At 31.8% G+C, this 144179-nt stretch overlaps 2 protein-coding genes across 3 annotated transcripts; both read right to left on the reverse strand.

The window, feature by feature from the left end:
* Positions 1–12651: 12651 nt before the first annotated feature.
* Positions 12652–98182, reverse strand: LOC143049763 (E3 ubiquitin-protein ligase HACE1-like). 2 transcript variants are annotated; one of them, XM_076223482.1, is made up of 25 exons: positions 98138–98182; positions 97379–97468; positions 96105–96209; positions 94398–94473; positions 93812–93889; positions 93137–93190; positions 90080–90162; positions 89087–89183; positions 37273–37374; positions 36652–36758; positions 29989–30151; positions 28168–28526; positions 26711–26779; positions 26062–26149; positions 24417–24528; positions 23796–23893; positions 22199–22286; positions 21417–21566; positions 20701–20762; positions 19976–20110; positions 19471–19602; positions 18556–18651; positions 15505–15575; positions 14858–14971; positions 12652–14376 (listed from the first exon to the last, which is right to left on the reverse strand). In XM_076223482.1, exons 1-25 carry the CDS (start codon positions 98170–98172, stop codon positions 14274–14276), a joined length of 2667 nt encoding a protein of 888 aa, XP_076079597.1. In that variant the 5' UTR covers positions 98173–98182; the 3' UTR covers positions 12652–14273. The 2 variants fall into 2 exon arrangements, with proteins under 2 accessions (XP_076079597.1, XP_076079596.1); XM_076223481.1 differs by lacking the exons at positions 26062–26149; positions 26711–26779; positions 28168–28526; ... (1 more) ...; positions 36652–36758; positions 37273–37374 and adding exons at positions 67836–67923; positions 68600–68668; positions 69853–70211; ... (1 more) ...; positions 76600–76706; positions 77236–77337.
* LOC143048769 (E3 ubiquitin-protein ligase HACE1-like) lies at positions 50356–67803 on the reverse strand. Its single transcript, XM_076222642.1, has 11 exons — positions 67800–67803; positions 65906–66003; positions 65236–65323; positions 63285–63434; positions 62560–62621; positions 60092–60226; positions 59124–59255; positions 55963–56058; positions 55466–55536; positions 50977–51090; positions 50356–50497 (listed from the first exon to the last, which is right to left on the reverse strand). Exons 1-11 carry the CDS (start codon positions 67801–67803, stop codon positions 50395–50397), a joined length of 1053 nt encoding a protein of 350 aa, XP_076078757.1. The 3' UTR covers positions 50356–50394.
* Positions 98183–144179: the final 45997 nt, after the last annotated feature.

Genomic DNA, 144179 nt, shown 5'->3' on the forward strand with positions numbered 1-144179 from the left:
ATTCAAGCCAATATTTGGTTCATGCGCATGCAACCTTTGATTGACTCTTAGTTGGCGATGGGTTCTCAGCAGGTTCATCATAAAAAATAAACAAGAGACCAAATGACATAGAAATAACTTATTAATTACACAATTTCTGTTCAAAGGGAAATAACTAAAAATCATATAATAAGAATCACATTTGCTACAGAAAGGTCTACAACTCAACAATGAGTAAAAATAAAATCGTGAAAATTGACTTAATTTAGTCACAGGAAACAAAATATCTAAATTTGTCAAAGCTTTTTCATGTTTTAATGATAAAACACTGTTTGCATCCTAAAAGAAAATGATGTAAAAAAAAAATAATAGAAGGGATTCACCAGAGTTCTTTCCTTGACTGATTCTTCTAGCAAAATCATTCTTATACAAGTGAATATAAGCGATGACTTACATATATTTTCTAATCTAAAATAATCAAACAGACCTAGAAAAATTGCTCAGCTTGTCTGTTTATTTATATTTATGTTTATTTTTGGTCACATAACAATTAGCAGTATGCTGTAGTCATCTTGATGGTTTACGAGACATCTAGTCTAGAAAATGTTATTCTAGTAACTATTTTAGTATGTTATAAATTTAGAATTTTAGAAGTTTGAGTAAATTTTAAATCAAATGTCTTTTTAAGTTTTACTTTTCAATTCAGTTCCAAAAAAGTTCAAATCCGTTCTCTTTCATGGCTTCATTCTTTAAATAATTCATATGAAGTGGAAATTTTACCCCCAATACAAATGTAAATTATTGAGAAAACTTGTAGATATTAGACTGTAGATTGTTCTTAACTCAATCTTTCACATGATGCATACGAGTGTCCTAAAAATTGTACAATTAGAACAGTATTCGTTACTTTATTTGCACAAGAGATATACAATTGTTTACAAGACTTTCATACAGAAATTTATGTATTGGAATAAATTTTATATATTTATATGAACATGTAAATAAATGTATTAAAAAGCATTTTGTTCTTTACTGTTAAAACTGTTTTATGAATAACTGGTTAAATGAATTCCAGAATTTTGTTTCTTGCATTATTTTCTTACTTATTATGTTCCAATATTCAAAATCATATTATTTTATATATTTGATTATATTCATTTGTGAGAGAATAACATAAATCTACAGGAACAATTGTGATTCGACCACAGAGATCGAACCCTACACAGTAGGTGCAAGTATGGACACAACATTGAAGATTCATACAAGATTGATACAGCTCTGAATATGGATTGTGATTAAACATTTGACACAACAAAGGTTTCTGACATAGAATGAATGTGGTCTTAGAACTTTCAAATTTAAAATTGGACACCTACTTATAATGGTCCACTATCTAAATAAATTGTACAATTAACCATATCAAAGAATCCCATCAATTCAGTTTTTGATGAAATTAAACAAAGTTCATTTTGGACTCTGTGGACCTCAATGCGGGACAATTTCCTAACGGACCTAAAGTTCAAAATCCTAATACACAGTATGATTCAGCATATCATCATAGAACCCTATCGTTTTAATCTTTGTTGAAATCAAACAAAGTTTAATTTTGGACAGTGATGAGAACCAACTTGAAAACTGGGCCAACAATTAAAATTCTAATAGCATATGTTTGGATTCAAAATATCAAAGAGTCTAATTTTTGTATAATTCAAACATGTTCAAAGCCATTTTTAAGAGTACAAAGCCTGAAATTTTGGCAAAAATCAGTTAAGTTGAAACAAACATATACTGTTAGTCATCATTGTACACTCAAATACTAAAAAAAATCGAATATGAAAGACAACACATACTATTACTTACAAGAATGTGTGCATAGTACATGGATGCCCCATCTTCTTCAGTGGACCGTGAAAATGGGGGGGGGGGGGGGGGGAATCTCTAATTTGGCATTAAAATTAGGAAGATCATATTATAGGGAACATGTACTAAGTTTCAAGTTGATTGGACATCAACTTCCTTAAAAACTACCTTGACTAAAAACTTTCACCTGAAGCAGGACAGATGGACGAACGGATGGACAAACAAATGAACGGACGGACTAAGGGACGCACAAACTAAAAAACACAATGCCCATAAATCGGACGGACTAACAGACGCAGACCAAAAACATAATGCCCATAAATGGGCCATAAAAATCAGCGCAATATGTAAAAGTGTTAGAAAAAAGTCAGTATAACTGTTTGTTGTGGAACAACAGTTAAAAGTTACACTATAATAAGCTATATATATAAACAAGAAGCTTATCCCAAATGAGAATTGTCAACATGTTTTAATGATAAGACCAAATATAGATGCTTGCTGTGTGTTAATCCTTTAGAAATATAATGCGTGGATTAAGAAGTATTTTCTTGTTTTTACCTTATAATACATACCTCAATGCAAAAATCTAGTGGTGTTTTATTACTTTTATCTGGTAGAAATACTGCTCCTCTTTGTAATAATATTGTAGCTGTATCATGCTGTCCATGACTGTAAAAATATAGAATTGTAAAAATTACTGTGGATTCATACATATTCATGGGTTCCAATTTTCCTACATGACATTTTCTGACATGCCTGATATTTGATATCATGGTTTTAACAAAGTCTGCATACAAGCACAAGGCAAATTGGTACTTACAAATTTAAATTCCTGGTTCTGTTCACCTTTATATACTCAAAATATTCTTTAAAGAAAGGTATTCAATGAATAATAATGAATTTACAGTACATTTTTTATTTTATTTTTTTTCTCAAATAGGGGACAAAGGGAGTTAATAAAGTGTCTGCAAATACAACAAACTAGTAAACAGTTTTACCTGCAGGCAAAATGTAATGGCAGCCATCCATAATGATTTGGACTGTTGATTTCTGCTCCATGGTCCAGTAAACATACAACAGTCTGTCAACAAATATTATCTTTTTGAAAAACAATTTAGCAAAGTAACAAATACACTTCCTTAATAAAAAAATAAATATATCCTTATGTTTTTGATTACTGTTCCTGTAAATGTGCTTTATGCCCCACCTAGGAGGATTGTGTTTTTCAGTCTGTGCATCCATTAGTTCGTTCATTTGTCCGCCCCACTTCAGGTTAAAGTTTGTGGTCATGATAGTTTTTGATAAAATTGAAGTCCATTTAACTTGAAAAACTTCTAAAAGAAAATATAGATGATTTATGATACATGTACACAATGTACAGTACTAGTTATTTAACGATTTGTGACCATTCTGACAGGCAACATGTAAAGCTGTTTGTCCTTGAGCATCATATAAAGAAAAATAATTACATTACTGTACCTTTGATTGACAGAACACTTTTGAGAGGCATTCCAAAATATGTTGACATCCTATTCAATAGATATGATAAGATGTGGTATGAGTGCCAATGAGACAACTCTCTATTCAAGTCTTTTAAAATTAGTTCAAAGTAAACCATTATACATGTAGGTCAAAGTACAGCTTTCAAAACAGAGCCTTGGCTAACCCCAAACTGCAAGCTATAAAGGGCCCAAAAATGACTATAAAATCATTCAAAAAGAAAAATCAATGGTTTGTTCTATGAAACAGTATTCAAGACAGCATGTGCTTCCATTGAAATTAGGAAAACAAATGTTAAAGCATGTCACATGAAGCATGATTAAAAATACAACAAAATCTCTTACATAGCCAGTATATGTTAGATTACTATTGATTAATAGATATTTGGTTAACATATTGAATTGATGAGCAATGAATCCAAAAACCCTGCCACATGATATAGCATGCTGACATGAGGCATCATAACAAATTTATTTCTTTTGTTTGTAGAAAATACTCGCCTCAACATCCACATCTTGTGTATACATAAACAAATCATGTAATAATTCTGTTCTGCTATTAACTGCCAACCAATGAATCTACAGGATACAAAAACAAATGTGTATCATCATGATCATGTAAACAAATTATATAACGCTTTTTTTCTTCTTCCCAACCAACATAACAGATACCATATATCGAGAAGGAATGCAGACGTGTTAGTGTCCCCTGTTTGTTGTTTTTGTTGATTTTATTTGTGCAATCCTTCATTTTATTTGGTATAGTCAAAACTGTATAAAATTGCCAACCTCTGGAGAAGAAAAAACTGACCTTATTTGGTAGCTGACATTTGAATAATCACCGGATTTTGTTTTCTTTACTCATGTACCTCATCTGCTCAAGTTAAAGATAGGACCATACAAATACCTGTCAATTTCCTCTTTTCTGAATGTACATGGTTCTTTTTATCTTTTAAAGATATTTATATGTAATGGTGGACCAAATGTAAGAATTGCAATTTTATTGTCTTTTTTAACTATGAATAGTTAATATTTCAAAAACAACTGACTTTTCCTGAGTGAATAAAAACACTTGAGTTACCAACTTACTGTGGTCAAGCCTTCATTATTTCTGATGTTCACATCTGCTTTATAATCCAGCAATTTATTGATACATTTTCTTTGGCTGAAAAATCAATAAAATTTGTGTCTATTAGTATAATGATGATTGGTCGATTGATTGTTTTCTGCTTCAGTTCTGAGGATATGGTGACAAATATTTCATGCAGGATGATCAGGATGATATACCTTATATTACATGGATTATTTCCACGGTTGTAAAATTTTGCGATTTTGATTAAATTTTCATGTCCATTAAGATTAATCAATGACCATTTACATTCCGACAGGATGGCTATCTTTTTTTAACAATTGCAACTAATCTCCAACACTTAAAAAAAGTCATTAATTGATAGAAATAAATTCATCTGGAAAGTTATAAAATTCTGCGTAGAAAGCAGGAGATTATACAAAAAATATCTACAGACAAGTCATGATTGGTGATGAAAATTGCCAAAAAGGTTAGCTGAAAAGACATACATGTAAAATATAAGTCAATACAATTACAAAGAATTAGCAACTAGCTTTCAGGTGTAAGGAAGTCAAATATTTTGCGAATGACCTTCATGCAATTTGTGACTCGAACATTTCCTCTGTCAGTTTTTTTCAGACAATAAAGCTTTTAATCCTTCTAGTCCCATTCTTTCAATAGACAGTTTCAGATGAGAAAGCTTTAAGTTGGATTTTGATGCCTTCAAAGCAGTGGCTCGTGTAATTGCTTTACAAGAAATGGCTTCATTGTAAGACTTCAAATTGTCTTGCTGGACTAAACAATCATAAGGACGACTTACAGGAAATACAAATGAATCCAGATTTAGAGGTTAATAATTTAAACAATGCTCTAGTGTCATCTACTGCATTATGTGCACAATAGTTATCACCGAGAAGATGTGACACCAATGAAGTTTGAGAATATGATGGTAATCCTGGCATTATTTTCTTAAATAACTCTAGAGTGTCAACAAACCCACATACGTGAGATGAAAACTCATTCCACATCTGATTTGCCTTTAAAGAATGATACAAAACATGGTAATCGAATCGTTTGATGTTGTGTCCTACTAGAACTGGCTTGGATGGATATTTGGAAAGAAATGTTATAAAATCAGTGAGAGCTTCATGTGGTAACTTGTACGAAACAAGTTGTAAATCATAAAACATCTGATTTGCAGAAACGGTATTTTTTGTTATTTCGGAGGCCTGTATTGAGATGGTTGGTTTGGAAAGATGTAACTGCTAAATTCATTATTGCTTGAAGTTGCAGCCATCTGTATAACATCTGATGTTCTATCTGAAAGAAAAAATATTGAAATATTTCTTAATTTATACAAAATATATCAACTGCTAATTCTGTAGTTTTAGCAAATTGACGTATTAATCTTATCACCAAAATGAACCGAAAAATGAAAACTTTTTTTCATGATTTATTATTCCAATATTGCATTTACAGTTGGCAATGTTCAATTTTCTTCAGTTTTTCAGTTAAGGTCTATTGAAGCCTCCTGTATGTTATTTTCATTGTTGAAGTCTGTATTCTTGCCTTTAATTGTCTACCAGTGAATACAGAAATGTTTATAAGTGGGGGCCCACTGACTGCCTAAGAGGGGGCCAGCTCCGGTCATGCTTCAGTGATTACCTATATAATCAACCAAATTTTTCCAAGAAAAGGGGGTGCCCGGGTCTTCTGGGCCTCCCCCTAAATCCGCCTCTGCCTACTTTCATTTCATTTAAACTTTAGGTTGATAGATTCTTAATGGAATTTACCACATCTCCTTTTTTGATATAGATAGTTTCAGAAATTTGTATGGTCAATTTTCCTGCTGTCATATATAAAATTATCTTTTTAACCTTAATATGCAACTGAAATCATATAAATAGTATTACTTCAAAAAGAAGAATAAAAAGTTTGTTCATGGTGCAATAACCAATATATATATATACTATGTATATAAACATGAAGTATACTGTTCATATAATTTATTATAAAACCCAATCAAATTCATTTTTTTTTTATATTTTAAATGTTAAACTTTTTTCATATTAAGGACTTACATAGGCTTGTTGTTTCTAAATCAAAGACTACCAGTGGAGCTGTAGAAATATCTATCGGTATACATAAAGATGCATTCATTGGAGCAAGGATTTCTTCATCTAACTGCTCATTGTCCATTCCAATTGTAAGAGATAAATTTGTCCTGGTAAAATATGTCTGGGCGGACTCATTTTTCTAGTAGAAAAAGTCCATGGTTACAAAATTTACTAGTATTTTTTGTCCAATGTTAGTAATTTATGTCCCCAGACTAATTTTCCTAGAAATTCTAGTCCATGTCATTAATATTCCTAGGTAAAAATGTCCATGTCCTCTTTATAGGTAAAATATTAATGAATTAAATCATTAAGGTTTAAATAATGAAAACTTTTATAAGAGTTGTGTATTTATATTTTTAATAAAATGTATGTCCCCAAAATAACTCCCAAAATCAATCCCAACCTTCCTTTTATGGTCATAAACCTTGTGTTAAAATTTCATAGATTTCTATTTACTTATATACTAAAGTTAAACTAAAAGTATGCGGACGACGACGACGACAACGACGACGCCAACGTGATACTAATATACCACCAAAACATTTTCAATTTTTGCGGTCGTATAAAAACCAGTTGTTGGCATGACACGGGTTATGTTCTCATATATGTTATGAAGGTATGATACTAAACCCCTAACAAGAATGAGTGTGCCTGATATTCATATTGAAGTCTGGAGCTGGCATGTCAGTTAACTGCTAGTACTCTGTTGTTATTTAAGTATTATCGTCATTTTGTTTATTTTCTTTGGTTACATCTTCTGACATCAGACTCAGACTTTTCTTGAACTGAATTTTTTAATGTGCGTATTGTTATGCGTTTACTTTTCTACATTGGCCAGAGGTATATGGGGAGGGTTGAGATCTTATAAACATGTTTAACCCAGCCGCATTTTTGCGCCTGTCCCAAATCAGGAGCCTCTAGCCTTTGTTAGTCTTGTATTATTTTTAATTTTAGTTTCTTGTGTACAATTTGGAGTTTAATATGGCGATCATTATCACTGAACTAGTATATATATTTGTTTAGGGGCCAGCTAAAGGATGCCTCCAGGTGCGGGGATTTCTCGCTGCATTGAAGACCTGTTGGTGACCTTCTGCTGTTTGTTCTATGGTCGGGTTGTTGTGTCTTTGACACATTCTCCATTTCCATTCTCAATTTTATATATCTTTCTTATTCTTTCTTTTAAAAGATACCAAAGAGTCATTAGAAGATCACAAGTCCAATAAAAAAGGCAACACCATGGTCTAAAATTAATAAATGGGGAATGTGTCTTTACGACAAAAATGAAGCCCCTGATTACATATATAAAGTTAATCTGTATTAAAGACTGAGCAACAACGTTAGAAGATTATATGCAGACTACATTTAAAATGATATGTCAATTCTTAACTCCCATTTCCTATTTAAAAAATAACACTTCTAATGGACTCTAAGATCTATAATAGTTTCGAAATAATTGGCAATAAACTATTTCGCATCTGGATATGACTGCAGGGGTCCAACCCCAAAAGTTTGTGTGCAAAAATGGACACAATGTTCAAGCTTGATACAGGTATAAAATTGGTTTGTAATTTAAAAATACTTGACACATCATAGGTTTCTAACATAGAACAACTGTAGCCAAAGAACTTGAAATTGGTTTGAATTAATATTCAATTGAAGATTTCTCACTGTGCAAGCCAGTTCGCATTGGAAAAGATGAAAAAGAGAAAAGATATTTTCTTAATCTTTCCTTTGCCAACAAAGGTCTCGATGGCGTCAACCTAGGCAATATCCTTCATCATAAATTAGTGCAATCGAAAATACCTCCTTATTTCAAAGACCAGTCTGTACCAATAATTTCTTATACCTATACCAAACCTATTGCAACTAAAATTTTCAATTACAAACGCGTTTTGCAGGATCTCGATATTGACGACTTTAAGTCTAAACCTCCTGATTGCACTTGTGCTAGTTCCAAATTCACATATAATCCTGCTGGCCACGTTATTACCGGTGACCTTAACATTGTTAATAACACTTCTCTACGAAATGTGTTATCGAAAGGTCCCAAATATCGTGAGCCTAAATCCATCAATTGGAAATACAACTTTAAAATTTTGATGGATTCAGTCGAGGATTATGCCAGGCAATGGGCTAAGCGCGAGAAGGAAGACGTAGACACTCTTTCCGAATGGATTAAGGCAATGAGGTCGTTGATACAAATCAGAATTAAGAAACTGAATGGGTCCATCAATGCCCATGCTACGTCAATCTTTAAAGACCCAAATGTTGCAAAACACCTATCCGACCTCCATGACAAATATGTTGTTGTCACTGCAGATAAAGCCCCAAATAACATCGTTTTTGTGTGTAAAATTCACTACATCAACTGCTTGATAAACGAATTAGGTATTGACAATTCACTTGGTAACTCAACATATACCCCCACGACACTTACCAAAGAGGAAATCCTGGATAATCATAGGTCTGTTCTATGTTCCTTTGGAATTTCAACCAAAGATGAAGAACTGGATCTTCCATCACTGTATTGGATACCTAAACTACATAAGTGTCCTTACAAACAACGGTATATTGCTGGGTCTTCCAAGTGCTCCACGAAACCTCTTTCTAAATTATTAACATCTATTTTATCAGCAATCAAAGACGGGCTTCAAAGTTATTGTGAAACTGCCTATTCTAGAGGTGGCGTGAATCAGATGTGGATACTTAAAAATTCAAAAGATCTTTTAGAGTACATACAATCTAACTCTCTTTCATCTTGTAACAGTATTAAAACATTTGACTTTTCTACCCTGTACACAAGTATTCCACATTCCAAACTAAAAGACAAATTGAAAGAGTTGATATTACTTTGCTTCATAAAAAAGAATGGCCAACGTAGATACAAGTATCTTGTCTTAGGGAGGGATAAATCCTACTTTGTAAAGAATCACTCTGATTCAAACAAAAAATTCTCTGAAACTGATATTATCAAGATGCTTGATTTCTTGATTGACAGCATATTTGTTACGTTCGGAGGACGTGTTTTTCAACAGACTGTCGGCATTCCAATGGGAACAAACTGTGCCCCTCTACTCGCCGACTTGTTTCTTTATTATTATGAGGCTGACTTCATGCAGGAACTTCTTAGGAAGAAAGATAAGAAGTTAGCAATATCCTTTAACTCTACTTTCCGCTATATAGATGATGTTCTTTCACTAAACAATTCAAAATTTGGTGACTATGTGGAACGCATCTATCCAATCGAACTAGAGATAAGGGTACTACAGATACAGTTAAGTCGGCTTCATATCTTGACTTACATCTAGAAATTAACAATGAGGGTCGGTTGAAAACAAAACTTTACGACAAAAGAGATGATTTCAGCTTTCCAATTGTGAACTTTCCATTTCTAAGTAGCAACATTCCAGCAGCACCTGCATACGGGGTATATATCTCCCAATTGATACGATATTCCCGTGCTTGCATTTCCTATCATGATTTTCTTGATAGAGGTTTGCTGCTCACAAGGAAGCTATTAAACCAAGAGTTCCAAATGGTGAAGTTGAAATCATCCCTTCGTAAATTTTACGGGCGCCATCACGAGTTGGTTGACCGTTATGGAATAACCGTTTCACAAATGATATCGGATATGTTCCTTACTTCGTAACTACAATCCCCTTCCCTTTCATGAATATGACCTACCGAATTAGACTATTTACCGGATTTGTAATCACTTAAGCAACACGACGGGTGCCACATGTGGAGCAGGATCTGCTTACCCTTCCGGAGCACCTGAGATCACCCCTAGTTTTTGGTGGGGTTCGTGTTGTTTATTCTTTAGTTTTCTATGTTGTGTCGTGTGTACTATTGTTTTTCTGTTTGTCTTTTTTATTTTTAGCCATGGCGTTGTCAGTTTGTTTTAGATTTATGAGTTTGACTGTCCCTTTGGTATCTTTCGTCCCTCTTTTTTTGCACAATACACTGTGCTGTTGTCCAATACTAAGTAATTCTGTTTTCAGACTATATACAAAGAATAATCAAAAAAAATTGTGACCCCTAAATTTTCTTTGGAAATTGACAATTTCTTAAATCTTGGGGGGGGGGGGGGCACGCAATTGACCTCCCCAAAAAAAAGAATGTTTCTTTTTGTAAAATTTGATACTTGTCTTATACCCTTTTTGGCCCCATATTCCTGAGCAATTTGCGCAATCACCTTCAAATTGAATCTCAACCTTCAACTTGTGGTACAATTTCTGAGCAATCAAAATACTTGTAAACCAGTTATTTTCCTGAAACAAAAAAAAATGTATTTTTACCCCTTATTTCTAAACGGTTTGGACCATCACCCCCTTAAACTTCATAGAGATCCATAAACTTAAATTAAAGTAATTGTCATTTAAACAGTAATTTTGTGTGTTTAAAGTCCAACATATCAACTTTATGTTGAACAGAAGTTATCATGTAAATGTAACAACTCCGTTAAGTAGTCTTCCATTGGTTCCAGTCATAATTACATAGTACCACTTATGTAGATCTTTTATAGCTTTTTGGTAGCTATAAGGAGTCATTCTATGGTTTCACTCATACAGACATTCCTGTAGATCTTGTTTTTCTAATCACTTTAGCATTTTACAATTTCTTCATATGTATTTATACTTTATTATATAAAGGCAAAACATGAAAATAAGTACAAATTATAAATTAGAAGTTTTAATTTTTTAGCCATGTTGGGCAACAGACAAAACTAAAAAAATATACAAACTTCATACTACACTCCTTTAGTATAATGAAACCATAGTTTGGTTGAAGTGTAGAAGATTTATTTTTTTAAATTAATGCTGAAAAACACCAAAGCCAAATAATGACAACAGCTCTTGGTACAGCCAGGATGAGCCAACAATAACCACATTGAACAATACTTAAAAGGGGAAAAAAAGAGGGCAAACACTGAAAGTCTCCCCTGCTTTACTAAAACTATCACTTCAACTTAGTATTAATATGAGGCAGGCATTACCTGTGAATTGGGACGAAGTTTGTTTAAATTATTTTTTTTTGTATTTTAAATATTTGTTAAAAAAAAGATACGGAAATACCGTAACGTTTCCGATTTTGGTTCTGTTGTTAGGGATTTTACTTGTGACGTTATTTAAGTTATGACGTCATGTTCAATGTAATCAAAGAATCGCAATGCATCAGGTAGGCCTAACGTTTATTCGTACCAAAGACAAAGAATGATTAAAAATGAAATATTGGTATTGTGTTCCTTGAGTTCCTATATTTTACTAGACTAATCAATGTCTCACGACAACAAGACCAGAAGAAGGAAGTAGAGTTATGTGTTCTGCGCAGATCCGGAAATTAAAAAACACGAAAAAAAAAATTGAATGATTTTGAGTTCATTAGTACAATGAAAAATTCGGGAAATTTTCCCAATTTTTTTTTTTTTTTTTTTTTATTGAATTTTCTACTGTAATAGGGGACTTCGTCCCCATATTATCAACAATCAATGTAAATGAGATCTAGGTAAAACAGACCCTGTCAGACCTAAAAATCATACAATACAACAAATATACTTTGCCAATTCCTTACATAATATGAGAAACAGAATGAATTATGAAATTTGAACATTGAGTAATGAACCATAAAAATAAGTTCAATGTAAGATGAAACCTGTCAAACCTCACATACACCTTATAACAATTCCATACACAAAAAAATTGATAAAATTTTGTCAAAGCCTTTTCATGTTAATAAACATGCAGCAGCAAGTCTGCCATACATACCCAAATCAATAACCGATTTTTTTTCCTCTTTGAAAATCTTGTTTAAATTAGTGACCATATTGCTAATAGTATCTGAAAAATAGAACATTCAAATAAAAAGAAATAATGGGCAGTCCATATATCCTGATGACCAGTTTCTCAAAAAGCTATCATATAATTGTCCCTTCTGCAATTTTTTTACCATCACTAAATATTAAATATTGACTGGTAATTCAAACAACTTTGATCAAAATCTTTAGACATCATTAAAAGTGAGAAGTAAGATATCAAAACGACATTCAAACTCACAAGTCGAAAATATACTGACAAAACCATGGCTAAAAAAGACTAAGAAAAGAAGACAAACAGAAGTAGACAAAACACAACATTTCAAATCATTTTAATCATGGTTACAAAAATATCACAGCAATTTATTGCATAAAAAATACTAATAAAATGGAAAATCAAATAAATATCAAAATGTACAGTTTGAATAAAAATAAATTCAAAAATTAAGACAAAACAATAAAAATATAAGTTCTTTATCAAATGGTCTACTAATAATTGCATAATATTTTGTTATCTTTTTGCTAAATAATTATGTTTGGATAAATGTTATTCTGTGGAATTCTAAAAATAAAAATAACATATTCTTTCAACATGTCAATATTCATCACTTTCCTTTGCTATACTATATTTTGTAGTAACTGTTAAATATATACATTCATTTGTTAATAAAAGATAAAAATATTTAGTTAACTTCTGTCACATGAAAATAGGATAAAGTAATATCCTATTTCTATGGGCCACCATACATGGCTAGCACTATTCTATATTTAAGTTCAGTGTACTGTAAAATCAGTATCAAAATTGTAATTTGTCATATAATATTTCCAGCTGACCATACTATGAACATGTGTACTAGCTAGGTTGTGTCAGCAATTTAATGTTTCAAATGATTCTTGGTAAACCACCTAAAACAAACAAATTATCCTGAGAATGTTCTTATTTCCCACTAACACATTTCTATTGTCAGTAGGGTCAGAATCGTAATTTGGCAGAACATCAAAATGTTCATGTTGTAAAGAAAATGTCTTCTATTGAACCTGTATTGAGGCAGGTTTTAGTTTTCAATATATCTTGTTGAAAAGGTTGATGGCTCAATATTTTCTGTAACATAAAACTGTTTCTCAATTTCAAACAGAAAATATGATAAAACGTTTGTTCATCAGACCTTCTAACTCAAGCAATTAAAACCTTTCTGTATAATATGAAAAAAAAGTCAAATTCCAAGTAGTTTCAGAATTCAAAATTCCAGAGGTTTTCAAAATAAAACTTTCAATAACTATAGGCTATTCAGAAACATCAGAGTTCTCTGGTCAATGTGAGGCATGCTTTTTTGTTTGGTGTCACAATGGGTCTCATCTTGAATAGTTTTAAATGAACTCTGTGCAAAAATGTGTAAATGGTTAAATAACATTTGGTCAAAATGTATGGCTACTAATCACTAACTAACAATTATTTTGTTAAGTTTTAAAAAATTTGAAAATTCTTATTGTAGATTAAGTATGATACAGTAAAATGCATGGCTTGTACCAATGAGGGTAGGATTTTATATCTCTCAAATATATTTTAAATTGAAGTTACATGCCTTTCAGAGGAAAGATATTAACTTTAAATTTTGAATAGAGTTTCTGTTCACATATTTAAAAAAATATATGAAGTTACAATAGATTTGCCATAGAAAATCCGATGATCCTGTTTGTTTCTGGTTAAAGCCTACACTGTCTGTTTTAACATATATTCTACAGTAGAGAAGAGATATGGAAAGGTTACTGAAAAAAACATTTACCACTCTTTGATAAATGGATAGATTATTTCATTGAGTTTCTATATTCTCTTTGATTGATCATCATATTCTATAATTCATCCTACATGTTCTAACTCTTAATTAGTCAAAGTTCTGGTCATCATTGCCAATCCCAGAATTCATTGCACTTCCTGTTCATGCAAAAGCATAACCTTGGTTACCACACTGTAAAGCTACCATCAGTCTGTTATGTAACTCTGTCTTTGATTTATATTCTGGCATCTTCAGCATGTTGATACTATAAAACCAATAAAAAAAATATTCTTATGCAATGTAGTTCTTATATCATAAAAGTTAAAATGTATCAGATAAATGTATGTGAAAGGAATTTATCGGAAGGATACCATGCAACATTACTAAATTCTTTTACATCAAGTTATTGTGCTATTTTAGTTGGATGTGATGCTATAATGCATGAATGCAATGCCAACAAAAAACATGTTCTAATATATGTAGATTGTGTTAATGGTTGGTGGTTATCACTTCACATAAAAAAAACATTCAGTCAGTCAACATGTTCATTTACTCTAAGCTGATTTTTCTACGCAGATTATCACATGTTATAATGGTACCACAATTTTTTTTTTTCAATAAATCTAAAATATCCTTAATATTCCTTCTCCATAAGTAAACAGATTATTGATCTTGACTCAAGATACCCTAGGCCTGTACAAATAAATAAGAAGAAGTCTACACAAAAGAGGAGTGAATATTCTTACCAAGTACTAGCTGTAGGTAAAGTGTGTTCTTTATAAGGAACTATAGCTATGGTAAAATGCTGTGGACCACCTCCACCAACAAACTTAGCAAAACCTCCAAACGGTACTCGAGAACTGTATTTGAAAATAAAAATCAATAAGCATGCAAAGAATTGCTTGTGATAAGCAAAATACAAATTACATAACACATATATATGTATCTACATTTGTTTTAACAATCATTTTATTGAGATTCCCTTGTCCTCTTCATCGACTGTTTTAAAAAGGAACCTAGACTTAAACCTAAACTGGATATAGGAAATATTGTAGATTTATAAGTGAAATTCAAAATTTCTGTATGAGTTTTGGGTTAATATATTGATATTCATTTCATTTGTCAATAACTATTAATCATGTAGATACTATTGGTATTCATAATCATGATAACCACTTATGTGTTATAGAATGTTTAATTCACTAATTTTAATATCAAAAAAATATTGAACTGTGACCAAATAATTATTTTGTTCAGGATTGTGTATTAAAAAAAACCCAATAATTTCATCATTTCTTTATAAAAATAAGAAGATGTGATATGATTGTCAGTAAGATGTACAATTATCCACCAAAGTTCTAATGAGATGTAAGCAGTTCTATGTCTACATTACCTGCCAGTAGTGAACTGAAGCAGCAGAACTCTGTTCTCTTGACTGAAATCTTCAACAATTTCCCAAAACCACTAAAAGTATGAAATATTTATCAAAAAATTAGTATTTATACAATTTTTTTATTTATATCTTAAAGGTGTATACAAAATTATATCATTTAAAATCATTAAGATCACAACAATGTCTTGTTTGTTAACCTTGATATTGTCTTTTTTAATATCAGTATAAGGACATTGTTCCAATTATTAGCTCACCTGGCCCAAAGGGCCAAGTGAGCTTTTCTCATCACTTGGCGTCCGGCGTCCGGCGTCGTCCGTCGTCGTCGTCGTCGTCGTCCATCGTCGTCGTCCTGCGTTAACTTTTACAAAAATTTTCTCCTCTGAAACTACTGGGCCAAATTTAACCAAACTTGGCCACAATCATCATTGGGGTATCTAGTTTAAAAAATGTGTCCGGTGACCCGGCCAACCAACCAAGATGGCCGCCATGGCTAAAAATAGAACATAGGGGTAAAATGCAGTTTTTGGCTTATAACTCAAAAACCAAAGCATTTAGAGCAAATCTGACACGGGGTAATATTGTTCAACAGGTCAAGATCTATCTGCCCTGAAATTTTCAGTTGAATCGGACATTTCGTTGTTGGGTTGCTGCCCCTGAAATGGTAATTTTAAGGAAATTTTGCTGTTTTTGGTTATTATCTTGAATATTATTATAGATAGAGATAAACTGTAAACAGCAATAATGTTCAGCAAAGTAAGATCTACAAATAAGTCAACATGATCAAAATGGTCAGTTGACCACTTTAGGAGTTATTGTCCTTTATAGTCAATTTTTAACCATTTTTCGTAAATCTTAGTAATCTTTTAGAAAAATCTTCTCCTCTGAAACTACTGGGTCAAATTTAACCAAACTTGGCCATAATCATCATTGGGGTATCTAGTTTAAAAAATGTGTCCGGTGCCCCGCCCAACCAACCAAGATGGCTGCCATGGCTAAAAATAGAACATAGGGGTAAAATGCAGTTGTTGGCTTATAACTCAAAAACCAAAGCATTTAGAGCAAATCTGACACAGTAAAATTGTTCATCAGGTCAAGATCTATCTGCCCTGAAATTTTCAGATGAATCAGACATTCCGTTGTTGGGTTGCTGCCCCTGAAATGGTAATTTTAAGGAAATTTTGCTGTTTTTGGTTATTATCTTGAATATTATTATAGATAGAGATAAACTGTAAACAGCAATAATGTTCAGCAAAATAAGATCTACAAATAAGTCAACATGACCAAAATGGTCAGATGACCACTTTAGGAGTTATTGCCCTTTATAGTCAATTTTTAACAATTTTTCGTAAATCTTAGTAATCTTTTAGAAAAATCTTCTCCTCTGAAACTACTGGGCCAAATTTAACCAAACTTGGCCATAATCATCATTGGGGTATATAGTTTAAAAAATGTGTCCGGTGATCCGGCCAACGAACCAAGATGGCCGCCATGGCTAAAAATAGAACATAGGGGTAAAATGCAGTTTTTGGCTTATAACTCAAAAACCAAAGCAATTAGAGCAATCTGCCATGTGGTAAAATTGTTTATTAGGTCAAGATCTATCTGCCCTGAAATTTTCAGATGAATCGGACCACCCGTTATGGGGTTGCTGCCCCTGAATTGGTAATTTTAAGGAAATTTTGCAGTTTTTGGTTGTTATCTTGAATATTATTATAGATAGAGATAAACTGTAAACAGCAATAATGTACAGCAAAGTAAGAACTAAAAATAAGTCAGTATGACCAAAATAGTCAATTGACCCCCTAAGGAGTTATTGCCCTTCATAGTCAATTTTTACAATTTTCTTAAAATTTGAAGATTTTCAATAACATTTTCCACAGAAAGTACTGTTATAGATAGAGATAATTGTAAGCAGCAAGAATGTTTAGTAAAGTAAGATCTACAAACACATTACCATCACCAAAACACAATATTGTCATGAATCCATCTGTGTCTATTGTTTGATATTCACATAGACCAAGGTGAGCGACACAGGCTCTTTAGAGCCTCTAGTTTGGTCACATCCGTGACCATAAAATAACAAGGTTATAAGGTAAAATTTTGGTCAACTGAATTTCCTTGGCAAACTTTAGAACCATATATAATAAGTGGTGTTGAAAACTGTATTTGAATGATTGGTGCCAAGTTGTTTTAATATTTTATTTAAAGGGGCAGTAGCTACGAGATATATAAAAAATGTAAAGTTTGATTTTTTTCTGTTCAATCAATAATGAAAGTGAAATAGTGAAATAACAATTCGCTGTTTGCAGCTAAAAAGGTTCAATTTTGTCAAATTACTCTAAGAAACATTGATAATAAGTTATTCACTTGCAAGTGAATGAGTCAACCTCTTTAAATTCGTATGCATGTGAACTTCAATTTAACCCCTAGCTAGAGATTGACAACCCATGCATTGTACCGTTTGTACGTGTACTGGTTATTTAAAGAAAAAGAATGTCAACAATGGAAATGAAACTACGGTAAATCATTTGATTACTAATTCGATCGCATAAAATCATTCTTATACGGTTAAAAACAATGAGAAACATCTATTTTTAATCTACAAAATAAAATCAAACAGACCTATAAAAATCCAATTGCACGGGTTGGTTTATTCTTTTCATATCTTTATTTATGTTTACATCGCTTATATGGTCATCTGAGGTCAAATCGATAGTTAATTAGATGGCGTCTGGACTAAAATACACACGAAACGAACCTTTATATTATCTCCCCTATGCTCTGTAAACTGTTTATTTTAAACTTTTGATAGTTTGGATAAATGTTTTCCATTGTTATAAATCAAACATGAATCGGTGACCATGAATTTGACAGCTAGTGCCCCTTTAACATTATAAAGATTTAATCTTAATACCATAATTTTTTTTAATCTGATATGGATGCAATAATTTATTCCTATAATACTTACAGTTTTTAAGTGAATTACTTGTAATAAACAAATTTTTTAAGTTAACTTTCCAAAGTAAACATATTTAATTATTTCACTCTAACCTGGATAACAGATGACTGTCTATCATAACCATTATATTCTGTATGATTCTCCCAGTCACTGATATCTATTTCTGGTATACCTGACAACATTAACTCCTAAAATAGAACATGAATACAGTAACTCATGTTTTTTTTAATTAGAATTTCGTTGCAATTGAAACTAAACTCATTTATATAATTTTGTTCAGTAAAGAACATCTCTTCAGTGAAATACAAAATAAAAGAGTATATCTCTGTTACAGTGATTTATTTCCTGAAATGTGTAAAATTTATTAATAGTTTGGACTAATTATCTTCCTTTGAAAGGTAATATAAGGTAACTAATTCATTGTAACCAGTCTGGACCGTTAGCCACTAGTCCGATGCCCCAGACTAGTAATTATTGATTCGGACAATCAAAAATTTTAAAAATTTTATCTAGTCATATAGGGTCAAGTTTTGATATTTAGTTTCTGTCTAGTATATGATTTTTTTTAGGCACAGACTGTGTAACTAATATTTAACTGCTTAAGGTGGTACATGTACCAAACACCTTGACTAAAATTACCTTGGCTCCTTCATAAAATTTGACAAAATATTTATTTCGACGATTTGTCAAAAATACATAAAATTTAATAAAATTGAACTACACACTTTGTCGAATTTTTTTTTATTGGATATACAGCAGTTTGTATAACACTAATTTTGATCAATGAGAAGCTTTAAAAATATGTCCTTAAATATAGAATATGTTTAAATCGTTAAGCTGATTTTACAGAGTTACCTCCCTGTAGTGTTTTGTACAACCTTAGTTTTTTTCTTCTCTCAATCAAATTGAAAGTCATAATAAATAAAATATAACCTCAGAATTGAAAATTTGTATGTCTGATAATAATGTCTATAGATTTTTCTGTAATAAATGATACATGTACTAACCAATTCGTACTCATCAAACATTTGTATCAGTGATTGTGGAATGTACTGATGAAAACCAGATAGAAAACTGTTTATCTGTGGCTGTATAGCTCTTGTCATTCTTAATTCTGTTACTAACTGAGCATACTCTGTCTGCAATAAAACATAATAATTCTGTCTAAATGATGTTTATTTGAGAACCTATTTATCATTTGAATTTCTGTTACAAATTGTACTAAGAAAATAGAAATTGCATCTACCTACTTCTTTTTGCTTTTGTCTGTAAGCATTTCTTTTCAAATATGATAAATGTCTTTGAAAGACTAGAAGATTGATATACAAGTGTAAATTACTAGGTGATATCTTGATCATTAGTTTCATGCAAATCAGGTGTTTAAAATAATTGTTTACCAAAGATGCAGTCACAAGCATTGCAAATAAAATTATATCTAGAATTAGGCAACCTATGCAGTGAATCACTCCATGCATTTATATAATTCCATAGCTCTTACAAGCTCAACCATACCTTATTTTCCTCTGTCACTGTTATCTTACTGCCTCCAGGTTTTAGTTCTACTTCCTGCATCACACCAAACACATCAGTCTCAACAGAGAATGTCAGGTCCAATCCTAAGTTGTCAATGTCATGGTCAAGTATCCACTGTAATATAAAGTCAACAACCGTTATGAGAAATTATTACATTGGTTGCAATGAATTTCATTAATTTCCCAGTGAAAAAAATACACGATAATTTCACATATAAAAAATAAACGTGGTTATTTCACTCCACTGATGTTATATAACAATAGGCTTTATCAAGACCTTAGATCAAAATAAATTGTGAAGGCTTAGAAAAAGATATACTGTAAATTCAGAAATTATTGCGTTCATTTATTATTGCGATTTTGTCATTTTAAATTAAATGCGATTTTAATTATTACGATTTTGAGAAAAGTCATGCATAATTCAGTTAAGATATTACAAAATGCGAGTTTTAATTATTGCGTTTACAACTCTGTCGCATTATTCGCAATAATAAAAACCTCGCAATAATTTCTGAATTTACAGTAGTTCCTTAGATTTTCTACTCTAATTTCAGAAAAGAAGCAATTTGCCAATGTAGTTAAAAGAATAACACATCATAGATTCATGCAAATATCGAGTTTTTCAAGAGATATCAAATCTTTCTTCTATTAATTGTTTCATATTCTTGATTGATTAAAGGGAAATATTTTGAATAAAACACATACTTGTAGATTTTTAGCGTAGTCAGGATCAATAGATGCCACATCTGTATAGTTCACTGGAATACCTATAAATTAAAGGTCAAATTGTACATATGTTTTTATTCCTGTTTTTTATGGGAATAATAATATACTATCTAAAATAGTCAGATATCCTAGTGTTTCAATCTGTTGTTTTATTTAATTAGAATGTGCTGAAAGATAGTATGGTATGTTAACTTGTGATGCTTTCTTTGCGCAATGCCTGCACACTTGAGGTGTCTACTTCTTTTATAGGAGTAACACGATGGGTATCACATATGGAACAAAATCATTTTTCTCTTCTGGAGCACCTGGGATCACCCTCTTTTTTTTAACTCAATCTTTAGTTTTCTAGATTGCGTTTTATGTAGTTTGTTTTTTCATTGTTTTTTGGTTGTTAACTATCACATTCAGATTGTCAGTTTGTTTTTGACTTACCAGTGAAAATATCACTGTGGTATCTTTTGCCTCTCATTTTTCAAAAGCAAACATTTTTTTTAAACTACCCAAATGACATTAACCAATAAACCTATATTATGATAAGAACAACTTTTCAGAAATTTTTGTTTGTAAAGTCTTACAACTTCCTATTTGAATTTTTATTCAATTATCACGGATGAGACTTTAAAGCATTCTCTTACATTCTAAACTATGGGCCTGTTATCTTTCACGAGGTTTAACTTACAGTTAATCAAACTTACCAAGGATATGTTTATAGAATGATCTGGTAAAGTAAACATTGATTAACTGCTTGTGATAGAGACAAAGTCCTAAGATTTGTCCTGCAAATCTAAAGTAGTTAAGGTGGTCTGGATTAATAGCTGAGTTACTGTTTGGCTGGAATGTACTCCCTAAAAAAGATATTTTCGTAAAAGGGTAAAAAAGAACTCCTTAAAAAGATATTCACGCAATAATAGGATGAGAATGTAATTTTGTGCTAAAAAGTACATCTTAAATATATATCAACATACATAATATATGTTGTCATGTATTAATGCATACATTATAAGAACCATCCATTAATATAATTATAGAGTATTAAGAACTTTTTTCCTAGTCCCTCCTGTACATGTGTTCCTTTTCAGGTATGCACTTGTTTCATTTTTTCTCTCTCAACAAGATAGGAAATGTATTTCTATACCAAGATCTAAATTTGGTGACAGTAGTTTTTGGTGTAAAAAATGGTTCCATCTTTGAAATTCTTGTGCTTCTTTTGCAACATTAAATTTATAGATCTGACATTTAATATTTCTGAAACCATCCAAAGTTTATTGTCTCTATGACAGCACATTTTTTCTCATAAATATTTGTTAAGGTCTATTTGGTCATGTAGCAATTGAAGTATTTAAACATTCATAGCTTTCAAGTTTTTCCTTTTGAGTGTTCTTGTTGATGGTAGATCAGAAGAGTGCTTTGGACATTTAAAACATATAAACGGTTATCTTAAACCATTTATCTTTAAGCCTTAAAATATTTTACATACCATCTGCTGACTGGGTAAACAATGCATAATCTGGATTTAGGATTTCTTTAGATAAAACATCAAACCATTCTCTCACTACTCCCTGCCCCTACAATTAATCAAGTAAAAATAATGTTTAATGATTAAGATATCCCATTTGGTTTTTTATTTCATGGCCATTGCATTTAAATTTCTTTATCAAGAAATGGTACTGAAGAGCAAGTTATGAATTTTTATCCTAAGCAATATGCTTGTTTCCAATTGTTAACTTTCTGACCTAGTGTTTGGTTTTAATTGGTGTCAGATGGCGGGCTCCAGATAGCCTACAAAACATTTAAATGACATAAGAATTCAGAGAATAGTAAAAGAGTATTTCTGGTAATGGAAATGATATGTATCCTTGGTATTCCTTTGACATTTAGACAAAAACCAGAGTAAGAAATTTTGTTGTTATTTATTCATTTTCTTAATGAATAATAAATAAACACATATAAAACCTATTTTTTGGAAAAAATTGATATATTTATGACATTTAAAGATTTAGTATTTAACAACAAGAATATATCATTAAAAACCAATCCTTCAGAGAACAATTGAAGGTCTTTCCACCTCGATAATAAGAATGAAATTTAAAAAACCTTGTTAGAAAATGTCACTCCGTGTTGATGTAATGTGGTAAATCAAACTGATATAAAAGAAAATAAGATTAATAGGTTTATGCAGTAGACTTAATCGTTTTATAATAAACCAGAAAGAATTTTTAGCAAAGGTCAAAATCAAGAACGTCAAATTGACCTTTGACCTTGACCTCAATTTTGAAAGGTCAATCACTTGTATGGTTGTGGAGAAGTACTGATTTCAAATACATAAGGGGAGAAAACTCCTATAAGGGATAACCAAAACTCTTCGAGTTAATAGGTTGAAGTTGCGCCTTATTGTAAACAGTTATTTGGCAAACACATTATATCATTTACTGTAACAGTTTCTTTTGAATAACGATAACAAGCAAAATTTAAAATTTAAAACATGACCTTGACCTTTGACCTTCGCCTCAATTTCCTTCAAAATGACCAAGGACTTCATATCTAAAGACTGTAGACCTCTCCGACTTATAACGTATGAATTGATCCAACATATCGCCTATCTTAAATTTTTAAAGGGAAATAACTCCCATAAGATGTCTTCCGATCACTCCAGTCAAAATTAACCACATTATTCTTAAGAGTAGACGAACAATGTGGTGAAAACAGTTTGTTAAAATCTTTTATGGTTTTAGAGATATGGCTATAACAAGAAAAGGGGGACATGGGGAGATAACTCCTATAAGAATAAGTGTTTGGTCACACAGGGTGAGTTTTGAAACCCCCATTACTGTACAACATCATTGGCTTAAAAATCCATTCGATATGTTGTAAAACAAAAAAAAGCATCTCAGACGGCAGAAGAAAAAAAAATCAGAAGAAAAACAAAAGGTCTTTCCACGAAAGACCTAATTAAAGTTACAATAATCAATATTACTTATCTGACGTAAATATTTAAAAACACATTGTATATCTACAAAATATTTTAAAGAGAAGTACAAAAGATGGATTACAAATAATCCAAATAATATAAGTACCATTCCCTCTTCACCATCAAACTTTAACGCCAGTCCTTTCTTCAATTTATCAGGATTTTCTTTAAGCACCCTATCACAGCTACTGTCAAATATTCTTTCTGTTCATAAAAAAATAGGTACGGTAATCAGTTTTGTAAACATGAAATCATTATGTTTTGTACACAATTCTAACATTCAATATATGTTGTATGAGAGACATGAAATAATTAAAAAAAAATCCGGGTAAGGAACATCCCTTAGTTACACAATGATATTTTTTATATACAAATAAACATAAAATAATCTTAAATATTTTTTTTCTAATAACTAGTTATGGTTTGTGTATTTGAATAAAGAAATATATGTACTCTAATTCATAATAATAACAACATTACTTTAATATGCAATGCTACTGCTGTCATCTTGATCAATCAACTGATTAAAAAGAATTTTGCTTGTCTTATTAATCAGTCTTTGCTTTATTATTTAGCTGTATTTTCAGTTAATTAAGACATATGGGAGGGGAAAGTAAAAATAACAAAAAAAAAGATTATTTCCCCTTTTTTATATATATCATTTAGCAAAACACTACCTCTATTTATAATGAGAATGTCCTGGTCAGTAGCTGGGATATGTTATTACCTCTATTTATAATGAGAATGTCCTCGTCAGTAGCTGGGATATGTAATACTTCACTTGGATTTTCATCATCAGATATATTTTGGTAAAACCATTCTCTTCTTTTTACAAAAGGCTGAGGAAAATTATTAAAATAATTATATTAAAAACATTTGATCACAAATTTATGTTAAGTTTTTTTCTAAAATTGCAATTTGAACTTGGCTAGTATTTATCTTATTTATGTTGCACAATAATCTGTCATGTTGATTGGCAGAAGAAACATTTCGGAGGCATTCCAAAATTATATCTCATTTTCCAATGAACTTCTTCATTACAGCATATTCTTCCCAATATAACACTTCAACAACTCACAAGAAAACAAACAATAAAATTGATATAACTTGTATCCTAAATGTAAATGTAATAAATGAATTCTTCTTTTTGCATCAAATACAGTCTAAAGATGAGATAATTTGGAAGTTTACAAAAACAAAATTGTTGTCTGCTAAAATAAAGTTTTTTGTTTGTTGCTGTGTGATATATTTGTTTTTTATTCATATTTGTTTTTATACATTAATTAGCACATTAGTTTTCTTTTCTGAATTGTCTTACATTTGTAACTTTTAAATCTGACTATTGGCTTTGTTCATTGTTGAAGACCATAAGTGACTTGTTGTTGTTAATTTCTGTGTCATTTGGTCCCTTGTGGAGAGCTGTCTTATTGGCAATCATACCACATCTTCTTTTTTATATTTTGAAATAAAATACAAAAGATAAAATGTATAAAGTTTTTTCCATGCATAAAACAAATTAAATCACTACATATTTCTTCTTTTTCTTTTTGTATTTGAAATATAAAATTATACAAATGTCAGTGGGGGATGAAGGAGGGGGAGTAAATGGTGTACACACCCCTTTGGTCACATCTTTTTTTAAATAAAATTGTCAAATATATTTTTCCTGGTAAATATACAAAATTCCTTGAGCGCAATTATAATGGTGCCACTATTAATCCATCATTCTGTCCCTGCAGCATGTGCAGAATTTTTAAGAAGGACTATGAATCATTAGGAGCTGTCAATTATGTGTTTTCTGCATTACCTATACTTTTAGTTTGTCATAAATAAGATACACATAATAAATATAGAGATATGGTATCTGGAGTCATCTGTATTTCATTAGTTATCTCTAATACTGTAAATTAATTAATTATTGCGATATTTTTATTATTGCGAAATGCGACAGGCTTAAAATCGCAATAGTTTTAACTCTCATTTTGAAATTTTTATATAATTATGAATTAAACTAGATTCCTGCTACAAAACTTTGAATTTTACGAAAAATTAAGGATTTTCTTATCCCAGGCATAGATTACCTTAGCCGTATTTGGCACAACTTTTGGGAATTTTGGATCCTCAATGCTCTTTAACTTTGTACTTGTTTGGGTTTATAAATATTTTGATATGAGCGTCACTGATGAGTCTTATGTAGACGAAATGCGCGTCTGGCGTACTAAATTATAATCCTGGTACCTTTGATAACTATTCTTCCCCATATCGCAAAAATTAAAATTGCATTTTAGCCTAAAAGGACAAAATCGCAATAATACCTGCATGCCATTATTTCTGAAATTACAGTACTCATATAAATATATACTAATTCATACCTGTAATTTAATGATATGTATAAACTGGGACATCAATTCTGGACATTCCAATAAAAAATGGAAATGATCAAATATCACAGTGGTATTTCTGTAAATATATCAACTGAGACATCAATTCTAGACATTCAATAGTACATCAATATGGTGAAGTCTTAGGGACCCAACACAACTATTTGACTTAACTGAGGTTCTATTCCTACACAAGGTCCCAATTACATTATGTTGTTTCATTTCAAGAATGTATCTTGTATCGTCAGCCATGAGTATAAAGGAGGAAAATGTTTTGAAAGTATTTCATCACAGTGAGGTTCTACTCTATCTGACTATGACCTTGCTACACATGTATCTGGCATTTTACTATATTTCATTAATCATAAAAAAAAAATCCGCACCCTGAGGCGTCCTTCAGCTGGCCCCTGAAAAAATATATATACTAGTTCAGTGATAATGAGCGCCATACTAAACTCCAAATTGTACACAAGAAACTAAAATTAAAAATAATACAAGACTAACAAAGGCCAGATGCTCCTGACTTGGGACAGCCGCAAAAATGTGGCGGGGTTAAACATGTTTATGAGATGTTTATGTATGCAAGAAGTATTCTCATTATGTTAAAAGTATCTTAATGTAAAACAAACTATATGTTTACCTCTGAACTAAAGCTTTGAGCACCTTGTTATGTTTACAAACAAACTCTATGAATCTTGGTGATGTAATCCTAAAATTAAAGTAAAAACAAAATATTATCAAATGACTCATAGCATTTTGAAGTAAACAAACTACAAAATGTCATGCATGCATACCTGCCAACTGTCACTATTTGCAGGGGATTTCCCCCATCATGCCCATGGAGGCTCCAAAATGAAAATTTTGAAAGAGTAGTTTTTTCCATAATTTAAAGCAAAACAATCAATTTAACAATGGGTATAGCATTGTAAAATTATGAAGAAGCTAATAAACACCATTAAAATAAATTTGAAGACCCCTCCCCTTGGAGCAAGAAACCCAAAATTCATTTCCAGAGTTTTCTTTGTAGTAAGAAACCTTTTAGTATAATTTCAGAGAGATCCATACACTTAAACACAAGTTATTGTCTGTAAACTAGAAAAATGCTTCTTTTTTGCCCTTTTTTGACCCCTTATTCCTAAATGTTCAGGGTTAACCCCAAAATGACACCATTCCTTCCCTTAATTTAATGGAACCTTGTGGTGCAATGCCAGAGAGATCCATACAGTTAATCATAAGCTATTGTCACAAAGCTTAAAAAAAGGTTGATTTTGGCCCCTTTTTGGCCCTTAATTTCTAGACTGTTTGCTCCATAACCCTTTAAATAATTCTAACCTTCTACTTACAAATATGAACATTTTGGTACAATTTCAGAGTAATTGAAACACTTATACACAACTTATTGTCCTGAAACTAGATAAATGTATGTTTTGGGCCCCTAATCCCTAAACCGATGGGACCATAACCCCCAAAATCAATCCTAACCTTCCTTATGTGGTTATAAACATTGTGTTAAAATTTAATTGATTTCTATTAATTTATACTAAAGTTATTATCTGGAAACCATCTGTCTTCCGACGATGACGACGTGATACCAATATACGACCACAAATTGTTTTAGCGGTCATATAAAAACACAATAGACAACACCAACCCCTCATATTCAACATTTTAGTTCCAAAGTAACAGATGTCCTAACAAATATCAATGGAAACTGCACATGGTAAAACAGGCCTGATCTGGCCATGAAAGCATTATGGGAAGGTTAATTCAGTTTTACTTGTGGATAAAAACCTCCACATTTCTTTCTGGACTAAATGTCATAAAACTGAAGCATAAAACAAAAATATATGCAGACTCCAGCTGTCAACAGAATGTCTAAATAAGATTTGTAAGTCAAATGGATACTTTAACAAATATTGATATTCTAACTTAATATTTTATATGTAGATGTCATGAATTGAAATATTTTTTTTACTCTGATTGGATATGATAAGAACATGTGTATTATATTCTTTACTTTGATTGGGTAAGAACATGTAATACAAAATGTCTTACTCTAACTGGGCATAACAAAACATGTGATATAAAAAGTCTTACTCTGATTGGGTATGACAAGAACATGTGATATAAAAAGCCTGAACAACACCACAGATCCTCGGTAATGTAGCACCAATGACATCCTGGTCTTCTAAACTCATATGTTTTAAAATTCCCTCAGATACTTGAAGTTTATCTTTACTACAGTTCACATCTGAGTACTGATTAGCTGCCTTTTGTTGTTGTGGAGATGCATTTGAGGGGTTAGTGGTATTCATTGTCTTTGGCTTTTCAGCTGGCTGGGATTCATTATCTTTTTCTGCAAGATTTGCCATAGATTGTCTTGGACTTTTCTGATCAAATTCTACTTGTAATAGATTAAGCCAGTCTTCCAGAAGCTGCCATAGACTTTCTGCTGGCTGAAATATTTTATTATTGAAAAAAATCAAAATTGACATTTTTGATTTAAAACACACTACATTATATACATAATTCCAAAATTTGTTACATAGCAATGATGACCAAGAAAAAGCTGAATTAAAAATAAATTGGCAATTTATTTTTGGTTCATGTTGATGAAATAGCGCACCTATTATTTATACACTCAAAGTTTTTGATAATTCTGTATGAAAATTAATCAAGAAAAAACCTCAGACATACAAAATTTCTACGGCAGTAAACAATGAAAACAACACTTTAGAAATTTCATGTCTGTAGTGATTTTCTGGATTTACCTTCACCAGGAACGCTCAAAGCTGAAAATTTAAAAGCCATGGACTATTACCTTGACGGACTTTCACTGTTTTATTTTCATGACCCTTCATTACTTTTATTAATATACACTGTATAAGTTTTGCATGCCTTTTTTTCCTTTTTTCCATGTATTAAAGTTATTAAACAACTAACAACCAGATGCTCCACAGGGCGCAGCTTTATACGACCACAGAGTTCGAACCCTGAACAGTTGGGGCAAGTATGGAATTAACATTCCATGCAGCTTGATACAGCTCTGAATTTGGATTGTGATTGTGGTCTAAGAACTTAAACTTAAAAACTTAAAAATTTTAAATTGGACATTTACCTATTATGGTCCAATATCCAAAATCTAAATACATGGTTAGAATTCAGCATATCAAAGAACCCTAAGAATTCAATTTTTGATGAAATCAAATAAAGTTCAATTTTGGACCCTTTAGACCTCAATGTGGACCAATTTGATAACCGGGCCAAAATATCAAAAATCTAAATACATGGTTAGATTCAGCATATATAAAAAAAAACATATATTCAATTTTTGTTGAAATCAAACAAAGTTTAATTTAGATTTCTATTTACTTATACTAAAGTTATGGTGCGAAAACCAAGAAAAATGCTTATTTGGGCCCCTTTTTGGCCCCTAGTTCCTTAACTAATGGGACCAAAACTCCCAAAATCAATCCCAACTTTCCTTTTGTGTTCCTAAACCTTGTGTTTAAATTTCATAGATTTCTATTTACTTGTACTAAAGTTATTGTGCAAAAAACAAGAAAAATGCTTATTTGGGACCTTTTTTGGCCTCTAATTCCTAAACTGTTGGGACCAAAACTCCCAAAATCAATCCCAACCTTCCTTTTGTGGTCATAAACCTTGTGTTTAAATTTCATAGTATTGTATTAACTTAAACTAAAGTTATAATGGAAAACCAATGTGTCTTGTATTTGGTATGAGCTATACAAGAAAAGCTATCAAAATTCAAACTGTCACTCTATGTTTTTGAAAAAATCACAATTTTCAAAATAAACAAATCAGGGCAATGGTTTCTAAATTTAAAGTATATAACATGTATTTATTTTTATTATACAACTTTCTATATAATTTCAGTGATATAAATAATTTAATAACCTTGAATATCCTTATAGTTTTTGGTGAGACAGGTGTGACCCCATTGGCTACAGCTGACTGTATGGATGATGTCATAGACTGATACACTGATGTGTAAAGTTTACATAGAACTCTGACACAGGTCAACAGTACTGAAACATGGACTTCAACATTACTGGATAAACTAAAAATAAGAATAAACATAGTATATAATAAATTAAAAGGATATTCTAATGCAACAACGTTTGTAACGTTCATTTTGATTTTACATGGCATCAATTCACAATTTATGCTATGGGACGTACGCGCAAGCGCAGACGACATATGACAGATTTTAATTACATATTTTAACGCTGTTTTCTGTCAGTTTCATTAGAATGGAGATAACAATATTTTATTTTAAGCTCCGACGGCATCTATTGGGGATTTGATGGTTGCAAATACCTGTTTACTGTCTCCGCTAATGCGTCGCCAGTAAACTTAATTTGCGACCATCAAATCCTCAATTGATGCCGTCGGAGCTTAAAATACAATACAGTTATTTCCTAATTCTTCCACTTGTAAATATGCTTCCATCAACTTCTACATACAAATGCAGAATTCCAGTAGTTTAGAGCGTTTGATGATTATAAGCATTGTATATAAATCTCATAACATTTGGTTGAGGCAAACTGAAGTTCATGAAGTTACTGAAACAACAGATTCAGCATTTTTTAAATTTATAAAGGGTCATAACTCGTAAAGGTAAAAGTGATGCCACCCCATTTCAAACTTGATCTGTATTTTGGGGTCATATGCATTGTGTATTTAGTTTCATAACATTTGGTTGAGGCAAACTAAAGTCATCAGAAATGAAATGAAGAATTATGTTTATAAAGAGGAATAACTCATGGATGGTATAAGTGATGTCATTCTTATTTGAACTTGATCTGTGTTTAGTGGTTTAATATACACATAATCATTGTGTAAAAGTTTTGTAATATTTGCATGTTTGATGCAAACTAAAATTAGGGGACAGAAACAAATTTTGGGGACATAAGGATGAACAAATGTGACAGAAAGGATGAACAAGATAACACTTAATGCGGGGCATAAAAAGCCACTTATTCATAGCCCAATTGCTTTCTATGTTAAACCTGCAATTTGAAGCATAAATGGCTACTTTATCTCAAGTTCAAAAACAGTGGCAGTCAATCATTCATGTCAGTTATAGAACTATACCTTATCCTGACTTGTATTGGATAATTCAACATACTTAGTGTGCACTGGTTCCTATATAATACCTTATCCTGACTTGTATTGGATAATTCAACATACTTAGTGTGCACTGGTTCCTATATAATACCTTATCCTGACTTGTATTGGATAATTCAACATACTTAGTGTGCACTGGTTCCTATATAATACCTTATCCTGACTTGTATTGGATAATTCAACATACTTAGTGTGCACTGGTTCCTATATAATACCTTATCCTGACTTGTATTGGATAATTCAACATACTTAGTGTGCACTGGTTCCTATATAATACCTTATCCTGACTTGTATTGGATAATTCAACATACTTAGTGTGCACTGGTTCCTATATAATACCTTATCCTGACTTGTATTGGATAATTCAACATACTTAGTGTGCACTGGTTCCTATATAATACCTTATCCTGACTTGTATTGGATAATTCAACATACTTAGTGTGCACTGGTTCCTATATAATACCTTATCCTGACTTGTATTGGATAATTCAACATACTTAGTGTGCACTGGTTCCTATATAATACCTTATCCTGACTTGTATTGGATAATTCAACATACTTAGTGTGCACTGGTTCCTATATAATACCTTATCCTGACTTGTATTGGATAATTCAACATACTTAGTGTGCACTGGTTCCTATATAATACCTTATCCTGTCTTGTGTTGGATAATTCAACATACTTAGTGTGCACTGGTTCCTATATTTTCGGTGGTACAAAAAACTTCTGAACTGAACAGCAGAGCAAATGTGCTTCCTGTTATAATTTCATATATCTTTTTTATTATTCAAAATAAACTTTTAACAAGGGTTCTTCGGTGATTAAAAGTCCTTAAGCCTTCATTTGTTACCAAAATTACTAAAATTGTTCACTATTGACAAAGTTACAGCTATCATACGAACTATTTTGCAAAATAATACAATTTTATCTAAATAGGACCAAATGTTGACAAATAAATCACAAATGAGGTCAGGTGTCTGACAAATAGGTATACTTTTACAATGATGCCTTTAAAAAAAAGTTTATTGGTCCTAAAGCCCATATTAATTTAAAAAAAAAAAAAAAAATTAAAAACAATATTTATTTAGTAAATAGTCTGGTAATTTAATAACTGTTAAATTTTAAAACTTGTTAGTATTATTGATTAAACATTTTTTTTGGCATGATATGAAAACAGAAAATTTATTTTATTAGAAGCTGTTTTCTTTATTCATTTTTTTAAAGAAAGTTACTGCCAAGAACCTAATGCCTAATTTTCCTAGAATAATTACCTTTAAAAATTATTAACTGTAAAAATCGGTAAATAGTTATCAAAGGTACCAGGTTAATATTTCGATACGCCTGACGCGCATTTCATCTACATAAGACTCATCAGTGACACTCAGATCAAAAAAGTTTTAAAGCCAAACAAGTACAAAGATGAAGAGCATTGAGGACCCAAAATTCCCAAAAGTTGTGCCAAATACGGCTAAGGTAATCTATCACTGGCGTCAACGTGATGATCGTAACTGCAGTTACGATCATCCCAATATGGCGGACACAAATATAGGGATATTTTAGAAGGCTGATTTCTCCACTTTAACAGCTTATTTTCAGATTTGTTTTATATGAAGAAAAATCTTTATAAGCATTGCCGTTGAATGTGTTTTTCATAAGTTACAGAAAAACAACCAGAAGAACGAAAATCGAGATTCAAAAAATCACGATGATGATCGTAACTTCGTCTACAGATTATCATAACTTGACTTGTTTTTATAAAAAGATGATCGTAACTCAAAATTTATGAATGTTTTTTTCCACTAAATGAACACCCTATTTAGCAGTCACGATAAAAAAAAATATTATTTTAAAATCAAACAAAGAATAAATGAAAATCGCTATTCTAAAAAGAAATGACATAAAGGGGATTAGCAGACTTATATGCAAATGTCCTCAACATTATTTTCTTATGAGTAATTAAGTTAACATTCAAAATGGATTTACGTGGATATGAAGTTGATATAAATATCATTCTCATAATACAGTTTAAGAATACGGACCAAAACTTTCACTTATTAAGTAAAGGAGGGCATGAAGTTACATTATTTTGATGACTTTCTATCGGTTTTAAATTGTTGCCTGGTCTTGGTTTTTCTTAATCAAACTATGACTATTAAAAATTGGAAGACTACAGAGGTGGACTTCGAGGGAGGGTCAAGGTGCTCGAATCACCTTTTTGTGGGGAAATTTGGTTGATTGTATAGGGAATCAATGAAGCATGACTGTAGCGGGCCTACTCCTAGGCAGCCAGTCCCCAATCCCTTTTTGAAAATCTCTGGATACGCCACTGAACTACTGTTGCCTATATTTACCATGGGTTGACTATTTATGTAAAGAAGGAAAAGTTGAAATAGATGGTATACACGTTCATATTAGATTTTTCAAGCTACAAATTATTACATTTATACGGTATATGACATGTTTTATTGAAATTGGTCGAAGAAGTTGTGTTGAGCCAAACATATTAATAAAAAAAATGAAAAAAAATCTTCAATTTTAACAAACTGGTCATTAATATGAACTGTCCAATACCTTATTTATATAAAACATATGAAATCAATATAAAGCTGTTAACCCCAATGCATTTTAATATTGAACTAGATAAATAAGAAATACCAAATCTCGCGAAGTCATAACCATTTGTGCACTTACTAATAGGACATTATCCTCCCCTCAGTGATCGTTCCTCAGGCATTATTATCACAATATCAGCTGATAACGTACATTTTGTCGCATACTAGACAGCTTTATTTGTCCTTATTCAGTATCAGAAAATGCTTCGTTGGAAGAGGCAGTTACGATCATCTTAAGTACAAGTTACGATCATCGTTTATAAAAATAAATAAGAGTTACCATCATCATCGTGATTTTTTGTATCTCGATTTTCATTCTTCTTGTTGCTTTTCCATCCAGTCCGAAAAAATATTTCATTGGCAATGCTTATAAAGATGTTTCTTGAAATAATACATATCTGAAAATAACCTGTTAAAGTGGAGAAATCAGCCTTATAAAATTTCCCTATATTTGTGTCCACCATATTGGGATGATCGTAACTGCAGTTACGATCATCACGTTGACGCCAGTGATCTATTCCTGGGATGAAAAAATCCTTAGTTTTTCGAAAAATTCAAGGTTTGGTAAACAGAATACACATATATTCATCTATGATTACAGACATGTAATGCCTTTTTTTTTTATTGCAAACAATATTTGAGAAAAAAAATATATTTGTTCATGTACAATACTGCTTGGCTGTTTACTAAAGCCTTACATTTATCTACATTTACTAGCAGTAAGTCATATGTCCATTTTTAGTTTTTTATATATGAAAGTACTAGGAAATATTTAAGAACCAGCTTTTTTTCAAACTAAAAGAAATGAAGTAAAGATTGAAATACATTTTAAACATGGCCAAGTGTGTTATCATGGTAATGGTCATTTTTCAGAAAACCCTTAGTCTTACAGTTTTAGGTTTTTTTTAATCATAAATCAATTTATCTATTATTGTGCATCTTTTTTTTTAATATAAAACAGGAAATATTTTAGAATAAACTTATAATTTACACATCTTTCCAAAACAAAGTATAAACTGACTAATGCTTATAAACTGTCCTAGAACTATTACCTTTTGAATGCTAATAGTATAACTGTAAGCTATTTTAGTACAAATTTGGAATTTACGTCTTTCCAAAACAAAGTAACTAATGACTAATGATGAAATTTCCTAGCTTTATTACTTTTTGAATACTTATAATAGAACTGTAAGCTATTTCAGAACAAATTCCTTTCATAAACAAAGTTAATTACAAATGGTTCAATTTTCCAAGAATAATTACCTTTTAATACTTAAAGTATAAATATAAGCATAAGTAACACATGCAAATTAAGACATCTCTGGTGAAAGACAGTTCAGGTATTTATCTTTGCAAAAACATTTTTTTAGATTTTTTTTTATAATTTATCTAAGTTCGACATTGTATGACATTGTTAACGTTGTGTATTCTTGCTTCATTGTGTTAAGGTAACACGATACCGAATGGCATATATCCCGATTTCCAAACTTTTTGGCACACATGTTCTTTTAATCAAGTTACATCGGAATATGTAATAAAAAATGGGGGTCACCATTTTTGTTTTCTTGGTATTTTCTTAGGAAAACGTCAATTTTGGCGACAAATTTACTTAGGTATATAGGGGAAATGCCTATTTTTCGGCTTACCTTTATAGATTTTCCAATGGATGGCTATGTTCTTATATACGGAGAACAACAAAAAACTAAGATAATATCCAGGATTGCAAGCTGAAATCCATACACGTATAGAAAATCATATGTCACCATCCTTGTTTTTGAGATAAATGACTTCAAAGTTGATTGATACCCTTAGAATTTGACCGAAAATGTGTGACGTTATTGAATACAGAATGTAATGTTATTCCTACTCAGAGATATGGAAAACAAAATATGTGTCGGGATCTGAATGGTGTAAATGTGTGAGTTGGTTGCTCAGCAAGTCGGACAAACATTGCAAACTGTATGCAAAATTTCACAGTCTGTCATTTGTGGAAAATTATTTACAAAACAAATCTTGAGATCATATATGTATTCTTTATAAGTAAAAAAAACCTGCGAAATATAAAAGTTCCAGCTTGAAATTCCACATATTGGAGATGTAAGCCCGAGTCTGTACTCTGCGTGCCTTTTGTATTTTATTAAAATGCCTTATCCAGCAACCTGTCATGAACAAAAAATATAGAAAATCCAGACGATATGCGCACCTTTAATATCGGTCGGGTTACTGGAACCACACATATATTTTTATTTGGCCTTACAACCCTCTGTTGGACTGAAAACTACAGATTCCGGAAGGTGTACGCTTACATGCTGCTACTCTTGGTCTATTTGTACAATAATTGTTCTCTAATCTTCTGTGTTTTGCCTTTTATTCTGCAGTATTTGCCCATTATTCTGTATTCCGTAAATTTACCCCAATACAATCAGACCCTCTTTTATGGACACGTATTTTTAATTTAATTATAACAGTTGTAAAAAATATGATATGTTCATTATCATTTCTCCTGCTTTAGTGGAACATCCCTTCGAGCGGCTCGCTATTTTTTTAAATTAGCAACCTTTACGACGGACACGAAAACAGCGACGTCATAATACAGTTACGACACTATAGCGGCGCCGAGAGCGATGCGTATAAACAATAGTGTGATTTCCCTTAAAGCATTCATATAGCATTTATGTTGACTGTTATTTTTTATATTTATCTCTTCTATTTTGGCCATGGTGTTGTCTGATTCCCTTACAATAACAGTATTTTATTGCACCATATATTTGTATTACCTTTGACTTTTTTATACAATGTAAACATAAGTCAACTAACCTCAGAAGATTATGTCCAATATTTGACAGTTCCTCAGCTAAAGCTACCAATATTCTATCTGCCATTTCATTATTCTTTTTGCACAGAAATTTCAGCACCTTCAAATACTTAAAATATAAAAAAGAAAGTCTGATCTGTAATTATGATACTGATTGTGTATTATTGCTGACTGTGATATTTTTACTGTAAAATTGTGTATGGATTTGCATGGCCTCGCTGTGATGTGTGCATAGCACAAAATCAAATCACAAAAATACTGAACTCTGAGGAAAATTCAAAATGGAAAGTCTTTAATCAATTGGCAAAATCAAAAGCTCAAACACATCAAACGAATGGATACCAACTGACATATTCCTGACTTGGTACAGACATTTTCTAATGTAGAAAATAGTGGACTAAACCTGGTTTTTAAAGCTAGCTAAACCTCTCACTTGTATCAAGTTGACAGTAGCATCAAATTACATCATATTGACAACAATGTGTGAACACAAAACAAACACAAAAGGTAAAAGTATCACAAATACAAGAGACGATTTCTGTATCATTTGGTCTCTTTTTTCATTGGCAATCATACCACATCTTCTTATTTTTTATATGTACAGATTTTATCATTTTATTTACCATAGATTCTTTGAGATCTTCTTTCCTGACCATCTGAATCAATTGTTCAAATAATTTTGGAAAATGTGTCAGTAAATTGTCACAGGTTTCACAGTATCCTCCCTGAAATAGATAGACAAAAAAGGGTTTATTATATATATATTTATATACAGGAGTAGGTCCGGTAAGGGCCTATTTTGGCTTCAAATTTCAGGTTCATCTGAAGCAAGATTTTGTACACTTTTTAAACACTTAAATGTCTACTGCAGAGAATTCAAGTAGGTTGTGTGAAATATTTGAACTTAATGAAAGACACTTGAGTCTGAGATTGTTTTGACCTCAAAAAGCATGTTTAAGGGAACATATAAAAGTAATTTCATTGTTTCAGTAAATTTGTCAAATCTGTATGAAATTTGAAACAATTGAAAAAATTTCTGTAACAAGGAAATAAATGTTTATGAAATTATATGGATACAATAGACACAACAGGAAGATGTTCTTAAAAATATATTAACATGAAACTGAATTTTCCAAAATTCAAAATAAAACAATAATGATTATTTCCTGCTAACATGATTCATAACGAAACCTTTTTATTTTTAAATTTTCTTTGATAAGATTAGAAATTATTAATAACGTTTCAACTTCATGAGGTAAAGTTGACCATAGATGGATTTGGCTAGTATTTTATGGTCTTCTTGGTCATAAAGCAGATCAACTGTGTTGGAACTTATACAGCCTTGGCTTTAAAATAATCGGCATTGAGCATTCCTGATGAAATATAATCCAGTAAAAGGGCTTCAGACGCATAAAAATTAATAAGTGTTGTTTCATTTTTTTTGTCTCTCTGTGTAAATACAAAATAAACTTTCCACTAGATGAAAACTATGAATGAAGATTTTCATATTTCAGAGTTAATGGATAATCAGTTTTGTATTAAGAAAGGTAAATTCTTTAGTTTTCTAAGTTGTGTCATGTGTACTATTGTTTGTCTGTTTGTGTTTTTCATTTTTAGCCATGGTGTTGTCAATTTATTTTCGATTTATGACTTTGACTGTCTCTCTGGTATCTTTCGTCCCTCTATTAAAAAATTGTGCTAAAGTGAATCTTATCGTTATGACATAAAAAATATTATGTACACTGAACAAATGAAATTCACTTCCAATGTATGCTGGAAACATAGGCACTAAATGTCTCAGAAAAAAATTCCTATGCATACCTTAATTGTTATATCAAGGTATATAGAATTTTTTTTTTCTGAGACAATTAAGTGCCTGTGGCTGGAAACCCTTGAACATTGATACCTTTGCATATAGTTGTTCATTATTCTACTTTTATGGATACCAAAGTAAAAAGATGATATACTTGTTAATATTCATGTTGTTCAATTGTTTATAATTTAATTTTGGATGTAACACGTCTTCTGATTGGCTGACATTATTTTCTTATGAGCCCATAGACATAATTTAGTCATGTGACCGTGACGTCAACAACGTTTTTTCATGGTTTTCTATGGTTTAAAATGGAATTTAGAATTAAATTATAAGAAATGACTGTAATACGCGCGTTAATCAGTGTGCACCACATTTTTTATGTTATTTCTTCATAGACAGAAAAAATATAACAGTCATTCCTTAAATAATACTTCATTGTTTTCCTTTTATCTAGCTCAAAAGGAAAACATTTCATTATTTTTATAAACAGTAAACTGTGTAACATTTTTGTCAGTGTAAATACATTTGACAACAATGAGAACTTCACAACCATCTGGTGGAAATGTACCATGTATAAAGAAAAAAGCCTGTTGTGTTCAATTCTAACTGTCATTTAAGACAGGAACATGTATTATTATTACAAACGTGTATCACTGCACTCCTCTAATGTATTTTTATTTTCTTATAGAAACATTCCATTAAGTGTGACAATGGCAACAGATAAAAGTGAATCATTACATCTTTACAAATTCTTGTGTCAAAAGATTGGATCTGAACAGGTTGTGAGACTAAGGCGGCTTACTTCCACAATTAGTGACATAGGAAATGACTCAGATTTGAAACAAATCTGCAGTGGAAGCAAAGGTGAAGGACTTAAAACAAAAGGCAGTGACTTGGATTTAATGTATATGATTCCTTTTATAAAAGTTTATGAATCAGCTAGAGATATTGTTCCTTCAAATATGTCTTATCCTCTTGTTATGGATACAGAGGATGTATCTCCATGTTTCACAAAGCTACGTCTTATCTTCAATGATCCAAATATATACAGTAAATTAATACAAAAAATAGTGCATATTGATAGTTTTGGTAAATATTTTCTTTCCAATAAATTATTTAAGATGCTATTTCTTCAAGCACATTTAAAAATACATGGGCCATGTTTATCTGACCATGATGATGTTTTTGACATTGCATTAGTTCTTCAATGTAATCAATGGATATCTCCGGCACAACCTTGGATAACTAGATCGCGTAGGACATGGCCTTCACCAGATATCATTTCCAAAATAACATCCTGTGGTGTTTTATTTGTTCCAGTTGGGTATAAAGGGTCAGTGAATGAGGAGGAAGAGTGGCGAATATCATTTTCAATTGCAGAAAAATTTCTCATATTTTCGTTCAACCATACCCAACTATTATGCTATGCTTTGTTGAAGATTGTACTCAAAGAAATAGTAGAAAAGCAGGAAGATTTGAAAGGTTTACTGTGCTCATATTTCTTAAAAACACTGATGTTTTGGATTATAGAGGAATCACATACCTACACCTGGAGGCCTGACAACATCATCTCCTGTTTCAAGGCATGTTTACAAAGACTTATTTATTGTATACAATATTCAACTTTATTACATTATTTTATTCCAGACAATAATTTGATCTATTTACGATTCAATTCTTTGAGCAAACATAAATTGATCAGCATCCTAGATACTTTATACCAGCAACGACAAGGATTTCATTGGTTAGCATTATCAGAGACTTTGTCTGATTATCCCAGACTAACTAATCATTCATCAATAAATGAACATATCATGGAATTCATAGAAACACATAAAAGTCTTTTTTTTATAAATGAACATAAAGTTCTACTTTGTCATATGCTACATTATTCCAGAACTGATTTATCTGTAGGTTTATTTACCTTTTTTTTTTAAAATGCATTAAAGAATTTTCCAGAGACACAACAAAAACCTTGCAAATTAAACAACAAACTCCAATACTATAAGTACAAATATGACCTTAGTCATCTGTTGATAGGTGTACACTCAGATGCAGTATCTGGATGGATGAAATTAGCATCATATTTTTATGTTCAGAAAAACTATATAACAGCTTTACTTCTAATAGATTATTCTTTGTGGAAGTGCACAGATGAAAAAATAGATGGTTCATTAGTACAAATATTTCATGAACGAAACATATATTGGAATCCCAATCAGGAATATGTGATGAAACTAACAAAGCATTGGAAACTTTACACAGTACTTAAAATGCTGGTTGTTCAGTGCATTCAATTTTCCATTGAGTCACCATTCATTCCACCAGAACTACAACTGAAAGTGGCAAATTCTCCTGCAACATTTCCTTCAAAACAATTTGCACATTTCCTTCAATTCCTGTGTTACTTTCATTTACATGATCTTACATCTTGTACATATGCTTTACATGAACTAGAACAATCAAGTTTAGAATGCTATAAAATTGGTGCTAAAATATCTGTCATGACATTTCTTGGCATAGCTTATCAGATGATAGGTGAGACCAGCTTAGCAAGACAACAGTTCTACTTAGCTGACAAAATTAGACCGAAACTTTAGTATGAAATGTGTAATTAATAATCCTGCTTTTAAATGATTTTAGAATCGAGAAATTTAATAAAAAAATTACCAAATCCAACACAATTTTTTAAATCACAGAAACAAGTTGTTTAAGGGGGCTCACGGGAATAAATCTTTTTTTCGTTAAGTATAGGATTTCGCTATATTTTTCTTCGAAAAGAAGCATACATTTTTGTGAAGGTACTTTTTTCTGTTGAACTAATAGGAGGAATAAAGGTAATATCGAAATAAAAAAAGAACTAAATTACAGAAATCGCTAAAATTTTTAATAATTTAGTTTGAGTACAGCTTATTTGAAAAAAATAATAAAAACTGTAGGTCACTGATGAATTAAAAAAGATATTTCAATTTTCATGCAAAAAAGTGGCATTTTTGCACCAAAGGGAGATAATTTGGAGCTTTTTCAATGATATCTTCATTTTAAAATTCATCTGCGTCCAAAATCTTTTTGAATGATTTTTGTACCATATCATAAAGTAACAACTAATAAAGTAATAAATAAAATTTGTAATGAAAAAAAAAATATTCTGAAATTTTTGTACCCTTGAGCCTCCTTAAATGACATGGGCTCCTTTTAAATAAAACAACAACTATATACATTGTACATGCAGAAATTATCTAATGTAGTTTTCACAAGACCTAGAAAATTGTATATTACACCTATATTCATTAATAAATTTGTTTATTTCTTGTCATTATCTTAGTGTCTCTCTAGCAATAAAAGAGATAACAGGAATTATAATGAGATTGCTCTCCATGAATGTCTCCCATGCTGTATCAATGAGAAAGTAAATTATGTGTAATTATCATAAATTTAGTAGTAAATACAGTAGTTTTGAATATTTGATAAATAGCCTGCTGTTTAACCCATATCGCGCAACTTTATCATACCCTTTATCACACCCCTACAAAAAAAAATCAATTTTTAAATTAACTCCTTTTTAATTTATGCAAGCTTCAACAGAAATATTTTTTCAAAATGGGTCCTAAATGAAAGGTCATTCGGGCAAGACGCAATTTATTGAGTGACGTCATTGTTTTAAACGTGACGTCACAAACGTCGAGTTTTCATATTTCAGACACACGAAATGCAACAGTAAAAAAGAACTTAATGAAATACCATACAAAACACACAAAAAATACAATAAAAAACATTTTTTAAAACAACAGCACGCAAATTGTAAGGTAACCCAGGTGCTTCGGATGATTAATTGAGCAGTTCTCTTAAAACAAGACAAAAGAAGAACTGAAGGTTACCCAGGTGCCAGGAATCAGAAAGCAGTTCATATATACTCTCCTGTTGAAATATATGATAAAGCTCATAAAGCATGACAAAATCCGTAGCATATTCCGTATCATCCCGAGATACCAATATCATCCCTCGGGCCTAAAGGCCCTCTGGCTGATATTGGTATCTCGAGATGATACGGCATATGCTAAAGGCCCGAGGGATGATATTGGTATCTCGGGATGATACGGAATATGCTACGGATTTTGTCATGTATTATTCTCTATTTATAGACTGAGTATACTACATTATAGACAAAATATGGTTCAAGTCCCAAAACTCCCATGGAAATGATCACATCAAAGTGACAGTATCATGTAATGATAAACTACACAGAACAGAATTTAACAATCCTTCCAAGTATGAGAGCTGAATGTCAAATGGTCTCTCAGGATTTGTGTTCACAATTACAATACTCCAAAAAATATTTAAAGTCCCTAACTCCTGTAAAAGTAGTCAGTTCAAAATGAAGATACAATATTTCAACTACCGGTACACATGATAGCAAATAATCCTACTGAATACAAGAGCTTTCTATCATATAGCCTCTGAGGAAGTGCGTTCACAAGTAAAATAATTGTCAAAGTCCTGTGACTCTCGTAAAATATTTAAATCAAAATGACCGTGTAATATGGTCAACTATACATATGATGGCAAATATTACAGTATAGCTGGGTTATTTTTGCTGGTGTAAAATTTGGCAATTTTGATTGAATAAGGCATACAAAATATATTGGCGGTTATTATTTGGTGGATTAAAACTTTTATCGATACTTTTGCATGTGAACTTTTAAATTGGCGGAATTTATTTTTTGGCGAAAATAACCGCCTATACGGTAGTACCAAGTATGAGAGTTTTCTGTCATATAATAGAGGAGTTGCCTTTACAAGTTGCTATTGTTACAGTACTCAAAAAAAGTCCAACAACATCCATAAAAATAGACCATCCCCATGGCAGCACAATATGACCAAAAACACATGGCTGTAAACACTCCTACCAAATATGAGAGTTTTCTGTTAAATGGTCTTAGAGGAGTTTTGTTCACATGGTGTTATTGTCCTAATACAAAAGATAATTAGCTTATGTTTGTCTACATACCATGATGGCAAACAATCCTACAAATAACAAATCTTTTGGTAAAACAGACCCAGTTGAGTTGTTTTCACAAGGTGTCAGTGTTACAATACAAAATAAAAGAAGAATGTGTTTGAGGACACAAATGCCCCTACTCAAGCTTTGCAATTTCAAAAAGTTTAAAAGGGCATAACTCTATATCGGTAAGCGACACAGTCCAAAATCAAACTCTGTCTGCTAGTTTTGGTTCCTATAACTCACATAAAATTAATAAAAAAAACAGAATTCCAATGTCCCCTGTGTTGTAATTTATATATCTAAGGGGCATAACTCTTTTGATAGTCAACCATTATGAAACTTGTGCAAGATATTGCTAAAATCAACCTATAGTACAAGTTTTATAAAATTCTGGTAAGAATTGCACCTGTGTTATTGAGGTCAAGGTCAGATAAAACTTGTCAGTCAGAGGGCGCATTACGTTTGCGCGCATTTAGGGATTAAAATGTTTTACGTTTGCGCGCAGCTTTTGCCTACATTTGCGCGCATTTATCTTACAGGTAAACCCAAGTAAAAAAGGGTCTATAATAAAACGTAAATAACATCAAAATCTAAATGACTATAATTTTCATATTAGATACGAAGTTAAAAAGCATTAACTTTGAAAATATATTTTAATTATATATTGTTTATATATATTGAATTCTAAGACAAAATATAAAGTGTTCATGATAAATTCCGTTATAACTAAGAGCATACATGTAACTTCATTGCGAATTTGTCAAGGTGAACAAGTACCCCGAATAGCGATGTCTTTTAAATTCGTAAATAATTCAAGTTAGTTTGTAAGTTTTGTCAAGGCACAAACAGTTGAAGGTTGTTTTTTTTTATAGCAAATTGGGGGGGGGGGATGTAAATCATTAGTATGTGATGAATATAAAACTTTTCGTATTGATAGAATAACCGACTTATTCTGCTTGAATCCCACTCGTTGGTGAGTAGGTGACTTAGACAAATGGAAATGGTACTTTTGAACAGATATATCATGTTAAGGAGGGGTATTTGCGAAAAATACCAGTCGAGAGAATGTTAAATTTCACGAGCCGTAAGGCGAGGGAAATTCATTCTCAAGACTGGTATTTTTCGCAAATACCCCTCAATAACATGATATATCTGTTTAATTACACCGAATGTTAATGTACTAAAACGCATTGATGATCGTGACATTACAAGCGTCCAGTCGGATAGAGTATTTTTTGGCAAATACCACGGCAGAGAGGGTAAAAAAGGCATATCCTTTTAGCAAATACCCCGGCGGCGTTAAAAATGAACGATATTCATTTGATAACAGTAAATTGGTGAAAAATACACTGCCTATTAACCAATCAAAACCCCGGATTCTCACATAAGGTGTAATTATACTTAAAAATGATTGAATACATTTATAAATAAATAAGTATTATTACCTGTGCTTACCTGAGTTAACCTGTCAAATAAATGCGCGCAATTGTAATCAAAAGCTGCGCGCAAATGTAATGGTAATGCGCGCAAACGTAATGCACCGCAGTCAGAAATGTTCACCATACAACTATTACCAAATACAAATTGCCTAAGGTTTATAGAATCTGCGTGAGACTCGACCATGTGTGTCTATCAATTGAAAAACAAGAATGTTTCGCTTGTATACTGATGCCCCATCGACATTATCATTCTATATTCAGTGGACTGTGAAAATAAAAATACTGTATATATGTCCCAAGTGTAAGATGCATAGAAAACAGGTTTGAGAGGTGCTCTCAAATGATATTCTGGTACAAAAAACGTACCCCTGTTCACCTTCCCATTCTTAATAGGTTGTAAAAAATCAAAAAAGTCATACAAATCCAAAATAAAATATTATATCTCAAGTAAAATGATGTTTCGTGTGTATTTAAAATGATACAGATTTCAGCTTGTTGTTCTGTGTGAGCCAAGGCTTCGTGTTGAAGGCTGTACATTGATCTATAATGGTTTACTTTTATGAATTGTTATTTGGGTGGAGAGTTGTCTTATTGGCACTCATACCACATCTTCCTATATCTAGTTTCTACTTAAATGTTTCCACACAGCTTGAAGACCAATAATTCTTATATGATTTACATATTAATATGACAGTTCTTGTCCATTCGTTTTTGATGCGTTTTGTTATTTGATTTTACTTTTTATATTAGGGAATACGTTCATATGATTGGTTGAGAGGACTTCCGATAGTTGATCTTGACGTTGGTTATTTTTCAATAGATGACGTTGACCGAACTTCTTTTTGTAACCAATGTAAACAAGATGGCGGCGATAATAACAACAACGTAACCAAAATGTATTTTCACTGCAAGTTAATCGTTCAATAAAATAATACACAAAAACATTCGTTTGAATGATAATAAGAGTTTTTGCAGTTTACTTTTTTTCACATTGCAACTTTTATTTTAGTACATATTTTTGCGCCAGGCCTATTCAGTGACATAAATATACAATTTACGTGTGATAGAGGTAACGAGTGTGGAAAAATATATTCCCCATCTCTGATTTGAAAGAATTATAAGGATTAAACGCCTTTTTAAAGGAATTTATTGGTGTATAAACTGAACAAAGTCACTCACAAACATATCATAAAAGTCCTTAGGCGTTTAATCCTATAATGATATTAGAAAAATTAGTAGAGAAAATAAAGATAAGCATTTGGAATTCTTCCACCAATGTGAGTGCAAATCTACTTGTTGATTTTAGTTGGCATAAAAGAAACAAATTACAGTTGAACTACTATTTCATTATTTTTATTATAATCATTTGTTTTGATTGTGTATAAAGTTGCTACTTCTAATCAGCCATAAAGTAGAATCCAAAAAGTACTGAACTCTGAGAAAAATTCTAAACAGAAAGTCCCTTATCAAATGGCAAAATCAAAAGCTCTAACATATCAAGCGAATTGATAACAACTGTCATATTCCTGTAATGTTGCCCATGAAGCCCAGCTTGGTTCAATGTCAGATGAAACCTGCCAAACAGACATGTACACCTTACAATCATTCCATGCAAAAAGAATTTGTAAAGGTTTAGTCAAAGCCCTTTCATGTTTTTGATATTTTTGGCAGGCGCCAGCCCACAATACATCCCCAAATCAATAATCAATGTTTTTCTTTTAATCAGATTACAAATTAGTGACCATATTGCTTATAGTATCTGACAAATAGAACAAATAAAAAGAAATAATATTAACCAAATAAACCAAGAAAACTAGTTCAAGATTAGACGAAACCTGCAAGTGGGAAAAACACTTTTTTATCTATTGCGAACAGTATCTAGGATATGTACCTAAAAAAAAATTACAAAAAGTTAACATTATATCCACTGCTACCACTGCCGTTAACCAGTTTACCAATATAATCCCTATGTATCACATTCTGCAACATTTCAACCTTCACTAAATCTTAAATATTGACTGCCTATTCAAACAACTTGATTTTTCATTTTGGCGGAGTTCAGGTAGATACGGTTACTAGTCATAAACATTTAGGCATAGTTTTTAGCAGTGACTGTAAGTGGACCAAGCATGTTGATTCTTTAATAGAAAAGGTATCAAAATAATTAAATGTTCTTAGACGTTTGAAATTCCGACTAAAACGGGAATATTTAGAAAGAATATATTTAACTTTTATAAGGCCTGCAGGAAATTAAAGTTAAAAGAAGTAAGATACAAAGAACATAAATCCTTCCCACCACCATTTCCAGTTCAACCAACATTGTCAAGAAATTTTGCGACAGTAAACTACTTTACGGCATTCCCGACGCGATTGGAAGTAGTACCTCCGGCCAAGGGGAACCCAGTCGAAGTGGTAGGGGTGTGCCCTATAAGTGTTGTCCAAATTAGGAAGAAACTTTATAAAACTGTACACTGACATTGTACTTACATTCATGTTACACAAATTTAATTTCTATTTAAAAACACATTTTATTTATACACTTACCATTATAATAGTTTACAACCATTTTAAAGTTAAAGACAATTTGAAAAATTATAGATTAACTCTAAATTTAGTAACTTCATTTGCATTGTACTATGTTTGATTCATTTTCTGTTCAACATTACATAATGATATAGAGTATCCCATAGCAACGTCAACAATGGACAATTATGACGTCACATACATGATACCATTTTTTTGTACTTCAGGGGTTCTAATTTTGTATACTTTGTCCTGATGAAGCCGATCTAATCGGCGAAACATGTCGACAATAAAAGATGCAGTTTACTTAAGTGTTGTTGTCAATGTAGCGGTATTTGATTTTTTTATCTGACAACCCTGCATACCATCTGGTATCCACTTAAGGGAACTCTACCAGCACAAAACATAAGAGGCGTTGGTTCAGCAGCTCTTTATTTATCTTTTTATAAGGCCTGTTCCAGAGTATTCTTCTGAAGTTTGGGATAATTGTGGTCAGTTGAATTCTGAAAGATTAGAAAAATTACAACTGGAAGCAGCACGTATTGTCACTGGTCTAACAAGCTATGCTAGCACTCGATCACTTTATTTAGAGACGGGATGGGAAAAATTAAAGATTAGACCGGAAGTGAAGAAATTAACTTTATTTTACAAAATTATGAAAGAGGACGCCCCAGAATACTTATTAGATTTAATACCACCTACAGTTGCAGAAACGAACAACTACAATCTGAACATGGATCTGTATCACGCAAATATTAAAACTAACGTAATGTGTCAATGTGGTTATTTATATGAAAATGCTCAACATTATTTCCTCTCGTGTAAAAATTATACAGTGCAAAGGAATAAATTATTTTTTGAACTTAGAAAAGAAAATATACCTACCGACTTTGAAAATTTAATGTACGGCAATGCTTTGTTTAATATGAACATAAACACGCTATTTTTTATAAAAGTGCAGAATTATATTAAAGAGACCAATCGCTTTTCATAGTTTATAAACATTATGGTTAAATATATACCAATAACAATGTTATTACTTTTTGTCGACTTCGAATGAAATTATTCATTTTTTCCTAAGACATGGATCATCAATTTGATTTTATTATCCATCAGTTGACAACAACAATTTAATTTAATTGTTCAAAATACAATAAAAACTTACCTTTTGAGTGAATATTTATTCAAAGATTAAAACAACCTATTAGGTAGGTCTTTCATAAAAAATTACGGTCAACTCGACTTTTAGGAATCGATGAACCATGTCGTATAAATTCTTGTTAATTTCATGTCTCCATATTAATATTGTTTATGATGTTATTATTATGTATTTCATATTTGTTCGGATATGTATTATTTGTATGTAATGGAGAAGACGTTCTAAGTTGCAAAACTTGTGTCCAATCCTATTGTCAATGTTTCTTTGGACAATAAAATATGTTTAAACTAACAACTTTTATCAAAATCTTTGGACATCATCAACAGAAAAAAGATACTAAAGGACATTCAAACTCACAAGTTGAAAATATACTGACAACACCATGGCTAAAAAAGACAAGGATAGAAGTCAAATAGCATTACAGGAAAATAAAGATTGGAAAACATTTTATTTATGGTTACAAAAATATCACAGCAATTTATTGCATAAAAAAATACTAATAAAATGGAAAATCAAATAAATATCAAAATGTACAGTTTGAATAAATATTAGTTCAAAAATTAAAACATAACAATAACATGCTAGTTCAATAACAAATGGTCTACTAATAATTAAATAATATTTTATTATCTTTTTGGTAAATAATTATATTTGGATAAATGTTATTTTGTGGAATTCTAAAAATAAAAATAACATATTCTTTCAACATGTCAATATTCATCATTTTCCTTTGCTATACTATATTTTTAGTAATTGTTAAATATATACATTCATTTGTTAATAAAAGATAAAAAATATTTGGTTCACTTCTGTAACATGAAAATAAGATAAAGTAATAACATATTTCTATGGGCCACCATACATGGCTAGCACTATTCTATATTTAAGTTCAGTGTACTGTCAAATCAGTATCAAAATTGTAATTTGTCATATAATATTTCCAGTTGACCATACTATGAACATGTGTACTAGGTTGCATCAGCAATTAAATGTTTCAACTGATTCTTGGTAAACCACCTTAAACAAAAAAAATATCCTGAGAATGTACTTATTTCCCACTATCACATTTCTATCAATACTGTCAGTAGGGTCAGAATCGTAATTTGGCATAGAATCAATATATTGTAAAGAAGATGTGTTCTATATGTCTTCTTGAAAAGGTTGAGGGCTCAATATTTTCTGTAACATACAATTGTTTCTCAATTTCAAAAAGAAAATATGTTAAACCTTATGAACATCAAACCTTCTAACTCAAGCAATTAAGACCTTTCTGTAAAATATGAAAAAAGCCAAATTCCAAGTAGATACTAAAACCGTCTAAGATTTTCAAAATGCCACATGTTTTTAAACAAAACTTTTCATTATTTAGTTTTACAAAATTTGAAAATTCTTGTTGTCGAGTTAAATGCATAGTATGTACTAATAAGGGTAGGATGTTATATCACTCAAATACATTTTATTTTGAAGTTACATACCTTTCAGAGGAAAGAGATATTAACTTTAAATTTTGAAAGAGTTTCTGTTATCATATTTAAAAAAAAATATGAAGTTACAATACATTTGCCATAGTACATCAGGATGTTCCTATTTTTTTCTGGTTAAAGCCTATTCTGTCCGTTTTAACATATATTCTACATTAGAGAAAATATATGTAAAGGTTACTGAGAAAGACATTTACCACTCTTTGTTAAATGGATAGATTATTTCATTGAGTTTCTATATTCTCTTTGATTGATCATCATAATTCTTCAACAGTTTAAATCCTTCTGTCTTAAAGTAAATCCCATAATTCATTGCACTTCCTGTTCATGCAAAAGCATAACCCTGGTTACCACACTGTAAAGCTACCATCAGTCTGTTATGTAACTTTGTCTTTGATTTATATTCTGGCATCTTCAGCATGTTGATACTATAAAAACAATTAAAAACATATTCTTATGCAATGTAGTTCTTATATCATAAAAGTTAAAATGATCAGATAAATGTATGTGAAAGGAATTTATCGGAAGGATACCATGCAACATTACTAAATTCTTTTACATCAAGTTATTGTGTTATTTTAGTTGGATGTGATGCTATAATGCATGAATGCAATGCCAACAAAACGCATGTTCTTATATATGTAGATTGTGTTTATGGTTGGTGGCTATCACTTCACATAAAAAAAACATTCAGTCAGTCAACATGTTCATTTACTCTAAGCTGAATTTTCTACGCAGATTATCACATGTTATAATGGTACCACAATTTTTTTTTTCAATAAATCTAAAATATCCTTAATATTCCTTCTCCATAAGTAAACAGATTATTAATCTTGACTAAAGATACCCTAGGCCTGTACAAATAAATAAGAAGAAGTCTACACAAAAGAGGAGTGAATATTCTTACCAAGTACTAGCTGTAGGTAAAGTGTGTTCTTTATAAGGAACTATAGCTATGGTAAAATGCTGTGGACCACCTCCACCAACAAACTTAGCAAAACCTCCAAACGGTACTCGAGAACTGTATTTGAAAATAAAAATCAATAATAATCCTTATTGTCTTAAAGCATGCAATGAATTGCTTGTGATAAACAAAATACAAATTACATAACACATACATATGTATCTACATTTGTTTTAACAATCATTTCGTTGAGATTCCCTTGTCCTCTTCATCGACTGTTTTAAAAAGGAACCTAGACTTAAACCTAAACTGGATATATAGGCGAGTGTAATATTTGAAAAAGACGTCTAGTTAAGGACTTTAATGCACCCACCTAACACACGGCTAATTTCTTTTTTAAATGAAAGAATAATGATTTAACTTTGATTTTTGCCCGGTCGTCACAAAATCGTACGGTGCAGTTTTTGTAAAATTGACGTTTATTTCGGAAATTAGTTGAAAATTATAAAACTACGACATGTTTTTCAAGCAAAGGAAATTAGTCGTATCTCTTCTTTTAGACAGAATAATTAAGTGAATTAGATTCTTAGAATAATGAAAAACATTATTTACAACTGCAAGTCCGCATGCTTTTGCATTCCTTCTAAATATTTGACATTTTGCACGAAAATTTTCATAATCCTGACCTTTTCGGATCTACAATTAAATTTTTATCAAATGATTTTGCACTCTATCCGTTTTAGAACACACCAAATTACTCATCAGTTATCGTTTTTTCATTCAAGATCAAGACTTTATCCCAACATTTCTTAAAATCACGAGTTTCTGTAATTTTATGATGTTGGGTAAAATCACTATAGTTTCCGGAATCCCTTATCTATTTCGTTATCGTTTTTTTACTGAATATATTAGTCGATTTCCGTGTACTTAATAGTGCTATTAGAGTACTATAAATCATATTTAAACGGTTCTATTTCTATCTTTAACATCAGTGTAGCTTAAATAGATATGAAATCGTCCGAAATTAAGATCAAATTTAAGTAAAACATAGTTTTTGAGTTCTGTAGAATTACCCCTTTCTAAAAAAGGAATCGTATCGGAAAATTGTAGAAAATCTTCCGAGTCGTGTCAAACTTTTCACAGTCCAGTTCACAATGAAACCATTTCTATGCTAAAAAGCAAAAACTATCCATTGATTGACATAGATATGCAAAGTCTGTCATGTATTTACTACATAGAAACTATGTAGTTAAACACTTAAATGATTGCCGCTGTGGGAAAACTAAAAGATGAAGTTTACAGAAGACTGGTCGATGAATATGAAAAAAAATGAAAACATCCCATTTGAAAATACAAAATATCATAAGATTTGCTATAAATATTTTAAAAGTAAGCACAACCTATCATCTTCTGTTTTGTCCGCTGTACAAAGATTTTGTACTTCATGTACCAATTCTGCCGACCAGTCTCTTCTCATATATCAACGAGGGCAGTAGATCTATAACTCATTCTGATTTGTCTGTTTGTATTTTTTGCAAATTTATAAAGCCTATAAGCAAGGTACACAACTTTATAAGGTATCCTTTGAGGAGCAAACTCAAGCTGTATTGAGTGTTACTACATATATCTCCTACAATGATCTGATTTACAAAATAACTCATGATAATTTTACTATTAAATCTTTATACGATCGAGCTTGCATCGCTAAATATTTGTTACAAAATTTGAAATCAGAAAGTAAAGAGCTATTTAATTCTGAACATAAAACAGCTTTTACTAACATTTCGACGATTAAAGATGACGTGACACAAGGAAGTATTCTGGTTAACAACTTTAATTACTTGGTCAGTTAACCGGGCTTAATAAATTTCTGCCCCAGAATAGCCGACGAGAAAACTACAGAACATATTATCAGCTTCAACAAAAACTAAAAATATATGGTCAATTTATAGTTACATATATACAGCATCGACGAGGCCAAGGTACATCCAATATTGTATACAGTAGCTCTATAATTTTGTCTTATGCCGTAATGACGGAAAATTACTCGTTTAAAATGACAGTTATATACAGTCTGTCAAATTCAAAGATCTGAGCAGTGACTGCGAAACTGGTTGCAAGCACTTTATGCAGCTACTAGTATTTTACGGAAGCAGATATGGGGTAAAGTTGTAATCCAATCAGATGAATATCCATTATCTAAAAACATTTCACTGGATTATTCAATTAAAATTATGCCACCTGCTTTAAAAACATTTCTGTATTGTCTTTTGGATGATGGCGCATCTGCCGCAGTTAATAAAGCGTACGATATTCCTATTGACAAAGTTCTTAGATGTATGGCGTTAGTAGAATGTATGTATATCTATAAATATTTTTTTTTACTCTTTTTCATTTAGGTTTATTATTACAAATGCACCGTATTTATGGACACACCTTTGATAACTATTAACAAGTTTGACTGCTCAAGAGATTAGAAAAATTGAAAATGGGGCATACATTCTACGTGGCATAATTTTTCTTCTGGGGGTCAACATTTTATCCAAGACAAGTCGACCTAACTACAGAAACAATAAAAGTTCTCCGTATGACTTTGGTTTGCTAAAAGGCAACATCGGTCCGGTATGATGTCATCCAAATTGCTACAAGATTTGATCTGTTCACGCATTGGTATAGGTATAGGGGGAGGGTTGAGATCTCCAAAAACATGTTTAACCCCGCCGCAATTTTACGCCTGTCCCAAATCAGGAGCCTCTGGCCTTTCTTAGTTTTGTGTGATTTTTTATTATTATTTCTTGAGTATATTTCGAAGCTTAGTATGACGTCCATTATCATTTCAAACTAGTACATTTTTCTTTATGGGCCAACTGAAGAACGCCTCCGGGTTTGGGAGTTTCTTGCTGCATTGATGACCCATTGGTGATCTTCGGCCGTTGCCTGCTTTTTGAACGGGTTGGTGTCTCTTTGACAAATCCCTCATGTCCATTCCCAATTTTTAATTCAATCTGTATATAGTAGATCTTGTGTCCGCTTTGAACAAAACCTCTGCTGTACTGATATATGCCCGGAATTTTAACATAAGAAAGCCAAATAAAAGGTTCAATATTAGGATAACCGTGTCCTCCGTTTGAAACGGTGAAACAAGATATAAAAAAGAAATACTTAGTGCCAAAGAAGCCGAACGTCATCACTAGCGTAATTCAAAATAAGTACAAACTACTTTGTCAAGTGTTGTTTGATTAGTTAGATATCTCAAGATACACGGCGGCCGACTAAAGTAAAATCAAACTTAGTTTGATGTACAATGAGTGATCATATTTTCCTTGTGATGTTTTATATTAAAATTGTCACAATTTTGTTGATATAAATATACTAGTAGCACTTTACTCATTTTACTAATGTTAGTTAGACTACTCTTATCATATCTGATTTAGTGATGTAAATGAAATTGCGATATGATCCAGACTCAACATATTGCACTACAATAATAAAATAATTCTGCCCTATGGTTGTCTGATCTTGAAGCGGTTGACAGGCTTTCAAATTAACAGGAGACCATACACTTCCTCAATTTTAATGTACAGCTCATCATGGGACTTTTCTAAACAATTCAAAATACGTCATATGTTATATTTCCCCCTTGCTTCAAATATTTTGTTTCGGATTATTTTATATCAAATTTGCAGATATGTGTTTGTAAATACGTGCAATCAAATGATATGGAGGTATTATAAGATTTAGATAATGCAAGGGCGACTACATATACATTTGTGTGACTTAATGGTTGATTTTCAAATATTCCGAGAGAAAACGTTACGTAACATGCGTTACCGTTAAAATCAACCAAAATTAATTAATACTATGATAGAAATATATTTTTCCAACAGTAATACAGCATTCCTGTAAAATTGTTTCGTTTTTGCATTTGTTTTGACTAGATTTTTCTACTGGAAGTATCCGTGAATTGAAATTGCACCCATGACCTTTGACCTCGATTTAAAAAAAAAATGCACCATAATTTCTTTTGACGACCGGGATATTTAGAAAGTACACAGTCTTAGCTTTCCAGTGATATATAATTTAGCCGTGTGTTAGGTAGGTGCATTAAAAATGTAAATTTGGCTCTCATATCACTCGCCTAATAGGAAATATTGTAGATTTATAAGTGAAATTCAAAATTTCTGTATGAGTTTTGGGTTAATATATTGATATTCATTTCATTTGTCAATAACTATTAATCATGTAGATACTATTGGTATCCATAATCATGATAATCACTTATGTGTTATAGAATGTTTAATTCACTAATTTTAATATCAAAAAAATATTGAACTGTGACCAAATAATTTTGTTCAGGATTGTGTATTAAAACAAACCCAATAATTTTATCATTTCTTTATAAAAATAAGGAGATATGGTATGATTGCCAGAAAGATGTACAATTATCCACCAAAGTTCTAATGAAGTGTAAACAGTTCTATGTCTACATTACCTGCCAGTGGTGAACTGAAGCAGCAAAACTCTGTTCTCTTGACTGAAATCTTCAACAATTTCCCAAAACCACTAAAAGTATGAAATATTTATCAAAAAATTAGTATTCATATCTAAAAGGTGTATACAAAACAATATCATTTAAAATCATTAACATCACAACAATGTCTTGTTTGTTAACCTTGATATTGTCTTTTTTAATATCAGTATAAGGAGATTGTTCCATTTATTTGACCACATAACCATAAAAAGACATTGGCAAGGTTGTAAGTATAAAATGTTTATTAACTGAATTTTCTTGGCAAACTTTAGAACCATATATAATAAGTGTTGTTGAAAACTGTATTTGAATGAATGGTGCTAAGTTGTTTAATATTTTATTTAACATTTTAAACATTTAGTCTTACTACCATATTTTTTTATTTTGATATGGGCGCCATACTCAAATTTTTTAAGCTAACTTTCCAAAGAGCACCTATACAATTATTTCACACTAACCTGGATAACAGATGACTGTCTATCATAGCCATTGTATTCTGTATGATTCTCCCAGTCACTTATATCTATCTCTGGAATACCTGACAACATTAACTCCTAAAATAGAACATAAATACAGTAAATCATCATTGTCTATCATAGCCCTTGTATTCTGTATGATTCTCCCAGTCACTGATATCTATCTCTGGGATACCTGACAACATTAACTCCTAAAATAGAACATAAATACAGTAAATCATCACTGTCTATCATAGCCATTGTATTCTGTATGATTCTCCCAGTCACTGATATCTATCTCTGGGATACCTGACAACATTAACTCCTAAAATAGAACATAAATACAGTAAATCATCATTGTCTATCATAGCCCTTGTATTCTGTATGTTTCTACCAGTCACTGATATCTATCTCTGGTATACCTGACAACATTAACTCCTAAAATAGAACATAAATACAGTAAATCATCATTGTCTATCATAGCCCTTGTATTCTGTATGATTCTCCCAGTCACTGATATCTATCTCTGGGATACCTGACAACATTAACTCCTAAAATAGAACATAAATACAGTAAATCATCACTGTCTATCATAGCCATTGTATTCTGTATGTTTCTCCCAGTCACTGATATCTATCTCTGGTATACCTGACAACATTAACTCCTAAAATAGAACATAAATACAGTAAATCATCACTGTCTACCATAACCATTGTATTCTGTATGTTTCTCCCAGTCACTGATATCTATCTCTGGAATACCTGACAACATTAACTCCTAAAATAGAACATAAATACAGTTAATCATCATTGTCTATCATAGCCATTGTATTCTGTATGATTCTCCCAGTCACTGATGTCTATCTCTGGGATACCCGACAACATTAACTCCTAAAATAGAACATAAATACAGTAAATCATCATTGTCTATCATAGCCATTGTATTCTGTATGATTCTCCCAGTCACTTATATCTATCTCTGGGATACCTGACAACATTAACTCCTAAAATAGAACATACATACAGTAAATCATCATTGTCTATCATAGCCATTGTATTCTGTATGTTTCTCCCAGTCACTGATATCTATCTCTGGAATACCTGACAACATTAACTCCTAAAATAGAACATAAATACAGTAAATCATCATTGTCTATCATAGCCATTGTATTCTGTATGTTTCTCCCAGTCACTTATGTCTATCTCTGGGATACCTGACAACATTAACTCCTAAAATAGTACATAAATACAGTAAATCATCATTGTCTATCATAACCATTATATTCTGTATGTTTCTCCCAGTCACTGATATCTATCTCTGGGATACCTGACAACATTAACTCCTAAAATAGAACATAAATACAGTAAATCATCATTGTCTATCATAGCCCTTGTATTCTGTATGATTCTCCCAGTCACTGATATCTATCTCTGGGATACCTGACAACATTAACTCCTAAAATAGAACATAAATACAGTAAATCATCACTGTCTATCATAGCCATTGTATTCTGTATGTTTCTCCCAGTCACTGATATCTATCTCTGGTATACCTGACAACATTAACTCCTAAAATAGAACATAAATACAGTAAATCATCACTGTCTACCATAACCATTGTATTCTGTATGTTTCTCCCAGTCACTGATATCTATCTCTGGAATACCTGACAACATTAACTCCTAAAATAGAACATAAATACAGTTAATCATCATTGTCTATCATAGCCATTGTATTCTGTATGATTCTCCCAGTCACTGATGTCTATCTCTGGGATACCCGACAACATTAACTCCTAAAATAGAACATAAATACAGTAAATCATCATTGTCTATCATAGCCATTGTATTCTGTATGATTCCCCCAGTCACTTATATCTATCTCTGGAATACCTGACAACATTAACTCCTAAAATAGAACATAAATACAGTAAATCATCATTGTCTATCATAGCCATTGTATTCTGTATGTTTCTCCCAGTCACTGATATCTATCTCTGGAATACCCGACAACATTAACTCCTAAAATAGAACATAAATACAGTAAATCATCACTGTCTATCATAACCATTATATTCTGTATGTTTCTCCCAGTCACTGATATCTATCTCTGGTATACCTGACAACATTAACTCCTAAAATAGAACATAAATACAGTAAATCATCATTGTCTATCATAGCCATTGTATTCTGTATGATTCTCCCAGTCACTGATATCTATCTCTGGAATACCTGACAACATTAACTCCTAAAATAGAACATAAATACAGTAAATCATCACTGTCTATCATAGCCATTGTATTCTGTATGTTTCTCCCAGTCACTGATATCTATCTCTGGTATACCTGACAACATTAACTCCTAAAATAGAACATAAATACAGTAAATCATCACTGTCTATCATAGCCATTGTATTCTGTATGATTCTCCCAGTCACTTATATCTATCTCTGGGATACCTGACAACATTAACTCCTAAAATAGAACATAAATACAGTAAATCATCATTGTCTATCATAGCCATTGTATTCTGTATGTTTCTCCCAGTCACTTATATCTATCTCTGGTATACCTGACAACATCAACTCCTAAAATAGTACATAAATACAGTAAATCATCATTGTCTATCATAGCCATTGTATTGTTTCTCCCAGTCACTTATATCTATCTCTGGGATACCTTACAACATTAACTCCTAAAATAGTACATAAATACAGTAAATCATTATTTTTTTTTAAGTTCTTTGCATTTGAAACCAAACTCATTTATATTATTTTTGTTAAGCAATATCAAAAATTGTTAAGTATATATACATCTCTTTGGTGACATACAAAATATAAGAGTATCTTTGTCACAATGATATATTTACTGAAATGTTTAAAGTTTATTCATAGTTTGCACTAATTATCTCCCTTTGAAAGGTAATATAAAGGAAATAATTCAGTGTATTTAATATTTTCCTCCTTAAAATGGCTATGAATAAATAACTGGTTTTTTTTCTCTACATCTGATTTGCAAGTAATAATTAATACAAAATCAAAGCATGACCTCAGTGTTGCAAAAGTGTAACTCTCGACTATATTTTTTTTTTCAAATAGAATTTCATGGCAATTGGAACTCAGTGTTGAAAGTGTCCTGTGACTTTTTCTGTAATAAATGATACTAACCAATTCATACTCATCAAACATTTGAATCAGTGATTGTGGAATGTACTGATGGAAACCAGATAGAAAGCTGTTTATCTGTGGCTGTATGGCTCTAGTCATTCGTAATTCTGTTACTAACTGAGCATACTCTGTCTGCAATAAAATATATAATTATTTTGTATTAAAGAATTTTAAATTGAGAACCTGTTCAACACTTGCATATTCTACTAAACAATTATTTTTTTTTCCTCTCGATACTATCTTTTGATTGTCAGAAGCTTCTGTTCAAGTTTGGTAAAAATCTAGCAGTGTTTAAGAATCTTAAAAATGTTTTAAATACTTTAACTGCAGACTGTATGTAATGTTAACTGGAAGAAAAACTAAGTACATTTAAAAGTAAAATACAGGAAAAATGTTTTTTTTTTATACAAAATTTACTTCTGGATACTATCTTATGATTAGAAACATATTTCTGTACAAGTTTGGTACAAATCCAGGATAGTTTAAGAAAGTTATTAAAATTTTAAAAACTTTGACCACAAAGTGAATTTTATGTTTCCAGGCAGAAAAACTAAGTCCATTTATAAGTAAAATACAGAAAAAATAGAATTTATTTATTACAAAATTTATTTTAGGATCCTATCTTATGAACGTAAACAAGCTTCTGTCCTATTTATGTTTTGATATAAATGCACTGATAAACCTTTCAAAGATACTTTTCTCTCAGTCAATTTAATCAGTCAAATTGAATACTGCTAACTTTTTTATGTATATCAATCTGTATTATCCCTAATTAAAGTGATCTGACCTTCTTAAATGCTTTATCTTGTACAACAGTCTGTTCACATATATAATATACCTTCATTATTACATAAAGGCATAGTAAAATATGAATGACTATAAAAGTTTCATTTTTAATCTGTAATTACCCTCTACATTTAGTTTTCTATCTGGAATATACCCAATAAGTTTCTTCAAGGTGATGTTACCTTATTTTCTTCTGTCACTGTTATCTTTCTGCCTCCAGGTTTTAGTTCTACTTCCTGCATCACACCAAACACATCAGTCTCAACAGAAAATGTCAGGTCCAATCCTAAGTTGTCAATGTCGTGGTCAAGTATCCACTGTTATATAAAGTCAACAACCGTTATGAGAAATTATTACATAGGTTGCAATGAATTTCATTAATTTCCCAGTGAAAAAAAGACACGATAATTTCACATGTAAAATAAACGTAGTTATTTCACTCCTCTGACGTCATATAACAAAAGGCATTGTCAAGACGTCAGATCAAAATAAATTGTGAAGGCTTTGAAAAAGATATAGTTCCTTGCATTTTCTACTTTAATTTCAGAAAAAAAGCAAAGAATTCAAATATCGAAAAATATTCAAAATATTCAACTTGTGACAGAACAACACTGATAATTAACTCATATACTACTTGCATTCGTGAATTTAATGGTTTTTTTTCAGTCACTCATTGATTAATTTAATTTTGGATGTAACACGTCTTCTAATACACTGACAACATTTTGCTTATCAGCTCATAGACTTAATTTTGTCATGTGACCCTGACGTCATCAACGCTTTTTCTTGATTTACTCGTGTTTAAAATGGAATTAAGAATTAAATTATAAGAAATGCCTGTAATATTTTTTCTGCCTGTTGGAAATAACATAAACTAGAGGCTCTAAAGAGCCTGTGTCGCTCACCTTGGTCTATGTGCATATTAAACAAAGGACACAAATGGATTGATGACAAAATTGTATTTTGGTGATGGTGATGTGTTTGAAGTTCTTTCTTTACTGAACGATTTTGCTTCTTACAATTATATCTATAATGAACTTTGCCCATTAGTAACAGAGAACTATATTTGGTAAAAATTTACATAAATTTACCAAATTAATGAAAATTGTTAAAAATTGACTATAAAGGGCATAACTCCTTAAGGGGTCAACTGACCATTTTGGTCATGTTGACTTATTTGTAGATCTTACTTTGCTGAACATTATTGCTGTTTACAATTTATCTCTATCTATAATAATATTCAAGATAATAACCAAAAACAGCAAAATTTCCTCAAAATTACCAACTCAGGGGCAGCAACCCAACAACCGATTGACCAATTCATCTGAAAATTTCAGGGCAGATAGATCTTGACCTGATAAACATTTTTATTCCATGTCAGATTTCCTCAAAATGCTTTGGTTTTTGAGTTATAAGCCAAAAACTGCATTTTACCCCTATGTTCTATTTTTAGCGGTGGCGGCCATCTTGGTTGGTTGACCAGGTCATGCCACACATTTTTTAAACTATATACCCCAAAGATGATTGTGGCCAAGTTTGGATTAATTTGGCCCAGTAGTTTCAGAGGAGAAGATTTTTGTAAAAGATTACTTTAATTTACAAAAAATGGTTAAAAATTGACTATAAAGGGCAATAACTCCTAAACGGGTCAACTGACCATTTTGGTCATGTTGACTTATTTGTAGATCTTACTTTGCTGAACATTATTGCTGTTTACAGTTTATCTCTATCTATAATAATATTCAAGATAATAACCAAAAACAGCAAAATTTCCTCAAAATTACCAATTCAGGGGCAGCAACCCAACAACCGATTGACCGATTCATCTGAAAATTTCAGGGCAGATAGACCTTGACCTGATAAACATTTTTACCCCATGTCAGATTTGCTCTAAATGCTTTGGCTTTTGAGTTATAAGCCAAAAACTGCATTTTACCCCTATGTTCTATTTTTAGCCGTGGCGGCCATCTTGGTTGGTTGACCGGGTCACGCCACACATTTTTTAAACTAGATACCCCAATGATGATTGTGGCCAAGTTTGGTTTGATTTGGCCCAGTAGTTTCAGAGGAGAAGATTTTTGTAAAAGTTTATGACGACGGACGACGACGGACGACGACAGACGACGACGCCGGACGCCGGACGCAAAGTGATGGGAATAGCTCACTTGGCCCTTCGGGCCAGGTGAGCTAAAAATGTGTTGCACACTTTAAATAACCTGCTACACATTTTTGATGTTATTTCGATCTTCATAGACATAAAAAACATTACTGTAACAGTCATTCTTTGTTTTTCTCTATTTAAATTCTCTGACTAGCTATTTGTATAAATATCTATAGAATGTCACAGATAGTTATTCAAAATTTACTCTACAAAAATCATATTTTATCTATCGATATTTTTGGGTAAAACAAACAAATGTTTAAAACAGAACTTATCAATGCATTTGTTATCTTTGTTTAGCTTTGCAAGAGAAAAAGTAAAATGTCCATACTGTCACTGATTTCTTGAATGCTATATTAATGGCATGAAACCAGGTAATCAGTTACTGTATATGATAGCAAGTTTTTCAAGAGATATCAAATCTTTCTTCTGTTAATTGTTTCATATTCTTGATTGATTAAAGAGAAACATTTTGAATAAAACACATACTTGTAGATTTTTAGCATAGTCAGGATCAATAGATGCCACATCTGTATAGTTCACTGGAATACCTACAAATTAAAGGTCAAATTGTACATATGTTTTTATTCCTGTTTATTATGGGAATAATAAATTAAATATATATGTACTATCTAAAAAAGTCAGATATCCTAGTGTTTCAATCTGTTGTTTTATATAATTAGAATGTGCTGAAAGATAGTATGGTATGTTAACTTGTGGTGCTATCTTTGCGCAATGCCTGAACACTTGAGGTGTCTACTTCTTTTATAGGAGTAACATGATGGGTATCACATATGGAACAAAATCATTTTTCTCTTCAGGAGCACCTGGGATCACCCTCTTTTTTTTTAACTCTTTAGTTTTCTAGGTTGCGTTTTATGTAGTTTGTTTTTTCATTGTTTTTTGGTTGTTAGCTATCACATTCATATTGTCAGTTTGTTTTTGACTTACGAATGAAAATATCACTGTCGTATCTTTTGCCTCTCATTTTTCAAAAGCAAACATTTTTTTTAAACTACCCAAATGACATTAACCAATAAACCTATATTATGATAATAACAACTTTTCAGAAATTTTTGTTTGTAAAGTCTTACAACTTCCTATTTGAATTTTTATTCAATTATCACGGATGAGACTTTAAAGCATTCTCTTACATTCTAAACTACAAGCCTGGTATCTTTCACGAGGTTTAACTTACAGTTAATCAAACTTACCAAGGATATGTTTATAGAATGATCTGGTAAAGTAAACATTGATTAACTGCTTGTGATAGAGACAAAGTCCTAAAATTTGTCCTGCAAATCTAAAGTAGTTAAGGTGGTCTGGATTAATAGCTGAGTTACTGTTTGGCTGGAATGTACTCCCTAAAAAAGATATTTTCGTAAAAAGGTAAAAAAAGAACTCCTTAAAAAGATATTCACGCAATAATAGGATGAGAATGTAATTTTGTGCTAAAAAGTACATCTTAAATATATATATCAACGTACATAATATATGTTGTCATGTATTAATGCATACATTATAAGAACCATCCATTAATATAGTACGGCGGCTATGTGAAAAATTGTGCACATCCTGCTACAAGCATGAAATTTGGCATAGACCTTCCTGAACTATTACTCTTTTATTTCAGATAGGGAGGCATTTGAAAAAAATTGTCTCACTTCCGGTAAAATCCAAAATGGCGGACATTATACTTAAATCAGCCCAATATCGAAGGCTAGTGTGTAAAAAGGTGTTTTTATCATACTACTATCATAATATTTGGTACAAACCATTGTTTTTTACTACTTTTGGATAAATTGAATAGATGAGATGTCTTTTATAACACTACTTCCGGTAAAATCCAACATGGCGGACATTGTACTGAAATAAGCTTATTTTTTAGGGAGGGTAAGAAATGAGTTTTAAGGTATTGCTACCATCATTACATTGTACAGGAACCTTTCTTTGCCAAATTTCATGCTTGTAGCAGGATGTGCACAATTCGTCTGAAATATGCTTGTAGCCGCCGGACTAATATAATTATAGAGTATTTAGAACTTTTTTCCCATTCCCTCCTGTACATGTGTTCCTTTTCAGGTATGCACTTGTTTCATTTTTTCTCTCTCAACAAGACCTTGGAAATGTATTTCTATACCAAGATCTAAATTTGGTGACAGTAGTTTTTGGTGTAAAAAATGGTTCCATCTTTGAAATTCTTGTGCTTCTTTTGCAACATTAAATTTATAGCTCTGACATTTAATATTTTTGAAATCATCCAAAGTTTATTGTCTCTATGACAGCAATTCTCCTTATTTTTCCTCATAACTATTTGCTAAGGTCTATTTGGTCATGTAGCAATTGAAGTATTTAAACATTCATAGCTTTCAAGTTTTTCCTTTTTAGCGTTCTTGTTGATGGTAGATCAGAAGAGTGCTTTAGACATTTAACCCTTTCACCGATTGCTGCCCAGACAGAAGCTACTCTGAGACGATGGCTTCCCTGGCTACTATTACTCAAGAGGGAGATATTCATAATAAATGTCAATAAAAACTTGTTTATATTTATTTGTGTATTTCTTTTATTCACTAACACCATGTTCACAGTTTTGTTCATGTTTTGACATTTTTTTCTTCATAAAATATTCAAATTTTCAAATTTTCGGCATTATCTAGGTGAAATTCTCAAAATTCGACTCTTTCACCCCAAATCGTAATTTTTTAACCCAAAACGGCAAAATTTTGAAAAATTTTATGAGGCTGTACAAATTCCTCACACTGATCGATGTCCATTCCAACTGTTTTGTACATAAAACGACATTTTATGTCAAAAAATTATACTAGTTTGGCTTCAATTCTTCCATATTCTTTCAAAAAAAATGTTCCCTCATTTCAAATTCTCGTAAATTCCGTAAATTTCCTCTGATTTTGATACGGTTTTCAACAAACGGAACCGCCATGTTTACACTTTTATCCGGGTTACTCATCAAAGAAAGATAACCCATGTTTGCACTGTTTGAGCGGGAAACATAAAAGAGGTATTCCGATCCCGGTAAAACGGGACTCATCGTCAGCTGTCTGAAGCGTGAATCCCGGTAAACCGGGACTCGTCGGCGAAAGGGTTAAAACATATAAACGGTTATCTTAAACCATTTATCTTTAAGCCTTAAAATATTTTACATACCATCTGCTGACTGGGTAAACAATGCATAATCTGGATTTAGGATTTCTTTAGATAAAACATCAAACCATTCTCTCACTACTCCCTGCCCCTACAATTAATCAAGTAAAAATAATGTTTAATGATTAAGATATCCCATTTGGTTTTTTATTTCATGGCCATTGCATTTAAATTTCTTTATCAAGAAATGGTACTGGAGAGCAAGTTATGAATTCTTATCCTAAGCAATATGCTTGTTTCCAATTGTTAACTTTCTGACCAAATGTTTGGTTTTAATTGGTGTCAGATGGCAGGATCCAATTAGCCCATAAAACAATTAAATGACATAAGAATTCAGAGAATAGTAAAAGAGTATTTCTGGTAATGGAAATGATATGTATCATAGGTATTCCTTTGACATTTAGACAAAAAACAGAGTTAGAAATTTTGTTGTTATTCATTCATTTTCTTAATGTAAAAGAATAAACAAACATAAGACCTAGTTTTTGGAAAATATTGATATATTTAAGACATTTAAAGATTTAGTATTTAACAACAAGAATATATAATTAAAGTTACAATAATCAATATTACTTATCTGACGTAAATATTTAAAAACAAATTTTATATCTACAAAATATTTTAAAGAGAAGTACAAAAGATGGATTACAAATAATCCAAATAATATAAGTACCATTCCCTCTTCACCATCAAACTTTAACGCCAGTCCTTTCTTCAATTTATCAGGATTTTCTTTAAGCACCCTATCACAGCTACTGTCAAATATTCTTTCTGTTCATAAAAAAATAGGTACGGTAATCAGTTTTGTAAACATGAAATCATTATGTTTTGTACACAATTCCAACATTCAATATCTGTTGTTTAAGAGACATATGGAAGACGTTACTCTCTAGTCATGAAATAATTAAAAAAAAAACGGTAAGGAACATCCCTTTGTTACACAATGATCTTTTTTATATACAAATAAACATAAAATAATTCTAAATATTTTTTTTCTAATAACTAGTTATGGTTTGTGTATTTGAATAAACAAATATGTGTACTAACATTTATAATAATAACAACATTACTTTAATATGCAATGCTACTGAAGTCATCTTGATCAATCAATTGATTAACAAGAATGTGTCCATAGTACACGGATGCCCCACTCGCACTATCATTTTCTATGTTCAGTGGACTGTGAAATTGGGTAAAAACTTTAATTTGGAATAAAAATTAGAAATATCATATCATATGGAACATGTGTACTAAGTTTCAAGTTGATGTAACTTTAACTTCATCAAAAACTACCTTGACCAAAAACTTTAACCTGAATTTCGCACTATCATTTTCTATGTTCAGTAGACCATGAAATTGGGGTCAAAACTATAATTTGGCATTAAAATTAGAAAGATCATATCATGGGGAACATGTGTACTAAGTTTGAAGTTGATTGGACTTCAACTTCATCAAAAACTACCTTGACCAAAAACTTTAACCTGAAGCGAACGGACGCACAGACGGACGAACGAACGAACGGATGCACAGACCAGAAAACATAATGCCCCTCTACTATCGTAGGTGGGGCATAAAAAGAATTTTACTTGTCCTATTAATCAGTCTTTGCTTTATTATTTAGCTGTATTTTCAGTTAATTAAGACATATGGGCGGGGCGGGGGAGTAAAAATAACAAAAAATAAGATTATTTCCCCTTTCTTTTTATATATCATTTAGCAAAACACTACCTCTATTTATAATGAGAATGTCCTGGTCAGTAGCTGGGATACGTTCTTACCTCTATTTATAATGAGAATGTCCTCGTCAGTAGCTGGGATATGTAATGAAGGCCATAAGGTGACTTGTTTTTGTTAATTTCTGTGTCATTTGGTCCCTTGTGGAGAGTTGTCTTATTGGCAATCATACCACATCTTCTTTTTTATATTTTGAAATAAAAAACAAAAGATAAAATGTATAAAGTTTTTTCCATACATAAAACAAATTGAATCGCTACATATTCCTTCTTTTTCTTTTTGTATTTGAAATATAAAATTATACAAATGTCAGTGGGGGATGAAGAGGGGGGGTAAATGGTGTACACACCCCTTTGGTCACATCTTTTTTTAAATAAAATTGTCAAATATATTTTTCCTGGTAAATATACAAAATTCCTTGAGCGCAATTATAATGGTGCCACTATTAATTCATCATTCTGTCCCTGCAGCATGTGCAGAATGTTTAAGAAGGACTATGAATCATTAGGAGCTGTCAATTATGTGTTTTCTGCATTACCTATACTTTTTGTTTGTCATAAATATGATACACATAATAAATATAGAGATATGGTATCTGGAGTCGTCTCTATTTCATTAGTTATCTCTAATACTGTAAATTAATAAAACATTGCGATATTTTTATTATTGCGAAATGCGACAGGGTGATCATCGCAATAATTTTAACTTGCATTTTGAATTTTTTATATATGAATAGATTTTTCTCCATATCGCAAAAATTAACATTGCATTTTAGTCTAAAATGACAAAATCACAATAATACCTGCATGTCACTATTTCTTAAATTACAGTACTCATAGTCTCATATATATATATATACTAATTCATACCTGCAATTTAATGATATGTATAAACTGGGACATCAATTCTGGACATTCCAATAAGAAATGGAAATGATCAAATATCACAGTGGTATTTCTGAAAATATATCAACTGAGATATTAATTATGGACATTCAATAGTACATCAATATGGTGAAGTCTTAGGGACCCAACAAAACTATTTGACTTATTTTACATTCTAATCCTACAAAGTCCCAATTACATTATGTTGTTTCATTTCAAGAATGTATCATTATCGCTGGACTAGTATATATTTGTTTAGGGGCCAGCTGAAGGACGCCTCCGGGTGCGGGAATTTCTCGCTACATTGAAGACCTGTTGGTGACCCTCTGCTGTTGTTTTTTATTTGGGCGGGTTGTTGTCTCTTTGACACATTCCCCATTTCCATTCTCAATTTTATCATATATCCTCAGCCAGGTGTGTTAAGGAGGAATAAGTTTTGCAAGTATTTCAACACAATGAGGTTCTACTCTAACTAACATATGACCTTGCTTCACATGTATGTGGCATTTTACTATATTTCATTAATGATAATAAATTTACAGTTTCAAACTAGGGTATCTGATGCAAAAACATATCTTTTAATGAATAATGATCAAATAATCTGATCTTTCAGTCAGTTATAGTAAAAATTCCTAAATTGTACTGCTTAAATTAATAGCATGTGTTCAACCATCTTAAGATATGCAAGAAGTATTCTCATCATGTTATAGGTATCTTAATAATGTAAAATAAACTATATGTGCGTTTACCTCTGAACTAAAGCTTTGAGCACCTTATTATGTTTACAAACAAACTCTATGAATCTTGGAGATGTAATCCTAAAATGAAAGTAAAAACTAATCATTTTTAAATAACTCAAAAGCATTTTGAAGTAAACAGACTAGAAAATGTCATGCATTTAAAAAAAAACTTTATATAAAATTTTCTGCTTTAAAACAAAATGTCTTCAACAAAAACATACATTTTCTTCATGCAAACAATGCAGAAATTACAGTATACATTGTTTCACTCATTTAGATTCAAGCATCACTGAATAGCCTTCTGTATAGGAAAGACATGTTTGGCATACAAAAGTTTAACTTATTCTCAAGGCTACTTTTTAAAATTTTCACTCTATTGTTTGTATCTTGTTTGTGTTTTTTGTTGGATAGTAATTATACGACATCCCATTATTTTCATATATTTTTGGTCTTAAATAGTTATTATATAGATTTAGATATAAAAAAAACATACACACACAATAGACAACACCAACCTCTTATATTCAACTTCGTAGTTCCAAAGTAATAGATGTCCAAACTAATATCAATGGTAACTGCACATGGTCAAAAAAAGCCTGATCTGGCCTTGAAAGCATTATAAATGGGAAGGTTAATACAGTTTTACTTGTGGATAAAAACCTCCACATTTCTTTCTGGACCAAATGTCATAAAACTGAAGCATAAAATAGAATTATATGCACACTCCAGCTGTCAGCGTAATGTCTAAATGAGATTAGTGAGTAAATGGATACTTTAACAAATGTTGATATTTCTATTTAATATTTTATATGTTAATTTCTTGTTCTGATTTGGTAAGATAAGACCATGTGATATAAAAATGTTTGCTTTAATTGCATATGATAAGAACATGTGAGATGCCATGCCTTACATTGATATGGTTATGACAGGAACATGTGATATAAAATGTCTTACCCTGATTGGATATGACAAGAACATGTGATATGAAGTATCTTATTCTGCTTGGGTATGACAAGATCATGCGATATAAAGTGTCTTATTCTGATTGGGTATGACAAGAACATGTGATATACAATGCCTTATACTCATATTGGGTTGAAAGTACAAGAACATGTGATATAAAATGTCTTACTCATATTGGGTATGACAAGAACATGTGATATTAAATGTCTTACTCTGATTGAGTATGACAAGAACATGTGATATCAAATGTCTTACTCTGATTGAGTATAACAAAAAACATGTGATATAAAATGTCTTACTCTGATTGGGTGTGACAAGAACATGTGATATAAAATGCTTGAACAACTCCACAGATCCTTGGTAATGTAGCACCAATGACATCCTGGTCCTCTAAACTCATATGTTTTAAAATTCCCTCAGATACTTGAAGTTTATCTTTACTACAGTTCACATCTGAGTACTGATTAACTGCCTTTTGTTGTTGTGGAGATGCATTTGAGGAGTTAGTGGTATTCATTGTCTTTGGATTTTCAGCTTGCTGAGATTCATTATCTTTTTCTGAAAGATTTGCCATCGATTGTCTGGGACTTTTCTGATCAAATTCTACTTGTAGTAAATTCAGCCAGTCTTCAAGAAGCTGCCATAGACTTTCTGCTGGCTGAAACATTTTATTAGAAAATTAACATTTTTGATTTAAAACACACAACATTATACATGTTATACAAATGAATGAATACCAAAATTTTATTTATGACATAGCAATGATGACAAAGAAAAAGCTGAACTAAGAATAAATTGGGTATTCATTGTAGGGTCATGTTGATGTAGTGATTTCCTGGATTTACCTTCATTAGGAATGCTCAAAGCTAAAAATTTAAAGGCCAAGGACTATTAACTTGATGGACTTTCACTGTTTTTTTCTTCATGAAACTTTTATTAACATACACTGTACATTCATAAATTTTTGGATGCCTTTTTTTTCCTTTTTTCTATGTTTCACAGTTGTTAACTAACAACTACAGGCTCTCAAGAGCCTGTATCGCTCACCTGACTCTACTTGGGTTTTTAAAATCATATAACCAGATTCTCCGCAGGGCGCAGCTTTATACGACCGCATAGGTTGAACTCTGAACAGTTGGGGCAAGTATGGACACAACATTCAAGCTGGATTCAGCTCTAAATTTGGATTGTGATTAAATAGTTGACACAGCATAGGTTTCTGACACAGAATGAATGTGGTCTAATGAACTTAAAATATTTTTTTTGCCTTTGAACAATTCACTACAAATTTCAATTTTGGACCCTTTTGGCCCCTTATTCCTAAACTGTTGGGACAAAAACTCCCAAAATCAAACCCAACCTTCTTTTTATGGTCATAAACCTTGTGTTTAAATTTCACAGATTTCTATTTACTTACACTAAAGTTATGGTACGAAAACCAAGAATAATGCTTATTTGGGCCCCTTTTTTGGCCCCTAATTCCTAAACTGTTGGGACCAAAACTCCCAAAATCAATCCCAACCTTCCTTTTGTGGTCATAAACCTTGTGTTTAAATTTCATTGATTTATTTTTACTTATACTAAAGTCATTGTGCGAAAACCAAGAATAATGCTTATTTGGGACCTTTTTTGGCCCCTTATTCCTAAACTATTAGAACCAAAACTCCCAAAATCAATCCCAATCTTCCTCTTGTGGTCATTAACCTTGTGTCAAAATTTCATAGATTTCTATTCACTTAAACTAAAGTTATAGTGCAAAAACCAAGAAAATGCTTATTTGGGCCCTTTTTGGCCCCTCATTCCTAAAATATTGGGACCAAAACTCCCAAAATCAATCCCAACTTTCCTTTTGTGGTCATAAACCTTGTGTTAAAATTTCATAGATTTCTATTAATTTTTGCTTAAGTTAGAGTGCGAAAACTAAAGTATTCGGACGACGACGTTGACGCAGACGACGACGCCAACATCATACCAATATACGACCAAAAAATTTTCAATTTTTGCGGTCGTATAAAAACAGATAAAATTTGGCTACAAGGTAACAACACTTGGCCAGCACCTCATAAGGAAAGGACTATTCATGTTATGTTTGATTTCATTCAGTTCTGTGGTTCTCTAGAAGAAGACTTTTGTATGCATTTCCCATAGGGTCCTATGTTAAACTAAGCCCCCCGCTGGCAGCCATCTTGGATGATAAATCTCAGACAAAGTAACAACACTTGGTCAGCATCTCATAAGGAACATTCATGGTATGTTTGGTTTCATTCCATTCAGTGGTTCTCTAAAAGATGTCATGTGTATGCATTTCCCATAGAGGTCCTATGTTAAACTAAGTCCCCCCCCCTTGCTAGCGGCCATCTTGGAGGACGAATCAGCTGCAAAGTAACAACACTTGGTCACCACCTCATAAGGAACATTCATGCCATGTTTGGTTTCATTCCATTCAGTGGTTCTCTAGAAGAAGTCATTTGTATGAATTTCCCATAGGGTCCTATGTTAAACTAAGCCCCGCCCCGCAAGCGGCCATCTTGGATGATGGATCAGCTACAAAGTAACAACACTTGGTCAGCACCTCATAATGAACATTAATGCCATGTTTGGTTTCATTCCATTCAGTGGTTCTCTAAAAGAAGTCATTTGTATGAATTTCCCATAGGGTCCTATGTTAAACTAAGCCCCCCGCTGGCGGCCATCTTGGATGATGGATCGGCTACAAAGTAACAACACTTGGTCACCACCTCATAAGGAACATTCATGCCATGTTCGGTTTCATTCCATTCAGTGGTTCTCTAGAAGAAGTCATTTGTATGCATTTCCCATAGGGTCCTATGTTAAACTAAGTCACCCGCTGGCGGCTATCGTGGATGATGGATCGGCTACAAAGTAACAACACTTGGTCAGCACATTATTAGGAACATTCATCCAATGTTTGGTTTCATTCCATTTAGTGGTTCTCTAGAAGAAATCATTTGTATGCATTTCCCATAGGGTCCTATGTTAAACTAAGTCCTCCGCTGGCGGCCATTTTGGATGATGGATCGGCTACAAAGTAACAACACTTGGTCACCACCTCATAAGGAACATTAATGCCATGTTTGGTTTCATTCCATTTAGTGGTTCTCTAGAAGAAGTCATTTGTATGCATTTCCCATAGGGTTCTATGTTAAACTAAGTCCCCGGCTTGCGGCCATCTTGGAGGACGAATCAGCTACAAAGTAAAAACACTTGGTCACCACCTCATAAGGAACATTCATGCCATGTTTGGTTTCATTCCATTCAGTGGTTCTCTAGAAGAAGTCATTTGTTATCATTTCCCATAGGGTCCTATGTTAAACTAAGTCCCCTGCTGGCGGCTATCTTGGATGATGCATCGGCTACAAAGTAACAACACTTGGTCAGCACCTCATTAGGAACATTCATGCAATGTTTGGTTTCATTCCATTTAGTGGTTCTCTAGAAGAAGTCATTTGTATGCATTTCCCATAGGGTCCTATGTTAAACTAAGTCCCCCGCTGGCGGCCATTTTGGATGATGGATTGGCTACAAAGTAACAACACTTGGTCAGCACCTCATAAGGAACATTAATGCCATGTTTGGTTTCATTCCATGGTTCTCTAGAAGAAGTTCAAAATGTAAAAAGTTAACGACTGCGACGATGGATGATTACGACAGACGACGGACGACAAGTGATGAGAAAAGCTCACTTGGCCCTTCGGGCCAGGTGAGCTAAAAATGTGAGATTATTTTTTATAATTTTTGGTATTATCGGGAGCCAGACAAGAAAAGCTATCAAAATTCAAAATGTCACTCTTTGTATAGAAAAAATCACACTTTTCACAATAAACAAATCAGTGCAAAAGTTTCTCAATTAACAGCTAGTATATCATTTTGTCTATATTATTCACTGTCACCAATAGTTCATGTGATATAAATAATCAAATAACCTTGAATATCCTTATAGTTTTTGGTGAGACTGGAGTGACACCATTGGCTACAGCTGACTGTATGGATGATGTCATAGACTGGTACACTGATGTGTAAAGTTTACATAGAACTCTGACACAGGTCAACAGTACTGAAACATGGACTTCAACATTACTGGATAAACTGTAAGCAGAGAAAACATTGTAGAAATTAAGGATATTAATGTAGGATATTAAATGTATGTATATCTACTGGCATATCCCTTAAGGAAATAAATAGAGAATGTGTCAATAGGCCACAGATGCTCAAAGTTGTAAATATGCTTCAGTAAACTTCCACGTACAAATGCAGTATTCCCATAGTTTAGACCGTTTGGTGATAACAAGCATTGTGTATAAATTTCATAACATTTGGTTGAAGCAAACTAAAGTTCATGAAAAGAAAAAAACAGATTTAGCATTTTTTCAATGTATAAAGGGTCATAATTCATGAATGGTAATAGTGATGCCACCCAATTTCAAACTTGATCTGTATTTTGGGGTCATATGCATTGTGTATTTAGTTTAATAACATTTGGTTGAGGCAAACTAAAGTCAGAGAACTAAAATGAAGAATTCAGCAATATTTATGTTTATAAAGAGGAATAACTCCTAGATGGTATATTAGTGATGTCACCCTATATCGAACTTGATCTGTGTTTAGTGGTTAAAAACATTGTGTATAAGTTTTATAATATTTGCAAGTTTGATGCAAACTAAAATTAGACAACGGAAACCAATTTTGGGGACATAAGGATGGACAAATGTGACAGATAGGATTAACAAAGGTAACACTTTATTCGGGGGCATAAAAAGCCACTTATTCATAGCCCAATTGCTTTCTATGTTAAATCTGCAATTTGAAGAATAAATGGCTACTTTGTCTCAAGTTCAAAAACAGTGGCAGTCAGTCATGTCATTTATAGAACTATACCTTATCCTGACTTGTATTGGATAATTCAACATACTTAGAGTGCACTGGTTCCTGGATTTTCGGTTGTACAAAAAACTTCTGAACTGAACAGCAGAGCAAATGTGCTCCCTGTTATAATGTCATATATCTTTTTTATTATTCAAAAGAAACTTTCAACAAAGGTTCTACAGTGATTAAAAGTCCTTAAGCTTTCATTTGTTACCAAAATTACTAAAATTGTTCACTATTGACAAAGTTACAGCTATCTGACATACGAACTATTTTACAAGATATTATAATTTTTTATATTACTTTCTTTCCAACCAGGACCAAATAAGAGGTTTATTTATGGTTTTGGTATTTACATACATATATATATATATATATATATATATATATTATATATATATATATAAAAAAGCAGGAAATATTTTAGAACAAACTGGTATTGTACATTTCTTTCCATCCTGCAGGATGTCACAGTTTAAGAGTTTTCCTTCCCTTGAATTATTTTTAAAATATTTCACTTAACTTTTCAGACAAAAGTTATATTTGTAAATGTACATCATTGTATGACATTAAATTTCATTGAAATTTATAAGATCTCATTTCCTTTCAGGTAAACCTATCAATTGTTAACTGTAGTTGGTCGTGCTCACACAGTGTATAGATTAGTTAATGTAAAGTAAGAAGAGGCTGAGATTGATAGGACTGTGAGATTGATAGGTATGTTAATTCACAAAATTATAGCAATTAAAGCAATGTCAAATTGTCCAGTTTTATGTATTTTCATTGAAATAGGGATACTTTACAAACAAAATGTATTTAAAGGTGGTATGGATGTCTTCCTCCATCTTGGATTGTAAAAAAACGGGAAACAAAGGTCCAGATTTTCTATCAAGTTAGCAAAATTTGATGCAGGAATTCAGATATTAAATGTGAATTTTCAATTAAAAGAACCAATTTACAAGAATATAACTTATAAATATTAATTTTTTTGCAAATATTGATTATTTTTGGTTGTTTATAAAAAAAGAAATTGGCATTTTAAGGGGAGGTAACTCTAATACAGTGCATTTTCTGAAGGATTCTACATGGAATATTCCTATTTTGTATTTTAGCCGGAAAAAACGTCAGTGACCCTATCTTTTCTTTTGATATTCTCAAAGCATTGTCTGAAAGCTATCTTTTGCTTAAGTATTTAACAACTCTATCATTTTGTTTAGTTTCTAATCACAAAATGGTGTTTTTTCCTGTATAAACCATACAAAATGTGTCATTTTGTCACGTCCTGTAGCTTGAGAAAATGCACGATGACCTATCATATTTATTATATTTTTCAACATAAATCAATAGATACTACGTTTTGGCAAAGTATGAACAATTTCTTTCATTTTTATTTTAGACTCCCATACCACTTTAATGCCACTAATTTATCTGATAAAAGTTTTGGTTAAAAATTATCCTAAATCTACATTAATAAATACCCTTTCATATTTTCAAAGGGTCAAAGTAAAAAAAATGCTTGAAAATCTTAACTTCCAAGGAAATTTTGTATTATAATACATACAATGCTTTTTTATTGCTGTAACCATATGTTGTTGATCAGATGGCTTCAAAATTGTAATATGCATACAAGTTATAGGAATATCAAAGCAAATGGTTGAATTTTATGATAGTTGGTACCTGAGTTCATCCTCAGTTTTTGGTACAGATCATGTCATTAAGCTTTTGTTTACTGTAATTTGTATGTTTATCTCTTCTATTTTGGCTGTATTAAGTTCACAGTCACGTCCCGTCAGAATGGGGACGTTAAATCTGATGTCTCGTGTAAAGAGAGTGCCACGCTCTTTGCACGTTAAGAACCCTTGCAACAACTCTTTGAGGGCCCGTAGGTGGCCTGTTGCAAGGCAAACCCTCATTTTCTAGTGGCAATCCAAATTTCCCCGACCATCATCCCAAATGGCCTATATTATGACAAGACCTACATATTGTATTTATTGTGAACTTGTTCTCGTCCTGAATATGCATGAAATATTTGCCACTGGACGTTAAGCAATCAACAATCAATCAATCTATTTTGGCCATGGTGTTTGTTACACAAACAGTATTTTAATGCCCCTTTGTATTACCCTTGACTTTTTATACAATGTAAAAGTAAGTCAACTAACCTCAGAAGATTATGTCCTATGTTCGACAGTTCCTCAGCTAAAGCTACCAGTATTCTATCTGCCATTTCATTATTCTTTTTGCACAGAAATTTCAGCACCTTCAAATACTTAAAATATAAAAAAGAAAGTTTTTATCTTAATTTCTGGGTGTCTGATCTGTATTATGATACAGATTGTGTATTATTGCCGAATGTGATATTTTTACTGTGTATGGATTTGCATGGCCTTGCTGTGATGTGTGCATAGCAAAAATTTAAATCACAAAAACACTGAACTCAGAGGCAAATTCAAAACGGAAAGTCCTTAATCAAATGGCAAAATCAAAAGCTCAAACATATCAAAAGAATGTATATCATATTTCTGACTTGGTACAGGCATTTTCTTCTGTACAAAATAGTGGATTAAACCTGGTTTTAAAGCTAGCTAAACCTCTCACTTGTCATCTTGTATGACAATTGCATCAAATTCCATTAAATTGACAATGATGTGTGAACAAAACAAACACAATAGGTAAAAGTGTCACAAATACAAGAGACAATTTCTGTATCATTTGGTCTCTTTTGGAGAGGTATCTCATTGGCAATCATACCACATCTTCTTATTTTTTATATGTACAGATTTTATAATTTCATTTACCATAGATTCTTTGAGATGTTCTTTCCTGACCATCTGAATCAATTGTTCAAATAATTTAGGAAAATGTGTCAGTAAATTGTCACAGGTTTCACAGTAGCCTCCCTGAAATATATAAAATAGAAAGGGTTTGTATATATATATATACATAAGAGTATGTTAAAGTAAGGGCCCATTTTGACCTCAAATTTCAGGTTCATCACAAGATTTTGTACACTTTTTAAACACTTAAGTGTCTACTTTAGTCGATTCAATTAAGTTGTGTGAATATTAAACTTAATGAAAGATATTTGAGTCTGAGATTGTTTTGACCCATACCTGTCAACCTGTGACGATGAATTTGCAGGTCATGACCTGCATTGAAGAATCAAATCTCAGGTCATAACGCGTACGAACTTTTTCTAGCTGAATTTCAGTATTTATGGTACATTTTCTTATAATGTATATCAAAGATACCAAAACATCAATGCATGTTCACTTTGTTAAGTCGTTTTAAATCTAATAAAATATTATTTCATTTAACTTTTAAAGATTTTTATAAATTGTGTAACTCAGTCTTATGTGCTTTCCTTTTTGAGAAACAATACTACAATCATCAAACACTAGAATTTAATGTAATTCTTAAATGTTTGAGACTTTTGACTATGTAGCCTTTAACCACAATATTTTTCATTTGACAAGGAAATTAGACTATGATAAAATATAGTAATACAGTTAAAGGAAGTATAAATGTAAAAAAATAATTTTCAACTTTTTTTTAAAAATTGTATAAAGGTATAAAAAAATAATGAAAAGTTATTTTTCAATATGTATTTGAATTTTATATTTTTATGATTTAATCTTTTTCACCCATAAAATGTAAATATAAGGAATAATTTTGAATGGTGACAAATAAGGGGAAGTAACTCTAGTTCAGTTTGTAAACCAAATTATGGTGCAATTTATTTACGACCTAAAGCTAAGGTAATTGGTGTTAATTAACAGTGTGTTTGACACCAAAGCTGTCAAGTGAAGCCATGCACTTAATGGGTCACTTAATTTGACAGTTTACATAGCTAGATGAACTTCCTGTTCATGGAAGAATTACGAATTTGCCGGTATTTCAAAGGAATATTACTTATGAAATCAATCTCAAGGCTAAGAAATACAGGTGAAATCGGGTCATTTTCGGAATTTCTGGGTTATTTCAATGACCCGGCGGGTGTTCCGGGTGATCCCTCAGAATTGTGAAAATCTCGGGTCACACCCGCAGAATACGGGACAGTTGACAGGTATGTTTGACCTTAAAAAAAACATGCTTACGGGAACATATAAAAGTAATTTGATTGTTTCAGTAAATTTGTTAAATCTGTATGAAATATGTAACAATTGACAAAATTTCTGTAACAAGGAAATAAATGCTTATGAAATTATATGGATATAATACACACAACAGGAAGATGTTCTTGAAAAATATACTAACATGAAACTGAAAGGGATACCATATTTTCCAAAATTCAAAATAAAACAATAATGATTATTTCCTGCTAACATGACTCATAACGAAACCTTTTTTAAAATTTTCCGTTGATAAGATTAGAAATTATTAAGCTGAAACTATATAAGGTTTCAACTTCATGAGGTAAAATTGACCTAAGATGGATTTGGCTAGCATTTTAGGTTCTTCTTGGTCATAAAGCAGATCAACTGTGTTGGAACTTATACAGCCTTGGCTTTAAAATAATCGGCATTGAGCATTTCTTATGAAAGATAGTTCAGTAAAAGTGTTTAGGACGCATAAAATTATTAATTGTTATTTTTTTTTTTGTCTCTCTGTGTAAATACAATATAAACTTTCCACTAGATGAAAATTATGAATGTAATGAAGATTTTCATATATCAGAGTTAATGGATATTCAGTTTTGTATTAAGAAAGGTTAGTTCTTTAGTTTGCTATGTTGTGTCATTGTGTTTAATTGTTTGTCTTTTTCATTTTTACCCATGGCAATGCAGGGATGGGGTCGATTACTTTAAAATGTAATCGATTAAATTACAATTACTTTGCTAATAAAATGTAATCGATTACATTACAATTACACCCTATTTCATATGTAATCGATTACATTAGATTACTATTCTTTATTGTAATCATGATTACTTTAGATTACTTATGATTACATTGTATATTGCTATATCAAAGTTTTTTTATAACTTTTTATCCGCTTATTTTGGTGATTTTTTTTTAAAAGCCTTAATGTGTTCACCTTTTAAAAGAATTTATAGACAAGACAGTTACACTACAGTGTAACATGTGTAATTTGATAAAATAGCTATAGACAAGTGTGCTTTCTCTATGTAAAAGACTTTATTTTTAACTACAAATTGTAACCAACTGCCTTATTAACAAAAAAACTGAAAATAAGGAAAAATTAATTAAGTATAGTTTTATTGTCTGTTGGGACATAATTGACACATCCATTAATGTTTTTACAGGTGTTAATCACTACTTCCATTTTTTTAAACAAACAATGGGTGGGCTTGGGTATTAAAATTTTATTGTCTTAATAACAATATAAATAAAGTTAAAAGTGGTTGATTTTCATTATTTGTTTGAAAATTTTTAATACTTGATCTAATTGAAATTAATAGAATTATTGTCAGGTGAAAACACAAAACAGTTTTGTAACTTAGGAAAGATTATACATTTCTCTTTATATTAAGCAACAGTTTATTGTATTGATGAAACTTCTGACGTCACCTATTTTTACTATGCATATTGTTTGCAATATTTATGCCATATGTATACACTGTACATGTACAAAATGTACTTGTTTATACTGGTGAGCCTTAAGGCTAATAAAGTTAATAAAGAATAAAAATAAGAAAGCACATATTATACATGAATTTATGGAAAATAAAATTCATTCAATTTTGTCAATAAATGAAACCTGGTTTTAACTTCCATTTTGAATTAAGTGGGCTTATATATTTATGCCGACCATCAAAGTCAAATAGAAACTAAATGTTTTCTGCATTTGAATTTCAATGTATTTATGTAAAAATATTGGGTAAACTAATATGAAATTGGAGTTAATATCAGAAGTTTTCAATCAAGGAAAACAAATGCTTTCAAGGCATATTCTTGTATCATAAGAGCTCAATTTCACAAAGAAATATTGGACAGTAAATTTCCTTTTGTAAACTGTTAAAACAAAATAAAATACTTGGTTATACAAATTTGTTATATTAAACAAGGTCCCATCATTGTGGTTACTAGTTTCATGATTTTTCATTCAAGCTTTACATTTTCTTATTTTCATCTTGTCTATCAAAAACTATTTTCATATTTATACAAGATTTGTAATCATCAAGTAATCTTATGAATGTAATCTTAAAGTAATCTAAAAGAAATCATGATTACACCTGTTTTTTGCCATGTAATCGATTACATTACGATTACTTGTAATCAGAAATGGCATGATTACTGATTACATAGGATTACACTGCAAAATGTAATCGATTACAGCTGATTACGATTACTGATTACGATTACCCATGCCTGTGGCAATGTCAGTTTATTTTCGATTTATGAGTTTGACTGTCCATCTGGTATCTTTCGCCCCTCTCTTTAAAAATTGTGCTAATGTGAATCTTTTCATTATGACATAAAAAATATATGTACACTGAGCAAATGAAATTCACTTCCAATGTTTGCTGGAAACATAGGCACTTGTCTCAAAAAAAAAATCTTATATACCTTGATTGTTGTGCCTGTGGCTGGAAACCCTTTAAAAGAGGGACGAAAGACACCAAAGGGACAGTCAAACTCATAAATCTAAAACAAACTGACAACGCCATGGCTAAAAATGAAAAAGACAAACAAACAACAGCACACACGACACAACATAGAAAACTAAAGAATAAACAACACGAACCCCACCAAAAAACTAGGGGTGATCTCAGGTGCTCCGGAAGGGTAGCAGATCCTGCTCCACATGTTTAACAGTATACATTGATACCTTTGCATATAGTTGTTCATTATTCTACTTTTATGGATACCAAAGTAAAAAGATGATATACTTGTCAATATTCATGTTGTTCAATTGTTTATAATTTAATTTTGGATGTAACACATCTTCAGATTGGCTGACATTATTTTCTTATGAGCCCATAGACATAATTAAGTCATGTGACCGTGACGTCAACAACGTTTTTTCATGGTTTTCTATGGTTTAAAATGGAATTTAGAATTAAATTATAAGAAATGACTGTAATACGCGCGTTAATCAGTGTGCACCACATTTTTTATGTTATTTCTTCATAGACAGAAAAAATATAACAGTCATTCCTTAAACAATACTTCATTGTTTTCCTTTTATCTAGCTCAAAAGGAAAACATTTCATTATTTTTATAAACAGTAAACTGTGTAACATTTTTGTCAGTGTAAATACATTTGACAACAATAAGAACTTCACAACCATCTGGTGGAAATGTACCATGTATAAAGAAAAAAGCCTGTTGTGTTCAATTCTAACTGTCATTTATGACAGGAACATGTATTATTATTACAAACGTGTATCACTGCACTCCTCTAATGTATTTTTATTTTCTTATAGAAACATTCCATTAAGTGTGACAATGGCAACAGATAAAAGTGAATCATTACATCTTTACAAATTCTTGTGTCAAAAGATTGGATCTGAACAGGTTGTGAGACTAAGGCGGCTAACTTCCACAATTAGTGACATAGGAACTGACTCAGATTTGAAACAAATCTCCAGTGGAAGCAAAGGTGAAGGACTTAAAACAAAAGGAAGTGACTTGGATCTTATGTTTATTATTCCTATTATAAAAGTTTATGAATCGGCTAGAGATATTGGTACTCCTATCAATATGTCTTATCCTGTTGTTATGGACACAGAGGATGTATCTCCATGTTTCACAAAGCTACGTCTTATCTTCAATGATCCAAATATATACTGTAAATTAATACAAAACCTAGTGCAGATTGATAGTTTTGGAAAATATTTTCTTTCCAATAAATTACTTAAAATGCTATTTCTTCAAGCAAATTTAAAAATACATGGGCCATGTTTATCTGATCATAATGATGTTTTGGACATTGCATTAGTTCTTCAATGTAATCAATGGATATCTCCGGCACAACCTTGGATAACTAGATCGCGTAGGACATGGCCTTCACCAGATATCATTTCCAAAATAACATCCTGTGGTGTTTTATTTGTTCCAGTTGGGTATAAAGGGTCAGTGAATGAGGAGGAAGAGTGGCGAATATCATTTTCAATTGCAGAAAAATTCCTCATATTTTCGTTCAACCATACCCAATTATTATGCTATGCTTTGTTGAAGATTGTACTCAAAGAAATAGTAGAAAAGCAGGAAGATTTGAAAGGTTTACTGTGCTCATATTTCTTAAAAACACTGATGTTTTGGATTATAGAGGAATCACATACCTACACCTGGAGGCCTGACAACATCATCTCATGTTTCAAGGCATGTTTACAAAGACTTATTTATTGTATACAATATTCAACTTTATTACATTATTTTATTCCAGACAATAATTTATTCTATTTACGGTTCAATTCTTTGAGCAAACATAAGTTGATCAGCATCCTGGATACTTTATACCAGCAACGACAAGGATTTCATTGGTTAGCCTTATCAGAGACTTTGTCTGATTATCCCAGACTAACTAATCATTCATCAATAAATGAACATATCATGGAATTCATAGAAACACAAAACATTAATTTTATGGAATTCATAGAAACACATAGAGGTCCTTTTCTTAGATATGAATATAAAGTTCTACTGTGTAACATGCTACATTATTCCAGATCTGATTTATCTGTAGGTTTATTTACCTTTTTTTTTGCAACTGCATTAAAGGATTTTGAAGAGACACAATCAAAACCTTGCAAATTAAACAACAAAGTCAAATACTATAAGTACAAACATGACCTCAGTCATCTGTTGATAGGTGTACAATCAGATGCAGTATCTGGATGGTTGAAATTAGCATCATATTTTTATGTTCAGAAAAACTATATAACAGCTTTATTTCTAACAGATTATTCTTTGTGGAAGTTCACAGATGAAAAAATAGATATTTCATTAGTATATAACTGGCCTCATGAAGCTGAAATATATTGGAATCCGAATCAGGAATATGTGATGAAACTAACAAAGCATTGGAAACTTTACACAGTACTTAAAATGCTGGTTGTTCAGTGCATTAAATTTGCTAATAAGTCACCAATCATTCCACCAGAACTACAAATGGAGGTAGCAAAAAGTCATGAAGAATTTCCTTCAATACAATTTGCACATTTCCTTCATTTCCTGTGTTACTTTCATTTACATGATCTTACATCTTGTATATATGCTTTACATCAACTAGAACAAACAAGTTTAGAATGCCATAAAAGTGGTACTAGAATGTCTGTCATGACATGTCTTGGCATAGCTTATCACATGATAGGTGAGACCAGCTTAGCAAGACAACAGTTCTACTTAGTTGACCAAATTAGACAAAAACTTTACAATTAGGTCACACCAATTTAATTTCTTGTTCTACGGATTTTTGGACTTCAAAAATTGGGGCGAGCGAGCGATTTGAAAATTTTAATAAAATAATATTTAATTTGCAAATTTTTGAGGCGAAGCTTGAAAAGTAAAGGCGAGCGATTATATTTTTTTTTGTAAACATAAAATAGTAGGTTTTGACAATATTAAAACTTGATTTATCACATGTACTTTGACATTTCTTTAATTTATGAAACATTTTTCCCTGACTGTTCATCAAGAAATAATTGAATAATTAAATCTGGTCTATGTATGTGTGACTGACAATGAGACAATTCTCCATCAAAGTCATAATCAGGTTTGGAACAACCCCTTAATGTTATAAATATCCCTTTTATGAGGGGTCAATATCAGTTATAATATATTTTTTTGTAAAAAACACTTTTTAATACAAAAGGGCTCATGTTTTGCCAAAAGAACTATATATCTATCTGGTATTAAATGGTCAAGACATGTCCAAGAATTTTGTAATATTCCGGGACTTTAACCATGTTAAAACATATACTTTAACAGTTTATCATTCAAAATAAGTGGAGCCCTATTTTAGAAAAGTTGTTTAAAATATGATGTATTTCTCCTCTTTTTCAGTAAAAAAATCTAAGTTTTCAAAGGTTTCATATAGTAGTATACAAAACCTTGGTATAACTATTTTCTTTTCTACAACAGTAAAATGACCCCTTGTCTGAGAAAGGGTTGTTCCCAACCTGATAATAACAAACACACGTCAAAGTACGGCCTTTTACACAGGGCTTTGATCCAGACCAAACAGCAAGCTATAAGGGACCCCAAAATTATTAGTGTACACAATTCGAACAGGAAAACCAACAATCTAATTCATATATCCAAACGGGAAAACGCCAATGAACCACATCAACAAACGATAACTGCTGAACGACAGGCCCCGCATGGATCAATCAGGACAGATGCATAAACTTGCAGCGGCTATGGATAGTTTTGTTTCGTCAGCATACAATATAATTGCAGTTGAAGGCAAATCCTTCAGAAGTTCTTTGTACTTTATTCTAACAACGAACATTATTTGATAGGGAACATTAGTAAGGGGGAAAGAAACCAATGTTTTGTTCTGTACAGGTATTTCCGCTGTTATATATATTTATATCGGAGAACTCCCACTTTGGATACATTGGTTTCATGCTGAAACAAATATTCTCACAGATATTTATGCGTGTTTAAGGGTTTAAAATCGTTTTATACAGGTTAGACTGTGATTTTAAAAACAAATGTTGATATCTTTTAAAAACGGTACGGGAAATGGACATGATTACATTTCCGGATGCAGGAATGTAAAAAAAATAAAACAATTCTGTTTTGAAAAAAATAGGCGCGGGCTATCTGTCGAGCAAGGAATCAAATTGGTGTGGCCTTACATGTGTAATTAATAATCCTGCTTTTAAATGATTTCAGAATTGAGAAATTGAATAAAAAAATTACCAAATCCAACACAATTTTTTTTAATCACAGAAACAAGTTGTTTGAGAAATAAAAATATTAACATTTCAGAAAGTGTTTATAGCATTTTTTATATTTTTCCCACAAATTTGATTTTTTATTGGTTAAGGGGGCTCACGGGAATAAATCTTTTTTTCTTTAAGTATAGGATTTCGCTATATTTTTCTTCGAAAAGAAGCATACATTTTTGTAAAGGTACTTTTTTCTGTTGAACTAATAGGAGGAATAAAGGTAATATCGAAATAAAAAAAAGAATTAAATTACAGAAATCGCTCAAATTTTTCAATAATTTAGTTTGAGTACAGCTTATTTGAAAAAAATAATAAAAACTGTAGGTCACTGATGAATTAAAAAAGATATTTCAATTTTAATGCCAAAAAGTGGCATTTTTGCACCAAAGGGAGATAATTTGGAGCTTTTTCAATGATATCTTCATTTTAAAATTCATCTGCGGCTTTTTGAATGATTTTTGTACCATATGATAAAGTAGCAACTAATAAAGTAATAAATAAAATTTGTAATGAAAAAAGAATTAAAAATCTGAAATTTTTGTACCCTTGAGCCTCCTTAAATGACATGGGCTCCTTTTAAATAAAACAACAACTATATATACATTGTACATGCAAAATACTAATGCAGTTTTCATAAGACCTAGAAAATTGTATATTACACTTATATTCATTAATAAAGTTGTTTATATCTTGTCACTATCTTAGTGTCTCTCTAGCAATAAAAGGGATAACAGGAATTATAATGAGATTGCTCTCCATGAATGTCTCCCATGCTGTATCAATGAGAAAGTAAATTATGTGTAATTATGGACTGAGTATGCTACATTATAGACAAAATATGGTTCAAGTCCGCAAACTCCCCTCAAAATTATCACATCAAAATAACAGTATCATATAATGATAAACTAAACAATCCTTCCAAGTATGAGAGCTCACTGTCAAATGGTCTCTCAGGAGTTGTGTTCACAATTTGACTATACTACATTACTAAAAAAAAAATTGATATCCATAACTTCTGTAGAAGCAGTCAGTTCAAAATGAAGGTACAATATTTCAACTACCAGTACACGTCATAATAGCTAATAATCCTACTGAGTACAAGAGCTTTCTATCAAATAGTCTCAGAAGAAGTGCATTCAAAAGGTGTAGTAAAATAATTGTCAAATGTTTAGATTAAAATGACAGTGTAATATGGTCTACTATACACAGGATGGCAAATAATAGTACCTTACAGTGCTCTCAAAATAAAGTCAATAAAAGAGATAACAGGAATTATAATGAGATTGCTCTCCATGAATGTCTCCCATGCTGTATCAATGAGGAAGTAAATTATGTGTATCACATCAAAGTGACAGTATCATGTAATGATAAACTACACAGAACAGAATGTAACAATCCTTCCAAGTTTGAGAGCTTACTGTCAAATGGTCTCTCAGGAGTTGTGTTCACAATGTGACTATACTATTACTCCAAAAAATATTCAGTCCCTAACTCCTGTAGAAGTAGTCAGTTCAAAATGAAGGTACAATATTTCAACTACCGGTACACATGATAGTAAATAATCCTACTGAGTACAAGAGCTTTCTATCATATAGTCTCAGAGGAAGTGTGTTCACAAGTTAAATAATTGTCAAAGTCCCGTGACTCTCGTAAAATATTTAAATCAAAATGACCGTGTAATATGGTCAACTATATATATGATGGCAAATAATAGTACCAAGTATGAGAGTGTTCTGACAAATGATAATAGAGTTGGCTTTATAAGCTGTCATTGTTACAGTACTCAAAATAAAAGTATGAGAGTTTTCTGACAAATGATAGAGGAGTTGCCTTTACAAGCTGTCATTGTTACAGTAATCCACAAAAAGTCAAAGTCCAACACATCCATAAAAATAGACAATCCCCATGGCAGTACAGTCAAACCTGATTAAACCGGACCCTGAATAAACCGGTTTCCTGTCCATTCCGGCCAAAAATAAAAGTCCCATATTTTTCCATTCAAAGTCTTTGTTAAAATACCCTTTGTAAACCGGACCCTGTGTATTCGGAATTCCGGTCTTATTATGAAGTCCCAATACTCTTAATTACATTAATTATTACCTGTCAAAACCGGTTTGTCTAATTAATTTCAACTATCGATATGCAATCAAAACATATTTGTTGATACAATATAACTGTTAGTGATAATCAATTAGTCAGGTGTCAAACTGTGAACCTACAATCGTACAGTAGTGAGCTGTATTATTTATTAAAACATTATAAACGTGTCAATTAAACGAAAAGACACACCGAATATATATCTCGGATTGAACTTACGTTTTAACTTGGATAAACAAATTAAAATCGCGAAGTAAAAAGTTCACATCGTAATTTCGAAATCCTTGGTTCCTTGTTGTGAACCCCTAAACAAATGACCTTGATAATGAAAAACACCCGGATGACAACAATCAATGGATATTGTACACTGTACGACAACGTTTCGAAAGTGATGACATTACGTTTGAAAATATTCTGGCTTTTTAATCGGCCATTCCAACATTTCAAATTATTGATCATGGGAGTAAATCGAAACTCTCGTCTTACAATCCAAACAACGCGAGCATTATGATGCAAATGCAAACAATGAAAAACGAAGTGAAAGTATTTTAATTTATCAGATGTAATTTACAATCAGAGAGAATTTTTTCATGCACAATGTCGGACGTCACAAGTCATTAACTTCCGGTCAAAACAGAAACCTGAATAAACCGGCTCACTGTCCAAACCGGCCCTTTTTCATGGTCCCGTAGCCGGCCGGTTTATACAGGTTTTACTGTACAATATGGCCAACAACACATGGCCACAAACCCTCCAACCAAATATGAGAGCTTTCTGTTAAATGGTGTTCATGGTATTAGAGGAGTTTTGTTCACAAGGTGTTATTGTCCTAATACAAAAGAAAATAAGCTCATGGTGATTTACATACCATGATGAGTTGTTTTCATAAGGTGTCAGTGTTACAATATCAAATAAAACAAGAATGTGCTTGGGGACACAAATGAACCTGCTCAAGCTTTTCAATTTTAAAAAGTTTAAAAGGGGCATAACTCTATATCAGTAAGTGACACGGGCTAAAATCGAACTCTGTCTGCTAGTTTTGGTTCCAATAACTCACATAAAAAAAAATAAAAGAATTCCAATGTTCCCCGTGTTGCAATTTATATATCTAAGGGGTATAACTCTTTTAAAAAATGTTGATAGTCAACCATTATGAAACTTGTGCAAGATATTGCTGATATAAACCTATAGTACGAGTTTTATAAAATTCTTGCAATAATTGCACCTGTGAAATTGAGGCCAAGGTCAGATAAAACTTGTCAGTCAGAAATGTTCACCTTACAACTACTCCATATACCAAATACAAATTACCTAAGGTTTATAGTATCTGGGTGAGACTCGACCATGTGTGTTTATCAATTGAAAAACAAGAATGTTTCCCTTGTACACTGATGCCCCATCGGCATTATCATTCTATGTTCAGTGGACTGTGAAAATGGGGTAAAAACTCTAATTTGGCATTAAAATTAGAAAGGTCGTATCATAAGGAACATGTATATTATAAAGTTTCAAGTTAATTAGTCTTCAACTTCATCAAAAACTACCTTGACCAAAAACTTTAACCTGAAGCAGGACAGACGAATGAACGGACGAACAGAGGCACAGACCAGAAAACATAATGCATGGATGAGGAAGTGTTTTCTTATTTTTGTCTGGTAGACATATGTTCTTCCCTTACAATACATACCTCAATGCAAAAATCCAGTGGTGTTTTATTACTTTTATCTGGTAGAAATACTGCTCCTCTTTGTAATAATATTGTAGCTGTATCATGCTGACCATGACTGTAAAAATAAAGAAATGTAGAAATTACTGTGGATTCATTCATATTCATGATATTCATGGGTTCCAATTTCCCTACTTAAAGGGAAAACTGTATTATCCTTGATATTGTACTTTTAGGTTCAACCAAAGTCTGCATACAAACCGTTTCAAAATATGTACTTTGTTAAACTTTTAAATTCCTGTTTCCCTATACCCACAAAATTCTTAAAAACAAGAAGGTGTCCATAGTACACGGATGCCCCACTCGCACTATCATTTTCTATGTTCAGTGGACCATGAAATTGGGGTCAAAACTTTAATTTGGAATTAAAATTAGAAAGATCATATCATAGGGAACATGTGTACTAAGTTTCAAGTTGATGTAACTTTAACTTCATCAAAAACTACCTTGACCAAAAACTTTAACCTGAACTTCGCACTATCATTTTCTATGTTCAGTGGACCATAAAATTGGGGTCGAAACTATAATTTGGCATTAAATTAGAAAGATCATATCATGGGGAACATGTGTACTAAGTTTCAAGTTGATTGGACTTAAACTTCTTCAAAAACTACCTTGACCAAAAACTTTAACCTGAAGCGAACAGACACACGGACCGACGAATGGACTGACGGAGGCACAGACCAGAAAACATAATGCCCCTCTACTATCGTAGGTGGGGCATAAAAATGTGTTAAATGAATTATAATAAATTTACAATACATTTTTTATTTTATTTTATTCTCAAATAGATGACAAAGGGAGTTAATCAATCTTTATTTGTTCTCAAACATGCCAAAAATCTAAGTATGATTCAAAATTTATATTGTTATGAAAAATTTTCTTTTGGGGAAAATGAATTGTCAGTTGGTGCAAATGCAAAAGAGTCTGCATTGGCAATACAAACAGTTTTACCTGCAAGCAAAATGTAAAGGCATCCATCCATAATGATTTGGTCTGTTGATTTCTGCTCCATGGTCCAGTAAACATACAACTGTCTGTCAACAAATATTATAGGCATTACAATTAAACAAAGTAACAAACATACTTCCTGTATAATAACCGTAAGTTTTTTTCTTATTGAATTGTAGTATTAGAACGCTATTGCCCTCAGTTAGAGGCCTGACAGGGTTTTGTTTATTATCTCATAGACATTATTTTGTCATGTGACTGTGATGTCATCAACAGTTTTTCATGATTTACACTGGTTTAAAACGGAATTTAGAATTAAATTATAAGGAATGAGTTTAATATCATTTTTGTCTATTCAAAATAACATCAACAAGAATGTGTCCATAGTACACAGATGCCCCACTCGCACTATCATTTTCTATGCTTTGTGGACCGTAAAATGGGGTCAAAACTCTAATTTGGCATTAAAATTAGAAATATCATATCATAGGGCACATGTGTACTAAGTTTCAAGTTGATTGGACTTCAACTTCATCAAAAACTACCTTGACCAAAAACTATAACCTGAACGAACAGATGGAAGGACAGACGGACAGACCAGAAAACATAATGCCCATCTACTATCGTAGGTGGGGCATAAAAATGTGGTGCAAAATTTATAACCTGCTACACATGTTATTCAGTGTACATCACATTTTTTTATACTATTTCTTCATAAACTGAAAAAATATTAGTCATTTCTTAAATAAAATATTGATTGAACTTATCTGAGTTTCATAAATATCAAAGTTACTTTTTGGGATATAATCATCAATGCCAAAGAAGTTAAAACCAGATGTGTCAAAGCGACACGAATGGCCCTGTCCCAAAAAGTTGAAAAATCTGCAATTTCAATATAAACACATGTGGACACATACATGATGGTAGTCTCACATATCAAAAATCAGCTAAAAATCTGGAGGGGAATAGAGAAAAAATCTGTATAACTGTGATTTTCAATAATTTAGGAAAGTCCAAAGCCCGTAATTTCAGCGAAAATTAGTGGAGCGGAACAAAACTTAAGCTTGACCTAAAACTCATCATGGTTAACTCACTTACCAAAAATCATCCCAATATCTGAAGGCGTTTAGAAAAAAAGTCTGTATAACTGTGATTTTTAACAAATTCTCAAAGTCCAAAGCCCGTAATTTCGGCAAAAATTAGTGGAGCCGAACAAAACTTAAACTTGATCTGTAACGCATCATGGTTAACTCACATACCAAAAATCAGCCCAATATCTGAAGGCATTTAGAAAAAACTCTGTATAATGGTTTGTTGCGGAATGACGGATTGACAGAATTACTGAATTTCGGAATGACAGAATTTCGGAATGACGGACAAGGGTAAAACTATATGGCACCAACAACTTCGTTGCGGGGCCATTAAAAAAAAATATTTATGTTTGGTGAAATTTATCCAAGGGCCCACAGAAAACAACAACAATGCATGCATTCCCTTATCTGTCATTTAAAATGTCCAAAAACAGGAAGTAAGTTTCTGAAAGATCCATAGAGTACCCACCCACATGTTACACCCATTACTGCAAAGCTGATGACAAAATACAAAGTCATTCTGTTCAGTAGTTCCTGAGAAATATGTGATTACATGTAAAAAAAACTTCATTCCACAATGATATACTGAAACGTTAAAACTATTTCAAACAGGAAGTAAGTATGTGACACATTACAACCTGTCACGATCAAGATGCAGATCAAGTTTGAAGTCATTCTAATTATTACAACAGGTGAAACATGTGACTAAAAACTTTTTTAGTTCTTTCAAAATGTTTAAGAATTTAGTGTAGTCATTCCTTTCAGTAGTAAATAAGAACACACATTACAACCTATATATAATGCTAAAGCTGCTGACAAGTGTAACAGTAACATTTGTGGGACTATACAACAAATGAATTCATAATAAACCAACACTGACAGACTGACACAGTAAATGCAATATAGTCCTGAATGGATGGATAGATGGATGTCTTATGTCCAAGCAGTGGTCAATTACATTCATTTTTAGGGAACAGCATGTCATTATAAATATAAAACCTGCTTTGTACTAGACCGACATGCTAAGCCAAATTTTTATCCTGCAAGTTCATAATACAGCAGTCTGTAGGAAGACATGTCACCATACCAGAACACATTATTCTAATTCTGAGCAGACCAGCTCTTACACATTAAACATGTTAAGGGCATACGATAGTTACAGGGGAGGTAATGACGTTGCTAACATAAAATGTTATTTTCGCGACGTCAAACTGTGACATATCGGGAAAAGATGCATTTTTTTTTCGTTCAAACTGATTTAATTTGAAAACGAGTGCATGGACCCCTATTTTTTTAAACGACATTTTGTTTCATTTTGCAGGGAGATTATGTGAACCAAATTTAATAAAACTGTAAATAGTGCAATTTTTTTAATTTTGATAAATATACAGCAAAAAATTCCATTTTTTTCTCAATTCATGACCAATTGATAAATAAGACTTATTTTTGAATAAAAAATGCATAAATTTTTAGGATTCTTATAAAATACAGAAATTACAAATTGTTTAACAAAAAACAATTCGTGTTTATCTTTTAAAACAAAAAAAGTTATGGATTTCTTTCGAAAGGGAAAATACGGCCAGAAATCTGAATTTTTAGCAAATATACAAAATTGGGATCTCATTTAACTCAAAAAGTAGCACATGAAAGTATATTTTTTATTACATATTTTATTTAATCAGGCAAAAATTAGCCTATATAGAAATTTCCATCAAACTGTAAATACGGGATCAAAACTGTATTGTGTACCCTTAAAGGCCAGCACTTAGCAGAGGAGCAGTAAATACCATTTTAAAATCTTTAGTTTGAACCGGACATGGTTCAAACCCACAAACTAGTGCACTTGATATGCAGGCTACCTCAAGCCTGCAGATGTATTATAAGCTGCTAGACAAAAAATGTGAACCATTCAAAACACTTCTAATGAAATATAGAATTATCATGATACACAATGTGTACAGTTACTTACAGATTTGTGACCGTTCTGACAGGCCACATGTAAAGCTGTTTGTCCTTGAGCATCCTATAAAGAGAAATAACCACATAACATTAGTTTTTATTTCCCAATTCCATGGAAAATTCTTGAAGGAATTTGAATCCTGTGACAACTCCACAATAATTCATAAAAAAAAAAAAAATTTTTTTGATTTAACTCAAAATTCATGTTTTCAGCTTAAAAATGAAGCTCAAACAGTTGAATACTTCGATTTAATAGGGTTGTAAAAGCTTGATTTCAAGAGCATTTCATACAAAATGTGCTTTCTTCAACAATTCTCCACAATTCACAAATAACCATCATTATCGCTATAATACGAAATTTTACTTTGATCTTACCGACTGATAATATCCTTTCTCAGCATAGTAGAGTGATATACAAAATTATCGCTAGAAACTAAAGGTGCACATGCCCGTTGTTAATGTAATTAATTAACAACATCATCATTTGTAAAATACCAATAAACATATTATAATTGGTTATCTCAACTCGATTACATTTCTCACTTTTCGAGAAAATCACTCTGGTTGAGATGACCAAATATAAATCTATAATTCTTAAATAGCAGAATTGTACAGATAGTAAATAACACCAGACCAAATTAAATCTATTTAGATATGTAAGCAAATATTTGTAGAACATACTCACCTCAACATCCACATCTTGTGTATACATAAACAAATCATGTAACAATTCTGTCCTTCCATTCACTGCCAACCAATGAATCTACAGGATAAAATACAAATGATTATCATCATGATCATGTAAACAAATTATATAACACTTGTTTTCTTCTTCCCAACCAAAATAATAGATACCATACATGGAGCAGGAATGCCTACCCTGTAGAAGTAATAGTGTTCACCTGTTTGTTGTTTTTGTTGATTTTTTTTGTGCTATCCTTCATTTTATTTTTGCCAACCTCTAGAGAAGAGAAAACTGACCTTATTCATTGTTATTTGATAGCTGACCTTTGAATAATCACTGTATTTTCTTTTCTTTACGCATGTACCTCATCTGCTCAAGTTAAAGATAGGACCATACAAATACCTGTCAATTTCCCCTTTTCTGAATCTGCATGGTTCTTGTTATCTTTTAAAGATAGTTATATATAAAGGTGGACCAAATGTAAGAATTTCAATTTTACTGTCTTTTTTTTTACTGTGGATAGTCAATATTTCAAAAACAACTGACTTATTCTGAGTGAATAAAAACACTTGGGTTACCAACTTACTGTGGTCAAGCCTTCATTATTTCTGATGTTCACATCTGCTTTATATTCCAACAATTTATTGATACACTTTCTTTGGCTGAAAAAATCAATAAAATTTGTGTCACATAGTATAATGATGATTGATTGATTGATTGTTTGCAACTTCAGTGCTGAGGATATAGGGTCAAATATTTCATGCATGATAAGGATGATATACTGTACAGTGGGTTTTTAGGGGGGCGAAAATTTCACGATTTCATTGAATAACTCAATATTAAAGGTATACGAAATATTTTGGCGGTTAATATTTTGGTGTTTATTATTTTGGAGGATTCAATTCTTTTATCAATACCTTTGCATGTGCATTTTAAATCCGTGGAATTAATTTTTGTTCTATCCGCGAAATTAAGCGAAAAATTTGAAGTGAAAATAAACCATTATATTGTATATAGGTGATATTGTAAGGCCAAAAAAAAATATATGTCTGTTTCCTGCTGCCAAGGCAAAAAAATCAGGGTCGGTAGGTCAGGATTTTTTATTTTTTTTTATTATTTTTGCACTGTCAGATTTGCAGTCGGTTAATTGGCATGTTTGGTTAGGGTCCTGTACCCTAAAATCATTTATCTCTTTAAAGAAGCTATAATTGAATAATCCTCCCAGTGCCGACATATTTAAACCTTAATTGTAGCACCTTTGTGCTGGGAGCAGCCATTTTAATTGTTTGGGTATAGTAAAATACGGATCTGGATCAGACAGGAAACATTTTTTTTTCGGGAATTGAATAAAAAGATCTAGGGTCGAAGGCTTTGAGTCAGGGTCGGTCGGGAAACAGGAAACAGAAATATATTTTTTTTTTGGCCTAAAGGGAGTGTAATGGTCAATTGAAACTATTATTAACCATGTAGAATTTATATGAATATGATTTCTGCTCTGTATAAGGCTGACAGAAAGACATATAACCCTAACAGAACAACATTATTCTTCGATTTCTGATCAAACTAGTCTTTATTCCTACTTCTTAATGCTGAACCTAAATGCAGAATCTTTAGAGGAGAAACAGAAAACATTAATTTTTAAGTCTCTGGTATTACCTGGTCATTGATAGAACACAGGACATCCAGATAAACCACAAGACCATTAAAGCCATATTGTCTACTGATATTTTGTTTTCTTGGGTGTCATTTTCATGGAGTGACTTAGTTGAACTTCCATTTTTATGAATATTTAATTTTGAAGTTTTCCTAGTTTGCTTACAACCTTATAGAACATGTGTCATTAATTGAACATTTAAAATTTGTGGTTCACTTGTTATAGTAGTTGTGCCATGAAATTTTGTATCCAACAAATAATACTGAATCCCCCTGATTTGAATAGATATATCCATAGTTTTAAATATTTTGGTAGTTTTGGATATAATTACTGTAAATTCAGAAATTATTGTGTGCATTTATTTTTGTGATTTTGTCATTTTAAAGGAAAATGCGATTTAAATTTTTGCGATATTGAGAAAAATCCCCATTAATTTATATATAAATTTTCAAAATGCAAGTTTAAATTTTTGCAATTATAACCATGTCCCATTTTTTGTAATAATAAAAACATAGCAATAATTTCTGAATTTACAGTAAATTAAGAGTTACTTCCCTTTTCTGTAATATTCTCTTTTTTTGCTCTAAGAAAAAAGTGAGGATATAAGAACAAAAAAGCATTTGTGTATACAATACTTACCCATTTCTAGCTGCTAGGTGTAATGGGGTACATCCTGACGCATCCTGAAAGTTTACATTGGCTCCTTTCTTCAATAAAATATTAAGGCACTCATAACTGCCACAACTGAAAGATAAAAAAGAACTAATTCATTTGTATAAAACATATGGTTTGCAAATAAAAATGTAAAGTTTTAATATAATTAATTACTAAATTTGGGTAATCAAATAACAAAATTGTTTCAAAAGATATAAAATTCAAAATGAATAGTGGTGATAATACTTCCCTCTATAATTTTTTATTTAAAGGCTAATACAAGACACATTTGTCTTACTATATTGATCTATAAAATCATACAAGAAAACCAACATTTTTATATGATAACCAGCAGAGTAACATCAGCTACATTTTTATCAGATTGTTAATCAAGTCTTTTAGTTAATAGTATTGGATGTGTAATGATTGATATTCTAGTCTTATTAAAACTGCATTATTAATAAGTTGTAATTGGGTTTGATCTACTGCAAATAGCCTGAGTTACCTTTACCTTTTTCTTAGTTATTTTGGGGTTAACTTTGGCGTAGTCTTCTTTCCGTTATGATCTACGTAAACAAGGTATTTCAAACTGAAATTTACAGTTTGTTCTTATGTTGTGCTGATATATGAAGAGTATTTCAGTGGATATACCTTTTCTTGCTGCCTACTATTTTGTTTTTCATTTAATCTTTAAATAAGGAATCTGATGTTCAGTGGTTGTCGTCTATTTATGTGGTTCATAAGTGTTTCTTGTTTTTCGTTTTTATATATATAGATTAGACATTTGGTTTACCAGTTTGAATGGTTTTACACTTGAAATTTTTGGGGCCTTTATAGCTTGCTGTTCAGTGTGAACCAAAGCTCTGTGTTGCGGGCCATACCTTGACCTTTAATAGTTTACTAATATAAATTGTTACTTGGATAGAGAGTTGTCTCATAAGCACTCATACCACATCTTCCTATATCTATATAGAACAGGCCATTCTTTTATAACTCATTTGAATTGTTTCATATTTTTAAGATACAGATTTTCTTCAATGTTGGTCATGGCCACACATTGACCTTTAAATTCACATTTTTTTTTTTTGTCTTTTGAGGGATTCAAAGTTTGACATTTACGTTTGGTTCATTGATGCATACCCGACATATTTCATTCTAGAAAATAAAATATTTTTAAAAATTGTAATTTGAATTACCTCCCTTTGTGTCATCTCTTGATTTTTTTTTATTTTTTTTTCGAACATATTCTGAACACTAACTTAGCAGCAATATGTAAGAGATTTCTGTTTGGTCTACCATGGGCATAATTCACATCAAATTTTGGTCCTGACAATAAATCTGAAACAGACCTAAAAAGAAATAAATAAATAATCAATCTTTGAGCATTAACATACTGTAAATTCAGAAATTATTGTGTGCATTTTTTATTGCTATTTGGTCATGTTGGTCATTTGAGACTAAAATGTGATATTTTTTTTAAATATTTTGAAATTCTGTTTAAATCATTTACAAAGTTTCAAATGTGAGTTATATTCATAACCCAAAAACATTTTTGGCCAGCATTATGTCACATTACCATCATGATTACCCCAAGTCTGATTTATTCTTTCCTGCAGCTTCCTATGTAAACTGTAAGGTTTTATAAAGTATTTTACAAAGGGTGGCTCTCATTACAGTTTGTTGATAGTCAATTTAATCAGGTGCAATGGATTGTTTATACTTTAATATCAAAGATATATTGAAAATCACTATTCATGTGTTCATCATATGTTCATAAAGCCATTAATATTATGTATCAGATACAGATTTTCAAGGATTTCGCAAACCATGATTTTAAGTGTTCAAGGGAATGCAAATTTTCTATTAGACTTGTATGCAGACTTTAGCAAAACCATGAAACTTAATACATTTTTTTTTTTGTAATCTTCTAAAAATTGCTACCCACAAATCTGCTTAAAATTTTTTTAAGAGGTAATTAGTTCGCATACTTAAGCAGTGAAAATATATTAAATTCAAACCTGTACTGGTTCCCAATGATCATAGACATCAGCATGTAATATGTAGAGACGTCGCGTACGGTGTTGGTGTTAGTTTTGGTAACGTTAATTTGACGTTATTTTCATGCATTGTATAAATAACGTCGTAACATTATTTCATTTCGTTCCGATTCACAGATATTCATACAACACGTTACATTAAAACTGCAAGGAACATTTTAGAACCATGTCTCAAGAGACCAGATATTGAATATTAATATTGAGTTTATGTTCAGCCTTATCTCAATCGAGACCAATTTCTAATTATTTTAGTCTATACTAAAAAGATACATATTAACAATATTTTGACTCTTTATTCAAATAATCTATAACACATAAGTGCTCATTTCAACACATTTAAGTATATTCTGGTGAATATCTTCAGAAAGTTTAACTTCACCGTTACGTACACAAACATCAGTGCATATTTATAAACATGAATTTGAAGGAAAGAGCCCATACTTTCTTTTAATCATTTTGAAATGGAGTGGATTTTCACCTTGCATAAAATAGAGTCCTTTGATAACCTTCGTCCCGGATGGATAAGACACTCCCCAATTGTCTGTTTCCCGGCTCGTTAACTGATAAGATTCAGTTTGAGCTTTTAATAGGTAGTAATCACACTCATCATCATCACAAAGAACCGCAAATATTGTGGATTTATATATTAGTTCATAAATTGGGACTTCACTATTATTCTCGTCAGTTTGGTCTTCGTCAACCGTTCCGATTTCCGGTACAATTGGTACCGGAGAAAAACTTCCTAGTATGTTTGTGTTTGCGCATTCGTTAATGTTACCTTCTAAACAATTATTGCAAGTGTAACATGATAAAGGTCTTATTAAAAGATGGTCATTATTAACAACTACCTGATGCACGCTGCGAATTCCTGGTATCGGTTTATAAAACATCCTGAAATTTCTATTGAAGTTTTCAGTATATTTAAATAAACGGCGTTTACAATTATGACTTGATTTCGGAACGGACAGATTGCTTTTAGCAAATTCAAATAAATCATGAGCATTTTGTATAGTTGCTCTTCCTCGGACGATGGCTAAGTCTGTCTGATTTTTTATGAGTCCTCCTGCGGCATCTTGTGGGCCTTTAGCATGCGAAGTTTCGAAAAAGTTCCGAATGAGATTATCATAACCTAGTTCATCTAATGTTTTTCGAAGATGACCTAAGCAATGTCTGCTCTTGTATTGGCAACTGCACCCATCGCAAAACTCGTGCATTGTATGCACATGATATGATATTGATGACAAATATTCAGATATATATTTTTGAACTTGAAAGGTGAAATATTGATCATGTTTTTCATCTTCTGATATTACAAAAAAGTTTTCGGTTACTATATAAGGGTCTTCAAGGGTGCTTTCGACTCCGTCGACTTCTAATATTGCATGTCTGTATAACAGAGAAACGTGAAAAGACGCTTCTGTTTTTTGAAAATAGCTTGATTGTAGTTCGTCTCTCTCTTTGCATTTATAATTTTCAGAATAGTCATGCACAGATATCACGTGATTTTGCGGTAAATTTGTAACCAAATGTTTTAACTGATTGTTTTGCCATTTTGCTCTAAAATTATGCGCCGGAAATGTTCCAAGTAATTTTTGTAGGTACTGAACCATTAAGCCAGGATTTGTATTTTTTTTCACAAGAATAAGTTTCTTTTTCGGTCCGTGTTTTGTATTTTGATTGATATATTCAAAACATTCCCAATTAATATTTTCACTGGAGTCATCAGTTTTTAGTTCTTCATTAGAGAAATTGAGAAGTTTCACTCCGCAATTCGGACAATTCCTATCTAGACATTTCTTGTCATGAAACCCGCTTTCATTAGGATTACATAAAGTTGCATTACACATATCAGCCACAGAAGCATAAACGGGAAATTGTGTGTCACTTGGCAGATTTTGGTTACATTTTTTACGATTGTTCATGGCAGCTTTAAAAACATGTTTCATTTCTAAATGATATCTACAACAACACGTTACACGATCTTTCGTGCTAGCAGCACGAACAAAATAAGGTTTACAGCGTTCAAACAATCTTTGACTAACTTTAACAGACGGGTATTTATTTTTAAAGTCTATATAAACTTCAGATTGAGTCTTTTCTAATATTTGGACATGGTGACTCGAATATTTTTTGGGTCCAATACGCACTCTTTTCACGTCGTTTTTATTTCCGGTCGGATGGGAATTTTCCGAAAAACACCAAAAGTCATGAATTAAGTTTTTATTTGCATCTGAAAGAGCATCTGTTCTTACTTTTCTTTTTGTATATACATGAGACGATGATAAAGTTTTAGAAATTTTATTCCGAAGTGTAAATCCGGAGCTTATACGCCTTGCAGGTACACCCACTTTTTTTGCTAATGACAGTTTCGATCGTAATTGTTTTACGCAGTTGCCGCTAACTGACGCGCTCAAAACATTCATGGATAATCTAGCCTGGTCTGTTCTTTTAAGTTTTGTCTCTGAAATTGCTATTTTCATATCTTCAAGAACAGCCAGACCTAGTTGGTTTTCATTATTTTCCTCTGGTGAGGATATGATGTTGGAGCTTTGCAGTGTTTTTATTGTTGGTGATTTCTCATTTCTAAGATAAGCCGCTAGTGTAGAAATGCGCGTCCCCGGTGAGTCGGGAAGGCTTTGTCTTAATTTCTTCATTGCTCTGTGTTTTCTCATTTTGTTAGAAAAAGGTGGGATTTTTTCCGGTTTTGTTGTTGTAATAAGAGAGCTTGCCCTTTTTCTTCTTTGATATTCGCGCTTCTTTTCAAGGCAATTCTGCCGCTTTTCACATTCTAATTTATTTTGCTCCCTTTCATTTCTTTTTCTGTTCTTACAATTTTCTTTTTATATAAGTTCTTTCACTCTTTGTTTTCTTTTGCGAATGGCGCTACCAGATACAGATTTTGAACCCACAAAATGGAAACGTTTTCAATATACTATGTACCTACATGTATAAATGAATGATATTGTCTATTTACACGCGATTTATTGTGGAAAAGTTGTAATTTTTTTATGTGTGTATTTTTCGTTCTTTGCCTATATAATATCATTGACAATAACATAAATGTAGGGATAATCGACCTAGGGTAGTGGCCCCTTTTGAAGCCAAAATGTGTTCATGAAGAAAATACTGTACGTACACGCACTATATAATGTACTAGATATATATATTGGTAAATGGTTCTTCAATTCTACACTAAAACAGTTATATTTGACCTATCATACAATTACTTAAATGTGAAAAAATCGAGTTTTGTGACATTTTGACTAGACACAAACAAAAAGGTGGCTTTTTTTTTCTTTATAATATTTTCCCTTGCAACTTTTTCGTTTTTTTTTCTTACACTTCAAAAGAAATCTAAACACTTGTATATAAAATCAAGGATTGTAAATAAGACCGCAAAATGGCTATTGTTTTTGATATAGCACTAAATTAATACGTCGAAAACGTCAAAAACGGCAAGTGTGACATTTCATCGAAGTTTATAAATCTATCAGTATAGGATATAACTTAAATAATATTTACTACTGAAATACATAGACAGTTCTTTATTTATTGTACAATTTTGACATATAAACGATGGAAACAATAAGATGTGATTTATGTATGCAGAATTCGTTCGAATTTAAAAGAGCGCCTTATAAAATCAGAAATTTGTGTTTTGTGACAAAAATGAAATTTTCAAATATTCGTAAATTCTGCAACCATCTTTTGGAATATTGGAACAAAACTTTACTGTTTTTTTCCTTGTCGTATAAGGAATAAAATGATGTATCATTTTATAGAATTATCTATTTGAATATTTTTTTAATGACTCTTACCTTCTCTCCTTTCCATATTTTTTTTTACTTTTTCCGGCCTGCCACAAAATAGAGTGCACCTTTCGTCCCGGTCAGACGCGTTCAGTAAACGATGACGTCATAAATAAAACATACGTCATCAGCACAAAAGACTGCTCTTTCTATGCATACCACTTTTTTTTGTTTAAGATTTTTAAAAAATGAGAAGAGCACTAAAACAAAACTGGTCGTTTGTTGTGTGTTACTTGTCCACACGCTCAAAATCAGTGTTATAAGGGATCAATTGGGTTACAAAATGAAAAAAAGTAATGATTTTAAGGTATATTCCATTTCTTCTTTTATTTACGCACATTTTGATATATACATTTATATAGTTATCAATTCCGAAACCTCTAACAAATGCAATAAAGGCGAACTGGAAAGCAAAACCCGTATTATCACCAACACCGTACGCGACGTCAGAGGATTTGTCTGGAAAAAGATAGAAACATGAACAAAACTTATATTATGTACGACCAAGAAATTTGGTTCATAAAAAAAGCAGTAAAATATAATATATCTCAATATCATAGTCTTTAGGTGCCTGTCCAAAGTCTGAGGCAGGAGCAAGTTGTTTAGTGATTGTCATTTCTTCATGTCTGTCATATTCATTTTTTTAGTAAACTGTTTGTTAAATAAATAACATGAATATTTAGACCATATAATTAGTTTTCTCAATGTGAATTGTTTGTATTTTTCTGCTTGTGCCTTTCAAAGCAGACCATATGGTACGGGTTTTTCTCATTGTTGAAGGCTGTATGGTTGCCTTAAATTGTTTACATCCACCTGGTCACCCTGGTGACCCACCAATCAGTTGTTCAGGAAATGATTACTTATACATGTTATATAACTTACCGAAAATCATTATAGACTACCCTACAGAATCACGATCTTGAAAATGCTTGAACTTTTAATAGTACAGAGATATAGGAGTGACTTCTATCTAAGGTGTGCATAATTGACAATGTTTTACGGTGAAAAAACATGATTCGAGAAATAATCTGTGCCAGTATGCCATGGCTATGGCTGTCATCATGGTCATGGCTGTGGAAACAATACTAATTTAAAAAAATTAAGAGCCAATCTGCTCTTATTATTCTTCTTAGGGTAATACATTGTGTTCGTTTCTGTGTGTGTTGCATTTTAACGTTGAGTCGTTTGTGTTTTCCCTTATTTTTGAGATATTGAGATAAGACGTGGCACGGTACTTGTCTATCCCAAATTCATGTATTTGGTTTTCATGTTATATTTGTTATTCTCGTGGTGTTTTGTCTGATGCTTGGTCCGTTTCTGTGTGTGTTGCGTTTCGGTGTTGTGTCGTTGTTCTCCTCTTATATTTAATGCGTTTCCCTCGGTTTTGGTTTGTTACCCCGATTTAGTTTTTTGTTCATGGATTTATGAGTTTTGAACGGCGGTATACTACTGTTGCCTTTATTTATTGTCAGAAGTAAAAATAGCTTCTGCTATGATTTTGACATCTGAAATTTGCAAAACGAAATTGCGATCTCGGATAACGGTAGATCTACAGAAATAAATATTTCCGGCATCAAAATCATAACCAGTTTAAAGATTAAGTAGCATTAAATGAATTGAATATTCTGAAGTAGAACTATACGCTAAATATAATAAATTTTATTTTGAAATTCGTTTTCTCAAATAAAGAAGCAGGATTCAGTTACTTTCCTTTGGTTGCTGTGGAAAATCAAATGAAAAATGCCGCGATGGTTAAATGTATATTCTTTGTGTTCTTTGTGAGACATAGAGCATATTTCTTATTTCTAAGCACCGTTAGAATGTCCAAAAAATAATGTAAGACGTAATCAATATCTCCAATCTTGTCAAGATAAAGCAACAGAGGTCGGAAAGGTGCGCTCGATTTACAGTTTTCTCATCTGTATCAGTTAAAAACGCCTTTTCAGGTATAGAAAAACACTGATACTGTGCATTGTCATAAGTACTCGTTAATTGTGATAGTTCACTATATATAAATATTTCCGATAACACTTTCTAATGTTTTTCAATGTCTGGACTGAGAGAGATTTTTTTTTGGGGGGGAGGGGGGGTCTGATATGACATACTTTGGCAGGATTGCTGCGGGTAATTCTGATCAACCTGTTGAAAAGAAGTCAAACAGTTGTCTTGACACGCCATGCAAATTTATTTTTTTATTATTTCCCCTTATTCCAACCCTATTGGTTTTGTCTAACATCTACATCTATACTATTGATCTGCAGTGGAAATCCATAACGCAGATACTGCTGTGCAAACTACAACCTGCGTGCTTAGTATTGTTACTGCAAATTGAAATTGGATAAAATCAGGTGGATTCTGTTTACAGCTGTAGTCTCCGAAGCTGCTCCTTGAAGCATTCCAGATGTGTAGCTTGGAAGGCTTCAGGAGGCAGACTGTTCCAGTCGGTGATGGTGCGTGGTATATAGCTGTATTTGTAGGCATCTGTGGAGGTACTGATCTGAGTATATTTTTCTGGATGGTATTGTCTAGTTAAGGTAGATGGGTCAGGATCCCTAATAGACCTTGAGATGAGAAGCTCAGATGACAAAATTAAAAAAAATATTAGTCCGCCATACAATTGTGGATGCTGTGATTTCAAAAATGGACATAAATGAACAATAAGAACTGTTTTATAGGGCTGATGTGATGAGAAAAGAAAAATGTAGATTTGACCTGAAATAAATTATTAGAAAAGACAATTTTTTTATTGAATTTTATGATCAGAATTTTGGGATTATTTCATGAGGAGAGTGAAATTTTTCACCATCTTCCGGGGTCCAGCAATTTGCGAAAAAAAGTAATCCCACTTGCCACCCCGAAAATTTAACCAGACATGTATAATGGGCGTCAAGTTGGTTACCTATTCCCTATTCCCTATTCGTTACATATTCCCTATTCCCTATTCGTAACTTATTCGTTACCTATTCCCTATTCGTTGCCTATTCGTTACCTATTCCCTATTCCCTATTCCCTATTCGTTACCTATTCGTTACCTATTCCCTATTACCTATTCGTTATCTATTCATTACCTATTCCCTATTCCCTATTCGTTACCTATTCGTTACTTATTTGATTTTTAATATCCTTCCCCCTTTTTAATTATGGCATGGAATAGTTTAATATGGCTGTCGTTACCATGGAAACGGCACAATTGTGAAAAAAATCAGTTTTTGTTTTTGGTGAACTGTTTGGATATGCTTCAACTCAGAATCATCATATTTTAAAACAATGTAGGTGCCCACTATATACAGGTGTTGGATAATTTTGGCGATCATTGAAACTACTATGTTGCCATGGAAACTACACCAAAATTTTCAAAATTCTCAAAATGCTCAAAACTTCATGAAACTTCACAGTAATGATGAGCAACATTTGTAGATGTGGCATTTGGAGTTGGAATTTCCAAAATAGGTCTTGTTACCATGGAAACAATGCAAAAAGGTCAAAAATTTCAAAAATATGAATTTTGAGTAAACTTGATGAAACTTTACAGGAATGGTAACTGGCAGGAATAGGTAACGAATAGGGAATAGGGAATAGGTAACGAATAGGGAACGAATAGGGAATAGGGAATAGGTAACGAATAGGTAACGAATAGGGAATAGGGAATAGGTAACGAATAGGCAACGAATAGGGAATAGGTAACGAATAGGCAACGAATAGGGAATAGGGAATAGGTAACGAATAGGTAACGAATAGGGAATAGGGAATAGGTAACGAATAGGGAATAGGGAATAGGTAACCAACTTGACGCCCATACATGTATAAATGTATCAGCTTCGATATGAACCATCAAACATGTTCGAGTAAACGATATGAACTGAGCAACGGAGGAAAACGTTACCATTACCGCCAATGGAGAATTAATTGTAAATGTTTACCCAGATGGTCTTCTCACGTATGATGGTATGTTGACTGCCGCCTTTCCATGTGTGGCTTTGTAGAACATGTTCAGTCTACTGGATTTCTGTCTAGATTCTAGTGTTTGCCATTCTAGGGTTGTCATGATGTTTGTTACTGTCCCTGATTCCCGACTATGTTGATGTCACAAATCTGGCAGCTCTTCTCTGGACCATTTCTAGTGATTCAATGTGGTGTTTTCGATATGGGTCCCAAACTGTGGAGGCGTACTCAAGATGTGGGCGCACTAGGGATGTATAGGCCTGCGCTTTGATGTCTTGTGGACACTTCCAGATGTTGCGTCTTAGGAATCCTAGTACTCGGTTGGATTTTGTGATGACTTTTTTGATGTGAGGATCCCAACAGATCTTCTGATCTTCCGAGGTATGGATATTGGTGGACTGTGGATAGTTGTTGTCCCATCATTTTATACTCTTTTATTGTTAGGTTTTTCTTTCTTGATACTCTAAGTGTGTAGCATTTAGCTGGATGGAATGTAATCTGCCATCTCTCCACCCATTTGGTTAGTTCCGTCAGATCGTGTTGAAGTTGTAAACTGTCCTCACTACCCTTGATGGATCTATATAGTAGTGAGTCGTCAGCGAATAGACGAAGGGTTGATTTTGGTGAGATTGTTTCTCCCATATCTTTAATATATATATAAGGAAACAAAGTGGTCCCAATACTGTAACCTGTGTAACTCCTGATCGTACTGGTTTGTTCTCACTGGCTTCACCATCTAGACATACTCTCTGATGTCACTGAGTGAGCCATACCGAAATCCATTGTAGAGTGTTAGATGTTATCCCATAGTGTGACATTTTCATTAGGAGTCTTTGGTGTTGAACTGTATCAAACGCCTTCGAAAAATCAAGGATTAGCATGTCTATTTGTCCTCGAAGGTCCAGTTCTCTTGCAACCGTTTCGATGGTGTTAATGAGTTGTGTTTCACATGATCGGTTACGTCTGAATCCGTGTTGAGAGTCGGATAAGATTTGATGTTCTTCAAGATGTTTCATGATATACTTATAGTATAGGTAGTTCACTGCTTGACTTCTGTCACCCTTTTTGTAGATGGCTGTGATGTTTGCTTGTCGCTAATCTTCTGGAACTTCTCCACTGTTATAGGACTGTTTATAGATTTTTGTGAGGAATGGCGCAATCTCGGAGTGTGCTTCTTTCCGGATTCTTGTTGGTATTTCATCTGGACCGTTTGCTTTTGTTGGGTCTAGGAGTTTCAGCTGTTTCTCAACCCCTTCCCATCTGATATGCAACTGATGTTTGGAGTTGTACTGGTTCCAATGTTTGGCATGTTTTCGCTATCCTCTGTCGTGAATACACTATCGTATTGAGTGTTCAATATTTCTGATTTTCCTTTGCTGTCAATAACATGCTCTCTGAGGTTGTTCTGGAGTGGTGATATTCCAATCATGTCTTTTTTCCTTGATTATATGTATTTCCAGAATTTTTTGCCAAGGTTTGGTTTAGTGTTTTCTTCGTCCTCTTGATTTAGGATTTGTTGAACGTAGTTGTTGTGGGCCTTGTTCATTGTCTTCTTTACAAGGTCTCTCATCTGTTTGTATTTGTTCCAATTGTTCTTAGTGTTGTGTTTTTTAGCAGCATGGTATCTTCCCTGTCTGCGTCGTATCAGTCTTTTGATATGTGTAGAGATCCATGGCACATGTTGTTTACCACCCATGGTTTTCTGTGGGATGAATTCTTTAGTTGCTTGTAGTATGATGTTTTTGAAGTATGTCCAGTTTTCTTCTACAGTGTTTTCTTCCATGTTGTTCATTCTGTTTTCAAAGTTGTCTCGGATGTTTTCTTTGAGTCCATTCATATCGCCCTTTTTTAAGAGGTGCACCGTTCTGGGTTTCTTTTTTGATGTTTTGGCTTTCATATCTATATGTGCTTTGACTAACTGGTGGGCACTCATTCCAGGATGTACTTCGATTTTACTTACAAGTCCTGGATTGGTTGTCATGAGTAGCTTTATATATAGGTCTAGTATGTTTTGTCCTCTAGATAGTTCATTTACCATTTGGTTCATGTCATTGTTATTCGAGATTTCAATAAGTTTTTCATATAATGCTTTTCCATACTGTGGGTTAAGATTTACAGTGGTTGTTTGCCAGTTGATATGTGGCAGGATAAAATCTCCTAGTATGACATTTGGAAGGTTTTGGCTTATGTCCATAATGTAGTTAATAGATTTTTCAAGTTCTTCAAGTTTTTCTATGTCGCTGCATGGCTGTTTATAGAAGGTACCTATGTACAGGGGTTTTCGTCCCTGGGTGTTGATCTTACACCATGCTGTTTCACAATCACTTTCAGTCAATATTTCTGTTGTGATATGGTTGTTATCAACAGCTATAAATACTCCTCCTTCTCCTTATTTTCTGTCTTCTCTGTATGGATTCTGGAATTGTTCTGGAAATACTTCGTTACTGACTTTGGTGTTGTACAAGTGAGATTCTGTCCCAAGTATGATGTCTGGTTTGTGTGTTTCAATCAGGTTTTGAAGGTCTACCTTTTTTCTTAGGCTTCTGCAGTTTACAACCATGATTTTCATTTGGTTGCGATTAGAATAAGTTGTATGTTGGTGTGTGGTGTTTTCAGCTGGAATTTCATTCTCATTCTCAGAGTCTGATAGTGTTTTGAATGAGTTGCTGGTACTTACTGTGCTTGATTCATTCATCATGTTAATAAAGAAAGAATCGGTGAATGTCAGGAGTCTGCATAGGGGATTTTGAAATACTAAGCTATGGATGTTCTGGAATTTCTTGTAGTCCTCTTTTGTGAGACCGTCACATTTTGCATGTTCCCATGTATCACATTCATCGCATTGTAGTCCTTGGTGATTTTTGTCTACAGGTTTACTACAAATGGCTCATGGGTATCGTATGGGTCCAGGGTTCTGTTGGATATACCTAAAGAGAATAATCAATGAAAAGATTCCAAATGACTGTGTTGATGTTTTCGAGATGCAGTATTTTAAGTTGCTCTTTTTATGAAGGCCAATTGACATGTACCATTCTAAAATGGGATGTTGATCTAGCCAGATAGTTGTTATCTGGAATAATGTTGACTCTATATTTCTGATCTCATCGCTCTATTGGTAATTTTGTCTTTTATATGTATTTATAATGAAGATGATTGTAAGCAGTTTATAGCAGACCATGAAAAAGTGTAAACTTTTTAATTTGGTCATTATCTAGGTTGTTTATATGTTGCTATATGATCAAACATGGCGGATGGTCAGCACAGCTGACCAGTGTTTACAAATGAATAAATACCAATTTTACCCTTCAGGTCATGCAATTCTTTTTTGTTTTGACAGAAAAACAGAAAAAAAAACAAGTGAAAGATCCTTTAAACCAATAATCAATGGTTCATCTAAAGGAGTGAAAAATATGGCCGATTTTACACCCAAACATTTACTATTAGTACAGACAAACTGATGCATTCAGGAAAGTTTTAAGGCATGGCAAAACCTAGATATTTAAAAGTTATATGAAGTCTATGTTTCAGAAATTAATTCCTTACCTGGATTTTGATGTGCATTTTTTTCCAGTCTGCAAAAGATCTAGCAAAAATAAACAAACACAGTTTCATTTGATACGGTTCACTCATTTACACAGTTTAAATCACCTATTGTTTACAGGTGTCTATTGTCCATCTATTGTCCATTCAAATCAATACTACTCACAACATTGATTATATGAGGGGAGCTTCTCAAACGTTTTCTCAAATTGGTTTATTTTTGCACCTTACATGCCTTATGCAGGAATGAAAAAAAATGAATTGCAAAATCAAGAAAAGTTTATGATTTTCGGAATCATGAAATGCATTTAAAATCATATAATCTAGATCCAGCCATTATGGCCATGCCTTAAAATTTTCGCAGGTGGACAAGTTTGTCTGTACTCATAGAAAGTATGTCTATACTCAGAGTAAAATTTGTGGTGTAAATAGGTTAAGATAAACCTTAAAAATATTCACAATATACATAATACAGTTCTGTCAACTTTTCATGAAGCATATGCGTGAGATTTGGCCAAAATTTAAAATATCAAAGAGAAAAAAAAGAGATCAAAGGAAAATGCCGCCAAAAAAGCATGAACATGCGTGAGTCTCACACTAAATGCGTGTGTCTCTTGGCAGCACTGTAAATTAAATTATATAGATCAAAACTGCATGTGCTTGTTATATTTTTTTCCCCCAAAAAAATAAAAATATCAAAGTTTGTCCTGTGGCAGCTAACCCTTCAATGTTTCTTGTGTAAGGAATTTCAGAAAATTTACATTCAATTATCATAAGTGCTATATTTTCTCATGTTTCTTCTATTATTTTCTTCTTATTTTCTCAGTATTTCAGGATATTTATATAAAAAAAATAAATAATGTGGTATGATTGCCAATGAGACAAATCTCCACAAGAGACTAAAATGACACAGAAATTAAAAAACTATAGGTCACTGTACCACCTTCAACAATGAGCAAAGTCCATATTGTATAGTCAGCTATAAAAGGCCTGAAATCAAAAGACAGTGTAAAACAATTCAAACGAGAAAACTTAAACGGCCTTATTTATGTAATGTTGATTTTGTTTTTAAAGTCACTTCCAAGATTACTGCTTTCATGGGCCATTTAAAAAAAGGGAGGGGGGTCTAACCATATGTACCCAAATACATCTGTCCTAAACAAATAAAAGGAAAAGGATCAAGCTAAGATGGAGATTCTTGAATCTGAACTTGGAAAGATTAGGTCCGAACAAACTCGCCACAAAGAGGAGATAACTCAAATAAAAACAACAATACACGAACTAGAATTTAAATTTGTGAAAAAAGTGTGAATTACAAGCAGTACACAACCTTTTTACTAGCTTGCAAACTAATTTAAACAGGATAGAAAACATGAATGAACAAATTGACAAAGAAAAATCATTAAAAATAAAAAAAGAATGAAGATAGATTGAAAGAAATGGCAAATGAGAGAAATCAAGAAATCCAACGAGTTGTCAAAATGGAACAAAATATAAAAGACTTGCAACATAAAATTGAAAAAGAAGAAGAAGAACGTGTAGAGATACCAAACCTATCATGCAGAGACGAAAACCAAAAAAACAAAAGTACCAGTAGAAAGTGCTGTAGAAGATAATTACGTACAAATCGAAAGAATATCTGAAAGGAAAAACAGTGAGAAAAATGAGCCTGAGAGAAGCAATAATAATATAAAATCTTATGCCGGTGTGAGAAGGAAGGAAGGAAATGATGGAACTCATGTTACAGGAAATGAGAATGGGTCAATGGTAAATATGTCCGAATGTTTAGAAGAAAATGTATAGTTTATTGATATATTGCTTACCGGTATACGTTTACCGCCATATGTACTTTTCATATATTCTGATTACAAACTGATTTTTTTTAGGTCAGTGGTAAATATGTCTAAATGTTTAATAGAAAAATGTAAAGTTTATTGATATTGCTTACCCGGCATTTTTGCACCAAAGGGAGATAATTTTGCTGCTTTTTCAATGACATATAAACAGTGATCTTGGGCTAAAACGAATTGATTTTTGTGAAGGATTTTGGTTCCATATGATAAAAGTATCAAGAAATAAAGTAATAAATAAAATTTGTAATGAATAAAAAATGTTTAATTTATTTCAGAAATTTTTATATCCATGAGCCTCCTTAAATCGAGCAATTGTTGTACATGTCACATATGAAGTTAAAGATAATTTTTTAACAGCAGAAATGTTGTAGATAAAAAACAATAAAACTTTTTTCAATTTCATGGAACTTCATACTTTGAACCTTGGTTGAAACAAAGATTTGTATAGTAAGATTACTATACAAATCTTTGTTTGAAATGAAAGAAGTCTTATTTAAATTAAAGTAATTAAGGCCAAGTCAGTGAATTGATAATAATATAATTACACAAGTTGTTATTTTCAAGGTAATTAGTATCTTCACTTTAATTTTTTCAGATGAAGCATTAAAAGGAAAAGTCTTCCAACAGGATTTGTTGAATTCTGCTCACAAGCCAGGGATCCATTGATGCATCCTAGTCAATTCACTGTTAATTTTGATATTAAAATAAACAACAAAACATGCTCTGGAAACACAGTAGAAAGTTTTATTTGTAAATATAAAAAGAAAATTGTATTAGAGTTAGAAAAAAATAAGAATAATATAATTGCAGAGCATTTTGAACAGAAGTCAGTTGACTCTCTGTGTACACAATCAGATTGCACCATTGATACCCTTGACAATACTCAAGTGTCCATATCTGACACACAAATTACACATATTCCAGAAACTCAAATGTCACTCAATCTTTCTGAGCAATAATTATTTCATTAATTAAGTTAACTGGTTTTAAAACCCATCAAAATTCAAAATCAAATTTTAATTACTTTGTTTGTCACTCTTTTTTCAACTGTCCTTACATCAAACCATGACCATTCATTATTTTTTTTAATTTATTGACCAACCTTACACGTCATTTATAACCTGTAGATATATAAAGCTCAATTGTATAGAAAAGTATGAACATGTATTAAAAATCTCTCATTATACCCCTGCTTTAAAAATGAGGTGGTATATAGGGTAAGACTGTCCTGTATTCTTTATATCATTTTAATCTATGGCAAGTTAATATTTGCTCAGAAAGATTGAGTGACATTTGAGTTTCTGCATTAAAGGGGCACTAGCTACGAGATGTAAAAACAACTAAAGTAACATTTTTTTTTGTTCAATCAATAATGAAAATGAAATAGTGAAATAATAATTCGCTTTTAGCAGCCAAAATGGTTCGATTTTGTAAAATTAAGCAAAGAAACATTGATAATTACTCATTCACTTGCAAGTGAATTAGCCGACCTCATTAAATCCGTATTCATGTGAACTTCAATTTAACCCGTTGCTAGAGATTGACAACGCATGCATTGTACGTGTACTGGTTACTTAAAGAAAAAGAATGTCAACAATGAAAGTGAAACTACGGTAAATCATTTGATTACTGATTCGATCCATATGAAATCATTCTTATACCATGTATACGGTTAAAAACAATGAAAAACATATATTTTTAATAATCTATAAAATAAACTCAAACAGACCTAACAAATCCAATTGCAAGTGTTGGTTTAATCTTTTCATATTTTTATTCATGTTTACATCGCTTATATGGTAATCTGAGGTCAAATCGATAGTTAATTAGATGGCCTCTGAACTAAAATACACACGAAACGAACCTACATATTATCTTCCCCATGCTCTGTAAAGTGTTTATTTTAGACTTTTGGTAGTTTTGATAAATGTTTTTCATTATTATAAATCAAATATGAGAATTTAAGTCAAATCGGTGACCACGAATTTGACAGTTAGTGCCCCTTTAACAGAGTTGCAAATTTTTTTTGGATATGTGTGACAAATATTCAGACATTTTTTATAAATGCACTATAATTATTGATTCTTATAGAAATGTGATTCAGTAAAGATCCTATGGTGAAACGTTCTTTAATTTTGAAAGTCAGTTTTGATGTGCACTTTTGATAAATGAAAAAAAAAATATCTCCAGGAATTGCATGTTTTATCTGAAACTAAAAATTTCATACTTAACAGTCCAATCAAACTAAGATTTAACCTCAAACAAATTGCAACAGAAAATGTTTGACTTCTAATCTATAGCATTATTCCCTTTATATACACAGAAAAAAGTCTCATAAAATCAAACTTAAGGAGAACTCAAAATCAGCACTTTTAATTTCCTATGGAAATTAACATTGGAAGGGGAGATAACCCTTGCAAAAATGATTCTTTTTTGGTTAGTTTCTGGTTGTTTTTCTTGGAATTTATATGTAAAGTAAAGTATGATACTTTGATGAAGTTATGAGTTTGTATTTGACCAAATTATATAATCGTCGACTCATGAATGTGCAAAACCTAAGTGTTATGGGTAGTTTGTTTTTTTTCATGTATTTTTTATTAAAGAAATTGCACATTTGAACCTTTTTGAAAAAATAATGTGAAAATTTGGTATTGTTTATATCTGTATATGAGTGTTTTTTTTCTTTAAAAAAGTAACAGAAATAGATAAATATTTTTGTGGTTATCAATGGTGAGTCAATCTGTCTTTTGATTTATACTTTTAAAAATACACATGTATAAACTGACCCATAGATATTGTATCTCTGCACTACTGTGGCATGTAAAAAATGTGAAACAGAAATAATTGTTTTGAGCAATTTTGGTATAATAAGATTCTTGAAGTAATATAAGGTCAATAAACAATACAGATTCACTTTAAATTTTAATGTTGTCGACCTCAACATTCAAAATGTTGGCTTTTATCAAAAATGTTTTATTTACTAGAAACTTCAGAGTTGTAGTATAAAGAGAATAACCATACATTGTCTCAAAATATGAATTTTGTTTGTACTTGAAACCATGATTGATTGCTTGGGACAGGTTTGCATTCATCACGTTCCAAGCATTGTACATGTACTTAAAGATAAGTGTTATGTTTTGAATACAATTAAAACCGACCTAATACCACCAAAACGGCATGTGTCATACTGGTGACCTCATTCTGGTCATATAAAATCTGTGATCTCTATGGCTTTTCAGCCCAGTCCAATATTTCCTAAACAGACTGGCAATGAATCCTTAATTTTATGTTAAAATATTATATTGTGCATGTTATTAAGGATTCATTGCCAGTCTATATTGGAAATATTGGCGCTATATTCACTTCATTGCAAGTCCCTATTTGAAATATTGACCCTAAATATACACATTTGATGTCTGTAATACACCATTCAGAATGAGTCTGTATTGAAAAATTATTTAATAAAAGTGCTATGAACTGGCTGTTTCTGTATTGGCACTGGTATATAACCCTACAAGTATCTAGTGCAATACAGCAAACCTTGAATCTATACCAGAGCAAGTACTTACAGAAACAGCCAGTCAATAACACTTTAACAATATATGTTTATTCTACATGTCATTTTGAAGATATATTTTTCTCATGTATTTAATATATCCTGATAAAAAATAAACACTTTTACTAGTTACAAGTCTTCTTATAATAACTCTCAAATTGTTATTATTGCAAACATATTGCATTAACTAATAAAAAGAATTGAAGCTCAACTGTGATAGTTAAAGATAATGACATTTCTTATTATTAAAGAGATTTTTACTTTTTTTTAGAAAGTGATATATGAGTGTATCAGAAATTTTTACTTTTATTTAAGAATGTGATATACATGAGTGTATCATATGCCCTTATATGTGATAAGCAAGGTTAATATGTGAAGAAAAAAACTGTTATAGTTATGAATAATGACATTTATTATCAATAAAGTTTAACAGATTTTTTACTTTTTTAAGGAATTTGTGATTTTTGATATATGTAATAGTCTATTTTTATATAGATCATGGTTATTTTTTGTTATAAATGGTATAAAATTTCTATATATTGTATGTTTGATTAGTTTTGCCCCAATTGTTTTAATACAAAAAACAAATGGAATAGAGGTTTATATAAAACTGATGATTTGGCAATAAGTTTTTTTAAAACATTCTTTTAATTTTTTACCATCATACTTATTTAAACATTTGAAACTTTCTGTTAACTGCTATAAATAGTAGTTTCCTGAATTAACTTGACAAACAAATTAATTAAAGAAAGGTATTCTGAAATCAGAACCACAACTGCCATGAATTGATGTTATAACTTTCTTTTCTCTAATTTTGTATATTGAATATAACAAATTTGTTTTATTATGTAATAAGGTAAATGTATTCTGTCTTTTTTATCTGTTATATCCCGATGCGGTTGTCAACGTATATTTGTTCCGCCTAACAGAAGTTCCATGTAAACTTTGTTATGAAAATCATTGTCATAATATATATTCCCCTACAGAAATGAAAAGTTTGCTGCAATATTGCAACAATATAGCGGCAATATTGCGGCAAACAAATTTGTTTGCAAGAAGTGTTTGCAAGAAAGTTGCAGGCTGTTGCAGCTACCTGCAACATTCTCGCAATGTTACTGCAACAAAAATATGTTTGCAAGAAAATTGCAGCAAGTTTGCTGCAATGTTGCAAGAAAGAATTTGTTTGCAAGAAAGTTGCAGGAACTTTTTCTTTTATTATTTAAGAAATAACTATTTGCAACAACTTTGCAAGAAAAGTTTCTTCCATAATGTCTGAGACTGAGACATGATAGTTTGCACCAATATTTCAAGCATTTAGAAATATCGCATATGATTATTTGCTTTAAGGTTCAAATAATACACAACATATTTGAACATTTGGTTATTGATATTACTAATTGTCTAAATTTGTTATCGTCATACTTTATTTTACTCAGAAATTTCTGGATTATAATTTTATTTTAAATAAATCTACAAATAACAATTATGCTTATAAAATATTTCTAAACTGTACATCACATTTATATGATAGTTTGCAAGGAAAGAATTTCAAGAATACTTTGGTATTTAAGATTTAATTTAAATAATTGAGTCATAATACATTTTTGTTCTATATGTATATAATTATTATGCCTTTTTGTCACTTTTTTGTTACATTTTTCTATGAATAATATTTTTAATTCTTATATTTTCCATCAAATGAATTTAGCCTCACCTGCATATTGCATTTTGTTTAATTTCTAGTATCATTATTTTAAAATTATTTATACACAAATTATCTTTCTCCTCTCAATAAGTAATATGAGCTGGTGATAGAAATGTAATATGCCATCTGGTTTCCATTAAATTAATTTATCTCTGTGTAGTGGCAAAGACAGGAAGTACCATAAATTAATGTACACACAGAGTTTGAGGCCAAATTAAGGATAGAGCAATTCTTCTTTGTATATTTTTCCATTATAACAAGATCAAAAAATATATATATAAATATTTTTTTTTTATTATAATATATAAAAAATATTCAAGATTTAGGCAATTGATATTTATAATTAGGGGCAAATTTCAAAGGGATCACACTGTCACTATACCCTTAGCAACCTTGATCAACATATTCAAAATTTGAACTGGACATGAACATGCATACAACAAAAAAAGATGCCTTCTATCAGGAACAAAGTAATATGAATTTTACAATGGATTTAGATCCAAAAGTTCCAATTAATTCTATTGACACAGGGTATGGCAGATGATAGCCTTCGGTTGACATGGCTCCTGGATTCAGGAAGATTGGTGTTTACACATAATTTGGACAACATCTTTTGGTAAGTACAATGGAGTAGAATGTCCACCATTTTGAATAAGTGCATGCTCTTTCAGTTCAAAATAATAATATTTAAAGAGTCTTCTTAACTTAACAGAGTTGACAAAAGTATTAGACAATAGATTTATGCACATGATTACTATTAAAATTGTGTAAGACAGGAGATATTTTTTTAAATCTTTTTAAGTTTATATGTTTAAGAAAGTACATTACTTAAATTAAAACAAGAAATCTTCTTATACATATAAATATAAATTTACTGTATAATCTCCCTGGTTAAACAGTAACTAATTCACAGGGATACCCGGCTGAATGCTGTGAGTCGAGTAATTTGTTAAACAGCAAAGAAATGTGCAATAAAAGATTTATCGTTTAAAAAAAAAAAAAAAAGAAATCTTCTAATAAAAGCAGTTTGGTATTAAATTAGAGATCTGTGATTTGACTGCCAATAAGACATCTATCAACAAATTACAACAATATATAGCTCTTATATATATACACACAACTAATCACAAAAATTAAAATTTTAAAGAATAGACAAGACCAATTATGTTATGGTTCAATGAAAAAAAGATTAAAAAAAGCAATAACAACCTAGTACTGGCATGAGGTTAAATGTATTCTATGGTAAAACTGTATATATATATAAATTGCTGATCAATTTTTGGGCCCTTTATAGCTTGTTGTTCAGTGTGGTCCAAGGATCTGTGTTGAAGGCTGTACATTGACCTATAATGGTTTACTTTTATAAATTGTTACTTGGATGGATAGTTGTCTCATTGGCACTCATACTACATCTTCCTATATCTATTGACCCTTTAAGTGAAACAAATGCTGGAAAAAATTGCTCTGTAATCATCTCTTGATAAAGAGTTATTTTCATTCTACAAGTCCAGAATTTACAATATATAGTAGTAGCTTATATCTTTATAATGTTTAGTTATTCTTTTTACATATGCTAAATTCTTCAACTTTTATTTTGCAGTATTTAAAATCAGAAAATTCAACTTTAAGGACAGTGAGTACAGAGAAACGGAACTAAAAGATACACTGATGTAACATGACAACCTTTAGAGGACAGAGGATTTTTTTTTTTTATTATTAAATCATATTTTTTTAAATGCTTAATTTTTAATTCCTAATTTTCACCTAAAAATTGTTGAAAGATTTGCTGCAATGTTGCTGGAATATTGCAAGAAATTAATTTTCCTGCAATATTGCAGCAACATTGCAGCTAATAAATTTGCCGCAATATTGCTGCAACAATCACAGCTACTGCTCCTCCCGCAAAAATTTGCCGCAATATTACCGCAATTTGTTGCAGCAATGTTGCAGCAACTGTTTGCAAGAAAACTAATTTGCATACGAAAAATGAATATTTGCAGCAATATTGCCGCAACTGTTTGCAGAAACATTGCCGCAGATATTTGCAAGAAGCCTTATTTTCCCATAAGGGTTCCTGTCTATACCATTTATTATAGGATAAAACGCCTTTTCGGACTTTTATTTGTTTGTGAGTGAATTGGTCGAGTTTAATCCCCAATAAATTCCTTATAAGTCTTTAAAATTAATCTTTTTGTTTTTGATTTATTTCATCGAACGATTAACATGCAGTGAAATAAATTTTGTTAATGTCTGTGTTATAATCGCCGCCATCTTGTTTACATTGGTTACGAAAAGAAGTTCGGTCAACGTTGTCTATCGAAAAATAACCAACGTTACGTAAAGATCAACTACCGGAAGTCCTCTCGACCAATCATATCAACGTATTCCCTAAAATGCAAATCATATTAGAATTATTCTGTTTGGAACTAAAACTGTAATATTTATTCCTGTGGAAATTATATTCCAGAATACATTTTCCTTTTGAAACTTGTGTTATGAAGGAACTTCTATTCAGTGACATGTCATAAGTAATTGCCTTTTTAATGTCTCAAATGGGGATAGACATGCCTCGTTGCTTCCTGTTTTGGATAATATTGTTCTGATTAATTTTAAGGCAATAAACTGCTATTCCATATGTATTTTTAACTTGGACTGATGCAAATTGAGTAGCCAAATCTAAACGGTGGATTTCCTGAGGTAGTATGTGAATTCTTCTACTACAAAATATATATCAACAAGCAATTAAAATCATTACAAAAAAAATCATGATCCTCGTCTTACAATGATTATCTGTATGAATTTCAATACATTGTTCCAAGCAGTTATTGAAATGATTCACAATCAAGCCTGACTATAGTTTAAGAAAAAGTCCAAATGTCATCCAGCAAACCTGTAATTGTGCATAAAGTATACTAGAACTGCACAAAGCCAATTGTTCATTAGATAACAAATTCCACTAAGCTGCATGTGTATAAACTGTACAAGTCATTGGTGCAACTGTTAAAGTACATACATAAAGCAAGCCTTAGTCTACATTTTATATATCGGTATATAAAAGAAAATGTGTTTCAACATAGAACTTTAAGGGTTTGTAAATGTACGAAAAACATGTTTTTGTATGACTTGCTTTATTATTTTTATATTAGTTTACCGAAAGGACTAACAATGCATGCACATGTATTGTCTAACCCTGTAAACTAATTATGTAACTAATGAGTCAACTAAGGCTGTGCATGCACTGAGTTATTCAACTAATGCTGTGCGTGTACAGGGTTAGTTGACTAAGGCTGTGCATGCACAGGGTTAGTTGACTAAGGCTGTGCATGCACAGGGTTAGTTGACTAAGTCTGTGCATGCACAGGGTTAGTTGACTGAGGCTGTGCATGCACAGGGTTAGTTGACTAAGGTTGTGCATGCACAGGGTTAGCTGACTTAGGTTGTGCATGCACAGGATTAGTTGACTAAGGTTGTGCATGCACAGGGTTGGTTGACTAAGGCTGTGCATGCACAGGGTTAGTTAACTAAGTTGTGCATGCACATGGATTATAAACTTGACACATACACCTTTAAAACAATCATGAATTACATAATTAGTTTATAATACTGAGATGTTTTGGTAAAGCATAATTTTATTTTGTAAAAAGATATGAGTGAAGTAGAAAAAAAAGAGGAAAAAAAATATGACATTCCATTTTCAAAAGTAGTTTCCAGTATTAAATAAATCCTTGTTACCGGTATATGTTTACGCCATATGGACTTTTCATATGTTCTGATTACAAACTGATTTTTTTTTATATATAGAACTCAAGGACAAAAGGTCCACAGTTGAGCAATGTTATACTGATGTTTTATTTTAAAAGCATATAAGTGAAGAATATGTATAATCTGCACTTCAAAAATTTCAATATAATTCCTACAGGATAGTTGATAATATTTGAAATACTATTTATTTATCAATTTAATGTCAAATACATTGTATATGTTGTTTTCGACATATGAATATCTATATAAAAAAGGGTTTCATAGACATACTTTTCATGACGGAAAATTTTCCCCAAATTGTCATTAAAAAATATACTTGTGTGGTAAAAAAATTCAAAAGACAAAAATTTCATTATTTTTATAGGTTCAAAGTGTGACACGAAACAAATGAAAATGATGTGACAACTATGATGATATACAACATGTTAATTTAAGGATGTTCATTGTACTATCTTTGTTATAACAACTGGGCTTCAATATTGATTTTTCTAAATTTATGGAAAGGAGTTACTTCCCATAGACCATTCACAAGGTAGAAATTCTTGATTTTATTATATGGGTGGTGTAAAATAAAATTCAAAACAAAAGCTTTTGTTTTTTTTTTAAGTTTTTTTTAATTTTTTTTTTACATGTTTAAAGTGTGACTAGAAACAAAAGAAAATTATATGACAACTATGCTATTGATATATACAACATATAAATTAAAAGTTGTTTATTGCATCGACTTGTTTTTGTATTGATTTTATAAAATTAGTACATATATATGCAAGGGTTTAAAATATTGATTTTTCTGAATTTAAAGAATAGAGTTACCTCCCATAGACCCTACATAAGGTAATATCATTTGAACTTAATATTGTGAATATTGAGGTTCTCGGGTGTACAACAAAATAAAAAAGATTTATATGCTCAAATGTCGAATTGTTATAAAAAATTATCTATATCCTCATGAAATGTTTTCGGCCTTCGAGACAAACTTAGATATGAATTGTTTATTGAGAATTTAAAAGGTGACATAACATACTACTTTTAGAAACCTTGAAGGGAGAATCTAAAGAATTTAAATTGGAAGGCCATTGTATTATCTCGAATTCCCGTAAAAAAAGAAAAAAAGCAAGAAGGTATAGTTGGGGCATTATTGTTACTATTAAAAAAACATACTTTAAAAGCATCACATATTTAAAAGAAGCAACAACTTCGCCAAATAGACTATGGCTTTAGTTGAAAAAGAACTTTTTTGAATTTGAACATAATATTTATCTGTGCGCTCTTTATATACCCACCTTTTGATCATCTCACTATGATAATGACTTAGATTTTTTAGAAAATGAGATATCTTCCTTCTCCATGAATGGACAGATTGTATTGAATGGGGATCTAAATGCTCGAACTGGCCAAAGAGCTGACTTTATAGTAAATGATTCTGATCACATCAATGATTTTGATGGTTTTGATTTACTCCCTGAAAATTATATTACTGAAATTAATAGAAACAATCAAGATACTTCTGTCAATACAGTTGGTACAAAGTTATTAGCATTGTGTTTGTCTTCAAGGCTGCGTTTACGCAATGGTCGATTTTTAGGCGACTCATTGGGATATTATACATATATGTCAAGCAGTGGCTTTAGTACTGTTGATTATGCTGTTGTTAGCGAGAGTCTCCTGTCCTCAGTCAAATATTTTAAAACAAAAGATTTTACTTACCTATCAGATCATGTTCAAATAACTTTATATATGAATTGCTCTATAAATATAGATAAAGAAATTGGCCTTGAGTGAAAAAAAATGGCACTGGATTCATATAAATGGACAGAAAATTCTAAACTTAAACTTATTGATGATTTATTGACCGAAAATGTAAAGAATGAGATAATAGAGTTTGAAATGGTTTGTGTTGATGAGGCTACAGACAAATTGACAAAAGTTTTCGATAATATTTCAAGGCTTTCTTGTAAAGCAACTCCAAAAGAGGAGGAAAAAAAGAAAAAGAAATTGAAACAAGTTTGGTCAGACAATGTTATATAGGAAACCAAGCGTCAAATAAATAAAACAGGAAACAAAGATGGAATAATCCAAATAATAATAGTTTAAAGCAAACGTTTTTTGAGTTAAAAAAAAACATGAAGAAAATCATTAAACAAAAAAAGTATGAATATCGACTATATAATTGTTTAAGTGAATGTATCACTCAAAATTCAAAGGAATATTGGGACATTTTAAAATCACTTAAGAATAAACCAGAATAAGATGTAACACCAGAGGTATTAAAAGATTAAAAATTTAAAAAAAAACATTTTCAAGATCAAGGTAAACCTTCATCTATAAATAATGCTTTGATGATAGACATTGAATTACAATTAAAGCTTTTAGAAAATAATATAGACTTCAAAGCTTAAACAGATGCTCCAATATCTGGTTCAGAAGTAAAAAAAGGTAATCAGTGGACTTAAGCTTCAAAAGTCTGCTGGACCAGATAGAATTATAAATGAAATAATTGAAACCTCAAATCAAGTCAATTGTTAAAATATTTAATTTAATTCTAAAAATGGATGTATACCTAAAATCACGAAAGGACTCGTATATAATTGCATTTCATAAGAAGGGAGACAAATCTGATCCCAATAATTACAGAGGTATATCTTTAATCAGTAATCTTCCTAAAATATTCAATGCTGTACTCAATAATAGACTAATCACAATTGTGGATAAACAGCTGAATAACTGTCAATTTGGCTTCAGAGAAAACCACAAAACTGCTGACAGTATTTTCATATTAAAATCTTTAATTAATAAATATATACACAAAAATAACAAAAAAAATCTATGCATGCTTCATTGACCTAAGAAAGGCATTTGACTCTGTATGGAGGACAGCCCTTCTATATAAATTATGAATAATAGGAGTAGGAAAGTCTTTTTACAGATTAATAAAACAACAATATTTAAATACAAAATTCTCTATAAAATATAAAGATCACATGTCTGACTATTAGGACATTACTAGAGGTGTGAAACAAGGGGACTCATTAAGTCCTACTTTATCAATATTTTTATAAATGATATCACTTACGACTTGGAAGATGACAACTCAAGTCCATTGGAGCTTATAAATAGTAAACTAGGCTCCCTCCTGTTTGCTGATGATCTGCTTTAAATTTACTATCAGAATTTAAGGAGGGTCTCTAAAATAGTCTAAATAAAGATCCATGTTTTGTGAAAACTGGCAGCGTTCTCTAAACATAAATAAAACCAAAAGAATGGTCTTTTCAACAACAAAGAATATCCTTACTTAGGTCTGCTGGTTAAATGAAATGGTAATCTCAGTCAAAGTACAGCTTAATAAAAAAAAAGGCAAAAAAGGTTTTGTTTTCTATTAAAACATATACTAATTCTCTTGGCAGCCGCCTTACAGTTATTAAATTATTTGACACTTTAGTGAGACCTTTATTGACTTATAATTCTGAAATAACATATTCAGACTTATATATAACATATTTCAAAGTTAAAATAGCTTTGGTTTCTGGAAAAAATGTGAACCCATTTAATTTTATTGACAAGACTCCAATAGAAAACTTGCATTTTGGTTTTGCAAGTTAACCCTTGGCACTAACAAGAGCGCCTCAAATTTTGGTACCAGGAATGAATTGTGAAGACTGCCTATTGAATGTCATATAAAAACACAAACTATTATGTAATTAGCAAGGTTTTTCACCTCAAATTTGAATCCCTTATTACATAAATCTTTTAAATTAACTAAAACTTTGGATTCTAGTGGGTCCTATTCATGGTTCACTTTTGCAAAATATATTCTTTCTGAATCTAACATTGATATAGATAGACTAAAAACCAGTGATAATCTAAAACAATTTAAAAATATTAAAAGCTATATTAAACCCACAATAAACTCATACTACAACAACTTGTTGATGGATAAGTTGAGATCTATTGATAATAAAAGTAAATTAAATTTTTATAAAGGACTTGATCCAAATCTATTGATCAAACCTAACCTCTATAACTCAAACTTTGCCATTCATTATTAATTGAAAAAGGCAGGCATTTGAAAATTCCTCGCGAAGGGAGACTTTGCAAAAAATGCAAAGTACTAGATGATGAGAAACATTTCTTGAAAAATTGTTCTCACAATTCAAATATTAGATTAACATATTTTAATTGCATTAACAGAGAAAATAATTCATTTGCTAATCTCACTGACAATAACAAAGTTATATATATACTAAACCCATCAACACCAACACAAGTGAATAAACTAGGATCCTTTACAAAAAAAAGTCAATGGAACTTAGAACAGGGGACCCTTTAATATTTACCTGAATTTGTATATATATATTGAGTTACTTAGTTATTGTCTTTATTTGTTTTTGTTGTTGTTATATGTCACAAAGTGTAAAGTTTATATGGCAATAAAACTTTATTGAATTGAAAAAAAATTATGTATGAAGTACTTTTAAAAGGATTAATTTGTATAAGTATAAATATCACACACCGCAATAACCGTCAACAAATGCCTTGAGTTAAAACTTTAACCTGAAGCGGGACAAACGGACGAACGAACAGACGGACGGACGGACGAACGAACACACAGACCAGAAAACATAATGCCCCTCTACTATCGTAGGTTGGGCATAAAAAACATATGATATTCCTTATGTACGATGAGGTTAGCTGAAAAAAAATCCGCATATTGTTGCAATTGATACATCTTAAAAGTTACAATTGGCGCAAAAGTACTGATGCCAAATATTTAAAGTCAAGTTTTACAGTGTATGAAGTTTAGTATCTTTTATGTTCATTTTCGTTGAATGTCATCAGCTACTTGCGGCATTCAATTCTAGTTTTCTTCAAAAAGCGTATTTTGACGAAAACATTATATTGGAACGCGTAAAATAAACAAACCAGGATGTTCTAATCTGTCACATTTTGCCAAGCTGAAAACAACGTCATATGGCTTCTAAATCATATTGTGTAAGTTAATGTGAATAAACAATATATTCTGTCTCTGAAATTCCTAATATATGATATTTATGTACAACATGTAACAATAATACCCCTTTTAACACTCAAAGACTTTCTAAAAGTGACAAAAACCTTCTAGTAGTTATAAAATGCATGCACATAGAAACATATTGATAATCACAATAAAATCAGTCATGTGTGTATTTAAGTGGTGAACATGGGAAATGCTTTACACTCATGTATTTCTGCCTCGTCGTCCAGTAAAACCTTAACTATTTCTATGTTTTTCATCATACAAGCTATCATCAAAGGAGATATTGTATTGTATTTACACGTATTAATGTCTGCTTTGTTGTGCAACAATATCTTTACTATCTCTATACGATTTAACTCACAAGCAACATACAAAGGAGATGCTCCATCATTTGCGCGCTTATTAATGTTTGCCTTGTGCTTCAGTAATAACGTTACTATCTCTATATGATTATCATTACACGCTATCATTAAAGGAGATAGCCCATTGTCTTTACACTTATAAATGTCTGCCTTGTTGTCTAGTAATAATTTTACTACCTCTATATGATTATTGTGACAAGCAATAAACAACGGAGATATTCCATCATATCTACACTGATTAATGTCTGCCTTGTTTTTCAGTAATATAATTACTATGTCGATACAATTCATCTGGCAAGCAACAAACAAAGGAGATGATTCATCATTTCTACTCTTATTTATGTCTGCCTTGTACTCAAGTAATACCTTAACTACCTCTATATTATTATTGTTACACGCTATATACAAAGGAGATACCCCATCATTTCTACATGCATTAATGTTCGCCTCTTTGTCCAGTAATAACTTTACTGTCTCGATTCGATTTAACTTGCATGCAATATATAAAGGAGACATTCCATCTTCATCACACTTATTAATGTCCGCCTTGTTGTCCAGCAATACCCTTATTGTCTCTTTGTGGTTATTCTGAGAAGCAATAAACAAAGGAGAAGCTCCTTGTTTCATACACTTATTAACATCCGCCTTGTTGTCTAGTAATACCTTTATTATCTCTATATGATTTTTCTCACAAGCAATAAATAAAGGAGATGCTCCATCATTCATACATGTATTAATGTCCGCCTTGTTGTCCAGTAACATCTTTACTATCTCTATACATTTATTCTCACAAGCAATAAATAAAGGATTTGTTCCATCATCTGAACACTTAAAAATGTTTGCATTGTTATCCAGTAATACCTTTACTGTTTCAATATTATTCATCTCACAAGCAACAAACAAAGGAGATTCTTCATGATTTGTGCACTGATTAATATCTGCGCTGTTGTCTAGTAATACCTTTACTACCAGTATATGATTAAGTTGACAAGCAATGAACAGAGTAGATACTCCATTATTTTTACACGTGTTTACGTTTGCCTTGTTGTTCAGTAATAGTTTCACTATCTCTATACTATTATTCTCACAAGCTATATACAAAGCAGACATTCCATCATTATTACAAGTATTAACGTCAGCCATGTTGTCCAGTAATATTCGTACGATCTCTATATGATTATTCTGAGAAGCAATATACAAAGGAGTTCCGCTCTGCAACGTACAATAATTAATATTTGGTTTGTTCTCCAGTAAAATCTTTACTACATACGTATGACCCTCGTGTGCTGATGAAAACATAAATCCCGCAAAAAACCTACCTTTGTTAACATCAACACCATGATTAATACACCACTTAATCCACGGAATATCTCCTAAGTAACAACAATGGAACAACACAGTATCATTGAAAAACAAGTCAGAGGTTAGTGCTAATTGTCTCTGGAACGAAATTTCAAATGTATTTAAATGACACAGGAATCTCTGTCTAAACTCTGGTATCGCCATATTAATGTTAGTAAACATGTACTGTATTCTACCTATGGACCAGTCATCAATCATTCTCTGTAAGTACATATCATGGTATTTAGTTGGTACAATAGTAATAAACTGATCCATGTTATCTTTTCTTTCTAGTAAAAATCTCTGCATAATAACGGCTCCATCGCCATTCTTGATCAAACACTGGATAATGTGTTTACCAAAGTAAAAAAACAGAAAGTCAAACAATTTATCGTGTAAAGTTTTGTACACCCCTTTTTCTTTCTTAACGAAAGAATGTTCAAGTGTCTTGAGTTCATCAAGTAAAAGAAGCCGTGATGTATATCTGTTCAGTCTACATGCCTCACATGTGTTCTCTATCATTGCCCTTCTTACTGTATTTATCTCCTCTGTCAACCATTCCTCCTTAAGTCTAGTGTCGAACATAGCGACCAAAGCCAAAGCACAATATTTTTCATTACTTTTTTTTTTTTAAGCGTGTCGATTTCTGCCTCATAAACAGAAAATGGATTCTCGAAAAAATCTGTTAAATTGAGATCAGGATTTTCACTATACAATTTGCAGAGAAGTGGAAAGCACTCATATATATCACAGTACTGAATAATCTGTAAAGATTTTGTATCCAGATATAATTCTGCTATTTCTCTTTTTTCTTTTTGGGATAGACATAAATCGTCTGACAACAGGTTACATACACATGATCTAAAAAATGTCAAAGATTCAAACCTTTCATCCTGATACACTTGTAAACGACAGGCTAAAATGATTTTTGTGAGTTTATTCTTTATCAGTACTTTTATACGTTCCATGACTGACTCCAGACTGTCAAGGTCAAACTGGTTGATAGAATAAGTTCCACAACAATCATCAATAACAAATAATGTTTTCTGGTTTTCATTGTAAAACTTTACAATATCATGGCCATTAGTCACCAAAAGTACATCGTATCCTTGATCAAGCATTGCCAATGCCACATATTGCAGAGTTGCTGATTTGCCAACACCAGAACTAGCAGTAATTGTTACACAACTGTTTTCTTGTATACATTCCATGACATGTTTTGAAGCTCTGGTTTCAACAAAGTTTGAACTATTCATCCTCCATGCCTCCAGAATCTGATTGTTTTGTACTGGAATATATGAATATTCAGTTAATTAAATGTTGTACGGCAAATCTAAATAATATTATTTATATATACTGGTAAAATGTTAGTTGTACCAAGTGCTTAATATGGTGACTTGCATTTGGTCATCATCATCTTTCCTGTTTAAATCTAATCGTGATCAATTAAACACAGTTTGATTAACAACTATGACCCTGACACTATTTATATATAGTGTCTAAAAATAGCAAAAATCAACATTCAATCTATCTAGGTGTGGATCAGTTTGTAAATAAACTGATGCAGTTACTAAATTAAATTATATAAGTGTCAAAGAATGTTACTTTAACATTCTATTTAACTAAAACAACTACTTGTTTAGATTTAAAAATTGTTATGTACAATAAACGGCAAAAATATGTTTTATATAGACCATCAATCAATATGTTAAACTTTTACACGAATTTTGTGTAGCCGTCAAGCTACAAAGATATTTTTTGTCATGCATTCTGGTTTTAAAGATGGCGTAGAAGGAAGGACGAATCACCTGAGCACCAATTTTATCTTTTTAATCGCAAAGTTTTAAGTCACATCACAGTCTACTGATTGAACACTTATGTATAGTCACTCTCACCACACTTTTTATCCATTTTAAAGCGTGTATATATTTTTAAATCGTCTTTTATCACTTAACACACTTTTTTAGTCCTCGCCGCCATCTTGTAAAAAGTTTATTTTTTGTTTTTACATTTTAAATATATCTTATCCAATGTTGTACTCGATGTCTCTCTGAGTTATTTTTAATATTGTGGTATCCAGTTAGTATTTAACTAACCAAGAACACTTAAAATACTGAACAATTATTATTCCAAAGTGGTTACATCATGTCAATGGAAAAAGTAGGAGTTCGAATATCGGCAAGAATTCGCCAACACAAACAACCTACTGATACCACAATTAAAGTTAAACCATATGTTATGGGCCCAGAAAAAGCAATGAATAAGAAAGAAGATTCTTGCGATAGAAATATGGTAACTTTTGCCATGAAGTCTAACAATAACTTCAGAGCTGAACTTAGTACTGCTGCATATGAAATACTGAAAGTCCAACTATTTGATAAACTTGACACAATGTCATGCTCAGACTTTCCGTCACTAGGCTTCTCTGTTCAAAACAATGTAGACCAAGTTAACACTATAGTATTCCAGACAATCAAAGTTACCCTAACAAAGGGAAGTAGTAATTCGACAAATAAACAACTTAAATTTACGGTCAATCTTTATAACTCTACATCATCAATAGTGGCCAATGGCAATGGAGTACGATATTTTGTAGACAACTTGTTAACTCCAATTCTTGAATATTTACATCAACACTCAGATAATATTGATATCATCAACAATAGTGTTAAAGGTATGATTGTTAACTCAAAGATAGAAACTATTTCTGAGAATCACCTCAATAAAAGTTCTGAGAGACAGACTCTGCCATAACAGATAGTCTTAGTACAAATACGTCGGCCTCAGTTAATATGGCACACAATAGATACAACATCTCGATGTCCAATTTGCTCTGATGTTGCAAATGATGACACAATTAACTGTGTCACTTGTCTTGAATGGTTTTATTACTCATGTGTTCAACTAAACAAATCTAAGGTGGACAAAATACCACCAATAGCACCATTCACATGCCCGTTATGTTGTAATGACCTTTTACATACAAACACTTCTAGTACAATTGAGACTTTGTGTATACCAACAGATGAACCGATACCTTCTATACCGTCTTCAGCTAACATAAACTTACCTTCAAGTGGTGTTATATCAAACATATCTACATCTTCATCTTCTAGTGTTCTTAAGTCATCTATATCAGTTGCTAACTCTGTGCCATATGTTATTCCAACAACAACTAGTTCAAATTTTAGTACTGCATGTCTGACTTCTACTCTTCATCAAATACAATCAACTTCCAGTTGTAATACAACAAATACAACCTCAGTATCATCCGGTGCAATATCATCTATCATATCACCAATTAAAAGCAAGAAGAAAGCTCCAAATAAATTAATGTTAGAGAATGATAATCTTAGATCTTTTATCATAGAACTTGAGCAGAAAATTAATGATCAAGAGAGAACTATAAATTTGCTAAAATCTGCAAAACCCAGTAATGAGTATACAAGTACACAAACTTTTACGAACAATCAAAACAACATGAATGGACTTCCCAATTCTGGGTACAAGGAACACATGGACAATATAGAAAAGAAGCTTGCTACTCTCATGGACTACCAACACATGCTTGCCTTCTCAAATCTGAACTCTAGAATTGATAATCTTCAGAACACTATGATGAAAAATCCACATACTCCATTCTCAACAGTTCAAAATCCGTATGCTCCATCTTTTCCAATTCAAACTCATTTTCAGCATAATGTACATCCTCATTCATACTTTCATCATGGAAACAGCTTTACCGCTCCTTTTAGACAGGTTCCAAATATGCATATTCCGGTAAACCCGATTTATCAACATGGAATTAATCTCGCTCATCCAGGACACAATTCGTTTACTCCGTCTCATCCGTTTCACAATGCTCATGTCTCGTCAAACATCACTCAGTCTGCTCAATCTATAAATCAAGTACATACCGACTCAAGTCAATCTCTTCATCAAAGAAATTCGCATCATTTAACTAAACCACCCACTGGTCATTATTCTAATCGTAACCTTAGTAATGCTCAGGCCAACTCTAACACTCGTAGAGGCCCATCACACACAAAGAGAACACATCCTCCATCAGTTTCAAGAATATATAGTCAAAACAAAAGAGATGACTCTCCATCTTCATCATCTAAATTAATTCAAGCGAATAACAAACCTAACATCAACAATCATAGTGAAGTTAACAATACCTTATTACAATCTAGTGAAACCAAAGTCATTGAAAACATAGTGGTACCATCTAATGAAACCAAATTCATTGATAGTCAATGTTCAGATCCTTTTCTAGACAAAGGAATGACAGAACCGAACATTCGGGAGATGTAACCGTGCAATCGAGGGACGTGATTGACCATTTTAAACTTTTAACTTTTAATATAGAAGGCATTCGAGTCAATGCTCCTTATTTGGAGGAAATTTTACCTTTTAATGATTTTATCTGTCTACAAGAGCACTGGTTGTGGCAATATGAACAACAAGAGGCTACAAAATTTCTTAAACATTTTAATTATGCTATAAGATCAAGTGACTGTAACTTCCCGAAAGTACACTCTGTGCGTTCACGTGGTAATGGTGGAGTTATGATTTGCTGGAACTCCAAGTTTGATAGCTATGTGAAAACCTTAAAGGACGGTAATGAGCGTATTATTGCAGTAGAAATTAACAGCTCTCCAAAAAGGATTTGTTTGATAAATTGCTACCTTCCTACATCTGGATATTCTGATACAGCCGTTAAGTATCAAGACAATCTTGACTTGCTTGAAATCATCATTCAGAAGTATTGTGATTCACACCAAATTATTCTCGTAGGTGATATGAACGCAACAATGTTACTTTCTCGACGTAACGATTCAGATAGACGTTTTAGATCTTTTATAGATAAACACAAACTAGGTACTCTTGCAAACATGGGAACTGCACCAACGTATCAGCATGGTAAAGGATCATCTCAGATCGATTATATTTTCAGTCATACTGTTGACAATCTTCTTGAACTTGAAATATGTCACCAACATCCAACAAATACGTCTAGTCATGTACCAGTTGTGGGCAAAATAAAAGCCACGTTAAGCTTGACTTGTGCAAAATCTATTAAACCTCCTGAAAGAAGACGTAATCTATGGAAAGACTGTGATATTGAGGCATATCAAAGCACTCTGTCTAACTCACAGATACCCATCATTGAAAGACCAGATCAAATAAAGACATTTATTGACCAGCTTAATGGTAATATACTTGCAGCTGCCAAAATTGCTGTACCATCTAAGAAAATTCGTCTGAAGGGACCAAAATGGAAGGCTAGTCCAGCACTAAGACAATTACTTGTGAAAGGCAATCTAATCCACAAAAATTGGATTCAATATGGAAGACCAACTGTGAATCACCCAATTATTGGAGAACGTAGATCTATCAAAAGACGCATTAGGTCACAACAGCGACAGGACATGGCATGTGAAAGGAAACAATTATATAACCAAATAGTTGAATCTGGCAAGTCCACAAACTTTTATAAACTGATAAGAAGAGGATTATCTAATACTATTTCAAAACCACAAGGCTTCATGAATGAAGGCCAACTTATTCTTGATCTTGACAAACAAAGTAAAGGTTTTGCAAGATTCTATGAAGACCTTGCTGTACCAAAACAACTAGAACAATTTGACTCTGATTATCATGAAAATACTCAATTTAACTTAGAGCTTATTCGTAAAATTGTCCTTGAAAATAAGGATACTTTTTCACCTATTACGCCTGATGAAGTAAAATCTGCTATTTATAAACTCAATAACAACAAATCAAGTGATGAATACGGAATTTGTGCTGAGCACCTTAAACTTGCAAGTTCTACTATTTTTAACGTACTGTCTGTACTGTTTAATGCCATAATTGAACACTGCTATATACCTTTACAATTTTTATCAGGAATCATTACACCTTTTCACAAAAAAGGGAAAGACGCTACTGATTTTGGTAGTTATAGAGGCATTACTGTTTCATATACAATAGGAAAAGTTTTCGAACATGTCATTCTAGACAGAATTGAAGATCGGTTACCTTTAGACCAGTCTTCATTACAATTTGGCTTCACCAAACATATCTCAATATTACTGGCAGCGCTACTGATCAACGAATGCATCGTAGAAGCAAAGGAATTCAACCTTCCATTATTTATAGCGTTTTTAGACTCTCAAAGAGCATTCGACGTTGTCGATCATCCGTCTTTAAAATGTAAACTGTTTTTGAATGGAATCTGTTGTAAAATATGGAATGTTATTGACACGTGGTATACAAATTGTGGTGTGGTCGTCTTAGTGAAAATTTTCCCATTAAACAAGGAGTGCGACAAGGAGGCATTTTGTCCACAGGACTATACAAGACCTACATAAATGACCTTCTAAAAACATTAGAACGCAATAGACTAGGAATGCATATTGGAACAACCTATATTGGATGTCCGACTGTTGCTGATGATATTGCTCTAGTTGCCAACTCTGCAACAGATCTCCAATTGATGTTGAATGTAGCTAATTCATATGCAAACCGTGAGAAATATGTAATACATCCCGAGAAAAGCACTATACTTATGAAAATTCCACCTAAGCGATCAAATACTACGTCTTCAGACTGGAAATTAGGTGACAATGAAGTCTCAGTGTCTAAAACAACCACCCATTTGGGTATAATTAGATCAGAAAAAAAATGAGGTATCAATAAATATAGATGACCGTATTTCGTGTGCTACAAAAACTCTGTACAGTCTCACTGGTACTGGTTTTCATGGAACTAATGGCTTACCACCAACCACATGCATAACACTGTTCATAACTTATGTTCTTCCAAGACTTCTATATGGCTTGGAAACATTTGTTCTAAAGCAATATCATCTTAATGCTCTAGAAAAATTTTACATTAATTTCCTGCGTAAAATCCAGTGTTTACCAAATAGATCAGTTAAAGGCATTACTTATCTGCTTCTTGGTGTTAGACCTGCCACGGCTGAGCTCCATATTAGACAATTGAACCTTTTGGGATGTATTATTCGAAGTGAAAACTTAACTTTAAACAAAATTCTTAGAAGACAGATTTCAACAAAATCAGAAACTTCAGACAGTTGGTTTACCTACATAGATAAACTTCTAGTGCAATACGATCTTCCCAGTGCGGCTAAAATGGTTATTAATCCACCGTGTAAATTATTATGGAAAAAGAATGTGAAACTAGCAATTGATAAATTCTGGACTCAAAAATTACTACTTGATTGTCAAAATAAATCTACCCTGTCGTACTGTGATCTGTCAAGTTTGAAAATTGGAACTGTTCATAAACTCTGGTCTTCAATTGAAAGCAATATTAAAGATGTCCGCCGTGGTGGTATAAAAGCTCGTCTAATTACAGGAACTTACGTTCTCCAGTCCAACACAAGTTAATTTAATCTACATGAAGTTAGCTCTGTTTGTCCACTTTGTCAATATGAAGATGAGGATATAGTTCATTTCATTTTAAAATGCAACGCTCTATTTAAATACAGAAAATCATATATAGAAGAATTGGAAGTGATAATAAACAGCATAAGTAATCCAAATACGTGCTCATGGAATAGTCTGGTTGGAGATTTTGGTCTATTAACACAGTTGATTCTTGACCCTAGTGTTTTGATAAAACAGAAAATATTATCATGTAGTGAAAAGACTCTCACTAAAATAGAGGATTGCTCACGAAAAATGTGCTTCTCCCTACACTGTGGAAGATCATTGATCATAAACTCTGAACATTGATTGTCAAACTTAGAACTGTGATAATAAACTCAGATTAGTGATTATAAACTCAGAACATTGACTTTAAACTCAGAGACATCAAGGGTGTACATATTCTAAGGCTCTTAACCTAAATGTTTATATTGAATTTCTATGTAAATAGTATTGATAAGATAATCCCTTTAATGTGACTATACATATCATTAATGAACATTTACCCATTTATGGGGTGCACCAATATAGTGGTGGATAATACATACCAAAGAAGAAGAAGCATCCGATTCCACCTAGATAGATGCACACGCCCGATGAAACTACATGTTATTTGTTTAAAAAATATTGCGTGAATAATATATAAAATATAACAACTAATTTTATAACACTCATTAGTGTGTTAAAGTTACATTCTAAGACACCTATATAATTTACAGATCTAACATTGTTGGGTTGATGTTTAGACGAGTTGTATATATATATATATATATAAGTACGTCTGAGTCAGTGAAAACTCTACAACAGATGTATCCATCGGATCGCCATCAATGATGGTGATACATGGCTGTGTACATAATGTATATACAACTCGTCTAAACATCAACCCAACAATGTTAGATCTGTAAATTTGCTTTCGCAAATTTTTGGTTCTTCTCTCGCCGGTTTTCGAACCCATGCTACTGTGATATCGTGACACCAAATCGCCTGCACTGCAGCCGTCCCGCTAGACCACACGACCACCTGGGCTCTACAATAATATAGCTGTCGCTGGCCATGCGTTACCTTTCCTCGTCAGTTTTAATCTAGCGGCGTGATACAGTACATGATATATAAGGCATGAAGATGTTATTGTTACAGATCAGCTAAATTATCTATAGTAAAGGATCCTACAAATTAATGTAAGATACAGTCACAGAAAATAATTATATTTATAAGTACGTCTGAGTCAGTGACAACTCTACAACAGATGTATCCATCGGATCGTAAAATAAATGTACATAAGTTAATATAATTTAGTATATGAAGTGAAGGCAAGGGTGATTTTTTGGATAATTTCGGGATAACGGAATCCTAATATACTCAAAAAGGCATCATAGTTCAGTCAATCTGGCATAGATTTGACCCGAACCTTGAAGTTATTGCAACAGGAGATTTTCTAAGTTTTAATTTTTAGCATTATAGGCCAATTAAAATAAAGTGATAGATTTTCATCCCCGCCCGCCCCTCTGAAATCTTCCCGCCCCGATTTTTTTTTTATTTTGAAAAAATTACGATTTCTAGTAACTGTAAAAAAAAAGGTAAATTAAAATGATTCTTCAGCTCTATGATGACAAAAGCATCTACCGAGAATAGAGATTGATTAGGAGAAGGGCATGACATTATCGTTTTACAAGTAATACGCTATGTCCAAGAACGCAAATCGCGGCATGACACAAATTTCTGTGTTTAGAAAACCGTTGATTTTTTTGTTGATAAAATGACTTTGTGGCAGGAATTGTGGACTGTGAATTATATCCAAAGAGCAAGAATCGTGAAACACATTGGTACACAAACATAACTGGATTAAACAAATTGACACAAGCACGAACTTGTTAGATTTAAGCCAGCATATTAAGTTAAAAAAAGATCGGCAAGCATACACTTAGATTTACTCATGGCTATTGTTTTTTGTTGACAAACAGCAAACACCTTCTGTCCCAATACCCTCAATAGTGTCATTTAACAACTTCTTCTTTTTTTGTTAAGTTCATGATTTACATATTGATTATAGTAATTATATTTCCATATTCAAAAGAATCATGAAAGCACCAACCCTATTATTTTCAAAACTGTTTGAGTTTTCATTTTATTCTGTACTCAGAAGAATTCTTTTGCATACCAATGCATATTTGTTTCATTTTATGGAGACAAAATAAACATTACTTAGAAAGACAAAAAGATTTGGTGAAGGTAATCTGAAGAGAGCATTTCTCTATATGGTTTGGCTGTTTACTAAAAGATGGTTTCTAAAGCAGCAATTACATGTAGAACAGTGGTTGCCAATCAGAGATTTTTATTTAAGATTTGAAAAATTATGTACGATTCCTTATACATGTATAAACATGATATAAGCTTATCATTACACTTGCATATATGAAGAACACGTCACAAGAGGGTTTTATAAGAAAATAAAAATTCAAATATAAAATCCTTCCACCCGCCCCATTTTTTTTTAAAAACTTAGATGAAAATCTACTAATTAATTTTAGTTGGCCAATGATCCCAAATATACACAGAAAAATGAAGATTTGCATTGATAAGGAAGATAACTCTGCAAAAAAAAGCAGAAATATCAATAACGATTGATACAAAGTTATAACTTAACCGCTTCTATTCAATAAAATGTATTGATTCTTGATATTTTAGCCGGCGTTAGAGTATAACAAACAACTCCAAAGGTGTTTTCATATCTTTTATCAAGCCGCAACTTAGATTTCATAATTAATTAGTTGACCATTTATTAGATTTTTTAGCATGTCAAGGTAAATATTCTCAAATTGAATAAAACTAACTAAGCATATAATTCTTCTTGTTGTGGTTTAAAGTTTCTTTAAACAATGTATATGCTATACAATTATAATTTACAGAAATAGACAATACCAAATATTCACATTATTTTTTCAAAATGGTCACAAAACCATAAATTTGCAATTTCGTTTATGAAAAATGTTAAAAAAAAATGACCATACCACTTTGGTTTTGTACATTTTATGTGCAGAAGATTACACAATATAGTCAAATACGAACTTAGAACCCCATCAAAGTATCATATTTACATGAATTTTTAAAAATCAACCAAAAACTGACAAAAAAAGACTAATTTTTGCGGAGTTATGTCCCTTTCCAATGTAAATTTCCATAAGACATTTAAAATGCAAAATTTTTAGTTTTCTCAAGTTAGATTTTAGGGGACTTTTTTCTGTGTATATTTGGGGATTAATACTAAAAATAAGAACTAAAACATTTCATGTTGCAATTAGTTTGAGGTTCCAAGTTAGTTTGATTGGACTATCACCTGTTCTAACAATTAAATTGATAGAGGTGTGCATCTTAATTCATATTGTTGTAATATTGTAATTATCATTTTTATATATCTTAAACTAATTTGTTTTGTGTGGCCTTATAGCTGTTTACAAAATAATAGTATTATAATTGTGCAGTTATGAAATCACTGGATCAATCATTGATACTGATGAAATGATTAGAACTTTATATTTGACTTACATAATAATTCTAGAATGATAATATATGATGTGTAATTTAAACTTCTACAGAATTCTGGAAGTTTTCGTTATGCGGGTAGGATTTTCCCATCTACAATGTTCTAATGACTTTTGTGATAACTATATGTATACAAACACTAAGGTTAAACTATCAAATTAGCATTACTATACTTGGATTTTACTCTGTTGTTGTTGGATTGACACTTTTATTTACGTTAACTACATCATACTAGATTATGAGATTATTGAACATATTCCGTTACAGTTACGGAAGAATTCCGTATGAAGAAAAAAACAAAGGATCGGACATATATTTTTAACAGTTAAGTTAACATTTCAATTGTATAATATTTCTTGTTCTTGTTAACTTGTTTATGATAAATCTTGTTTAATATTGTTATTGATTTGTGTCTTATTTTCTGGTCATAACAGTATATATATTTACAAAAACTACTATATTTTGACTATTTTGGATGTATTGATACGCAGCAATTTTTTTCATTATATTCAGTTTTGAATTGGGTTATGAAGTTCAAGATTTCAGATTAAGTTGATAGTTCTTAATCTACTTGACGTATATCTGGGCAATTATCAACATAAACAAATAGTATAAAAAAAACATTAACACTTACGAAGACTATTTGTCTACACGATTATTTTGTATTATATCATATCGACATATACAAACATGCAGTTATCATAAAAGTTTGGGGTTTTTTTTTAGTTTTTTTTTAAGCAACTTAAAAATGCTTTCCAATGCAATTGAAAGTTTTGGATGAAGGACAAATACGCAAACAAAATTAGACAGACTGGGGTAAAACAGTATACTACTGCTAAAAAAAACTCCTTTCACCCCTGCACACAACTATACATTGCAATGATCGACACCATTTGCGAGTATGGTCTTGAGAAACAATGATAGTCCGTTGGAAGGGTACGATAAATGGCTGACCCATGTTAAGAAAGAGCTATATCTCTTGCAAGAAAAAACACCTTTTAGATATCGGAAAAGAATATGTTAATGCCGCTACAAGACAGCACTTGCACCCGCAAAGTGAGAAGGGATTAATATAAGTAGAAATACCTTGTTTCCAAATCCACTATGAATAAATATGTTTAAACTAACATGGCGTCAATAGGGAATAAAAACTGTAATTTTGTGCTATCGAACCCCCTTTACTAGTGACCGTTTAACTGTGCATTTACAATTTCATATAATAAAATAATTTATCCAAGAAGTTTTGCGAGAGAAAACAAACTCAGGGTCTTTCACTTGAAATAGTTAATAAAAAACGATCAGAAATGGATCTTTATGAAGTACTTGTCTTCCATATGGATTCTCTAACCATAAAATAAAACAAGAATGTGTCCCGAGTACACGAATGCCCTTCTCGCAATATCATTTTCTATGTTCAGTAGACCGTAAAATTGGGATACAAACTCTAATGTGGCATTAAAATTAGAAAGATCTTATCATAGGGAACATGTGTTCTAAGTTTCCAGTTGATTGGACTTCAACTGCATCAAAAACCACCTTGAACAAAAACTGTAACCTGAAGCGGGAAGGACGAACGAACGCACGAACGGACGCACAGACCAGAAAACATAATGCCCCTCTACTTATGTAGGTGGGGTTACAAGAAATAAATGTAGTGTTTTTGTTATCGTTTATACAGTTCATACCACTACTTTGTATATTACTAGTTACATAAGGTAGCACTGTATGCATGATGATCTAAGCGCATTTCTGGATTAATCTTCATATAAAGTACGTTTTGGTCAATATACATTGTACGGTTAAAATATGGTTATTACTGTAATGTGTCTTTAATGTTATTTTGAATATGATGAAAGTTTATTCATTCTGAAGTCATGTTTACGGTACTGGCCCTTTGCTCTAAAATTTTTCAAGTTTCTGTTGTGTGGCAACAATTTGTTCCTACCTCTTGTTTCTGTAGATCCTGGTGTTTTGTTTCAGGTTATTGTTAACAAGTGTATACTACAGTGAATAGTCTTAATAGTTTGTCCTTACCTCTTATGTTCCAAGGTACTGTTGACAGGTCCAAAGATTTTGTTTTTAACTCTTTACATTCATCTAGCATACTTTTACCACCTAGTCTTCCAACAGCCTGTAAGAATCCAAAAAATAAGTTATACATTCATACATCATATGTATTCAAATTGCTGATTTCATAAATGGCGCAGATTTGGCATTGCAAAATCATAAGATTTAAAAAGACATTTGTCTGTCTGTTATATGATAAAGAAACCATTGCTCAAGTGATCCTTTTAGTTTGCATCTTATTTATAATTGTAACCAACAATAGTAAAGAATAATTTTAACGTGTTCCACCACACATGTTGATAGATAAGCTTAAATGTAAATAAAAAATGTAAATAAAGGCAACAGTAGTATACCGCTGATCGAAATTCATTAATCGATAGAGAGAAAACAAACTAAAACTGAGAGAAACGCAACAAATATAAGAGAACTACGATACAACAGAAACACAACATTAAATGTAACACACACAGAAACGAACTATAATATAACAATGGCCATTTCCCTGACTTGTTACAGGGCATTTTAAGATAAAAATGGTGGGTTGAACCTGGTTTTATGACATGCCAAACCTCTCGCTTTAATGACAACGTTAATTATAACATTAAAATGACAACATTACATGACAGGACTACAATAAATTAAATGGGAGAAAATATAGGACAGAGAAACAAATGATTAATAGCCAACAACAGGTACCTGGTTAAAAATTTAATACGCCAGACTAACCAGCGACGCCCAGATGAAAAAAGTTTGAAAGCCAAAACAAGAACAAAGCTTAAAAGCACTGTGGACCAAAAGTTCCAAAAAGTTGTGACCAATACGGCCACGGTTATCCACCTCGGACAAGAACATCCTTATTATTTAGAATAAAATATACTTTTGCAAACAGTAAATTTTATAAATTGACTATATAATAAATATACATGATTAAACTAAAGTGGTTTCTAGCTACAGAACAAAAACGGATACATACAAAAATGCATAGCCTTGTTAGCCATAACCAGTGTTACGCTAAAAGTGATGTCACATTTGAATTTCTTAAACGAGTTCCAAAAACTAAGAAAGAATTTAGAAGTGTATGACTTGTCTGTTTGTAAAACGTAAAAAAAAACAGAATGTCCCTACTTGTTCAGTACAATACTTTTACAGTACTACTTTTTTATATCAATTATTTAGACTAAACAAATTTTTCAAAAATCCCTGGAATCACAAAACCAATAACTGTTTATCCATTGAATGTGGGTAACCTGAATTTTATAAAAAGAGGTAAGACCGAGATAAGGGGACGACTTACGGATGACGGGATAGAGTTACAGAAGTCAAATAATTCTAACGTCTTAAACAGCGATTTTAAAAAGTATATTCTCCAGTTAATTTAATGTGTATGGCATAATACGGCCTTCCAAATTCATAGAATTCAGTTATCTTTCAACCTGAAGCCCCGAAAATTTCAGCAATCATTGAATATCTTTTTTTCCAACAATTTGAAAGATTTTCCAGAATAAATGACAAGGAGACATTTTATCTATTTTCATCGTTTGCTAGAGACAACTACGCACACTTTTTTGTACAGCAGGTAAACATATCATGCCTTGTGTAAAACCATTAATTTGAGCTCTTACTTAAACCAGGCCAGGTAGTTCATGTTCGAAATACTTTTGTCCTATCCGTCCTTTCTCAGGAAATCAAATGGTAGTATCCTAACAAAGAGTTACACAATACATATACAAATGTGGCAATGAAACAGTTATCAAAAGGTACCAGGATTATAATTGAGTACGCCAGACGCGCGTTTCGTCAACATAAGACTCATCAATGACGCTCATATCAAAACAGTTATAAAGCCAAACACGTACAAAGTTGGAAGAGCATTGAGCATTCAAAATTCCAAAAAGTTGTGCCAAAAACGGCTAAGGTAATCTATGCCTGGAATAAGAAAATCCTTAGTTTTACGAAAAGTTTTGTAAACAGGAAATTTTTAAAAATGACCACATAATTGATGTTCATGTCAACACCGAAGTGCTGACTAATGGACTGATAATACCCTAAACATGAATATTAAAAAAATAAATTTTGAATTAAAATGTAAATGTGGCACACAGAAAGAAGTCGCAGAAAAAAATAGCATCGAACTCCAAAACTGTCTTTTTATGCTCATTTTTCATTATTTTATTACTTTCATCGACTTGTCATTATATGATGTGCAAACACCTCTATATAGAGGTTTATCTAGCTACAATGCACCATTTTCTACATAAAAAAATGCTCGTACCAGTGAGGATTATGACAGTTGTTATCCATTCGTTTGATCTGTTTGGGCTTTTGATTTTGCCATTTGATTAGGGACTTTCCGTTCTGAATTTTCCTCAGAGCTCATTTTTTGTTGTTGTGATTTTACTATTTTTATGGTTTAAGTTGACAAGTTATGATGCGCAAACATCCTTACATCATGTGCAGACATCCTTATATAATGTGCAAACATCCTTCTATGATGTGCAAACATACTTATATGATGTGGACATATCCTTATGTGATGTGCAATTATACTTTTATGATGTGTAAATTTACTTATATGGTGTCCAGATGTACATGTACATCTACTTATATACTGTGCAAACACCCTTTTGTAATGTGTAAATATAATTATTTGAAGCGAAAATATCCTTTTATGATGTGCAAATATACTTTTATGATTTGCAAATTTACTTATATGAAGTCCAAATATACTTTTACGATGTGCAAATATCCTTATTTGAAGTGCAAATATACTTTATGATTTGCAAATATCCTTATATGAAGTGCAAATATGCAAATATACTTATGTCATATTTATCTTTTTAAAACTGGTTAATGAAATCATAACAGTGCAGAGTTGCAGTGTGTACTGGCTGGTCATTATCGCGTATGATACGATCTTGACACGCCTACATAGCTAATGCATATTCATGACTTGATAGATAAGATCAGCACGTGTAGCCAAAAACGAGAGTTGTAGATTTGTAGCATATTTGTACATATGTAGTTTTGAGAATATGGAATAGATACAAAAATATTGTTTTTAATTATTAGTATCCGAGCAAGTAAAACTCAGATCTATCATGGTGGAGGACCCAAGTCGTATTTATTGATATTGTGACTTTGATTTCGTGGTAGTTGTTTGAACAGTTCACAATGGCTTGTTTTTCTCCTGGATATAATAACATTTTCTTTGGGTTTATATAGATTTTTGGCTGATTTTATAACATGTATGTGGATATTGGAGGTGGTGCTATAAAAGATATAGACCGGTGCTTTAAAAAAGTGAAAACATTTCAGCTACCTTAACTTTAGGAACTATACACAGCAACGGAATTTTCAAAAGTATATGATGGACATGTATCTTTATTATTTCGGTACTGTATTTAACGGTGGATTTTCATTTTCATATAAGAGGTAGGCCAGTTTACGAAAATCTCTCGGATTTTGCATTATATCTTTAATTTCCAAAACCATTTCTAAATGTGAATAAAACGATAACCGGTAGGCTGTTCAATATTGGATCCAGTGCATATATATTTTAATCCGTTTTCTCCAATGATACTGTGAGTCTATTTTTGTGTGTGAAAACTGTTTCGCCACAGAAAGTCAAGATGAATTTTTATACTTGTGTGTGATAATTGCCTCGCCACAAGATTCTGGAATTGAGTGTGTGAATATTGATTCGCCACCTGTAACGTGATTGTCTCGCCACTTTCGATATATCTAAATACCAAACCAGAGATGAAAGAATATGTGTGTGACAAAATTAAATAACTTTGACATTTTTATGAAATGTTTTAGAATTGATTAACATTGAACTGTTAGTGACATTAACTCTATTTGTTTGTTGTATTGATTTTTTTCTTCTTCTTTTGCATGCTTATATATAGGGCTACACGTGAATGCATTTAGTAGTAGTATATTTGTTGTTGTTGATTTAAAAATCGTGCTTATAAGGTGAATTGTAAAAGTTACTTTTGCTATTTGAGTGTCTAATTGTATTAGGAATTTTCGGGTGGAATCAAATGATTTAT

The sequence above is a fragment of the Mytilus galloprovincialis genome, chromosome 10, assembly GCF_965363235.1.
Source record: "Mytilus galloprovincialis chromosome 10, xbMytGall1.hap1.1, whole genome shotgun sequence".
Classification (NCBI taxonomy): Eukaryota; Metazoa; Mollusca; class Bivalvia; order Mytilida; family Mytilidae; genus Mytilus; species Mytilus galloprovincialis.

What these genes read in the sequence shown, in the direction of transcription:
- LOC143048769 (XM_076222642.1), bottom strand. An exon ending in CAGTGACAGAAGAAAATAAG is followed by an intron (nt 59,256 to 60,091) that starts GTAACATCACCT and finishes ATTTTATTGCAG; the next exon opens with ACAGAGTATGCTCAGTTAGT. An exon ending in TGTTTGATGAGTATGAATTG is followed by an intron (nt 56,059 to 59,123) that starts GTTAGTATCATT and finishes GTTCTATTTTAG; the next exon opens with GAGTTAATGTTGTCAGGTAT.
- LOC143049763 (XM_076223482.1), bottom strand. Translation starts at nt 98,172, where the DNA reads ATGCTGATGTCTATGATCATTGGGAACCAGTACAG. An exon ending in CTCAAAGCTTTAGTTCAGAG is followed by an intron (nt 26,150 to 26,710) that starts GTAAACATATAG and finishes ATATATTTACAG; the next exon opens with AAATACCACTGTGATATTTG. An exon ending in CAGTGACAGAGGAAAATAAG is followed by an intron (nt 19,603 to 19,975) that starts GTATGGTTGAGC and finishes GTTTTATTGCAG; the next exon opens with ACAGAGTATGCTCAGTTAGT.